This window comes from Carica papaya, chromosome 7, assembly GCF_054855325.1.
Source record: "Carica papaya isolate Zhongbai chromosome 7, ASM5485532v1, whole genome shotgun sequence".
Lineage (NCBI taxonomy): Eukaryota > Viridiplantae > Streptophyta > Magnoliopsida > Brassicales > Caricaceae > Carica > Carica papaya.
In genome coordinates, this window is record NC_142315.1 from 322,670 (window position 1) to 463,075 (window position 140,406).

The window sequence follows — 140,406 nt, forward strand, 5'->3', positions numbered from 1 at the left end:
TTAAGCATATGATATATAGTATATTTAAATAAGTCTTATTTTAAAATAATTAACACGTTAAACATAAGATATAGTACCTTAATAAATAGTTTGTTTGTGAAGAATTGCATACCATCTCAAATACTTTATGTTAAGTATATGTATTTGTTCACACAATAAAAATTATCCTCTAATGAATTCTATAATCATTGAATTGTTACCGATGAGAAAAAAATAGCAAGTCAAAGAACGAATTTCTAAATAGAATTGAAGCATATATTCGAAAAAAGTGACTCGATTTTGTAGTAACGAGATTAAAAAAAAATATTTGTCTAAAATTTATGATATGTTGTTATGCGAATTCTATTATGGAATAATACAAAATTTTCTTTCACTGCTTGAAATTTAAATAAAAAATAACATAGGAACGGTTTTGATAAATACGATTCATAGTATTAGTTTAGAGATTTGAGCAAAAATGACTATGATTTGTTATAAATGTCATTTTTATATTGATGCTAATATTAAAAATAATAATTTTATAAGTATACGATGATATAAACTTAATGCAACTATATGAACTAAGAAATTATGATAATTTTTCTATTTTTCAGTAAACAAATAATAAATAACTCTTTTATTCAGAAAAATCTTTACTGATATAATTATTTTTAAACTTCAAATTTAGTTAGAATTTATTTATTACGACAATTAAAATAAGAACACCAATTCAAAGAGTAAAACATGTTAAAAAACCATTCAATTAATTTAATATAAGAAAAAAAACTTATAAAAGGAGTTAAAAATTAAAATAAATAAATAAATAATAAAAAATTTTAAAATTCTTTTAGAGACAGACTATATTAAAAGATTATATTTTTTTTAATTAATAAAATCTAAAATATTTGTTAATTTTAAAGATTCAGAACCATAAAAAATATATAAAATTATATATATATATATATTAAACAGACTGATGTCATTAATATCATCTATCAGTAATTATAAATTATTATTTATAAATTAAAATTATCAATCTTCATTAGTCATTAATGTACATTTCAATATGGATGAATTTCATAAATAAATACATAAATAATATTATTAGATATATCTTAATATTTTTTATAATTCTCGACATATGTTATTTTAAAATATTATTTAAAAAAATAATTTAATAATCTAAAATAAATTTATAAGTACTTCCAATTTATTAATCAAACATATTAAAAAAAATTATAAAAAAGTATTTACTTATATATATTTTTGTACTAGAACTAAAATTCAAAAATCACTTACAACATATTCCAACTATATTATATAAATATAATTAAGGTAGCCATTTAAGTTGATGAAATCATAATATAAAGTACAAGAAATAATAATAATATAATAAAAATAAATTTATCAACTTCCCCGCACGTGGGAGGCAACAGTACGTGCTTCTTGGTTAACGTACCTCTCTGTTTTCCCCCATTTCAAATTCAAACTTCTCTCCACCCCAGTCAAATCCTGTTAGAAACACTCGTCATTCTCCTGCTCTGCAGTGATTCTCAGTGACCGGAAACTCAACGTCGATGGACAGGGATGGCCGGCAAAAATCTCCATCACCGTACAATCCGCCCTCGCTTCTCAAAGACATATCGAACTTCAGGACCCCAAAGCGTTCCTCAACGTACACGAAATTCCATTCCCCATGCCCGAAATTCTTCACCGCGTCCAAGCAAACACCGAAATCATCTTCGTTTGCTCGCCGTTCTACACTCGTCTCCTCCTCCGTCTCGGCCCGCTCCAAGGCCGCGAATGCCCGACGCCTCCGGGAATTCGAGCAAGAGCAGTTGCAGTCGTCCCGAAGGGCAGAAATTCAGAAGGAGCAGTCGCTGAAATCTCTAGAGAAGTCGCTCGCCGTTTGGCTTAACTTCCTCTTCGAGAATCCTAGATCTTGCGGATGTGACTTGTCCGTGATCAACGGGGATAGCGGCTATACCGGCGGCAGCGGTGATAGTTACATGGTTGGGACAGGGAAGGGGAAGAGGGAGTGCGCACGTGGGACTAGAGATTGTGTCGTTGGCATCGATGGAGCATGGCGGAGTCCCAAGAGGTTGAGGGACTCGTGGTGGCAAGTAGAGGAGAAACAGACTGAAAATGCAGTGTCGTTTCGAGGTTCGAAGTATTCAATGTTGAGTGAATCGCTGAAGGAAGTCTGTAGTTTCGATGATTTGAGGCAGCGTATGCGTATTTGTTTGAGCTTGGGCTGTTGTAGGGAGATTTTTGATGTCATGGCCCAAGTCATTAAGGTTTGTTTTTCAAATTTTCTAAATGTTACTTTTGTTGTTGTTATTATTATTATTATTATTATTATTGTTATTATTATTTGTTTTGATTTCCCTTCTCCTTTGTAATAGAACATTGTTAACTTAAAACGTTTACATTGAAAAGCATGGAGCTTTGGCACTTTAGCTACTGTAGTATTTGTTGCAACTCAGGAAATGAAACAAAATTTGTTATAGTCCATGTGTTAACTGTGTTAGATTTATATCATTTATGGTGTCTGTTGGTCTTGATCATTTGGATATAAGGACTACTATTGAGAAGAATTTTTTATTTATTTATCAGAATATTGATGATGGGAGGATAAAAATGAAGCCACATTGCCCCATTGTCACCGATGTCGGGATGAAGGAGAGGGCTATTAGAACTCTTATGTGCTATAATCCGACTTGGCTTCGAATTGCATTATACATTATTTTCGGTGGTGATTCTTTGCTGTCTAATGTGGATGACAATTCTGAACAAGAAAGGGCATTCCTGAAGATGGTAATTGAGAAGCAGTTTCTCTCACATGCGGGTCTTGCAAAAGCTTATGCTTATAACAAGAATGTTGAGGGTTTATACAGACCGGGATACTATGAATCTCTGGGCAAAATTATATTGAAGAGAGTTTTGTTGCTTGTTCTTATACTTGATAGAGCTAAATCTCTGAGCAGTCTTCCTCTTCAGTATGGTATTGATGGGAAGGATGGTGGTTCTCCACTTTTATTTCTGGTGAAATCTAGTATTAAATCGAGTTGTCAATTGATTCATGGTAATGTTCAGTTATTTATCATTTCAGTATTTTGTCAATTGTTTATGAATCTTTCTGTTCAATCTGCATGGTAGTTGACTTACTTCTGTTTCTGCTTCAAAATTAGAGTTCCTACCAACGGATATAATGCATGGAGAAGGTGATCTTCTTGCACATCTGGGGATTGTAGGCTACGAAGTCCCATTTCAGCAGGTATGTTGTTTAATTTTGTAAAATGCTTCGGTGCATGCGTGGGTTCATGTGCATGCGTGTAGTTGCAGCTCAATCTTGATGTATCTCTGCACTTTGTTTAGGCATAATTAAAATATTATTTATCGGAATCTGTGACAAGTAAAATGCATATCTTGGTATAGTGTCCGCTCATAGAGTTTGACTTCAGAGTGGTGGATTTATTTGTGGACCTTCAAGATGGGGTACGGCTGTGTAGAGCAATTCAACTCTTGCAACATGACCCTTCTATCCTTATGGTTAGTTGATTCAATTTCTGTTTCACTCTTTTTCCTCCCTTCAGGAGATTTTACAGTCATTATTGAATGGAATATTTTATGTTAATTTTGTTTTGAGGATTTCTACTCCTGCAGAAAGTGGTAGCTCCATCAGATTCTCGCAAGAAGAATTTAGCAAATTGTGGAGTTGTACTACAGTATCTCCGGAAAGCCGGTGTTTTGTTACATGATGATGATGGACTGACAATTATGGAAGATGATATTGTTAATGGAGACAAGGAGCTTACCCTTGCTATGCTCTGGAATATGTTTGTACACTTGCAGGTGCTTTCAACTTCTTTTTCCTTCCAAATTTGGACAAAGGAAGACAAAGGAAGCCTGAAATTTTCTTTGAAGTGATTTTAGCAATAAAGTATGCTATCTTTTGAATGTGCAGTTGCCACTTCTGATCAACAAAACAATAATTCATGGGGAAATATGCAAATTCAGTGGGTTAGATGAGGTATGCTCTGCGTTGATGTATATCTGTACTTACCAAGGAACGTATATGGAGAAGGATATCAGAAACTAGTCCCTTTTGGAGCTTTTACAACCTATTATTCCCCAATGAGTGAAATTTGCTTATATTTCTTTATCCAGTTTGTGTAAATTCCATCTATAATTTCTTTGGTTTTTTTCAAGTTTATTTTTGAAGTCTTGAAGTTATCATATCTGTGCTCTACTCATTCTCTTCTGCTCCACAGGACCACCAGAACAATATCAGTTGTGCTCCTTTGGAAATGCTTTTGAATTGGATAAAGGTACTTCTGCCATATTAGAAAATGTATAATGATCTTTTGCATATATTAGATGCCATTTACATATGATATAACCATGTGTGTGTTCAATACATGCTATATAGCAGTAACAGGGTAGGTCTGGTGATTGGAAGTTAGATATATTTTTTGCTCAATATACCTTGGCGTTGTCTGTTGTTTGAGGGGTTATGAAATCCAGCTTCTGTAATATGGCAATTTGAAGAAAGAGAGGGTATGGATATGATTATTTCAAGGAAAAGCTTCTTCATAATTGAACATTGAAAATAAAATTGAAATTTGTAATTTTTCTATAATTCTAGAATTGTACAACTCTCCCCCATTGGATAGTATAAGAGTATACCCGCTAAAAAAGAAAACAAATCAAGTGATTGATTGCACCTAATTAATTACAAAATGTACATGTAATTGATTAGTGAAATCAATCACTGATTTTTTACTATTAAATGTCAATCATAATCCCGTAACATATGAGATATTCATGCTCGCCTTCAAGTCGGATTGTAGGTAACAATCATATCCAACTTATGAAGAAAACTGCCAAAACTTTTTCGAGGAAGATCTTTAGTGAGGATGTTTGCAATTTGCTTTTTAGTATGCACATATATCCTGCAGATAATACCTTTTATCTTTTCTTTAGAAAAATGTTGATCCACATCCACATATTTGGTTATATCATGTTGTTATAGGGGTGAGCAAGATACTGATGGCGGCATCTTTAGCATAGTAAAGTTTTATCGATAACTCAGCTTTTATTTGTAACCCTCCGAATGTTTTTGTCATAGTCACAAATTTCCTATGCTACTAGTCCAAAGCCCACTTCAGCATTACTTTTCGCCGTTACATTTTGTTTCTTACTCTTTCATATGACTAAGTTCCCCAAGAAAAATATTAAATATCCGATAGTAGACCTTCTATCTTTTGGTGGACTTGCTCAATTTGCATCCATACACACTTATATTCCTTTGGTTTCACTCTTCTTGAAAAATAGACCATTTTCTGGAGAGCCTTTGAGATACTTGAGAAAACCTTAGACAACATCTAAGTGAGTTTCTGATGGTGAGTGCATGTGTTAACTAACTACACTGACTGCAAAACCAATATTTGGTCGAGTATGTGATAAATAGATTAATTTGTTCATGTGATCAAGTTCTTACTCTTTCATGTAATCAAGTTAGACAAACGTGTAACATGTGGTAGTATACCTTCTATCTTTTGTTGGATTTGTCCAATCCGTATCTATGAACACTTCTATTTCTTTGGTTTCATTCTTCTTGAGGAATAGACCCTTTTTTGGAGAGCCTTTGAGAGACTTGAGAAAATCTTAGACAACATCTAAATGAGTTTCTGATGGTGAGTGCATATGTTAACTAACTACATTGACTGTAAAGACAATATCTTATGGAGTATGTGATAAGTAGATTAGTTCACCAACTAATCTCTGCCACTTTACCATTTCAATTGATTTTCCACCATTTTTCATCTTTTTCCCTGCCTCAATTAGTGTCTCTGATTTGCATCCTAGCACTGACTTCAATCAAGAGGTCGTATACATATTTTCGCTAAGAAGTATACATATTTTCGCTAAGAAATACTTCTCTCTCTCTTTGATTTGGCAATCTCCATCCTCAAGAAATATTGCATTGATCCTAGGTCCTTGATTTCGAATTCAGTGACCAAAATTTTCTTTAGTCTCTCCATTTCTTCGTTATCATCACCTATCTATTATGTCATTTACATAAACAATCTAGATTATTTCTTCTGTATCAGAACAAGGTTTTTGATAGTTGAAAGATACAACCTACATTTATGACTTGAATCAAGACATGGTCTACGAAGTAAGAAAATATGTTGGTCACTAAATATTCTAGTATGTTAAAACGTTGGTGATAGGAATTGAACCAACACTAGAGTCTTACAATGGATTGAAGCAAGGATAAACACCGTCTCAAATAGTTTGTGGATAAAAATTAGACCTATCAGTTTCTGGCAGAACTCAACCTGGAATTTGATCAAGTAAAGTCTAAATTTTTGTCAAAGATAAAATACCGTCACTAAGTGAGATAATTGTTATTGTATTAGTAGAAGAGAGCAGGAGAGGGATCATGTTGGAATCCCGACCTACTGATAACTCAGCACTAATCTCCAAAGGCCCCAAGTCACGCCAACAGTTAAAAGAGTTAAGTTAAGCAGAAATTCTAGCTCTAGTGCTGACAGCAAAAATAATCTTTGGCATACTTCTTGCAAGAAGTCCAGAAGCACAAAAAATAAATATGGAAACTCTATGGCAACCCCAATATCTCAAGCAAGAAGTAACGTTACAATAACACTCCACAAAAATCTCATACACAGCCCATGTGGTCCACTAGAAGGAGGGAAGAAAAAACTACTGATGTCAATAAATTCAAGGCTGAGATAGAACGGTGCGCAGCAGATTAGAAGATCTTGAGAAACCCACATGTAGAGGTCTAAAGGAACACTCAGGTACAGATATTCTTTCTTTCTCGGGCCAGATGGAACTCCTCGCTCAGCATTTCACCTTCTTTATGTCCAACCTCTTCTCTTGTGATAGAAAGAAACAACTAACTATATCATGCTCTAACATCGAAGCTGAATATGTAGCTGTGGCCTCTGCTTTTGCTGATGTTACATAGAGGAATAATCTCCTGCTGAATTACATTTCCTGCTTTCAAAATATTCAGTTCTTTTATGTGATAATGTCAATCCTACTTACATGGCATCTAATCTAGTTCAGCCTGCCTGCTCTAGACATGTTGAACTGGACATACATTTGTTCATGGATGTGCTCTCTGAGGCCTTCTACAAGTTAGATGCATTCCTACTCAAGAGTAACTTGTGGATATCTTCACGGACAGTTGGTCCGAGGAGAAACTTGAGGGAGGATGAGGAACATAATTTAAGTCCTTTGTTTGGAATGTAATTTATATAGGGAACAGTACTAGTTTGGAATGTTTTCACATCCTACCTGAAGATGGACCTCTTGTATAATTATCTCATCAACAAATCAATACCAAGAAAACAAGAAAAATTCATATTAAGAACCTAATGCGTATATATTTATTCATCCTTCCTCAATCTCGTCCCTTGCCTCCTTCCCATCTCTTTCGCAAGTTATTGTAATTTACTCTTTTGTGCTTTCATTTTACAATCTTATGTTTTCATTTTTTTTGTTGGATATAAAACGATAATTTTTCATTTCCTTACTATTAGTTCCTAATTTTACTAGCATGTTTCATATAGGCAATCAGTGGAAAGTATGACATTGGAGTAGAGAACTTTTCGTCATTGGTTGATGGAAAGGCCATTTGGTGCTTACTTGATTTTTACTTCCGGAGAGAATATTTTTGTCCTTGTCTTTGTAAAGAGGTATGTACTCTCTATGTCAAATAATTAGTTACAGTTAATTATCTAACTTAAGTTGACAATAAGTAGTCCAATATATCATAAAAACTCTAGTAGTTTCCTTCATGCAGAATCCTGCTAGATTGAATATCTTATGCTGAAATTTAATAAACAGAATGGAATAGCCAAGATTTGAGCCCTGTAGATCTCTGGTTTTGATATTAGGTCTAATAATTAACTGTGACCAACTTAGGAGAAGGTTATACTGAGGAAAAGACCCAATCTATTGTAGACTTTTAGTACTCTAAAATCTTTCTATTTGGTTCTTGGAAAGATATCTAAATATGAATTTGCTTTACTTTCTCTTTTATCCCTTCTATCAGGATTCTTGTAAAACAAAAGGTGAACAATCAGTTGTCTCTACCACTGATCATACAGATGCAGTACATAATTTCATTTTGTCACAAAAATTAACTGCACTGTTGGGTAACTTTCCTGAGGTAAGATTTAGTTTAAACTAATTTACTTTCTCTTATCCTATCATAGCAGATTTTGATTTTTCTCCTCAAAAAGCTAGTCAAATAGAGACACATTAAAATTCTTGGGGAAACACAAATGACAAGTTAAGCCTAAAATTCTAAGGTGCTTGTTACCGAGTGAACATTCACATTGTAGTTCCGATATTTCAACTTTCAGCTCTCTTTGTTTATCCTGAATATACACTGACATATTATATTGTCTATTATGATTGCCCCTACAGGTTTTGCAAATTAGCGACTTACTTGAGTATAATGGTCCAGTTAGTGATAGGAGTGTGATGATTCTGTTGGCATTCCTTGCATCACAACTAACTATCAAGGAAAATATGGTAGCACTAAAAGTATCTTGCTGAATGATGATTGGATTTAGCCATACTTTTTGAGAGTGTATTTTAACTTAATCTCTGTTATCAGGATCGGTTGAATTTTCACAAGCTCTTGTGTGGTAATTGTCAAGCCCTAGAGAAGAGGCACTCAAGAAGTGTTTTTGTCAGCTCTAAAGCTGCAATTGATAAGGAGGAAAGAAAGGGGCAGGAGATTGAAGGTTCCTCCCTTTATTCTTTTTAAAAGAAACAGCAGATCTGCGTAATTTTTTCAGATAAATTATGCCTAGACTAGGTGGGCATTTTCTTTTGGTATAGTGTTCAGAGGCAATTTTGAACCAGGGATCAAGTTTTCAAGCATAGATGCTTAATTATGAGTGCATAAGATTTCCCTCCTCAGCCTTTGCTTTTGGGAGATGACATTAGGTCCAGACTTTTTGAAAAAACAAAAGTGTTAAAACATTCAGTTGCTCGACATTTGTACTTGGCTTAGCTTTGTAAGTCATGGTTCTGGCATGCTAGTGTTGTCCCCAGTGAGTTGATGTTATGAATACAAGAGGTGTGAAATATATGTTAGATTGTAATTCAAAAAAAAAGAATTAAGAATAAAGTCTAAGGCATTTTAAAACTGGTTTATGCCATGATTATCATTCTCATATTTATATTTTTGTAGATGCTGCTAAAAGATTTAAGGCAATTCAAGCCTGGTGGCAAGAGATGACTCAACAGAACTGCAATTATCTTATCACCGCACCTAGTTCTACCCAACAGCATTTCTTAACCAGAAGAGGCAATATTAACATTCAAAAAGGTTATTTCCATGGATTGTCTTTTGTTTCTGTTTGATCAGAGTCTTATAAAGCATAGTTACAAGATAAATATCCTGTGTGATTATGTCTACTTTTATGTTTTCTGGAAATTTCATTTTACAATTATTTCTGTATCTTTAGCAAAATTCCATCCTGATGTTCTTTTAAGCGGTCTATTTGTTTAACAGCTTGGTTTTTTCCCATTTGTTTTACTTGATAGTACTTGCCATGACAATGATACTTCTGTTGAGCCTTTATTATGCTTGCCAATTCTAAGTTTACTTCACAACCATGACTTTTTATGTTTATCAACCTGTTTTGTCATCTAATGAATATAAATTTAGTAACATTACTCTTCTGCTGTTGCAATACCAACATTTTGTTTCCAGAAAATGCAGCAACAATCATACAGTCTCATATTAGGCGCTTTATTGACCGTCACAAATTTATGAAGATGATGAATGCGATTTCTCTACTGCAAATTTGTATCCGGCTTTGGTTGAAAGTGAAGCAGAAAGCTAGAGTTGAGAAGTTTGATGCCCTCAAAGATCTGGAGCTCGCATGTGGTATTCTTTCTTCTTCAACACTACAAATATATGTACTTTTACATTGGTAACAGGTAACATAGTTGTTTAATCTTTTTGTTAAAATCATACAGAAAGGTGGAGAAGTTCAGACACATTAGTGAGATATACCAAGTTCTTTGTTGACAGACATGATTTTATCAAAGTAAGACGATCAATACTGCTCATTCAGAAAGCTACAAGGATTTGGTTAGCTCGAAGGTACAGGGAGCAGAAAAGGATAAATCACGATGCATCTACTCCTGATCAAATGAATAATAACATTGCTATTCCGGAAAATAATCATGGTTGGAAAGTAAGAACAAGCTGTGACAATCGGAACAGTCAGATGGTGAAAGCTTCAGCTTTGCTCAAAGAAAAGGGTCTGAGAGATCTTGAAGTAGAAGCAGCAGTTAAAATTCAGCTTTCTTGGAAGAAATTTACTTTTTACAAAGTCCATAATCAAAACCTTTCTGCGACAAAAATTCAAAGTTATTTTCGTGGTTGGTTGGTAAGGAAGAGATTTTTGAATCAGAAGCTAGCAATTACAAGAATCCAAAGTGATTATAGATGCCTAAGATGCTTGAGGACTTTCCAGCAATATAAATCTCAAGTTAGGTCAGCCATCCTTATTCAATCTCATGTGCGGGGATGGTTTGCACGCAAAGAAGCTCAGAGATATAAGTATTTTATTATTGTAATCCAAGTAAGTTGTTTGTCACATCTTTGATTGGCTTGTTTGCATGTAACTTATTTTTGGGTAGTTCTAAAAATCTTATTCATATAATATTTTCTTCTTTTCTCCTGTGTTTAGGAACTATCTGCTATTGTATTCGTATATTGTATATTTCGTTTTGTTCATGACAGAACAAAAGGGTGCTTCTCAAATACACTTCCAGGAGAAGGTTATGGCTTAGCCAGTTTGTTTGCTTGTATGTCCATCTACATGATGCCTGCATTCATATGTCAAAGTGTCGTATCTGTGTTTGTGTTTTTGTTCCACTATGAACTCTCAATACTCCAGAAAACATGCCTTATTTTAAGTGATTTTCTATTTTCCTGCTGCTAACATATTGAATCATTATCGTGTCCTGAATCAAGAGATATTATCGTGGTTGGGTAGCAAAAAAAGATTTTTTGTTACGGCGGGAGGCTGCAAAAAGAATCCAAAGTACCTTCCGATGGCTGGAATATAAGAAGTCATTTCATCACCACAAACATGCAGCTATTGAAATTCAACGGTTCATCCGGGGGCAGATTGCTCGAAAAAGGCTCTTAGGTGCTTAAGCATATTTCTTCTAGACTTCAGTTCTCTTATTTTCAAGTTGTGGTTTTCTAGATAGTATAAATGAGTTAGGTGTTGCTGTATTACAGGGCCGTCATGTAAATTTGCAGCCATTACCAATTACAAGTTTCATATTTCTGGAAGCCCTTGCCAGGATCTTGAGATGAAAATAGTGGTGTGTTCTGTTCTAAAACTGCAAAGGTGGTGGAAGAATGTTATGTCACTTAAATCAAGAAGTGCAGCAATTATCATTCAGAGACATATTCGAGGGTGGATTGCTAAACAAAAGGCTTCTAGAAAAATGCATTCAATCATCCTGATACAAGTAAGCAATGATATGGTACCTTATTTAGGATCCTGATTATGGGTTTTGAAATTTAGAAATTAGAAAGAAAATTTGCAGAATGTGATTGCTGCAACTTTCTTTCTGACTATGCTTACTGAAATGATTTTGGCCTCATTTAGAGACAACTCAACAATCTCCCTGAACTAGGAAGTATTCAAAAAACTGAATTTACTGCATATTTCTTTGTTCCTTCATTAGCGCTTTATATAAGTTACATATTGTAGGTTGAGATGATAGTAATAGCTGTAAAAAATTAAACAAAAACAGACATAATGGGCAGAAACTAACATGGCAGAACATATAAAATTTAAATACAACTCAAACAAAAGAAAACGGATTATTCTATTGCTGTAATTATTTGAATTAGGACCAAAACAGATTGCCTCTCACTTGGCCACTATACATTTTTAGACCAAATCGATCAAATAAATGGACTGTCACCCCTAGTTTTCTTGTCATTCTAGCATAATTTACGTCCTTTTCTAGCTGGGCTAAAAATGAGTTCACAGATAAATTCCACAAATGTTCTTCATTTGTTCCAAAGGCTAGAGAACAAATTTAAAGTTGAGTAGGAGCTTAGAGAGTTCTAGAATTTTGGAGGCCAATACTTGTATTAGACTATCTAAACGGAAGGTGTTTACAACTACTTACGGCTATAACATGATTTTGAAGGTCTACTTGGCAAATAAAATTGTGTTAAGAGTATCTAAACACTAGCGGTTTGCAAATACTTACAGGTATAATATGGTCTTTTAGGAAAATAAAATAAGAGCAGGATCTTGATCTGTTTGGGATCATGAATAAATACGCAGCTACGTTTGTAATACACTTTTGTGGTTGAGGTTTTGCTCTATTTCCTTTTGATTAGGTTTGTAGTTAGAATATCTATTTTGGACATATCTCTTTCAGATATGATCAATCGGTTATTGCTTGGAGGATTGTGATTGTTTTCAACTGCCAGGATTGGTAATTTTTGTTCAGATAAACCAAGGACATGTTTGAAACAAATTTGGAATTTGTGGAGAATTGATTTGCAAATCTCACTATTTTTAAGCATGGAAAACATAATAGGTTTTATTGCATGGAAAACATGTCTCTTAATATGTTATAAAAGTCAAGTTTTATATGGAATTTTATTGAAATTTGATGGATGCATCCTAGATTTTATTAATTTTTATAGAATTTGCAATGTACTGATTTAATTGTCATGACATGTTCTATTTTTAGTTAAAATAATCGTTAATTTGTGAATGAATTATGCAAATTTTGCATTTATTCAAAATGTAGCCAAATATTCACCATGTATAATATTTTTTAGCTCAACTGGTTATATTTCTTCCTCATTTTTACAATTTTGACAGTCATATTGGAGAGGTTACATTGTACGGAAAGAGTCAAGAGAGGAGCTACTGGATTTGCGTTTAAGAATGCAGAAATCTGCCACAAATGTGGATGATAGTAAGCGCATTATCAACAAGCTTTTATTGGCAGTTACAGAACTACGGAACATGAAAAGTGTGAGGGGCATTCTTCATACTTGTGCAACTTTAGGTGAGACTTGGCCTTTCTTGTATGTAAAAACTTACTCATCAATGTTTATTAAAAAAAGGTTATTCTTTATCAGTAATTTCTAGAAAGCAGCATGGTAGGCATTCGTTGTTGGATTTTTTATCCTTTTTGGATAAGAAAGTATATGGATTCTCAATGCTTCTTACACAATATAATTTTGGTTATGCAAGAAGCTTTGCGGAAACTCATTAATTACACAAGTAATGAATGAAGCAAAGATGATGGAATAAGTAATAACATTTTGCAGATGTTGCATGCTTACTTAAATGTTTATTTTTCTTACAGATAATGCGACAAGACTTTCTCAGAAATGTTGCGAGGAACTTGTGGCTGCTGGGGCAATTGATATCTTACTGACTCTTATCCACTCTGTCAGTCGAAGCATTCCTGATCAGGAAGTTCTAAAGCATGCCCTTTCAACTATCAGAAACCTTGTTCGTTACCCACATTTGACTGAAGTGCTAATTAACAGTCAAGAATCAGTGGAAACCATTACTTGGGAGTTGCTCAGGTATTTTTTCCATGCACTGAATGTCTAAGATTATGATGATGTTTTCTCATCATTCTTGAATCTATTTACCTTTTTTGGCAATTTTTCTCTCTTCTCTAGGAACAAGGAGGAAGGTTATTTCATTGCTTCTGAGATTCTCAAGAAGATGTGTTCCAACGCTGAAGGCATTGAAGCAGTGCACAGGTTTCCTGCCCTTGTGAAAAGGTTACACAATCTGGTTGAAGAACTTTCGAGGAAGACAACCATTGACAAGAGGTTGGAATTTTGGAAGAATAACTTCATTTGTTCTGCAATATTTTTATTAAGCTATGTTTGGAGCAAATTCATGATTTTTATGAAAATCATTTGTATTTACACAGTTCAATTATAGAAAGGTGAAAAGTTTCCTTCAAATGATAAAACTCACTTTACATAGGATCTCACATGGAATTGACAAGACTTCAAAATTTATTCTTCCAGTTCCATGTGACATTCTATGTTGTTTTAACTTTTATCGTTTTTTAACGGAACTTACATCATTTTATAATTGAACCAAGTGTAAATTTATGAGTGAATTCCATAAAATTTCTGAATTTGTTTCAGATGTAAAATTCGAACTAATTTACGATGAAGAAATATCAAAACCATTATCCACTAGTTAACCTCGGTTAATCCAATTTCCGTGCAGGAACACCAGGGTTCTGGCTGCTAGAGGGAACGCGGGGAGAAGATTGAAAGAGGCTGTTGAAGTTTTGAAACTGATTACCGATTACAAAAGGCTAAGTTCACTTTCAAATTCTGTGTGCGGTGATAGAAGAAATCTAAAAGTGATTAGGTCCTGAAATGTTTGGAAAATTTAGAACTTAAACACACGATCTTTATGCATTGTGCACCATTTGTGCACCTGTGTTGAAAGGTTAGCGAAGTTATTTGTTGTGATATTTTGTAAATTCGATTGGTTCTTGGTCGATATTAACTTTAGAATACACATTGAAGAATGGTATGACATAACTGGGAAAAATTTAGAAGACGATTTGGCACTATAGTAAATTATCATAAATTAAGTTTTATTTATGAATGGACATAATTTTTGTTACTACCAAAAAACCATGTTAAATTTTGCTAAATTTTAATTTTAAAAAAAATAAATTGTTAATTCAAAAAAAAAAAATTTTAATTTGTTGTAAAACTATCCAATTAAAATAATTTAATCACCATATTATATTTCTTTAGTCCTTTCAAAATATTATTAACTTGTTAAATTTTAATTAAATTACTATTAATATGATAGTAAATTAAATTCTTAATTCCATATAAAATATTATAGTTTCATAAAATTTTCAACAGTTCAATAGAAAATTAAACTCGAGTAAAAGCTTGAAATAGAAAAATAAGCCACACTACATTTCTTTAAAGGTGTCAAATATGAACTTCAAATACAATTTTCATGTAAAAACTCAACTACTCATTTATGGCTGCCGCAATATTTTAATTTCTTACTCTATAAACAAACAGTAAAAGCTAAAAGACATGAAACCACTCTTCTGATTGTTGTTTCCCTCATAGAAACTCAACAACTATCGCAACGATGGAAGTGCCAGCGAAACATTTCGCGAGATCCGATCATGTATTGGCTCCTGCATGAAGGTATAAAAATTTTATCCCCTAAAATTGATCAGATAAAAAAAAATCAATGACACTGTCAAAAAAATCACTCAACTTCTTCGCTTTTTGTATCAGATTACATATCGTAGTTTTAGTTATAACCGTACATGTACTGTTTACTATCTCGTCGTGCCAAATTAACCTACTCCTTTAAAAATTTCACTCATTAAAACATCTTGCAACATCAAGAAAACGAAAGAATTGGTTATATTTTACATATAATCTCTTCTTAATAGTCTTATAGATAGACTGAAAAAAAAGAACTCGGGACAAGTAATCTTACCTCCATTGGTGGTATTTCAAAACTTGATTTTGTTATTGTTTCGTACAAGAAAATGTATCTGCCATAAAATACTCACATCAGTTCTAAAGAATAAACATCATAAAGGATCATAAAAAATTCTTATATACAGGAAAAGATAACAAGAACACAGAGAGCGAAAAGTAAATTTTTGACAGCCGATCATCTCTACTAACCATGAGATACATTAAAGACAAAAAAGCAAAATGATCGTCGCAGACGGAAGGTTGCAAACAGTTCCTTTATTTTAAAAAAAAAAAAAAAATTGGAAACAGCAACAAGCACCAACTGCATAAAATGTTGTCTGCTTAAACGGGGTATGTAACAATGAGGGCATCATTTCCGACAAACTAAAGATTTGAAGACCTCTTAGTCCACAAAATTTATGCCCATACCATTACATTATATCCGACACTGCAATATAAGACTTGTGAAGAGTAGTCTTCCTCCTCCTCGTAGTAACAAAATGAGGAACATTTAACTTGTTAAAGTTCATTACAACAAGAAATACTTACCGCCAAGCCAACTCGGTAACGAGTTCTTCAGGAGCATCAGGGAGGACCTAACAATCATACAACCGAATCATTTTTGCGTATGTCTCAGATAGACGAAAAGTGGAGCAGAAATGGAAGTTATCTTGATACGAAAATACCTCATCTTCATATGGATTGCAGTGATCTTTGAACCACAATCTCAAGAATTCCTAAAAGATAGAAATGCAAAATTTTGGGTACTGGTTATGCAACCAAAAAGGAAAAAGAAAATGATTCGAAGTTGCATTTGAGAGGCAAACATCAGAATAATTAAGTAACCTTATCAACGTTTTCAGGTTCAAGACCTTCCTTAAAGTTCTTCTCATAAGAATGGGCAATCCAATATCTACTTGAATCTGGTGTATGCACCTACAATTGCAAACAAGGAGAAACAGAGACAACAACTCAAAAAATAGAAAGAGAGATCCAAAGAGCTATGAAATCTTTTTTTGGGAATGATGACCAACCTCATCAATCAAAACAATAGAACCATCACTATCCTTTCCAAATTCATATTTTGTATCGACTAATAGTAGGCCATGTTCCAGAGCAATTCGCTTCAAGACAGAAAAAATAATGAGTTAGTACGATTTGCAACCATAATAAAAGGTTATAAACTAAGCAAACTCTCATGGCAAAAAAACTAGACTGGAAAAATATTATTAATCAAACCATTCAGCAGGAATGATTCCGAATAAAAAATAAGGAAATCAGTGAATGCTACTTCAAAATAAGCAGAGGACACCCTACATATGAATGAACAGAAGATAGAAGTATAGCAAGATTGCAATGACTAGAATTCTAATAAGAAACTTAATGCATAAAGTAAAATTCTAAACATGGAAAAAGGGTATATTTGCGTTCAAGCATCTAGAGCTATGCAAGGGTCCAAGTCACCTGTCCAAACTCAAATAGACTCAAAGCCTTACTACTTGCTTCATCAAACTCAGCTTGAGTCATCAGTCCTCGTTTAACTATCTGCAAGAATAATACATCACATGAGCCGACCATCAAACAGATGTAAGATAAATAATCAACAATTTGGTGGGAACCCATTGCAATTTCATTCTACCAATGAGAATCTTGTCATTCGCATTTTCCTACATTTTGAAAATGTTAAATTAGAAAATAGATTATCAAACCTCATGAGGAGTAACAGGAACATCATGATCTGCCGCCTTAGTTGTTGGCGTAAGTATATTTGCAGGTAGCTTCTGGTTTTTTACCAACCCTATAACATATATATTACTAGGAATTTAGGTCAAGAATGTCTTTATTAAAAAAACAAAAAGGAAAAAGTTGATGGTAGATATCGAGACTGCACCATCTGGGAGTACATTGCCACAATAATTTCGAACACCTTTATTGTAAACTGTCCATAGTGATGTATCAGTACTTCCAGTTACAAAACCTCTCACTGCACAATAAATACATCAACTTCAACCGGTTCGTTACCCAAAAAAAAGAAAAAAAAACAGAAACAAAAACAAAAACAAAATGCAAAATGCAAAATAATTATATCCTAGTCAGGAATGTTATTAAGCTTCTCGTAAGCAAAAGTGCAGTCAGCAAAACCTGCTATACAATTGCACAAAAAGATTAATGGTAGTGAAAGAAAATTACATTAAGTTGGTCCTTACTAGTTTATATCTTTCATACCATCCATGAAACTTCCTCCTAAACTTAAGCATACAAAAAGCTCCCTTGGATGTGCTGTTAAACTTATGTAAGAGTAAAAGAGGGAAAAATCATTCTTTAAATTTCTTCCCAACTTCCAGATTGCAGAAATTTATAGTTTATGCAACCATGGAGTGAGTAACCAACCACAGAGGATTTTTTTTTTTCCGAAGACATCATAAAAGAAAAGGTTGAACATTAATTTGTTGATCATGAAAGAAATCTGCTCAAAATCAGTAAAACATAGACTAGTTAATGCAGATATATATTGATCAAATGATAATCTCTAAAACGAAGGATAACTGGCTCTTAGGTAATATTAATTATCTATATAGGTAAATAGACTCAAATCAATATACTCAAAAATCTGATTTTGGATCAAATTTTAAATAATTCAAACAAATCATATACTCATTCCAGGATTTTGGAAATAGACATCAAGGAAAAATTGTAGAAACTTTTTACAGAGTGAAACTAACCATTTCCCTCTGTGAAGAAGGCTGGTAACTGTAGATTTAAATGAATTAGCAAGGAAATGGAAGAAAAGCAATATATCAGACACCTACCAACAAACTCTACAGGAAAGACTGAACATTTCTTTGCAATTGTAACATTTTTATCTGGAGCTGATACAACCGCATTAGGTGTTATATGTTGAGTTTTATCAAACCACCACAAACTTGTCTCATTAAGTACCTGAAATTTGCAATTAGGGACATGCCCCACCATCATTGTTAATCATCAAAACCATACACAGCAATAATCCATGTCCAATGCTCCAGTTAAACTTCATGAATTGAAAAAATATAAAGGAGATTTTACGGATGTTTCAAATTAATGTCTGATAATTTACTGGTGTCTTGTGCTTTTAAAATGCATCAAATTAAGGTTGCAAAACAAAAAGAAAACTATAACAAGTTTTTTTTTTCCTCTTTTAACATCAAAATTATTCTAACAGACATTTGTCTGAATTATAATAATAAAAAAAAAAAACTCCTTTTATGTTCTAATTTCATAAATGTTTGTATTACATGTTAAAAATGCAAACTTGAAGAAATATATTCGGTCTTTTAGATAATAAACCCAAAAATCAAAATAACCAAGCGAACAGACCTGACCCTTGAAGGGAATAGAAGCCAGAATCCTATCGAATGCACTTTGCCTGTCAGTTGTCACCAGAACCAGATAATCCCCACCATCATAAATATCCCTCACCTGAAAAATCATGTAAAGAAGCAAGAGGGGTGATACTTTAAGCAAGGGTTTGCTTTTTTTTTATTTCAGCAGAGTAACCCACTTTTGGCTTCATAACCAAACACGAAATCAAAAGAAAGAACACAAGTACCTTGCCTCTGGTTTTGGATTTAAGACCAGGAACTGTGAGATGAAGATTGGTTTCCGATAAACAACTAGAGAGCGAGCCTTTAATGGCGTCAAGAACATCATGTTTGCGGCTACTGCTTACCAATCCATCAAAAGAAGGTTGCTGTTGGCTTTGGCTTAAAAGTGCTGATAAAGAGAATTTTGGGTAATTTTTGGATTTGGGTCTTGATTCAGAAGAAGGGAACGAGAGGTTCGGCGAGGGAAATTTTGTGGTGTTGAGTTGAATTTTTGAGAGGTTTAAGTTCGCCATTGCTCTCATGCATTCAACCATTTTCAGTCTCTTGGTAAAGACTCCTTTTTTTAGTTGTTTAAGTTTGTAAACTTGTTTGGTTGCGTTTAACTTCTTTCCTTCTCTATTAGTTCAATTTCAAGTAAATTACTTTGGCTTTTATAATTATTAGTTCACAAAAAATTTTAGAATTATAAATTTAATTCTTTTAATTATTTTATAGCTGCAAATTTTTTTAAAAAAATTACCCTTTATCACATTTGAATAAATTTTATATAAAATAAAAAATTAAATTATTATTTTTGTAACCATTCGCCGGGAGGGTCGTTCTCAAAATTGCCTCCTTTATTTACTGTAGGTACTTAAAGTAAGCAGCGGCTCAGCAATGAAACTGCGCAGTAGGTTTCAGCCGGAAGCAGTGGGGAGTTACAGGAGACTCCTATGCTCACTCGCAGCTTCAACTCATTCTGTCGAGGAATCATCGATGAAATCTACTATTACGAAAAAAAGCATCAAGAGTGAGATTCTTAGATCCAAATCTCCAACTCGCAGTCCCATTGCCGTCCTCCAGGACTGGATTAAGTCGGGCCACAAGGTCACCATTTCGGAGCTCCGGTTCATCTCCCTGCAGCTCCAGAAATCCAAGCGCTACCATCACGCTCTCGAGGTTCCAATTTCCGTCTCTTTAGTATTCTATTATCCCTGTGTTCCTTTATTATTGCAGGGTTATGTTTATTGCGGAAACGTTTCTGAAATTATTGTAAATATTAGGCTGGTGGAGATTTTGGTAAGCTATGTTGCTCGAACTCTTTAAATTTCGCGCATGTCGGGTTCTTATACTAAAGATGTTGATGTAGAATCTTAGTATTTGATAAGGTCATGTGGCTTTAAAATATGTGATGCTCTGTTTACATGTTCTATTATTTGATTCATATCCAGATAATGAAGTGGATGGAAGCTCAAAAAGGTTTCCAGATTTCGTCAGCTGATCATGCTACTAGGATAGAATTGATCCTCAAAGTCCAGGGTTTAACGGAAGCTGAAGAGTATTTCTCCCAAATACGCGGCACCGCAAACCAGAAAGCAGCCTCTTTGCCGCTTCTTCATGGTTATGTTAAAGAACGAGCAGTTGAAAAGGCCGAGTCTCTTATGATGAAGCTAAATGAGTTGGGATTACTTGTGAGTCCGCACCCATTCAATGAGATGATGAAGCTTTACATGGCGACTTCTCAGTATGATAAAGTGCCTGCTGTGATCATGCAAATGAAGCAAAATAGGATACCCACAAATATTCTGTCTTTCAACTTGTGGATGAATGCTTGCGGTGAAGTATCTGGAGTTGCTGCGGTTGAAGCAATTTACAGAGAGATTATGAATAATGGGAATGTTGAAGTTGGATGGAGCACGTTGTGTACATTAGCCAATGTTTATGTAAAGGCTGGTTTGGTTGAGAAAGCAGTTTTGGTTCTCAAAAATGCAGAGAAGAAGCTAAATACCAGTAAGCACCTTGGATATTTCTTCCTTATTACCATGTATGTCTCCATTAACAACAAGGAGGGAGTTATTCGAGTTTGGGAAGCTTGTAAGTCCGTAAGTGGAAGGATGACATGTGGGAATTACATGTGTATGCTGTCATGTCTGGTGAAGCTGGGAGATCTTGTAGAAGCTGAGAAGGTTTTCGTTGAATGGGAGTCGAATTGTAAGAACTACGATGTCCGAGTCTCTAATGTCCTTTTGGCTGCATATGTCCGAAACGGATTGATGGAGAAAGCTGAGGCCTTCCATGTGTACGTGTTGGAGAAAGGCGGCTGCCCAAATTATAAGACATGGGAAATTCTAATGGAGGGATGGGTGAGAAGCCAAGACATGGAAAAAGCTATTGATGCCATGAAGAAATCATTTGCTATGATGAAAGGTTGTCACTGGAGACCATCAGAAGCCATTTTAATGTCCATAGTAGAATATTATGAAAAGCATGGGAATTTCCAACATGCAAACCATCTTATTAGAATGATTCATCATTTTGGTCTTGCAAGTTTACCATTGTATAAAGTGTTGCTAAGAATGCATATCAATGCTCAAAGACCAGCTTTCAACATTCTTAAAATGATGGTGAAGGATAAAATAGAGATGAATGGTGAGACTTCTGCCTGTTTTTCAAGTCTATGCAAGCGTGAGAGTGCAAGAGAATAGATAATATTACAAGGAACGAAATCATGACAGATTATCCTACCAATATTCAAACATCTCCTTGTTCAAGGTAGTTGATTGGTTGTTGCTTAGTAAAGTAGAGCTGTTTCTTGGTGTCACTTTTTTTTATCATTATGAATATTCATACTACATTATTTTTAAAGAGACACAATGAACTTCATGAAATTTGCAGATCTACTGGCAGATAGATAACACTTCGGCTGGGCCTTTTTTGTTGCTGAGACAAATGCTCAAGGGAAAGTCATTGCAAGTGAAGTGAGCCAAGGAGCCAAATGACATGCTAGCTCTACTAATTGAGTGTCAGCGTGTGACGGTGCTATCGGTAAGAGGTGATCCAGTGCCTTCTAGAAAGATTTCAGTTAATGTGCTTGACTAATAAAATGGAAAGGATTTTTCTCGTTATTTAGAGAAGTCAAGTTTTTTACCTTTCCTTACAGGTAACAAGGAGTTCTGAGTTTTTTGCCAAAGAAAAATAACCTGGTGAGATCTTGGCACTCTATCGGCAATATGTACTTGGTATTGATTGTTTGAAAAATGCTATTCTTAAAAAAATTTGTACAAAACATCACTTACAAACTAATGTAACGGTAGAGGTAAACAGTTCACTCATCAAGTAAAGTAATTTCTCTTTTTATCAATTTGAACTGCCTCATCACCCTGTAATTGTGCAAAGGTCTTGTAGAAGTTGTTATACATTTAACGATTTTCAGATATAATATAGATGATGATTTGCAGGCATCTGGAGACAAAAGAAATCCCGAAAGGTGGCAAAGAATTCAGGCTGATTACCCTGTTAATATATCATGGAAGCCTTTGTCGTGCTCCATAAGTTTATCCCACTCAGGTATACATTCTCTCACAGTTGGGAGTTTCAAGCATATTCTAAAAACAAGAGCTGAGAAAAAAAAAGCATGTTTCTCTGCATCAACCAAGCGGAGACCTGCAACCTCCTTGTTATTATAACCCCGATTCTAATCAAACCAGCAATAGTGTCCACCAAATCACATTCTCCTCATCTCCCCCTTGGTGTTAGGAGACCAGGAGGTTGTGGAATTAATTCCCTGCTTCGCTTTCTAAACATGATAGAGTCGGTGCCTGCTTCGATTGAGCATGAGTTGTGGACTTGGTCGGGATAAGGAATATGGAATTTGGTAGGAATTTGCTTTAGTTCATTGTTATGTTTATGATGTGGATCATTTAGAAATGAAAAGAGGAATTCTAAGGATGATTTCCTTCCTTTTGATATGATTAGAAATCATTGGTTTCGACCCAAAATCATAATTTGAACTATGGAGTTTTGGAGAACCTTATTGGCATTTTGGTTCATATATTTTGTAAGTCTTTTATGTTTGAAGTTTCCAACTACTTAGTGATATTTCTTATTCTTCCTAAGACAATAATTTGTTCCCCTTAAAAAGCACTTAATGTAATTGCATGCATAAACTACGACATCATTGATTGATGCATTAGCCAAATTAGAACAGAGTTGCTTTGTTTATTAGTGAAGTCCTCAGTTTATTTTATCAAATTAAAAAGTAGCTTAATTGTAACCATATGAATGTATTTGCAAAATTCTTAAACTTTTACATTTTCCACCATTTTTTCAGAGTAAGCAAAACATTACATATATTCATGAGACCATTAAACATCTTGTGGAGGCTTTGCCCACTGAGCTACTATAAATTTCAACCAACAATTATCCTTCAAATGACTCTTAAAGAAATCATACAATTGAGTATGGTCTGGGTGGTGCATTTTCTTTCTTCTATTCCAAAAAGTTGTAGTTCTGAGTGTCTTAAAATTTGTCCTTCATACAATTGACAGATGACCAAAAAAAAAATAACTTTTAAAAAGATCCTATACATTCCAATACAAATGAAGATGCAAACTAATAGAATGAATTGACAAAACTATCCAAAGGTAATTTGACATAAGAGTAACTTACAAATGACCCTTAAATATGTTCGCATTTGAATTTATTAAAAAGATATTTTGGGATACATGTTTAATGAATTTGGCCAAAAAAAATTACAAGGCTTAATTGCCCTTGCTGCATCGCTAACTAATTATTTATACATTATGTTGGATTGTCAACAAAAAGGAACTTTTGCCCACCAGTAAATCAATTAACTTTATATCATTATAGAAGTAAATCAAAATGTGCTTGTACAGCAGTATCATGTAAGTGGGGTTACCATATTGCAGAAAACCCAAGGGGAAAGCAATCGACTTATTTTGCAATCAGCTTGTATTGATAACCTCTACCAACATGGACCTCCAGTCGAAAAAAATGAGACAAGGACAAACTTCCATGTTAGTATTCATTAGCAATTGGAATTCTTACCTTCATCCAACTCCACTCAGGTCGACTCGGTTTAACCTATCACATTCTTCATCAAGAGCATGATCAGCAACAGCGCAGAAAACTGAAGTATAAACTTAGAGCTTGTAGTAAGTGCAAGAATTTGCTGCCACCTGTAAGTTCAACCAGTAGAGAGCTGCTGATAAAGCCTGTTGTCCATTTCAGGATCTTCATTACAACCAAAATGATAACAACTAAAGAAACAACTACATCAAGATGTAAGTTCAGCCAATGCTGAGATTGAACTAAAAACCAACTGATTTGTTTGTGCCCTATATGCTTCAAGGCATCAATTTAGCTTCAAGTAGGATTCATCAACCCCCTAAGGTTCGAGTCAATGCATTCTTATTTTACTATTATAATTGGACAGTACAAATTACTTAACAAGTTAAAAAAGATGATGAATTTTATAACTAATATTCTTTAGTTAGTATCTTGAATATCTTAAATTATTATAATTAATTAATTTCTTTTAATATTAATATCATTAAATATAGAAAAAAAAAATTAAGCCCTCACCAGCAAGTAACTGGTCGGCTGAGGTCTTTGCCGAGGGTGATTGGATAGCTCTGCCAAGGTCTTTTATTCTATCTTCCAATTGAACAATACATATATAGTTCATCAATTCCAAACATAACCTAGCTTTACTTTGGAGATGCTAAACGTCTTATCGAAAATTATAAAAATAGTTTTGTGCATTCTAAATTTCTTAGTTTTGATTGAATTTGGAATATATTGTCTCAGTTATACTTAAAACTTCTCGTGAAATCAAATTTTATTATATTGTAGTAGATTTTTCATCATTTTTCATTTACACTAGAGATTTTCAGATAAAGTACACAAATTATTTATTAAAAAAAAAAAAGCACACAAAAATTAGAAAGCTAAGTATATAGACGGGAAAGAAGATGTTATACTCCAGAAGACCTACCAATTTCCTTCTGTAGAAGTGCTGCTTTCGTTATTAATTTCCTCTATTGCAAATTCTTCTAAAATAGCCCTCTGGCGTTCATTTATTGTACTGCAGACCAAGAAATAAAATCAAAAGGCAGAATATACATTAGAAAATGCATTCTTCAAGCCTACTCAGATGTGCAGTGGATTTGGTGTTCCAAAGTAATTATAAAAGCTAAATCAATCTACGCATAAACTTGACATCTTAGTGGCAGGTATAACTAATTTATACATATGATTTAAAGAGATCTCGCTATCAGAAAGATTTCACCCAAAAAAAAAATATCTCAGAAGTGACTGGTTCGATAACATAAAAATTCTAGAAAGTTAAGGCCATAGAGGACTAACCGCCTAAAGAAAGAGAAGTTTAAGTTCTACTTGGACTTAAAAGAAACCAGCTTGGACTGTCAGTCTTACACTCAATCACCACAAGAGAACTAGAAAAGATCTTAGTATTAGTTGGACAATCTTAAAGAGCCCATTCACTGATAATTAGTTCCTGATAGATTCCAATCCATCACTCAGTGAAAATCAGGGCTCTTGCAGTAGGTAAGAAACAAAATTGGGTTAAGATCAAACTATTAATCTGGAACTTCACGAAAGGACCTCGAGTCAATTATAAGGCACCACAAATTTTCCAAGATGAGGATAACTGTTAATCCAAGTAGACCATGTATAAACAGGAAATCTACTGGCCTTTAATAAATAGAGTGCATTACTAGAGACAACATAATAAAATGAAATTTGGCCATAATCTTATAACAACAAAACGGAAACCTCTATTTCCTAACACGAAGTAAAATAAAATGCCAAGAACATGTAAACAAACTTGATAACAAAGCTGAAGCAAGCATCATAAGTTTCTTATTTTCAGTAAACAATGTTAAATGGCAAATAGTAGCAATTATTGACACTGAAACTAAAACAATAAAGAACTTAGTGACAAAAATATATCATAAAGAAAGGTGAAAAAACTCACATAGGGAACTTAATGCGAAAATGCACATATTGATCCCCGTGGTCGATAAGAAAACCAGGCTTTGGAAGTCCTGCAGGTACCTTGACCAGTAAGCACATTTAAGGAGGGTAAAGAAATTCGTGAAGTAATAAAACAAAGTGTACCTTTCCCTCTTAAAACAACTATTTGTCCAGGTTGAACCCCTTTAGGTATCTGAAAGAGCCATAATTGGCAAGAATAGAATAATAGTCGTCAAAAACCATGCCTTGGGCAGAATGGCATGCATGCATAGGACAGAACATCTCAATTTTTTTAAAACCTGATGATAAGTTCCTTTTTTAAATAAACAATTACTGATAAAGATGGCATTCTATTAGCAACAAAAGGCTCTGGCAAATATAGATTATCAGACTTCTGATAATGTTTAAATTAGTTACTTCTCATGCAAAATCTTGTGTTTGAATTACACCGGAAAACACACTTGACAAACACACACACACACACACACAAAACACATACTCACAGGGAAAGTGCTGCAATCCCAGTGCAATATAATTTTCACGTGGTTAGTTTGTAGGAATATCATGCCAACAACCCATGATCAAATTAAAACTTATCAATCTGTAATCTTAGAAAATCAATTATTTGATGCTTCAATAAGAGCAGAAAATCTGCTTTACGGATAATAACCACCATTGTCTTTTGAAAAACTTGATGAAATGCCAATCACCACAATCCCTTTCCTCATAATCACATGTACTGGAAACCATTTTTTTTAAATAAAATACTGGAAACTCTATAAAAATAAAACATGTACTGGAAACATTAAAGAAGCTTCCTTCAATAGGAAAAGGGAGGAACATGTCGCAGAATGATATGAAGAAAAGAACAAGTATTACTTTTACTTGTATCTTGCCTGACAGAGTTGGCACCTCAATCTTACCACCAAGAATGGCCTGAAAGAACCAAGCATGAAATTACTGACAAAATTCAATGAACATTGCATATAAACATATGGTGATCGGTGATCAAAGAAAACAAAAAATACAAAGGATCACTGCATAATGGTAATTATAATTTTAAAAGGCAAGAAAACTAAATGCACATACAAACAGATAAACATGCCCATCTATATGTGTATTTATGTATATGTCCATGTACATTAGACATTTTTGTGTGAGTATGCACTCATGCTGGAACTGTGTGCCTTTTTGCAAACCTGATGGCATGCACCAATTTTTAATTCCATTAACAGTAAAAAGTAGTTATTTAGAAGCTGAGAGGAAAGCACATTATTGGATAAATTAATAAAAAAAAGGAAAAAATAAATATCAAAATTTCATGCCAAATAAAATTTTTATAAATATATATATATATATATATATATATATAATTGGAAGTGCACTTGGAGCTTTAGATTTCTTTTTCAGGAAAAGAACAAGAAGAAGACAAGTGCTATTTTACGTAGGATTTTAGTTCTTTACTTGTGTTAAGCTAATATTAGCATCCACATGAACATCTGCACCATCTCTAGCAAAGATCGGATCATCAGCAACCTACATAAGCATATAAAAACCATTAAACTGCTACGTGCTAAAGAAGGAATAGAAGAATGCAGATAACAACTATTACAGACATAACATACAAATTATAGTCATACAAATAAAAACTCTCATCTCTTTCTTAGCACGAGATATCATTTCTTGACAGATAAAACATACATCTAAGGTAGTACTACAATAACTAAGGGTCGTGAATATACATAAAAAAATGTGTTCTGAGAAAGAGAGAGAGAAATTAAAACAGGATTAAAAGATTTATGCCTCCTTTGATTCAATGTTCATTCCTTGCTAGTAAACTCCAATGAATATGTATATTAGTCTTGATAGGTAGAAACTTCTATATTTGAGCTACCTCCAATTCCAATTCGAATCTTTTGGGAATGGGATCTCCAATTGTTACTTCTATGAAAATTCTGTTGGAAATCAACACGGAATTGGGTCGGGATTGATCCAGACAGGACCCTATAGTGGAATCATTATTAGTTCTCTGCAAGACAGACTTTTTTTTTTCTTTTTTTGGTGGGAGTGGGGGGGAAGGGGAAAGTGGGTGGAGGGATGGAATAAGACAGTTTGAATTATATAAAATAAACAACAGTATAATTTTATTGGTGTTTCAAGCTACAGCCTACTCATTTAATTGCATTTTTGATGTCTCAATTAGACAATAGAATGCACTTGAAACCAACTATCATGCCCTTCTTATATCTGGCTAAAGTATGTGAGCAATTTTCAGCATAACTTATCAGGAAATTGACTAGCAAGCTCTTCCTTGAGATTGCAATTAAAGTAAAGATCTTGGTCTGAGAGAATAGAGAAGTATATGGCACTTTTATGTAAGTTATCACAGAATGTCACTAATAAGATTTGTTAGAAGATAGAGATGATTTCATCTTAAATTGAATGCTTAACAGAGGGAAAGACATAAAAGATTGGATCTGTTAACAAATAGCTTATGGAGTAAACTCTGTGCTTCAATCAAATTTAACAGCCACCCTCATTGCTTTAGAAGCTTATTTGACAGCTTATTATCATCACGAACAGGCTATAGAACCAGATTCCGATAAATTTCACAATAATTAAGATGAATGCACTAAAAGAAGATAAAGTGTACCTTCAGTTTAATAAACAAATTGCCAGGCCGACTTCCTCGTGCCCCTGCATTACCAGCATCTGGCACACGTATTGTATCTCCAGATTCCACACCTACCCCAATAATTGAGAGCGAAGACTTCATTTGAGAAAAATTCAAATAAAATATCACGTGTAGCCGGTAATGATAGATTGCAAACAAAGTCTCATCAGTGATAAAAACTCCGTCATTTTTGGTTTTTTTTTTTTCACTTGCTGGGATTTCAGAAATCATATTCAAGTCAAATAATATCTTTTAGATTTTAAATAACACAGTGATCTAGACAGTTGTCCTCAATGACCAGACATAATCGAATCGGGTTTGCCAGCTGACCACAAAGAAACAAGGAATTTGAACTTAAGAGATAAAAGAAATCCATTCATAAAATCTTGTTCCTTTTATAGATTGGTAAGAACCAAACACAACCATGCTTATCTACAAGCCTAAGCTCAACTGATTTCACCAAAAACTACCATTAATAAACAACCTGCTGGAATTGTAAATTTAATATTTTTTGTGCCTTGAATCACCCCCGATCCTTTGCATGACATACAGTATTCCTGAATCAGATGGATAGAACATAATTAATAGTTGTGAAAACAATAAAAAATTACACCAGCATTCACTGAAATTCCCATCACCTTAATTATCCGTCCTGACCCTTTACATGTACTACACATTGACGTAAATGGAGGAATTGTAACCTGATTCACGGTTGCATGAAATTAGGCACAAAGGAATATTCATTTAGACTGTCAACCTTAAAAATAAAATTAAAAAAAAAAACAGGTGAAAGTATTATCTTCACAAAGTGAAATAATCATCAGCATTTTGATATCCAAAAACTTACTCTCCCTATGCCCCTACAAGTCGAGCAAATTCTTGTTCTGGCATCAACGGGATAGCCACGTCCACCTGCCAATGAGTAAACAAGAAACAAGTTAACATAGTCATTAACTGTAGAACTAAATGAAGAGTAAAGAAATGTGATTAACTAAATAACCATCATACCACAGACATGTAAAAAATGTTAAACAAAATAAATTTAGCTGTACACAAACTAAACGGAGCAGTCCAATTTTTCCTCAACATAGATATCGATATGACTAGAACTTTTCATGGTGAGAAGAATATGTCACCATCAACATAAAAAGAATTCACTTGTCCATTTGAACAAATTCAGTTTACCATAACATATATTAGAGAACTTTCAGTCAAGTCCAAATCAAAGCAGGAGATTAAATAGATTATGACATCAGGGGGGTTGTTCTTTTTCTTTTTGTGTTATCTATGAGCCTAAATCCCGGTTTCTACCCTGAAAACTTAGTTTTCCGCAGTTGTCAATCTAAAGAAGCAGAGAAATCCTCAACATTATAGAAAAGAAAAGACTGATAGCATCAGTTCCTATGAAAGGAACATTCACATGAACTTTCAAGTAAAATTGAGAATAACCCATTTGTAAAAAGCCCGTTTGGCTGCTAGGTGGTGTCAAAAAAAATACCATTGTGAGATATACTAGTTCTACTTACTGCAAGAATTACAGGGAACAAATGCATCAAAAGACATATCCTTTGTGCATCCTTTAGCAGCTTCAGAAAAAGAGAGTATCAACTCCACCTGCAATATTTTGAAGCAAACAGCATACATGCACTTTAGACAGGAAATAGTGGAAATAAATTTGCCATAACATCCGGCCCAAAGCTACAAAAATTAACCTCAATATCAGGTGCAAAATGATCAGTCTCCTCCTCAAAAATCTGCATTAATACGTGGTTTCAGTAGTGGTATTGGATGATTCGGGTAGACAGATTAAACGCATTTAATATAGAAAGCACTATGATGGAAAATACCTCAGAGAATATTTTGTGGAAAGAATCAGAGAAATGAGTTCGATAAGCACGTGTAAACCTCTCAGCATCACTAGGATCATATTCCATATCCCCTGTATGATTAGTCCCCAGCTGCAATGGACATGAAAAAGACCAACTGAGTAAGTTAAAAACATAAAATTGCCAATGTGAGCGAGAGTTGTTACCCTATCATATTCTTCCCTCTTTTTAGAATCTCCTAAAATCTGCAATTAACAAAAAAAGGGGTGAAAACATTATCTTTTACAAAGAATTTTCTAATTGACATGTACATTCCAAATTTGAGACCTTTTCTCCTTATTTAAGGAGTATAAAAGTGGTCATTCCAATCCAAGAATAAACTTATGCATGCACACAAGAGAGAAAAGTGCGATCTAAAAAAGATTCTCTAGACTGCTAGCAAGATAAGCACACCTCATAAGCTTCTCTTATCTCTTGAAACTTCTTCTTAGCAGAAGGATTATTCCTATTTGCATCTGGATGATATTTTTTTGCCAGCTGAAATTTTGTGGACAATCATCAACTTAAGTAGATCATAATATTAAAAGACTACAAAACAAGTATAGCAACTCAAACTAAAATTTTAGACATGATTCGGCATCTAGTAATGATCCAAGGTTGTGAGGAAAAAGCATACGAGCAAAGTACTAGAATGATGGTGTAAGAATTTAATCATATAAAATTATTAACAAGCACTTACAGCATGAAAAGCCTTCTTAATCTCATCTCGGCTAGCATTTTGAGGGACACCAAGAATTTCATAGTAGTCTCGTGATGCAGAGCAACATGATCCTGGAAAATGCATAAAGGGTAACCAAAATTGAAAGCATAATTCAAAATATTGGCAGTGAAAACAGGGTGTTCTTCTTAGCTGCATGGAAGGGACTGATAAATGACCTGTAGCATGAATGTACCGCGGTCTTAATGATACTCCACCTGCCGCAAACTCAACGTGTTTCCCAACATTCAAACTGCAACTGTGCAAGGCTTATTTCAAAGGAAAAACGAACAAACGTGGATTGTTAGCGCATAGTTACTAATCAGGCATGCCACTGGTATAGAGTTTCTAGATATTACGCTACAACTGACCAAAAGAGGGAAAAGACGAACAATAAAGCAAAATAGAAGCTACTGATAATCAGGAACCGCCAGAGCAACAAGCAATTGGCATCAGTTAATAGAAGCCAAAAAAGTCAATCATTAGAACAAAATCAACGTATATTAGCGCGAGTGTGTTACCTTGTCTACAGAATGACTGATGCAATGTACATGCTGATTCTACAGCTATTGATGACTGTAACTGCCGCTGAACCTGCAAACAGTAAAACGCCGATTCAAATAAGTGTCCACCGGAAAAAAAAAATGAGGAAAAAATTTTTGAAGAATGAAGATGAAAACTCTATCCCTCTCTCTCTGTTACCTAAAAAATAATTAAAGAATATTAAATTCATAACAATTACCAGCCCCAGCCAGCTGAATCTTCTCATTTGGACGGAGCTGAAATACGAGAAATAAAAAGTGAAAAGTATATTCAACGGCGCCAATGACGAAGAAAAACCCGGTGAGGTTTTTCAGTTCGGAAAGACGAAACTCCGACTTGGGGCGGAAGCTTTGGTGGTGCACGAAGAAAAAGCAGGCCGGGCCAACTTGAAATGGGCTCTGGGTTCATATATTTCTAATATATAATAAAATTAAATTAATAATATTTATATATTTAAATGTTTTAAATAAAATTTAATTCTCATCTTAATATAAACATGTAAAATAATTATTTATAAACTTTTAATGGACAAATAAAGAATTATTTATTTAAATTTTAATTAGTATTAAATATTAGTAATCTATTTTAATTCTACAATTTATTTACTGGGAAAATTTTAATAATTTAATTTTTCAAAGAAGGAACCTACGACTGCGGGCTACTTCAAGTGCAAGCAAGTCATTGGATTAAAGCTGCAGAGTAAATATGAATAATTTGGACACTGCAACTTTAATAATTAATAACTAAATAAAATATTTACATAAATATATATATATATACAATATTAAAATTTACTATAATAGAAAGTATAAAACTTCATATATACAATAACTCCAACTGAATATTCCAGAACAAGATTCAATCACATATTTTCTTAGCAACCAATCAAATTTTTTTTTTTTCAAATTAAAACAAATATTTAAAATTCAAGCAGCTCTTGCAGTAACCTCAAGACTCTCAGGAATACTATCGAGGTCAACAAGAAGCCCTCTCCTACTCGTAAAAGCTCTCGGAACTGTAACAGTCAACACACCATCTTCGTACCCAGCTGATATTCTATTAACATCCACCATACCCGGAAGCCTGAACTTCCTCATGAAGCTTCTTGCAGGCTTTGTTGTTTCGTCAATGGCTTCTGTTCTGATTGTTAGGTACCTTGTCTCCTCCACCTCCACCCTTATCTCTTCTTTCCTCACACCTGCCAACCCAGAAAAAAATAATTTAAAAAAATATATATATATTTAAAAAAGGGAAAAGGAAATCATACGCTGGAATTTGTATTGGGTGGGGGAGAAAAATAACCGGGAAGATCAGCAGAGTAAATATGAGAGTCAGGGGTTTGAGTCCAGTGAACATAGTTTTCTGGGTTGAAATGGTGGTAGGCAACGAGTGAAGGAGAAGCTAAGAGATATTGCCAAGGAGAAGAAGTTTGCTGATACCCAGAGAACTCCATTTCCTGTTTTTTGTTACTGACGAGGAAAAGCTACAGCCGAGGCAAGTGGGCTTGGAGGCTAAATGGCTAGTTGATGGCGGAGGCAGCGGGGGGGAAGTGAGGCTTTATAGAGGGAGGAATGCAAGTTGAGTGTGTGCGGGCTTTTTCAGGGTTGGCGTATGATTGGATGCCAACTACGTGAGGTCATCATTACAAATGGTAATATGGTGAATTGACGATTTTGCCCATCTCACATGATTGGCTAAATAAATAAATATATATTTTCTTTTTTGTTATAAAATATTTTATTTTGTTTTTCTCCTTAATAAAATTTATTAAATATTGTGAAATTTTTTTATAATTTATTTTACTTTTTTATAGTTTTAGATAATTAAACATTAATTTAAACCTTAAACATAATTATCTTACTATATTTATGAAAATTTAAAAAGTTATCTAAAATTTTTAATTTATAATATATATCCTAACTTAATTAATACTAAATTTTTATTTCGTTAAAATTTATTTCGATTTAATTATTACAATTTAATTAATATAATAGTTAATTAATCATCAGTCATATTAAATTAAATAAAAAATAAAATAAATTTATTAAATATTTATCTAAACTTAGTTATTACAGTTCAACTAATATATTACTAATAATTATTATTATACATTATCTTTAAAAAAAAATGAAACATATATTAATATAAGGTAGATATTAAATACATTGGAATTAAGCCATAATAATATATTTGGTCCAAAGAAAAATCATTTGTAAAACACAATTTATAAAGGATTTGATCAAATTTTGAATTATAATAATCTTAACAATAGCCCATTTGGACAAGTGAGTTTACTCGGTAAGTGATTTAATAGTTGAAATAAAATCATCGTTGGTTTAGAATTTAAAATATTATAAAACATATGTCGTATCAAAATATTTTATAATAATTTTACTATAAGCGGGTAAATAGTTAAACACTATTTTGAATAATGAAAATTAACTGATTATCTAATTTTATTTATTTATTTTAGTGACGAATACAAACACATAAATCATGTTAAACGTTGGATATTTTATAATTAAAATAATTACATATTTAAAATATTTTTTAATATATTTGGTTAAGAGAACCGATCACTATATGACTTTCAATAAATATGTGATTATTCACAATTAAATATAATATTTTAGATGATAATCGTAATATAATATTTTTTTAATAGTTGACTAAAAAAATAGTGACAAATTATTCAAATAGTTGATGTATATATTTATAAGATTTTATTGAGATACGATATGATTATAGACATAATTCAATATCAATATATGTACAAAAAGTCGAAATTGATAATTTCATTAAATATATATATTAACTGAGATTTAGTTTGAATAAAATAATATCCGACTGTTTAAAAAATTTGATGTTATAAAATGTATGAATTTTAAGATATGATTATAATTGAAAGCGGGATTCAGTAATAACTATAAATGTATTGAAAAAAAAAGTTATAAACAATAACTTTCACTTTATAAATAAATAAAAATGTGATGCTTCCATATAAAGTTTTAATATACTAGTTTATATATACTGAGTAGTTATTGTATTGATTATTTTAATTAAAATTTATTTAACTGAACACTTAAAATAAAAATGCACAGACAAACAAAAGAGAGTTATGGTTTAGTTGATTTTTTATTTATTTGTTCGTAAACATAAACATAAACATAAAAAAAACATAACATAAAATGAGAAAAATACAAGGTTAAATTCATAATTATAAATTATTTAAGCTAATCAATAGTTAATGATATAATAATATTTAGATACACAATATCAATAAAAATTATATTTTAATATAAAATATGATAATTTTATATAAAAAAATTACGTTTGTATCGAAAAATGATAAATATTTATAAAAAGTAAAAAATAATAATGAAAATATAAAATAAAACATAAATTTAAAAAAATAATAAAATATTATACAATATGATTGATGTTTATTAATATAAAATATTTTGGTATATAATTACAATTAGAATTATTATTCAACTTAAATACTATAAATCCGAAACATACTTACGAGAAATTATTTTTAAGAATATGAGAATATTTTGAGATATGATTTTAATTAAATATATTTATTATAGTTATAAGAAAAATAAAATAAATTATAAATGAAAAAAGTGAATGGACTTCCTTTAGAATTGTTTAGTAATCACACAATAATTGAATTAAGATTAAGTTGAACCAAACCCTAAATATTTGCATTTTTTTAAAATAACTTGAAATTACACGCGAGTCTACGAATCCGACGGTTCAAGTTAAAAGGGGACAAAAATCTAAAAATATCCGCGAAGCACTCGAACACTGTCCACATATACTAAGCTAAATTGGTAACCAATCCCTCCTCTCTCTATTTAACCAATCTTTCACGCCCCGTCGTCCAATCCCTCCAGCAGCCCCATCGTCTAGGGTTAGGGTTTGCATCGTCGCCAAAAGCAAACATTTTTCTCTCTCTCTCTCTCTCTCTCTCTCTCTCTATCTCCAGAACACCGATCTTTTATCCCTGCTCTAATCATGATGCAGCAGCCTGCACCTGGACCCATGGCTCAGCCACAACCACCATCAATGGTTCCACAGGCTCAACCACAGTACGGCTATCAGCAACAGCCGCCGTATCCGACGATGATGATGCCCCAGCCTCCTCAGACGCAGGGTGCTGCTCATCCCATGTGGGCGCAACAGCAGCCGCCTGCTCAGCCGCAGCAAACGCAATCTGGTCAACCCGAAGGTGGGGATGAGATCCGGACTCTTTGGATCGGGGACTTGCAATACTGGATGGATGAGAACTATCTTTTGAGCTGCTTTCCTCAGACTGGAGAGGTACTATAAACGAAGAAGATTGAAAACTGGGTTCTGCTTTTTTACTTTTGAGAAGTTGTGATTCTGGGTGCATTAGATTTGTAGCTTTTGGCTTTTCTTTACGTGCTTTTAATTCTTGTTTATCAGGTTAAGGAATTTTTTTGAAAAACACCATTTCTAATAGTCTGTTTTTAGATTAGTATGATGCTACTTTCAGCTTTGGGCTATTTTGATGTTCGTTTACCACGTATATATGGAAGATTATTGTGTAGATGTACGGCCTCCTAATATTTTTTTTGGTGGTCGGTCTGGATAAGATCATATCTCAAAAAATAGCTTTGAACAATGAGTTTGGAGATTCATCAAGAAGATTAGTACATGCTGCAGAGATCAATACTTAGGTGTATTCTGGAAGATGTTGAAATCATGCTTCAGCTTAAAAGCTGAATGATAGAAATTACTAGTTGCCGTGAATGAACTAAAGAACTATTTGAAGTATTTCTATGTTTCTTTGAAAACTATGGTTTTCAAATTTAGGTTTGACACAAGCTGAATTTGCTGTGTGACCTAAAGACTGGTCTCAGAATAACCCTACACCCGCAAATGCTCTTTCTTTCTTTATTGAAGTAATATTTGGTTGTGTGCTTGCGCTGACCTGGGATTGATGCTCTTCTTAGCTAAATGTCAAATTTCATTTTTGCAGGTTGTTTCCGTGAAAGTCATCCGCAACAAGCAAACTGGTCAAATAGAGGGTTATGGCTTTATTGAGTTTGTTTCACGTGCTGTTGCTGAAAGAATTTTACAAACATATAATGCAACGCCCATGCCAAATGGTGAACAGCTCTTCAGGCTGAACTGGGCAACTTTTAGTTCAGGGGAAAAGCGGGATGATACCCCTGATTATACAGTATTTGTTGGGGACTTGGCGGCAGATGTTACAGATTATATGCTACAAGAGACTTTCAGGGCTCGCTATACATCAGTTAAGGGTGCAAAGGTTGTGATTGATAGGCTTACTGGACGGACAAAAGGTTATGGATTTGTTAAATTTGCAGATGAAAGCGAGCAATTACGAGCCATGACTGAGATGAATGGGGCTTTCTGTTCAACAAGGCCCATGAGAATTGGGCCTGCTACTAACAAGAAGACAGCTTCTGGTCAAAAAGGTTTGTGTCTATCTCTTGGTGGTTATTTGTTCTATTTTCTTGTCTCCCTGGCAACTGGGTGCAAATTATTCTATCTGATATTTTATTTTTCTGTGATCTCTTGTGAATGTTGTATTTCCTTTTTTTTTTTGGTTTTCTTTCTTTATTGAGCTTTAGTTTATAGTTTCTGGGTAAATTTGTTAAGGTTATCCACAGTAATCCCATTACTAATGTTCAGTACGTGTTATCCTCAACATTATTGTTAAGTTCAGTTTCATAGTTATGCTTTTGAGAATGAGCAGAAGTTTACAAAGTCATTTTTGACTTTTTTCCTTCCTGTGGTTTCCTTAACATTTTGGGCACGGTAAATGCTATTCAAATCTTCCACGTTGTAAAAGCTTATAGCACTCTTGTTATCTCCTGTTGTCTTAAAGCAGGGCGTCAAGAGGCTCTATCATCTTGGGGCCTGGAACTGATTTCAGCTGAAACGGTCACCCCCTTAGTCCATGCCCTCTGTTAGGTCAGTGTTAAGTTTAATGTTTATGTGCTGTCGCTTATTTGCAATTTGTGTGGCATCTTTTATGCTACATTTTGAAAGTATCATTTAGTATCTGCTATTGGTTCCACTGCCAGTCAGTTACATGTAGTCACTACTAGTTAATTAAAGATTTTTTTGCCCAGTAATATTCTTTTACCGGGTCAGGGTTTTTTTCCTCTCGTGTTTGTTCTTCTCTTGAGTTTACTTCGAGGTTTACTTTTCCTCCTTTCATTTATCATGCTGTGATGCATTTTTCTTTGTTAGGTTTTTAGTTAGATTCCATCGTTTTCCAATGTTGCGTCCACATGTATGGATCTAGTTGATTTTTTAAATTTTACTAGTGGGTCACGACAGTGAATGTTGCCTGTGCTTTACTTCTTCCATTTATGTAATTAAGTCCTAGGCAGTAGGTACTTCAGAAGTTTCTTCAGCTTTCAGTTAGGTCGGTGTTAAGCTTAATGTTTCTGTTCTGCCCCTTATTTGCAATTGGTGTGGCATCTTTTATGCTACACTTTGGAAGAATTATCTGGTATGTACTATTAATTCAGCTGCCAGCAGTTACTTATGGTCACTTTATTAGTTCAAGATTTATTGGGTCACAATGTTCTATCACCAGGTTAGGATTTTTTTCTTATTTCTTTCCCTCTTGAGTTATAGGTTCGAGTTCTTTTCCTCATTTAATTTCTGAATCTTTGACATATTGTTCTTTGTTAAATTTTTAGTTAGATTCCATCATTTAAATGTTGGGTCCTCATGCTGAGATCTTGATGATTTTTAACATTTCACTAGTGGGTCATGATGGTTACGTCATGCGTGTTGTAGTTGTTTCATCTTTGTAAGTATGTGCTAGGCACTTTGCAAAAGTTTCTTCTCCTCACATATTCTCCATAGGGTCTACCTCACTTCCTAGAGAAATGGGAAGAAAAATAAAAAAAGTACTTCATTCATCAATACATGCAAGGTTGCATGTGTATAGTACGTTATAGTGATAGGATTATGTTCTGTTAGATTGTTAGAAGGTATTTCAGGTTTCGTGGTTGACGAAAAATTTTAAACTGTATACGTTGGGTTATTGTTGGGCTTTTCGAAGAATTTGAGCATTAAAGGACGGAAAAACCTATTATATATTAGCGGAAATGGGAAGCTAGTCTTACATTTGTGCCAAATTAAGTATTTTATCTTCTCAAGAAGACTTGCATGCAGAAACTCTCTGAGGAAGATACAGTACTTCGGGATCTGAAATCTTGTTGTTCTATTCAGCTGACAAGTCATTGTCGCATCTGGAGAAATTTTATGAGCCTGTAAAATCCCAAGTGATATTTCTTTTGGCCTTCACTTTAGATATGAATTCCAGTGATTCTACGGTTGCTGTACCGGAGTATTCCGTATTGCTCAATCTTTTGTGATCCAGTTTAAAACCCTATTGAAATAAAGTAAAGGTTTCTGTTTATTTCTGATACGTTGTCAAATTCTCTCTATGATTTTAATATTTTTGTCTAGTTTCTCATCTTCTCTTCAGACCATGCTTTGGATGCATTGAAGCATATGATACAATTCCATGGTTTATGATTACTGATATCTCTGCTAGTTTATGTTTTGGATCTCATATTTTATTGTTCTAATTAGCACATTCAGCTATATTATAGTATTTTGTGGAGCTTCTCTTACTCTTAGGTGCTGCTTAAGATTGTGCTGAAATAGTTCCATATCTCTTTTTCATCTGATTTTCAATTCTGTGTCTTCAACTAATTATCTTATTGTAAGCGAGGAACAAGATGAAATGGTCTAGTTGGTTCTGCCTATACAGGCCTATCTTGATTTCTGCTCATATGTGGGTGGAAAGCATGATTCTCTCCTTTTAGCATTTTATTTTATATGGGTTTTCATGCAGATTCATATCAGACTCCTCAAGTTCAAGGTGGGCAGAGTGATAATGATCCAAATAACACAACGGTGGGTATTGTTATTCGTTTTCAGTTGAAATGCTTACTTTGTCTGGGCGTGGCTGTCAGTTAACAGCATTACCATGCAGATCTTTGTTGGTGGTCTGGATTCCAGTGTCACTGATGATATTTTAAGGAGTGTTTTTAGCCAATATGGGGCATTGCTACATGTAAAGATACCAGCAGGGAAAAGATGTGGGTTTGTTCAATTTGCTGAGAAGTGAGTTATCTGCAGAATGTTGTCAATACCCTTCTGGAAAATTTAGTTTTATTTTTGTAACTCTCAAGTAAACTCTTAGGCAGACTTAACATCTATTTTTGATAATGTGATCTCTCAGACACTGCGCAGAGGAAGCATTGCGAATGCTAAATGGAATCCAGTTGGGAGGCCAAAATGTCAGACTTTCTTGGGGTCGAAGTCCTTCAAACAAACAGGTTCTTAATATTACCTAATACAATATTAATTCCTCCTACATTGAACCATGCATATATGTTTTAATCTCACAATCTATTTGGATGCATGTTTTTCAGCCACAGGCAGATCCTAACCAATGGTCCTATGGGGGATACCCACAACCACAGGGACATGACTACTATGGATATGCTGCCCAAGACCCTAACATGTTCTATGGAGGCTATCCAGGCTACGGAAATTATCAGCAGCCACAGCAACAGCCACCATCTCAGCCGCAGCAGCAGCAACAGCAGCCGCAGCAAATGGGATTTAGCTATTAATATGCAATTTTTGAGAGCTATATATATATTCTATGGCCAATCTTTATTGACTAAAGACTTAGAGCCGCCTCGAGTTTGTGCCTATAGAAACATATGCTCATATCAGCAGTAGCTCGACTTAAATTTAGTTGGTTTGTATTGGGAAATTGTGTTCGCAGGAGTTGTTATAAACAAAAAATAATTATTTTGTTGTTGCTTTATATTTTACCAAACATCCTACCATGCAGTAGTTATCATATTGAGGCATTTGAAAGTGATACTGAGCCAAGTTCTCGAAGTGCATTATATATGGGTCCTTCTGGGGCTAACCACTGTAACTAATGTTTTGAGGTTATTATATATTTATATCTATCTTAATTTTGGTAGTAACCATTAGATTTTCAAATTGTTTGAAAAAATTTGCCTGTTTTGCACCAGTTACCTGGTTGACTCAATCTGTTGCATTCGAAGTGTGTGTATATTGTATGTGTATGAAGATTGCAGGTCACGAAGTTTCAAATTAGTAAAACTGTATTGTTTAAATTAAACACAGAAATAATTTGTGGTGTTAAAGTCTACACTAAAATAACAAACATTTCCAATCTCACTAACATTGTGAGTCAAAGATGGTAAATGTTGCTTTTGATTTTTTATTTTTTTTGAAAATTTGACAGAAAGTATAAGTAAATTTATTTTTTTGTGCATATTTATATATTTATTAGTTAAGTATGGCAAATATCGCATGTATTCAATGTGCACATCAAAACTTGGAAAGTAGAGAAGGACCAGATTCTCATGTTACAAGTCGGGTTTCCATGTAATGTCACAAAAGAAGAATATCCCAGCCTTGTCACTCGTATAAAGATATTAGAACTGTGTGTTAAATTCCAGCAGTAAGCCTAGTGTATACAGATTTCGAAATCGATAAATCTACAGATCTTCATTATATTTGCACGGCTACCATTGTGGCCAAAGAAAACAAAATATTGTTAAAATATGGGAAAATGGAAAGATGGATACAACTCTTTCAACAAGTGGATTCTCAATCTGGTTTCTTCAAGTTCAAACAATTATCTGCTGCTTGGCTGAACAACTCCTGCACCTGTTTCAGTTCCTTCTCTGTCGTGTAAAATAAGAGTGAAATATTTAGTTCTGGCAGTTGAATATAGCCAGGTGAACAAGTATCAGAATGCACTACACATTTCTAGACCTATCATTTGTTCCAAGCAAGAATGGGAACAATGAGATCGCTGTGGATTTGGTTGTGATACCCAAAACGGCACCCAGATAGTAAATAAATTAACCAATGGTCAAAAGAATCATCAATATTTACCAGCAGCTTCTAGTTGCCTCTGAAGTTCTTGCCCAACAGCATCATTTTCAGCCTGAACAACGACTCAGATGGAATCAGTCACGAGAAACATGAGTGCAATATTAGACGGAAAACATTGAATCAGTTGATTCATAATTTATATAGTTTATACCTGAAGCTCAGCAATCCTCCTCAGTTGAGCTTCTTCACCTCCCTCAGACAATGGCAGTGCTGTGACTAATGCATCGAACTAGACAAGATAAAAGAAGAATCCATTGCATACTTTTTAATAATGGATTTTACTCTTTTATACAGCAAATAAGTTAGTGCCACAACAACACCAAAAATTTCAAATGAACTGAAAACCTATTTGGTATTTTTTCGTTTCCTTCAAAACCCAACACATTTCTTTATATACCTTTTTTGCTCCTTACAAACTCAACATAATCTTTTTACAACTAAAACAACATTTCATCTATTGCTCTCCAGTCCAATAGGATGCAGAGAGTTGCAAACAACGTTCACAGATTCTGTTAGGAAATCGTTCCATACTAATCAGAAATATTTTATTTGGCAACATGAGTTTTCCTATGATTTCTATGGGGGACGAAAACATGTCCCACATTCAATTACTAAAAGAAGCAGAGAACCTCTTAACTAAATATACTTCCTTAATGACTGGTCAACCATGCCTCACCAATAATATTTCTTTCTTCTATCCAAAGAGAATTATTGGTCAACCACAAAATACTACACACCTGCTTAGCTGCCTTTACTAGAGCTGCACTCATTTGCTTGGGTTGCTCAGCAAAATTCGACGCATCATCTGTAGGATTGGTAGGCGGTTCTGGATAATTTGGAGAAAGCCGGACAGGGGGAGCGTCTCTTTGAAGAGTCCCAAATGTATTGAAAGCAAGAGCAGCAATAGTGTTCACTTGTTCCTGTAACTGCGAGATTATGTCCATCTTCCAAGCTTATTCCTCAAATCCTGGAAACAACATATTTTTGAATATGGATAACCGAGAATTGATTTTTTCAGCTCCTAAAACACAAGCATAGGCATGCATAAACAAGGTAAAACAGTGGTTACACCCGTTCCAACTTTTACTTCGGTTCTTACCTTTCGTTCTATTACAGTTGGATGTTTATATAATTGGCTTATAGATTTTGCTTTAAATTTGAAATCATCTAGTTTTTTTTTTGTTTTTCTTTCGGTATTTGTTTTACAGGGTTACGGTTTTTTTGGGTTGACATCTAGTTCTTGATATTCAAAAAGTTACTGGAGCTACTAATAAATCTCTAAACTAATAAGAAGTTACGATCCTTTTAGCTGACCCAGTTAAAACACTATTGAAGCTTTAAAGCAAAAAAAAAGCAACCTGTACTGCTGCTCCACTTCCTCCTCCTTGAACATCTATTAGCTACTTCCTTCTTTGCTGTCTCTCTTCTCTCTCATCCACCATTAGCATCATCTATATCACAAACCCCTTCTTTCTATGTCCTCCATTTTCTTCTCTGCTCCTCATAACCTCTGCCTCTGTACCTAGCTAAACACCCCCCTCCCTTCCTCATCATTCTTGCTATACCAAACACACACACACACACACACACACACAACATAGACACTAGAGAGCCACCTTTTTTTTGTAGATGCATTATGAAAAGAGAAAAGAAAGGTTTTCATCATTGAGTGCAGGGTGTTGTGTAAACTGGAATTTTCCAAACACTCATATTCTCCACTTCTTTGATTTCTGGAAAGGAAGCATCAAAGATCTTGCCCAAAAACAACATATACAGAATCTGGTTTCCTAGAAAGAGAGACCATTTGGAAAAAATTAACAGAATTAGATACCAGAATGCCTGTTTATGCTAAGAAACCAAAAAAACAAATAAATAATTGATATCCACTAATGGTCTTCTGGACTGAATTCATAAGCCGCAATGGGTTTCCAAAAGTAAAGAACTGTCACCCGTCAGTCCCAAAACACAATCGAGAGGACAAAATTTTGTATTCCTGCAGCATCCCCAAACTCCATCAGCAGGAGTCAAACACCAAAAGCAAATAACAAAATCAAACACCACCAACCAACAACAGCTGAAAACAAACTCAAAAATTGCAAACAGAGTAAAAAAAAATCAAATGAGGGAGCATGAGCCTTTGGCTGTGAAGAGCAGAGAAAGTGTAACGCATGAAGGTTTGTTTTTTGCTGCAAGAAAGCAAGAAACAGCTGTGATCAGATAAGAAATGCTGTATGTCTTTGTTATGGGTCATTTGGCTTTGCTGGTGAAGGAAGAATTGAGGAGATGGTAGCTTTAGATGTCAGTCACAACTTCAAGAAAGCAGATTGATGGTGTACTTGGGGGTCAGTTGTGGAGCCAAACACTAAATAGAGGTGGACTTCTTTTCTGCTTTTCTTTCATCTCTAATGCCTAAACCCATCACTCATTCATTGCTTGTACCGGCATGCAATCAACTGTTCCAAAGTTGAGGTTCTGCACCTCTCCTTCCAATTCAACCAGATTGAGGATTCCCATTTCTTTGTCAGGAAATCACCAACAAATTTCCAAACTTACAATTCCGTGGTCTCCGTTACGAAACTAGTCCTACTTTATTTCCATATCTACTTCTGGGACTGAAAATTATAATTGGCTTATCAAATTCTCGAGTTCTAATATTAAGTCTTCTACCACAATCTACAAATGAAAAAACTTTTCATATTTCAGTCTGTTCGAAATCCCAAGATTAATTTCGAATTGTAGAATCAAGTACAAACCTAATTGAAAAACTTCCTCTAACTATTGTTAGTTTGCAGCAAGTTCTAGAATTTAGCTCGGAACCAGTCGACAATGAGGACTTTTTGAACCCACTCCACGCTCCAAAAGTTCGTTAGCTCAACTTCAAGAGCCATCCCTTCGCTACTTGTTCCAGGAATCAGAAGATGAATAATTTAGGAGAGACACCGCATATGAATGAGAGTTGACAATGATTTACGTACAACATATCTATCAGATCGACTAATTTCATACCAAATCAGAGAATACACTCATCTAAATATTCTAAGCCATATATAAACCAAATGCAATAACAAACCAGGGCAAGCCGCACAGAGAAGTCTCGCGATTGAGCTTCGCGTCAGAGAGATAGTGCGGGATAAAGCTAGGGCTTCGCGGGAGAGTCAGCGCCGGTAACTAGATACGGGGAGGATCGCATGCGGGAATGAAGGTGCGAATAGACTATGGAGGGAGAACTCGTTAAATGTTAATATCTGCAAATATTTTCTTAATTTTTTATTCTAAGATGTTTATATATAAAAATATCTTTAAAATTTTAAAACCAAAATAATGAGTAATATATATATATATGTGAATATTTTTCTTTTTACATTAAAATTTTATTGAATTAAATTATTAATTAAGAAAATATAATTTTAATACAAAAATATAATTTTTTTTATTATTTTTGAGCTAACAATATTTTTGTTAAAAATGGGGTATAAAAATTTTTATAAAGAAAAATTTGTGAGAATTTATAATTTTATTTAAATTTACAATTTTTTATGTATAAAAAAAGAAAAGTAATAGTTACTTAATTAAAAAATAATTAATATATAAAGTTGTAAGTTATGATTACCAACTTTTAATCTATAGTGTAAGAGTAAAATCACCAGTTCTAGATGAATCATTTATTATTTATTGAGATGATCTTGATATTGAATCTTCTTTACCAATCCAACAATCCTGAAGGTCCACAATCTAACAAAAGATCATCTTCGATCCTGCTAAGAGATATATAGAATGTATATATATATATATATATAGAGAGAGAGAGAGAGAGAGAGAGAGAGAGCACTATCTGCAGCAAGAGATTCCAGTAAAAGAGAATTGACCTGTATGTTCATGTGTTTATTCATTGTAACAAAATCAACCACTATCTCCAAGGTCCTCATGGATTGGACATGTGAGTATGTAATACAAAAAATAACATGCCAAACCATTAACAGGAATAACCACTCAGAAAATAAGGGTTACCCAAAAATTTGCATCAGAACAGAGGTCGAAAAGCGAATTCTAAGAGTTCATATAACAGTCTACAGAAAAAAAAAAAAAAAAAACACAGTAACTTCACATTAAGAGGCTTCCATTTAAGTCTGATGTCTCATCTCCGGAAACAGCCTTGTTGGAGGCTCTGGCAGCATGTCTTGGGGTGCATCTTCCTTCTCCAAAACTTGTTTTTCAATCAGACTATTGACCCCAGTTGGCTCAGAAGACATTGGTTCGGGTTCGGGAAAGAAGGGAGTTTGGTTGTGGTCGACATTTGGGCTCTTCACTTCATTTTGAACCAGATCATTTGACTTAAGATCATAACTTCCTGTCTGTTGTTCAACAGGAGGATTCTGATCAGCAGTTTCAATGCATGGCAGCAAATCAGAAAATGGAGTGGCCGGTGGCTCTGATTCTTTAGTTGCCCCTGCATCAGTATTCAGCCCTTCTAACAGCATGGAGGTTTCAAGTTGCTGCGCCATGTCATTCTCTTTCTGAATTTTGAAATCCTCTGGCTGGTCCATAACAGGGGGAGTCTTGCTCTCAACCACAGACTCTGAAGTTTCTGGTTGTGTGATTTTATCTTCCAGCAAAAGACCTGTGTCATTCCTCGGCAAGTTACTAGGAGGAGGCCTCGTATCAGAGACAAATTGGTTTTCTGCAGGTAAGGTGCATGACTTTTGTTCAGAGGGCTGGGTTTCTGACTTAGGTGTATGGTTATTATGCTCAGCAGGTTTCATGTCTATTTTCTCTGGTGGAGGAACAGAACCATGGAGTGGAGTTTGTGGGTTTAGAGACGGGATTGGAATGTCTCTTCTTTTGTACATCGTAGCATATGGAGCCACATCATTTGCTGGAGTAATCGGAGCAAATCGTCCCGGTAGAAATACAAGACCCCTCAGATGAGTATCGGTGTCACCTACCTTGACATTAAGAAGATATCCAGCATCAAATGTACCATCAATGACACCAGTAACCACCTGACCCACCATGTCATCCGCAACAGCATTATTTGTATCAGTGTTCTGCTTGTTTTTTATCTCGGCATCGGATCCAGCTATTACAGGTTTATTCTCAGCTTGAGCCAGATTCTCATCCTTGCGTGGGCGACCTCGTTTTCGCTTCATTGGGAGGTCTACTGGAGAAGAGGAGATGGGACCTTGATTCAGTTGGTTCATCTTTCATGAAGTGATGCACAAACTTCTTTTTTGGGTGCCTGTTTTCTTATTACAATGGAATGACCTCCAAGAAATTCTCCTAAAAAAATTAACAATATGGTTTCATTATGTACATGTATAAGCAGCAAGCTTCAAGCTCAAAAAATAACATAGATAGCATAAAAATGGTCAGCTAATGAACTGTCATGACCCATATTTTGATGCATACCACAACTATTTACCACACTGATGGAAAAAAGAATCACAGTTTGGGATGAGATAAACAAAAATTCTGAAAGTTGGGTGCTCCATCTAGTAATGAGCCCATGGGAATTTAAAGCATGAAGGCTAGCCCAAAGATACTTGTAAATAAATTATGCAGAGCAAAAATATTAATCAGCTGACCTAAAACAGAAGGAAAGGGCGTTAAGAGTTGAATATACAATCCTGAAGGCCCCTAGAAGGATGTAATTAAGGGGTAAAAATATACTACAACTCATTATCAGCAACAAGGGAAGAACAGTTGCAGGTTCAGTAGAGTAGATATTTCATCCATCAGGGGAATTTTTTTTCAAATAGTTAAAGATTTAAAAATTCCGTACCGAGCAATTGCGAATGAAGGTGGGGAAAATACTCTCCCAGTTTGATCACACTTCTTTTCTCCCATATGAAATAGCAATAAAGTTAATCTGAAAGATCCAACTTGATTTCACTAAATACAGATAGATAACGGGAAAACCACAGTTTAAAAAGTTATAGGAAGAAATGAACCAAAAGATCCTAGCCTTAAGTTTGATTATGGACAGTGGGTGAAGGGTGAGAATATGATAACTTCGACACCACTGATGTTGAAAAATAACGAAAAACACCAAAAGCAAATAACAAAAGCGATCACCACTAACCAGTGATAGAAACAAATAATTCATAGGCTATACATGGAGGAAAATGAAAATTCACAAAAATCAAATAACTGAGAGTGAAACCCTGGCTGTGAAGGCGCAATGAATGAAGGATGGTTTTGGTGGCAAAGAGGCAAGACAATGATTGAGATGAGATAAGGAACTGCTGTAAGTATTTGTGAGGGTATTTGCCTTAACTGGTGAAGAGAAAAATGGAGGGGATGGTATGTTTTACATCCAGTTCACGACTTAACTCAAGGAGAAGAAAAGGACTTTAGATATATTCCAGTTTTCTTCCATTTCTCAATCCTCTGTTCAATATATCTTTTTTGAGATAAATCCTCTGTTCAATATATAGGGTAAACCATGTAAAACATCATGCACTTTGATTTGAAACAAAGACCTGATACCTATTTCCGCTCATATTAACGACTGTATCACGTGTCACATTAAAATATCTTGTACTTCAACTAACGTCTGTAATTAAAATCTGTACTTTCAATATATCTTTTTAGAACCTGAAATTTCTAACTCTTTGGTTAAGAATTATCATTCAATTTTCTGTAAACAAACTAAAAATTGCACTTACATGTATGTCACAATGAATTATTAAACAACAAAGTATTGTCTACCCTGCTTTTCAGGCTCAACAGATGTAATTTCTCACCCAACCAAACCATTCCTTTGGCTTAACTCCACCATGACAGATCTATCAAAGTCCAAACCTATCACTACCTACCAGGAATTGCCCAACTTTCATTTTCTAACAGCCCGAGCCTCCACTGCAAATCAACCCAATCTTTTTCCTCCTCCTAAACCATGAGTTGCCTCTTCATAACCTCGCACTTCAGCAATAAAATTTCCATTTTTATCCAGCTGTTGCTGTTCTTGTCCCTTCAAGTCTAGCCATCAGGGCTTATTTACTCAACATTTGACATAATTGGTGCATCGAGGCAATTCAAGATATGTAAAGTTAGCGGTCACCAATAATCCTTTTAAAGTGGAACCAGTCACCAAATGCATTGGTCTATTAAGAGATACTAGGTCAAAGAAAATGTGTAGAAATGGGAAGGGGAAAGGCAACCATATTATGGTATAAGCTTTAAAAATGGCTAAAAACTTCTATCTAAATCTAGCTTACAACTCCTGCATTTAGCTAAAGAGACACGAGAAGTTGTCTACTAGCAACAGTTTCCCAGTATGAAATTTAAAATTCATGCTGAGGCATCAATTAGAACAAACTATGTACTGCATCAACATATTTGAACACATCCTTCACAAGATAAATTTTAGCTGAGGTATCAGTTTAAATGAACCGTGTAAAGCATTAACGTATTTCAAGACATCCTTCACAAGAAAGTATCAACCACACTCAAGCAACTAATATTTTAAAGAAAGACTCAAGGGAAGGAATAATTTTAAACAAACCAAAATTACCATACTGCTTAAACCTGTTGTGCAACAAATATCACAAACTAACAAGTAAAGCTCTCAAAGTATTTCATTCAGCAAATACAGTGAGTAATACAGGTGGCAGTTGATACATCAATTTATGAGGGAAAACAATGAATACGTTAATTATGGACCCCACAGAATAGCATGAAACTAAATCTAGGATTTAAAGATTCAGAAGGTCAAATCTTGATATTGGTCCTAAGTTTCTTTCCTTTAACCTTAGGCTACAATCCATAAGAACAAAAAAGAAAGTCCAGCGAACAGAAAAAAAGAATATCTGAAACCAAAGAGGGATTCATCATGCTGACTGGAAATGGTGAGGTTTTGCAAAACAGCAAGGAAGATTGAATGAGTGTTTCATGACCATGTTTAAAATTTTTTCTCTAGGACCCCAAATCCTCAAGATCATTGGCAGCCATCAACATCGTTGAACAACCATGCAGGGAAGAGAAGATAGGATCTACTGCTTGGACAATGTTAGCGTATCGAAGACCCAAAGGACACCAATATTAAATCAGAAGAAAAGAAGAAGAAAAAGACATCGTAAGCATACTACACGCTATTGTCCATTATGTCAGTTAAAGAAACATGCCAAAGAAAATAAACATGGAAAAGAAAGAAACTGTTCTATGATAATTCAGTAGACAAAAATCCCACTAGTGACAGACCAAAAACTCGTGGCTTAAGACCGTAAAAAGAACTTTGTTTTAGGTCATCAACATGAAAAGGAGACAAAGTATGAAGGTGGACCATAAGCTAATCAGCAGACTCAGCTTGCTATAACACAATCTCAAGAGTAACTCCACAATTCAATGAGGATATCTACACTTTTTTCATGCATTTCATCAAACACATTGTTTACAGCCTATTTTCCCCTTTTAAGAGACTGTCATGAGACGAGATCACTTGCCTCCTGGAGGAAATTAGCTAAGAGATTCCATAAAGCAAAATCAAATCCATCACTTGACAACAGTGCAGTCAGTAAGGGTGTTTGGTTTAACCGGTATGACCAAAATTAAGTCCATGTGCTTTTTTTTGAGATAAAAGTTAGAATAGTACAAAAAGGTACCAGGGGGGTACCACTCATTTACAAAAGAATTTTATATATCAATAAGCATATTGACAACCGCTCCAATATCATTCAAGGATAATAAATTACGACCCAAAAGAATGGAGCCAAAACAATACAAGTTGATGTACTTATAAGTCAAAATAAAAAAGCTAAAAAAATATATATTTTTTCTTTGAGTTGTAAGCCTTATTTTTCGTGAAATAACTTTGAGTTATAAGCCATATAAAAAACATATTTTGTCTTTTATACACTTCACTGAATTTTCCTTTCAAAAATCATAAATATCTTATTATATATTCTCTTAAGTAATTTTTTTTAACTTTTCAACCTGCAAGTACTATTTTACCAAGCACTCATCATCTTTACAGTGATTTTAAGTTATATAGAAATACATAAATTTTTTACTCATGTTTAATAACTTACAAGCTTCATGCGCTAATATAGCTTATCAACATATAAGCTAAAAAAGTGTCAAACCAACATTCCTGTTATATTATTTAATCTATAACCCAAGGAATCACAGGGCAACAAAACAGAAATCTTCATGCAATCAAATCATCAAGCCATCATTCCAATCAACAAGGAAAACACAAAATGAAGAAAAATCTTCTCAAATACTCATTAACAGTATTTATCATTGCCATTAAAAAAAAAAAGGTTTGGAGAGACAGCCAATCTCGTCTATTTCCACAAGATTGAGGATTCCTCCACATGCCATTAGGAAATTAGGGGCCTAGTTCCAGACTTCGAATCTCAAAACCTCAGTCAGTAAGCCAGTACTACAATTTTACGAGTGAAAAATCTAATTTTTTTCCGTTCAAGTTCTCAAATTCAGTTCGAATTGGACGTCACTAAAAGTACTAACTAAAAAAATCTTCATTTCATAATTGTTAGTTCGTATTACATTCTCAAATTTTAGTTCGAAGCAATCGAAACGAAAATTTGTTAAAACCAGTCCACACTGAAAAATAGAAAAAAAAAAAACCATTATTCAAGACTTGATCCTTTCGCCATTTTGTTAAGATACCAGACTCGGTTGAAAATGAACGATTTGGCCACTGGCGAGAGATATTGCAGATGAATGAGATTGGGAAACGATTTGCATATATGATATCTCATAGATTAACTCAAATTCATATCGAAGCACAAAATACACACATCTAAACTAGTTTAAACATTACGTAAACGAAATGCAATAACAAACCTGGACAAACCGCAAGCCGCAAGTCGCCGATTAAGCTTCCTATCAGAAAGATATAAGGCAGCGCGAGAGAGTTAGCACCTATGACGATATGGAGTCATGGAGATTTGCCGGTTAGAGTGCCGCCGGTGATCGCCCGAGAGGAAGAGAGTGCGTCGAAAATATGACCGATTAAACATGTATTTATAGGTTATTATTATTATTATTATTTAATTAAAATATATATGATGAAGTATTTTAAATTAATTTTATAATTTTTAAAAATTAGTAACCTGATTATTTTATTATACAATTTTTTTTTTTTAAAAAAGAGATGTATGTAAATTTTTATCCTATTAATTAAAGTTAGCATTAATTGGTGCCGGTTTTTAATAATAATTTATATTATTTATTTTTTTTAAAAAATTAGTAGTTTTTATTATTTGTGTAATATAATATTAAATAATCATTTAATTTATTAAAAATTAAATTTGATTGATAAATTATGTTTTTAACAAAATGATTTAGAAAAAGATCAACTTAGTTGATTTTTTTGTCACCGTTGATTACTGTGTGTTCACACGTGATTGGGACCCACAGGGTACGTGTTCTACACGAGACGTACATCAATTAACAGCCAAAAGAAATACGTCATAATTATAAATTATTTTGTGAAAACAAATTTTATGATTTCCTTTTAATTCAAAGTTTGTTACTTGACATCTCTATCTCCCACGCTCTACCTGAGCCACAACAATGGCGTCTCTGTTAGCCAACGGTATTTCTGGCTTCTCGCCGCAACCCGCCATCGATTCTTCTAAGCTTTCGAGAGGGTTTTACCCGAAACCCGAGAATTTCAAACCTTTTCCTCATAAAACCTCGAAGGCCGGCCTCTTCAAGGTCCGAGCAGATGTCGGGTATGAATCCAAGACCGTCAGTTCGGATTCCGGTTCATCTTCATCAGGTAAACCCTCGACCGCAACAACGCTTAGCTCCGATGAGAAGATCCAAGAGATTCTTCGGAATCGCGAGTACGATAAGAAATTTGGATTTTCTATGGACATAGATTCCTTTTCGATCCCAAAAGGGCTATCGAAGGAGACAATACGATTGATTTCCTCGTTGAAAGAAGAACCTAACTGGATGCTTGAGTTTCGATTGAATGCTTTTGAGAGGTTTTTGAAAATGAAAGAGCCTCAATGGTCTGATAATCGGTACCCGCCGATTAATTTTCAAGATATATGTTATTACTCTGCGCCTAAGAAGAAACCTACTTTGAATAGCTTGGATGAAGCTGACCCTGAACTTCTTAAGTACTTTGATAGACTTGGTGTACCTTTAAATGAGCGTAATAGGTTAGCTAATGTTGCTGTTGATGCTGTTCTTGATAGTGTGTCTATAGCAACTACACATAGAAAGACCTTGGAAAAGGCTGGTGTGATCTTTTGTTCCATATCTGAGGCAATTAGAGAGTACCCAGATTTGGTCAGGAAGTATTTAGGGAGAGTAGTGGCTAGTGATGATAATTACTATGCTGCTTTGAATTCTGCTGTATTTAGTGATGGGTCATTTTGCTACATACCAAAGGATACCAAGTGCCCAATGCAAATTTCTACTTATTTTCGGATTAATGCGCTGGAGACAGGACAGTTTGAGAGAACATTGATAGTTGCGGATGATAGGAGCTTTGTGGAGTATTTGGAGGGTTGCACAGCACCATCGTATGATAGGAACCAGCTTCATGCTGCGGTAGTTGAGTTGTATTGTGCAGGGGGTGCTGAGATTAAGTACTCAACAGTACAGAATTGGTATCCTGGGGATGAAGAAGGCAACGGTGGGATCTATAATTTTGTCACAAAGCGAGGGCTTTGTGCCGGGGCTCGCTCAAAGATTTCTTGGACACAGGTGGAGACAGGGTCTGCTATCACTTGGAAGTACCCCAGTGTTGTTTTGGAGGGTGATGAAACAGTAGGTGAATTTTATTCTGTTGCCTTGACAAATAATCATCAGCAGGCAGATACAGGAACAAAGATGATACACAAAGGGAAGAATACAAAAAGTAGGATTATTTCAAAAGGTATTTCAGCCGGGAAATCCAGAAACTGTTACAGGGGTCTTGTTCAGGTTATGTCAAAAGCTGATAATGCTCGAAATTCATCTCAGTGTGATTCAATGCTCATTGGTGATAATGCAGCTGCCAACACCTATCCCTATATCCAGGTAACTATTTTCTTAACTTTTTTTTTTTTTTTTTTGAGAAGTACTTTTGCTAGTTTTATATTTTCTCAGTTAATTATTTTGTAATGCATAATTTAAATTATGCTAGTTTTTATTTCATTTTCTGAGACACCAAGGGCACAACCCCAGTATGAAATGCTGTAAAAATGAGTCAAAATGTAATAAAGTTCTCCAAATCCTTAACAGGAAAAAGAGGACGATCCTTTAGCTAAAAGAAGTTTCTAATAGCATAAGTGTTTGGTACCCAAGGGCATGAGAGATAAGAGTTTCTTCCTATAATTATCACCCCAGATTCTTTCCCAAGCCCAAGTTTCTTCAACCACCAAACCTTCATTGCCCAAAAAACCAAGAAACTCAAAGGTAGTGCTTTAGAGTCAAAAGTGGAAAGCACACCACAAAAAGAGGTTGTTCATGGAAATCCATGAGCTATATGAGTAATCTTTGGTGGGAGGTGATTTTGGCCAAATATGGTATTGATGTGTGGGTTTGGAGGACATGCGGCATAGACGACCAATGGCGCATGTTTGTGGAAATGGATTAGCAACAGTTAGGGTTTGTTTATGATAGTCCGAGGTTCAAAATAGGCAGTGTCCATCTTTGCGTTTTTGGGAGGATTGGTGGTCTGATGAAAATATATGAAAATCTGATTCCTAAGTATTTTTAACTTGGATAGAGGCATAGGTGCAATAGTTACTGACTTAATGGTGCTTAACGTTCATAGGAATGCTAATCAAAATATTTGATTAACTAGAGGTCTCAATATGTTGGAGATGGATGAGATGATTTCCTTGGTGGCTCAGTTGGGCAATTGTCCTATCGGTGCCTTGTAAAATGGTTATCATGAACTAACTAAAGATGACAAGCTCTGTGAATTCCTGCAGCAACTGGCTTTCCCAAAATGAAGGTAGCTTTTGGATTCCATTGGAAGCATATTTGGTACTCCAAGACTTACCCCTGTATTAAATTTTTCTTATGCAACATGCATAACCTGGGAAAAAGGAGTAAGTTTATTGTTAAAGTTGCCTATCTCAAAAAAGGTTATTGTTAATGTTGCCCTTTGAATTTCCCAATAATCATTCTGTTTGGTGCATGGGAGCTAGGAGGTAATGGGTTTCTACCATTTCTTTACTCGATCTTTCTTGGCTAGAATTTGACTAGTTGGCTAAGGAGTTGTGGGTGTCAAATAAAAGGGCTATAAATTAGCAAGAAGCTTTTCAAGATTATCTCGATGGTAATTTTTAAGTCACATGAAGAGAGAGTAACGAAAGAATTTCTAAGGATATACATTTCCTTTTGATGTAATTGGTTCCAACCTTGGATATTCGTTGAAATGCCATTCCCTCCAAGAAGATGTGTTCTTTCGGAACCTAATTGGTACTTTTTGTTGGTTTATAAAGGCTTTGGTGGCATGAGTGGTACCCTCATAGTGCCTTGTTAATTGCTCTTTGCTTTTCAAGCAAAAATAATTAGGAACACATTGTTTTGAATGGCTTGGAAGTCAAAAACGCATATGAAACATAAGTTGTAAAAATAACACGATAATAAGATTTTTTTTTTGTTTTTACATCATAAAAGGGGAAAATATGTTTTTACATCATAAATGGAGAAGTTCTAAAGGGGTTCCTTTTCAAAGCAGTAAGCATCTTCAAGTTGCACATTGGTATTTGAGTGCTTGAGAAGTTGATTACTGACCGTTGCTCTTAATAGTGGACTAAGTGTATCTTGAATCAACTTAGTTGACTCTTGATATACTTCTGAGAGATAGTACTTGGTCCAAGAAATGCAGAAGTTCACTAGTTGTGTTAGATTATTAAGAATAAGTTAAAATCTATTCTTATCAACTTGCATTTGAATTTTAAATTTAAGTTTTCTTGAATTATGTTGTAACCGGATAAGGGTGGAATTGAGTTTGTGTACGAGATCATCACTTGCACGAAAAAACAGGATCTGTGATTGTAAATTGGTTTCTTTAAGCCATGCAAACATGAAGGAAATTGCAGCTCTTTTTCATGCATCATCTTCTCAAAATTTTACCGAAGCACAGAAACAGAGAGCTTTGCAGGGTTATGCTTTGTTTCTGTGCCCTCTCTCTCTCTTACTTTCTCTCTCTACAAAAGCTACGTAATTATTTTTGCATGCGACAAATTTTCACGTAAAAATATTACATGGTATCAGAGCTTCTTGTCTCGAGGGATCTGTGAAAAGAATAAAGCCTACCCATCAATCCAAAAATCTCAAAAACCTGTTACAAAAATGGCAACCTGTTCTGGCTCATCTGCACCTCCACACTTCAATGGCAAAAATTACCATGTTTGGGCACTGAAGATGGAGATCTATTTGCAATCACTAAACCTCTGGGATGTGGTTCTCAATGACACCGAGCCACCTCCATTGCTGGACACGACGTCCCTAACCCAGATCAAAGGCATGAGGAGGAGGTTATGAAAAGGCCTCGTGCGCTTACCTGCATTCACTCGACAGTCTCAGATGCGGTATTTAGTAGGATCATGCCCTACAAAATCCCTAAATCGGCCTGGGACAAAATCAGAGAAGAGCTTGAATGTGGTACCAGAAACAGAAGAACACAGTTGCTAAAATTGAAAGGAGAATTTGCAATGCTGCAAATGAGAGAAGATGAAATAGTAAGACAGTATTCAACAAAGCTGATGGATGTTATGAACAAGATAAGGATGCTGGGAGAAAACTTTCTTGACTCACGGGTGGTAGAACAGATCCTAATTAGTTTACTAGCTCGGTTTGAGTCCAAAATCTTTGTGTTGGAGGAGCTGAATGATACTGATACCATCACTGCAGCTGAGCTTATCAATAAGCTGGATTTGCAGGAGCAGCGAACCAACATAAGGGAAATCAATTACACAGAAGGAGCCTTGTTCATAAAATTCAAAGCTGGAATTGAGAAAAAAGGAAAGCAGACTGGAGAGAAGAGCTCAACCGGGAAGCAACAAGGAAACCAAAACATAGGTAAGCAATCAAAATTTCCTCCTCGCAAAATTTGCACCTTGACCAACCATCTAGAAAAGGATTGTTGGTACAAGGACAAGAAAGCAATTCAGTGCCACTTCTTTAAAAGGCTTGGTCACAAAGAAAGAAACTGTAGGCTGAAGTAGAAGCAGAATGAAGGCCAACCTAAAGGAGAACCTTAGCAAGCAAACATCAGTGAAGCAACTGGTGAAGTCTCGCCAAACTTGTATGTGGCCTCAAATGAAGTAATAGACGAAGATGACACAAAATGGATCGTTGACAGTGGGTGTACATCCCACATGTGCAAGAACGAGTCCATGTTCACCTATCTAAACAAAGTTCCGAAAGACAAAGTGAGGTTGGGAAATGACACGTTCGAGAATGCAGAAGGTAAGGGCATTGTCTCTGTGAATACCCACCTAGGTACACGACATATTACTCATGTGCTTTTTGTACCTACATTAAAACAAAATTTGTTAAGTGTGAATCAAATGACAAATAATGGGTATAAGGTTCTTTTTGAGAGCAAATGCTGCAGGATTTATGATCCTGATGGGCAGCAGATCGAAACAGCACCAAAGATTAATAAGAATTACCTGCTGTGCATGAATAGGCAAGCACACATGGCCTGCTATGCTAGTGTAAATGAGGGTGAAAATTGACACAGAAGGTTTGGACATTATCATTTGTCCGGCTTGAAAAAGTTGCAAATTGAGAACTTGAGTCTCAATCCCCCTTCACTTGGTGAAACTAACACTGTCTGCAGGTGTATGCCAAATGAGCAAGATGCATAGAACACCATTTCCTACACAAGTCAGCACACGAGCAACAGGAAAACTTCAACTTATTCACTCTGATATTTGCGGGCCAATGAGCCAAGACTCCTTAAATGGGAGCAGGTATTTCTCCATTTTTTATTGACGATCAGACACGGAAGACCTGGGTTTACTTTCTCAAAAATAAAGCAGAAGTGTTTGGTAAGTTTAAGGAGTTTAAATTGATTGCAGAAAAGGAAAGTGGGTGTTTGCTCTAAATGTTAAGAACTGATAATGCACTTGAGTATAATTCACATAAATTCAGGAATTTTTGTAGCTCTCAAGGGATCAAAAGGCAACCTACTGCCTCCTACTCACCGCATCAAAACGGCGTTGCTGAAAGGAAGAATAGAACTGTGGTGGAAATGGGGAGATGTCTGATGAATGACAAATACTTGCCCAAGCAGTTCTTGGCTGAAGCAGTAAACACATATGTTTACGTGCTTAATCAGTTGCCCACTAGTGCCTTGGAGAAGATGACTCCATTTGAAGCTTGGCATGGCAGGAAGCCCGAGACTACCCACATAAGGATCTTTGGCTCAGTTTGTTACAACCTAATTCCTGATGAAAAAGAAGAAAGTTAGATGACAAAAGAGAGCTTAGAATTCTCCTCGGCTATAGTACAGAAACAAAGGGGTACCGGGTATATATGCTGAGCTCCAGAAAGCTTATGATTAGGAGAGATGTCGTGATAGATGAAGGCTCACACTGGAATTGGATAGAAGGAAAAATAGAACGTGATGAGGCAGGGAAACTGGTGATAGGAGGAGATGAATCTGTACCAGCTCCATTCCCTTTTGAATTGGAAAATGATAGGGAAGTTGGAGATGGAAGTGCTAATGGAGTTAGGATGAGAAGTCTCTCTGAGATATATGAATCATGCAATTTTGCCTTCAAAGAACCTGCAACCTATCAAGAGGCAGCCACACATTCCTCTTGGAAGGATGCTATGATAGAGGAGATTGCTACGATCACAAAGAATAAAACCTGGATTTTGATCCCTAAGCCAGAAGGCAAGAAGATAATCGGTGTCAAGTGGATTTACAGACTCAAGTTGAATCCCGATGACCCTGTAAATTGGCACAAAGTTAGGCTGGTGGTGAAGGGATATGCCCAGACTGTAGGAGTCGACCTTGGGGACACCTTTGCTCCAATTGCAAGACATGAAACCATCAGAATGATCTTGGCAGTAGCAGCGCATTTATAGTGGCAGGTTATGCACTTGGATGTCAAGTATGCATTCCTAAATGGTGATCTCCAAGAAGAAATTTATGTTGATCAACCGGATGGGTTTACTGTTGAAGGAAAAGAGGATCATGTTTATCTGCTAGATAAAGCTCTGTATGGCCTTAAATAAGCTTCACGAGCTTGGTACCAGAAGCTGGACGAGTACCTATTGTATTGTGGATTTAAAAAGAGTGAGGCAGAAACAACATTATATGCAAAACACGATGAAAATGGCTGGAATCTGATCACTGCCATTTATGTGGATGACATACTGGTGACAGGTAATGATCGATGTAAAATGGAAGAATTCAAAGGACAGCTTGATGAGATGTTTGAGATGTCCAACCTAAGTGAAGTAACATACTTCCTGGGGATGGAAATAAAGCAAGCTCAGAACGGAATTTTTCTGTCTCGGCAAAGTATGCACGTGAAATACTTAAAAGGTTCAGTTTGATAGAGTGTAAAGCTGTCTCTACTCTATTAATTCCGAACTTAAAGTTAACTAAGGATGAAACAGGTGATAAAGTGGATGAGACAAGGTACAGAAGCTTGATTGGAAGCTTGCTGTATCTCACTATTTCAAGGCCGGATATGCTGTTTGCTGTCACAATTTATGTCATCTCCAAAACAATCTCACATGGCAGTAGCAAAACATGTATTGAGGTATCTTAAGGGTACCCAAAATTATAGAATTCTATATGAGACAAAGGGAGAAGGAAGGTTGCTTGGGTATACTGACAGTGACTGGGCAGGGAGTCTAGATGATGCACGCAACACTTCTGGTTATCTATTTTCATTTGGCTCTGGTGTTTTCTCCTGGGCATCTAAAAAGCAAGAAGTGGTTACTCAATCTATAGCTGAAGCTGAATATATTGCTGCTGCAGGTGCTGCAAATCAGGCGGTGTGGCTAAGGAAAGTAATGCATGATCTAAAGCTGGATGCGTCTCTGCCAATTGAAATTTTGGTGGATAATAAGTCGGCCATTGCAATTACTAAGAACCCAGTGATGCATGGTCGAACCAAGCACATTAATGTGAAGTTCCATGCAATTAGAGATGCTGAAAAGAGTGGTGAAATCAAGCTTACTTATTGCTCATCTGATGAGCAACTGGCGGATATTCTGACAAATCCGCTTGGAAAAGGGAAATTCGAAATGATGAGAAAGAAGTTAGGAATTGTAGGAACTGATTCTTAAGGAGGAATGTTAGATTATTAAGAATCAGTTAAAATCTATTCTTATCAACTTGCATTTGAATTTTAAATTTGAGTTTCCTTGAATTATGTTGTAATCGGATAAGGGTGGAATTGAGTTTGTGTAGAAAATCATCACTTGCACGAAAAAACAGGATCTGTGATTGTAAATTGGTTTATTTAAGCCATGCAAACATGAATGAAATTGCAGCCCTTTTTCTTGCATCATCTTCTCAAAATTTGACCGAAGCACAGAAACAAAGAGCTTTACAGGGTTATGCTCTATTTCCGTGCTCTCTCTCTCTCTCTTAATTTCTCTCTCTACAAAAGCTACGTAATTAGTTTTTGCATGCAGCAAATTTCCATGTAAAAATATTACAAGTTGAATGAGGGTTAGGAAGCATACGACCAATGTCCATAAGCATCATTAAAGCCTTTTAGTGCAATGACCCAAAACTACTAGCATTACATTCATTTTCTCTTTCATCCATCCAATTAAAATATTTCAACAGACATTTTAAATCAAATAACTTTTAGTTGAATGCATAAATAGACGTTAATTCACTTGTCCAAGTTATCAATCTACTTTAAAAGTGAGTATAGAATAACTCAACCAAGCTAACCTCAAAAAATGAAAAAACATGCTCAAAACCTTATAGATTGACATAAAAATATCGAGAACAAGTTTGGGGGTGGCTAAACCAAAAAAGTCGAATCGAATTGAATCAAACCGCTCTAGAGTGGTTGACAGAGGATTTAAATTTCAAAGCTCATGCACAATGGTCGACAAGTGGGAGTACTTGCTTCCAGTAATCCTTTGTAGTTGATCTTCTAGCTAGGGAGTCGTATGAACGCACTAGTTCCAGATCTGTGTCGGTGTTCATCGAGGTTACCTTAAATGATGGATTCCTATAAGGAAGTGGAGAGAGCAGCTTCAAGTGATGAGTGCGGCGATTTCAAGCAAAATTAGGGCCTAAGACTCGGGGGGTAGATTAGTCGATGTCCTTTGCTGTTAATGGTTGGGGCGACGAAGCCCACTTCTTTACAGCTACTAGTGAATGTTGTAACCATTGAATCAAAATTATTGTTTTGCATTAGTTCTATTTTAAGGTTTGTGATGTTAGTGTTTTTGTGGTAGGTTTAAATGTTTAAACAAAAATTCGTCAATGATGAATTTAGGTTCTAATACTTAGTGGAGGACAAAGAGAGTTTTGAGTATAATACTAAAAAAAAATTATTAAGAACTAAAATTAGAGATCTCAAATTTAAATAATCAAACCAATAATTCAAAATTATTCATATGATTATTATTCAAATTTTGAGTTATTCTTTCAAATTTTATATAATAATCATATGAATAATGTATCAAATTACTAAACTAGGGCACTCTACTTATTGGTACTAGAAAGCAATCAAAATAGAAATTTTTAATTTTATTTAAAATTCTACTAAGTAAAATAAATAAACTAATTATTAAATAATTTATAGTAGAAAATAATTAAACCTACTGGTAGTAGTTACTAACTAAAGTAAATACTTTAATAAATAAATAAACTTTATGATTACATACATATATATATATATCTTTGAATTTAATACAGACATAGGTGTATTTTCCTGTCCTAGATCAGTAAGTTTGTGACCATCCTCTTCCATGCCTCCACACAAACCCATGTATGGGAGCAGATGGAAACTTTGGTTACTATTCGGTTGTCCATTCCATCGTCGATTTGGAAGATATCGGTTAATGGCTTAAGATATAGATGAAAAGTAGAAGTATTCTTTGTAATGCATTTTTGTTTTCAGATCAATCTGTCTTCTGATAAATCGTAGCGAGCAGATCTCATGTTTATTGTGTAATACTTTCTTGCATGCATCACTCATTAAGTTATACATTTGAGGTGGATGAATGTTGAACCAGCCCAGGTCTAGAAGGTTATGAGCATTGGCCTTATAAACTTTCATGCGGAAAGGCAAGATTTGATTAGCCTGATCCTTAGATAGCTTTTTTTTTTTGGGAAGGACGATGCCCCTAACTTGAGGGTTCTAAACCAGTCAAGTAAAATAGGTCATTTGGCCTTGTATTAAGTTTTTTCGGAAATATGAGGTAGTTGAAAGATGTGAAATTGATCGATCTCACTGCCACTCTGTCTCATTGCTTCCCGATCATTATTATCGGACAGGTGAAGAATCCTACTGCACGGGTTGAACACGAAGCCAGCACCTCCAAAATCGGTGAGGATCAGCTATTTTACTTCCAGCAGAGAGGAATCGATTATGAGAAGGCTATGGCAGCAATGATCTCAGGGTTTTGCCGTGATGTCTTCAACGAGCTTCCAGATGAGTTTGGTGCCGAGGTGAATCAACTTATGAGCTTGAAGCTAGAGGGATCGGTCGGTTAGACATCGAATGCTAGCCGAGATTCGGTCAACTGAGTTGTTTTTTTTTTTTACTAATCAAGTCCTTTTGTCAATCAAAAATCCAAAGTTGTTGTATAAAATAAAGTCAAAAGTCTGTAAATGACCACGTAGTATCCCAAAATTTCCCTGAAGGTGAAATCAGATGTTATGCTCGATGAGAAGTTGTAAATATTTGTACTGTGATCATATACTTATTACCGTTAGGTATTTTAATATTATATTGGTCAAAGTGTGGGTAATTTTTTCTTTTTACTTTTAACTTTTTCAATCTTATGTTTGACTGTTTTATATTCTAGGTAAAGGTGAAAATTAATTTCTTGTATGCTCATTGTTTAGTATTTAAAATATATATTTTTTAATCTCGCGTTTCAATAATCAAAAATTTTCTAATTAGTGGGTTGACCGAAAAGCAAAGTATTTAAGTGATTTGACTCGATTAATTAATTAATTAAAGATCATCATATATTAAAAAAACCATATTTTTAATTAATTGCATAGAATTAGTAAGTCAATTGCATAAGAATTTGGAATCAAGATCTGGAAATTTTATTTCTGGAAAGCAATTTTTATTTCTAAAATATATATATATATAATTAAATATTTATAAAATAATTAAATTTTTATATATATATATATATAATAGTTATATTATAATAAGTAAGAGGAAAGTAGAGACAGTCGGTTGGTTTGACTCTCGTTAGAAAAGCACTTGCCCATACATTCACTTTGAAAGCCAGACATATTTTATTTTATTTTTAATAAAAAATTTAATAATTTTAATGATAATATATATATATATATATATAGTTCATGCCGGTGGAAATTCTTATGTCATGGATCAGGCCTCATCTTCCCTCTGTTGACTTTGGTGCTCGGCCACACTCATACAGACATATATATTATATATATATATATGTGTGTGTGTGTGTGTGTGTGTTTATATGTGCATGTATGTATATTACGTCACCGGCTCAACAAATAAAATAAATGTTTTATTGGGTTCACATGACTTATTTTATATTTTATCTATTTGATAAGGACCACAAATAGCTGGACTTATAATAATATTATTTTTAATTACGTCAATTATGACATAATAATTATAACTAATGTTGATAAATTATATAATAAAATACATTTTCTTTATGATATATATATGTGGAGCGATGATATAATTACATTTCAATATGAAAATAATTATGTCATGGTAATGGTCGCATAGGATTCTTTTGGGGTCATGGAGTGTAATTAGTTCATGCAACCCTCGAAGTTAAGAGAGATTATTATTTAAATCTTATGATGTAAGAGCCAGCTCTTAATTAATTAATTAATAATTAATTAGTTAATTAATTAATTAATTAATTAACACGTAAAAAATGAATTTCTTTTATAACAATCGTTACCGCACATGCACTGCTCGTCACCACACACGATCTTTTCCTCCTCCTCCACAAATTTTCACATTAATAAATTAATATTTTTTATTTTATTAAAAAATGAATAATCAAATTTAATAATGAAAATTTTAAAATTATGAAAATAATTTAGAGATTAAACGTCTTTATTTTACTTTAAAAAAAAAAGAAGTGGAAGATTTAATAAATTAAAATATTAAGGAAATTGAATTAAATTATAATTATTACTCAATCATTTAGTAATTTATTTTTATAAATCAAAATTTGACTTTTTTGAAATTAAACTAATTAATTAATTTCACAAATCCCCAAAATATTTGATGCTCGCTGAAACTTTCTAATTTCAGCAATATAAATACCCGGCACAAAGGCCTACCCTCTCATTTGTCACCCCCTCCACTAACAATCCTTCCCCTCTACTTTCTTCTCTTCCTCCTTCCTGTCCCTCACAAGAGAAATTAGCAGAGAATGACTCTTGCGAGGAGACCATACGAATACTCGAAGATAGACAAAGAAGATCCAGACGAGATCCTCCACCGCCGAGCTCAGTTCCTGATCTACAAAGCTCTGGAGCAAGCGGATCAGTATTCCAGATCGAGATCAAAATCTAGTAACTCCTTTCTGCGGATCAGACTGTGTAGACTGAAGATAAAGATCGGGAAGAGGTTGAAGAAGCTGAGGAAGAGTAGTATTGTTAGTTTATCGGCGGCCAAGGTTGGTGTTTACAGGCAAGTCATTGGCCAAATCAAGAACTGGAGACAGTTCTTTTGCCGTGGAGGAACCTCCATTGCGGCGCAGCTTCCTGCGCCTCTCCTCGCTTGAAGTACTACAGTTCGTACGAATGGAATTGATAATGTGAAGGAATCTCGAGAGAGGTTGTGTTTGGTTATATAATATATACACACACACATATATATTATGAATAACTAATTCTTCTCTTTTTTGCTCTGTTAATTCTCCTTATTGGTTGTTATGTTTTTGTTTTCAGTAGAAAGAAAAAGTGAAGGTTCTGTTACAGCTTGAAATTTTTCTGGTTGTTATAGTTTCCAGTTTTGGTTCTTTTCCTTGGCTTCTTTTTATCCTCCATTGATATACTCATCTATCAAATTTAATATTTCACTACAAATTGAATGAAGAGATATCGTAGGAAGATCCGTAATGAGTTAAACAAGTGAAACAAAATTCTTGTCATCATCGAATGAGCGGGGTTTTGTCAAGTTTGGATGATATATTTTCATATTACAATTTTGTTACAAAGTGAAAACACTCATTGCAAAAAGTTACTTAACTTGCAAAATGTTAATGTAGATGGGTATATACCAACCAAGGTATACTCATTATATGAAAATTACTTTGTAAAAAGAAATATATCAAAAAATTAATTTTCAATGGAATAGGTGTCGAATTAAAAAAGAATTTGGTTGTGGAAGATACGAAATCGCTGCCTAAGACTGACCTAACTGTAACATGTAATAGTATTTTATTTTCAAACTAACTAATGTATAAAATTTTAAATCTTAATTTATTAGTATATTTATAATATTAATAGATTTTCAGTAATTAATTTTATTTCTTAACGTTTAATAAAAGCGAATTACTTAAGCTAAATTATGTTTTGAAAAATCAGCATTCGCCGATCAGTCAGCACATTTATTTCCTTTGCGATAGACACATTGGATCCGGAGCTACCAATCTTATAATAGCAAGTGTTTGATCTCACGAACGGAGTCGACATGCGCATCAGTACTGTAATCCTAGTTAATGAGTAACTGCACCGTCAGAACGCTATCTATTTTTAAAATGATATTACGAAATCCGACATTTCAAGCGAGTTGAAGATCGTCGAAGAAATCCCAAAGCTCGGCTTAGAGAACACAGCATCCGCCAAATTTCCTACTGAAACTTCTCAGACAAGCGAGATCCTCGTTTCTAATAAGTTCATTCCTTAAACCAAATTTCTTGACCCAAAACTTCAAATTTTTTTTTTGGAAATCAGTTCATGGAATTAAACCTTAAAAAGTAACCCATGAGTTTTGCTTCTTTTTTTCTAAAACAAAAAAAGGAAAATTGAAGTCGTAGGACAGGATTTCAAAGATGTGTAAAGGAGTCAACAAACTACAGTACTCTTAAATCTTTTTCTTCTTATTCTTGTCTGTCTTCTTCTCTATTATTATGCCGTAGTGACTAAGCTGTCTTATTTATTTATTTATTTATTTATTTACGTACCAATAATAATATAATATTTTAATATATTAAATAAAATACATAGTTTATAATCTTGGGTATTTTATCTTTTGCTTGTAGTGTATATATATATATATATTGGATTCGATTAATTTTGAAAAATTAATAATTCAATATTCACATATTTTGAATAAAAATTACAATTTGGTTTGATTGAGTAATAGATGTTGAATCGTAATATCAAATTTTCTTTTCATATAAGAAAAGGCATGGGCGACGGCACACACACACACAAACACACTTTCCTTTGCTCCTTGTACATGAAGAGAAAACATTCAAGCAAAGCAAAAAACAGGTGGTGTACACGTTTAGGCTACATACATACATACATATATATATATATATGTGAATATTGGTAAAATAAATTATTAAAAAATGGGCAATACTTAATTTAATCATTATAATTCTACAAAAATATTAATAAAATAAATTATTAATTTTATTAAATTAAATATTATTTTTAATTAAATATGACTTATTGCACAAATAGACTTATTGAAACTTGGGTTTTCTTTGTTAATTAGGCCCAATATGACCCATATGTTTACATAAAATTTTTATAGATTATATTTCTTATTATAACTATATTTCTTAGTTTTAAGAAATATTACAATCTACTCTATATTTTGAATGTGATAACTCCATCTAGTAAATAATTAAAATCTTTGTTAAAATGTTTTATTAATCATGACTTTAAAAATAATTTAATTCATCATATATATATATATATATATATATATATATAAAGGACATGAATTTCTTTTTGTAAATGGAATTTTATATCTATTTATATAAATTGCATTAAAAAAACTAGAAATAAAATTATTATTATTATTATTATTATTATTAACTACTCTCTCTAAGTATTATTATTAAAAATTTTCCTTTCTATTAGATTTGGTTCGTGCCCCGTTGAATCCGGTGGGACCCACAGGATCGACGTGTTGATGACGTGGAGTGGCAAGCCGTAAGGCACCGTTTGCCACGCACCGTATAAACAGCGAGAAAAACACGTTTTTTCCTTCCGCCTGCAAACACCACCAACCACTTTTGCCCAATCGAAGCTTTTATGTATCGTTTGTTCCTCGGTTGCACGCATTCCTTGTGCTTGCAAAGAAGAGACATCCTCTAAAGATCGGCAGCTTTCGGAATTCCTGCATATTCCTAGGGTTTATACTCCATTCATTCTCCGATTCTTTTGTTTATCGGTTACCAGGTACCTTCTCCAATCTCCGTCGCTTCAATTCTTCGTTTGGTTGCCCGGTAGAAGCAAGAAAATAGATGAAATTCAGGTTTTGCACATTTTATTGGCATGGAAAATCTGTAAATTTTACTCGTCTATAGTAATAGAACAATTCGGCTTAGCTTAGATAAGACGATCGAGATGAAGGTCAAGTTCATAAGACAGAGATTGCATTTTGTTTTGTCTTCCTTCAGGTCCCGGGTTTTGTTTCTTCGTCTGTGTTTGGATTGATGGTTTATGTGTACGGTTCAGCTAAAGCTCAACCATTTTCGATGTTAAGGTCTTTAATTTGTTGTCTTAGGACGAGGAGATTCATGCTTAATACTAGCAAATAAGGGAATTAATTCAATAATGTGCTTTGCGTGGATCCTTCTTTCCTTCTTGGTGTTACAAGGTTAAAACCTAGGGTTGATTTTCTGTCAGCAATTCGGCATTAATTGTTTATAGTCGGATTTATAAAGATTGATGGCTTTTCTCTCAAAAAGTAAAGATGAATGAGTTGATAATTGAGAAAGTTTGCAAAATGCAGGTCGGGTGGATGCTTGTTACCTGTAAAATACAGGTTGGCTGTTAAGTTTCTTGAACTTTGCATTTTGAGTTGGTGAAAATGAGTGTGGTGGGATTTGATTTTGGAAATGAGAACTGTGTTATTGCTGTTGCAAAGCAACGTGGCATTGATGTGTTGTTGAACGATGAATCCAACCGAGAAACGCCGGCTGTAGTCTCATTTGGCGAGAAGCAAAGATTCATGGGTGCTGCTGGAGCTGCTTCTGCCACTATGCATACAAAGTCCACAATTTCACAGGTCAAAAGGTTGATTGGTTGGAAGTTTAAGGAGCCAGATGTTCAGCATGAGCTAAAATTGTTTCCATTTGAAACTTGTGAAGGTCCTGATGGTGGAATCCAAATTCATTTTCAGTACATGGGGGAAACACATAGATTCAGTTCGGTGCAGATTTTGGCGATGTTGTTTTCACATTTGAAGCAGATAACCGAGAAAAATCTCAAAACCTCTGTCTCAGATTGTGTGATCGGGATTCCATCTTACTTTACAGATTTGCAGAGACGTGCATACTTGAATGCAGCAGCAATTGCAGGGCTCAGGCCATTGAGACTGATGCATGACTGTACTGCAACAGCACTCGGATATGGTATTTATAAGACTGATTTTCCCAATGTAGGTCCCACTTATGTTTTGTTTGTGGATATTGGGCATTGCGACACACAAGTCTGCATTGCATCATTTGAAAGTGGAACGATGAAGATAGTTTCTCATGCTTCTGATAGGAGCTTGGGTGGGAGAGATTTCGATGAGGTTTTATTTAACTATTTTGCAACTCAGTTTAAGGAGCACTACAATATTGATGTCTATACAAATACAAAAGCCTCTATCAGGTTGAGGGCATCATGTGAGAAACTGAAGAAGGTTCTCAGTGCAAATGCAGAAGCACCACTCAATATAGAATGCTTGATGGATGAGAAGGATGTTAAGAGTTTTATCAAGAGGGAGGAGTTTGAGAGACTGTCATCAACTCTATTGGAGAGGATTAGTGTTCCTTGTCAGAAGGCTCTGGTTAATTCTGGTCTGACTGTGGAGAAGATCCACTCTGTTGAGCTTGTTGGCTCAGGGTCACGAGTACCAGCTATCACTAGAATGTTAACTTCTATTTTCAAAAAAGAACCAAGCCGGACAATAAATGCAAGTGAGTGTGTGGCACGTGGTTGTGCTCTCCAGTGCGCAATGCTCAGTCCAGTATTCCGTGTCAGAGATTATGAGGTTTGTGATTTTCTTTAATCAAACACCCACTTGACATTTTAGTTTACCTCTCAGTGTCTCAATCACATCAGATTTTCTAAAAGAATTTCTTATATATTATTTGTTTTAGTAATTCTGGTTTACTAAAGAGTTCCCCAATGCATATGGTGGCTTCCAAAAAAGTGATCCTATTAACTTCTTGTAACCTTATCAAAAGTTTTGCTTCAATTAATTTTCCTTCAGAAGGCTTTCTTGATAACTGACAGTTACTTTCTCCATTTTGCATAATTTGTTATCCAGAGAAGATGAAGCTTCCGAATTTAAGTTGGATTTTTTGTTTTTCTTTTATAAAGATAAGTTTTGAAATATTCCCAAGAATTGCAATGCATTTAAGGTCGCAGCAACGGATGAAAATTGGTGCATTCTTTTTTTGTTTTGTCGCAAGTTGCAACACTAACTATCCTTACCCAGCGAATATTGCTGTCATTTGCAGGTTCAAGATACGTTTCCTTTCTCTATTGGATTCTCATTGGATAAAGGCCCAGTTTGCACATCCTCAAGTAGAATGATTTTCCAGAAGGGTCAAGTATTTCCCAGTGTTAAGATCATTACTTTGCATAGGGATAGTACCATCTATTTGGAAGCGTTCTATACCAATAATAATGAATTGCCATCTGGTGTATCACCTCAAATTAGCAGTTTTATGGTATGACTGCCACCAAAAGATAACTTCTTTTGTTTGATATAATCTTGTAGATATGTTTTTTTTTTTTAAACGTACTAATTTTGAGCCTAATCTTGTGGGAATGTATCTGATACCATTTTAAAACATACTAATCTTGGGCCTATTTTCAACAAGTTCACTGTAACTTTGTTCCCATATTCTTAGTAAATGTCCTCCAGATTCACTTATTGTGATGAGTCAGGAGTGTATTCCATTTCCTTATAGAACTCTGAGTTTTAGTTCTATATGAATCAGAAGGAGAGTGCATTACGTTAACAGAAAGGAGCTTGGTTCTATAAAATAGGATATATGCTTCTGCTAATGACCACTTCACGTCTTCTGTTTATCACTTTTGCAGCAACTTCTGAGTTCATTATTAGATGGATGATGAATGTAAATCCTGGAAGTTATTACTTTATACTTCCAATTCTCCAACAAATTCTCTGAAAGTGAATGTGATCCAATCTAACAGATTTTATGTAATGAAAAGAAAAAGAAGATTATGTTTATCATAATTATTTTGGATTGTAGACTGTTAATGACATGGTGAGATCTAAATCTAAATCTAGTCCCACTACTATTTGGCATAGGATTTGTTCAGGTTGTACTTCTAGTCTTTGTAATATAGCTACAAAACATTCTATGATGAGAATACTTCATACATGAACTTTCTGGTAATATGAAGGGAAGAAGCATCAGCTCTTTCTCCTTTATCCAAATGTTGCATGTATTATTTCATATAGCTGAGAAATGATGATACTGAATGCCATGAGTTAAAATTTCTTTATTGTTTTGTGTTAACATCTGTGTTCATTTCCTGAATTGGAACAGGTATTTGTGCCTTATTTCTTATAAGCCACGGAATTTGCCTTCTCACACCATCATTTTATTGAACATTTACTATTATTATTACTTCTATGTTGAAAGAATGCAATTTATTGTTTAACATTTTTGTAGATTGGGCCTTTCCAAACTTCCCATAGAGAAACAGCAAGAGTGAAGGTCAGAGTTCAGCTAAATATTCATGGGATTGTTACCATTGATGCAGCTTATGTGAGTATGACCTGATTGGTCATTCTGCAAACATGTTTGCCTTTAATTTCCTTTTTCATGGAAATTATGCTAATTTCTCATTCTTTCTAATACTTTAGTTAATTGAGGATCACATGGATAACTCGACTTCAAAGGAGGTGGAGGTTAGTTCTCAACATATGCCATCTGTCATAGTGAATGATGCTGAAGTTAGCAATCCTACGCAGGTACTACTTATTTGAACGAGCTTATGCAACTTTTTACTATTTATTACTTTAGGTACTGTATTGTATTGTAGCATCACAATAAGTTATAATCTAATATGATCGTAGTAATTTATAATTATCATATTATATTGGAAGTTGATAAAATATATAATAATATAAAAATGCAATATGGCTTAATGTTGAAGGGAGTTGGTGGCTGATCACAGAGGACGGACTGTGCCTAGAATGCACACCACTTGCTTTCTCCTTTGCAAAGAGAGTTGGTTGCATGACTTTTGCTTGCTGGTTTCTAGTGGAGTCTGGTTCTGTCATGTTTGCTTGGTGATCTAGTCAGAATTGTTGATTCCGAGTGGCCAGTGGCCAATTTTGGTGTTGGTGGTGATTGACAGTGTGATACTTGGAATTCAGACCTTTTTCTTTTTGCCGTTTGTAAAGCAGGTATACAACCTGCAGGCTGCTGCTTGAACCCTGTGACTCCCCATAAGGAGGCAGGAGGTAGAATCATTAGAACAAGTTTGGGGTTATAGCTAGAATTGAGACCTTAAAAAGGTATCTTTTCGATGTGAGGGTAGAGAAGTAGCAGCCTTATGTGAGAAAGTCCAGGGTTATAGCTGGAATTTTAGACCTTAAAAAGGTACTTTTTCAATGTTAGGGTAGAGAAGTAGTACCCTTCATTTGAGCTAAGTTAACTACAAGTAGTCTGCAAAGGCCCAAAAGAATGGAGTTGTTTTCCTATCCATCAATTACTGCTGTAAGTTAGTTGTAGTACCCTCTGAGAGTTAGAAATGATGAGAAAGGATAAGACCGGCAAAAATTGTTTTTTCTTTTTTAGTTTGTGGTTCACCTGTGTTACCTGGTTTTCCATTGTAAACTGATGTATCAAGAGTTACTTCTTAATAATTGGCAACTGGCATCACTTAAGCTCTTTAACAAGCTGTTTGGTGTGGTTTATTTTTTATATCTAGGGACAGACCCAGATTATTTTTTCGAGGGGTGACTTTTTATTATAACCATCAAAAAATGACATATAGTTAAACTAAATCACCACTACATTCTTTTTCCAATACAAATTAACAGAAAAATGTATAATGTATACTATTGTTCTTCATTAGTTTTCATATTTTAAAAGCGTCAGAAACTTAAATATATTTTTAGTGATGTGAGTTTCTACTGTGTTCTTTTCTTACACAAATGCTAATCCAAATCTAAAATTGTTGCTTATTTTAAAGTGTTGATAATTAACACAATCTGAATTTAGTTAGTTAGTTTGGCAGCTAATTATTTAATTAAACTTTGATAAATAATACATGTTCTGTAATATGCATGATCTGGTCAAGCTATTGCAAAAAGAAAGACAAACAAATAAAGACAAAGTGATACTAAAAGACAAAATGAAGATCTAGAACCTAGCTAATTTGAATTCTAAATCAGCACTGAAGTCTTAAGCTCTTTGTAGATTCTCACATAACAGGATAAGAAATTAGAAATGATAGAGAATAAGAAAAGGAAAAAGTAATTTGTGAGATCATGGCATGAAATTTTATTAGGGAAAATTTTCTGGTCGAAGAAAAGCTTGACTAGAAGAAAAGGTATTAATGGAAAAAAGAAAGAATTTGATCAAACTGGATGATTATGTCTATTCATTTCCACTTTTTAGTGATCTCTACCTTGATTAGTTTTGTTTGGTCCATCTAATTTAATTTGCTGTATAATTAGATTTTAAATGATAAAAGGACCATGTCTATTTCACTTTTTGTTTACAGTTTAGTGGGGGCAAAACCATATTTTAGTTGACATATTTTGTACTTTAACTCTATTCAAAAAAAATATTTTGTTCTGTAATTCTCTCTTGGACTTCATTGGTGGCAGTTGCTCTCATTGAAGCCTTGTCCTTGTTTATACCCTCTTGTATTAATTACTGAGGACATTTGAGGCATGTGAATTTGTTTAGTATCAAATTTAATTTGTTTCCTCCTGCAGGCTGATGAAGTGAGATTGGGAAATGCCACCAAAAGGCTGGAGATTCCAGTTAGTGAGAATGTCTATGGTGGAATGACGAAGGCTGAGTATGCAGACGCTGTAGAGAAAGAAAGTTTTTTGGTGCAACAGGACTTGAAGATGGAGCAAACCAAAGATAAGAAAAATGCTCTGGAGTCTTACGTTTATGAGATACGTGATAAGGTATTACTCAAAGGTCTGATACAATAACTTTATAATCATCATGAATTTAGTGTCCAGTCAATTACATAACATTTGTCTGGAGCTAATAACTGGCTTTAGACTTCCCATGGAGCATCTTAAAAATTGTGGAAACCATTTATTCTTAGCCCGCAACAGGATTTAAGATATGGTTATGTTCTGAGCATACAGCTTATATTTTCATGATGGATTGAGAAATGATGCACCCAAAATGTTTTGTTAATTGTTTTTTCATGCTTTAAATTGGGCACAACTAAGAGTAACACGTTCATGCTGATAGATTCTAAATATGTACTTGAACGTTGCCACTGAGTCAGAGAGGGAAGGGATTACTAGAAATCTTCAGCAGACAGAAGAGTGGCTTTATGAGGATGGTGATGATGAATCTGAACATGTTTATTCTCAGAAGCTCAAGGATCTTCAAAAGGTGACTGAAATCTTTAATCTTTTAGGATTCACCTGAATCAATCTGCTAATTAATGCAACTAATAAATTTGAGATTTTTGTTAGCTTGTTGATCCAATTGAAACTCGATATAAAGAGGGAGAGGCTCGAGCACAAGCGACTAGGGATCTGCTGAATCATATAGTGGATTACCGGATGGCCGCAGGATCACTTCCACCTGTTAAAAAGGATGCGGTACGATGATTCATCCTTGACCAGCAGTTAGATGGAGGTGGCTGTGGAGACAATTGATGTTACTAATCATCTACTATTTTAATTTCTACTCTTTGCAGGTCATTGATGAATGCAATAAATCAGAGAGGTGGCTGCAAGAGAAAACCAGGCAGCAGGATGCTTTATCCAAAGATGCAGATCCAGTACTGCGTGCTAGTGAAATCAAGAGAAAAGCAGAGGCTCTTAATGCGTAACTATCTCATACACAAATCTTTACTTGGATTTGAAAATTCTGACATAACTTAAACATTATACCTCTGTTTATACCATCTCTCAAGCAATATAGCCATCTAATCAATGTCTTGATGATCAGGAAGGTGACAATGAGAGAAAACCAAATACTTGATAGCTTCGATGACCTTGCCTTTTTCTTCATTTTATTAGGCCATGTTAGAAGATTTTCCACAACTCATTTTGAGATTCTATCCTCCAAATATTTCCTTTTATTTAATAAGTTCCCTAATTGAGCCTGAGTCCGTGTGTCTTGTGAAACCAAACAATCATTGCTGTGATTTGAGATTTGCAATTTCCTAGAGTTTACGTTCATCACTATGGTAGATGTCTATGCAATTGATTACTCTTCTTAAACAGATTTGATAAACTCTGTCATGGGTATTAGATTCATAGGATTTTGCTTCATGCTTCCAAAATTAATGATATTGTGAATTGTTTGTGTGTATTGTTCTTTTCTCCTGTTTCTCCTCGTCTGATAAGTTTTATTGATCTTCATTTCAGGACATGCAAATATATAATGAGATCCCGTACTGCTCACCCTACTTCGGCTGACGTAAATCAGTCGCATCAAAGAAAAAAATCAGATGATATCATGTTGGATTGACACGGGCGTACATGGATTTGTGATGTCACAGGAAACAGCAATAATGAGACAGCATGCCAGTTCAAGTGATATAGATGTACATTATCCAACTCAAGAGGTTGTGTTGTTTGTCAACTAGTACTATATATCTAACATAGATGGAGCATGGTGAGCACCTATTTTTGTTTACTTTTTGTTCGAAATTATGCCATCATATAGGTCATTCTTTTATACAGTGACTTCTTCTTCTTCTCAAATTGGATCAATGGCTTTGGCATATTGCTGGAAATAGATAACCTTTTTGTGTCTTTTACCAACTTTTGTTCTTTAGTCCGAGAACTTGTTTTAACTTGTTTGGAATAGAAAAGATGACAGGAAGGACAGAAACATGTTTATGTGTACTCAGAATTTTGATGTCCGATAGAGGAAATGAAAAGTTGTCTACCAAATCCTTCGTTTTGTTCTTTCTTCACACACATTTATATTTCTACCTTCGGCCTAGACCCAAGTCGTAGCTTGCTTCATCCGTATTTGTCTGTCATGCCTTGGGCAAAATTCTGAAGAAAAACAGCAGGAAGAAAGCGTGAACCTATCAATCAAGAATCAAACATCCAAGTCAGAAGTCATCTAGACTGAAATCAAAAGCCATTTAAGTACTCTAAAGAGCCCTTTTATTTATTTTTTCTTACTTGACATTGTAACTCTCAGTATTTTCTGAATTTTGAGTACATTATTATTCTATCACTGTAGTGTCATTGACAGCTAGTGGACCAAATTTTGGAGCAATCCTGGCCCGTGATTGTGATGTTCACATGTGGATTATTTTTCTGGTCGATCAATTGACAGCTTCCTTCTGGTTTCCCCATCGATCCAAACGGTTCCTTGCTTTCTCCACCTGAAATTTCATTGTGATTCATTGATGTATTCTTTCAATTCCTAAGCTAAGAAAACTCAGTGCCTGCTTTGAGAATTTAACCAAATCAGGTGCTTAAGTTCATTTAATAATTACTTGCCTCTTTGTTCCAGTCAGTCCGAAATGTTACCCACAGTAGAATCAGGGTTTGAATCACAGTTCCTCCAATCATCCCAGACCAAATTCCCTGCTTTGTTTTTTCACAGTTGATTGGATCAGTGAAAACAATAAGATCGTAAATAAATTATCCATTAATTCTTTTTTTTTTTTTTTTCAATACGCGAGTTCGGGTTTTAAACTGTGTTATCTTTTATTACGCGACGACGTAAAGAGAAGAAAAATTAAGTACCTTCACACCAAGGTTGAAGTTAAACCCAAGAATAAAACCAAGAGGAATGCCAACCATATAATAACATCCAACATTCACGTACGCCACAAATGCTTGCCATCCACATCCCACAGCCACCCCTTCGCCCAAAAATTTAAGAAGAGAAATTCGTGTTGTTGAAACGTATAAAAAGAACAAAGCTTAGATCAAATCCATATTAATTAATCTAAAATTATTACTTAGTTTTTAATTACCAGAAAGAACAGGCTGAATTCCATTAAGAACGAGGGTAACAGCCAAATAAGGACACAGCTCTGATACTGCCATGGCAACTGCTTCGCCCTCAGTGAAAGCATAACTAATCACATCACGTAGAGAAAGGATAACAATGGCTTCTGCTACAGCGATCACGAAGGAAACTACATTTACTATCACCACTGAAAATGCTGCAGACTTGGGATTTCCAGCTCCCAGCTCATTGCTAATCCTCACACTGTTACAATTTTATATTCACACACACACATTAGCAAATCAATTTGTGTGTGTGTGTGTGTCTACGTATACACACACACATATATATATATATATATGTGGCAGTATAAGTGAATAGTTCACATCATATAAATCACTTAATACTTTCTATGTGTACGTTGATCTGTACACCTTTTTTTTGTATATATGTTTAAGATTTCTCATCTAAAAATACAAAAGAATAGAGGAGGCTAATATTTCATATCTGGTGATTGAGAAATAATTCTAACCTTGCAGCTGCATTGAATCCAACAGATACCATAAACATCAATCCACTTATTGCCATGCTGCACACAGTAGTGTTTACAATTAAATAAATATTCCCACACACATAGACATATACATACATACACACATACAGCATTGTCCTTGATGAATTGGCAGACATATATATATATATATGAAGAATCAAGATACTACTGATTCCACTCTCTCATAACTTTTTTCGAAGATAAAGTGTTAAAGTTGTTCTCATCAAAGAAAAAGTAAAAGATATTTTGGACTCATATTGAGTTAGTGGATTAAAAACTTTCTAATTTACCAACTTTTTATAATTAATTTTCATCTTTTAGAAATTAAAAGTATCCTACAATATTATATGGTGTACACACACACACATATATATATATATATGTATGTATGTGTATATATATAGATTACTATAACGATCACCTCTACAAAACTAATAAAATAAAAAATTGGCTTACCAAACTGCAAGAGAGGCCAATGAAAGCTCAGGGTTCTCAAGCAACCCGGCAATCAACACCAGTACCTGAAAATACCATGTCTCCAAGCACAGCATCACCGCTGATGCAGCTGACAACTTGAAAAAGTCAAACAGTCCCCAAAACGCTTGATAGCTGAACCCAATCCACGTGTACTCACATCGACCGCTCATCAATATGTAAACAAACTGCGCCCCCACTATGATCCACCATGACAAGCTCAAAACCAACGATGCTCCAATCACTCCCATGTTAAGCACGTACACCGCCACCCAGCTTAGCAAAAGGTGTAACCCCAGGGTGGCTGCTGAAATCAATGCACTCGGCGTTACGATACTTTGTGCTTGGAGAAATTTTTGTATGGGGAAGTTGACGGCGTAGGCAAACACCTGGGGGATTAGACCGTACACAAACAATGCAGCCGCGGAAGCCACAGCCGTTGATTCTCCCAGAAAAATCAAGATTGGCTTTGATAGGATGTAGACTACGGTCAACGGGATTCCAGTCAACGTGAGCACAACCGTTGATCTCTGTAGGTAAATCCCTAACATTTCATATCTCTGGGCTCCGTACGCTTGACCACATAATGTCTCCACTGCACTTCCCATCCCCAGCTGTATTGAATTCACAGTATGACATGTTAGCCGTGCAAATATACTTAATATATGTATACGAGTGTGTATATGTGTATACCATGAGGCCATAGGCGAGGAGCTGGATGCCGCTGTTACCGAGGGAGGCGGCGGCGAGCTGAAGGTTGCCGAGGTGGCCGCAGAAGACACGGGTGGAAAGCGACATGGCGTTGTTGATTAAGTAAACCAACACGGCGGGAGCCGCCAGCCTGAAAAGCAGCTTCAACTCAATCCGCGACGCCGAGAGGAGACGGTTTGAGTATGTTAGCTGAGTGTTGGATAGCACTTTTTCAAGCTCATGATTATCGTCTTCTTCACGGCCATGATGCGCCGACGATTCTTGCCTGCAACTCGTTAAGATGGGTTCATGAAGCTCTTCCGATTGGAAAGTGTTCTTCTCCATTGGTATATTTACAACTAAGATGATTTAACGATGGTGGAGAGTATAATTATAGTGGTATAGCGTGTGCGTGTCTGTGTATATATATATATATATAGAGAGAGAGAGAGAGAGAGAGAATAACATGGGAATTCAAGAATTCTGATAAAGGTATATGTCTTAGTGGCTATGTTTATATCAATCATGTCTCCTATATATATATGTATATATGTATGTAGTGGTGGATGTATATGATGTAAAGCCCATTAGAGACCCATTTAAGGCCCATTAAAGACCTCAAGTCTAATATATGAGTGTGTAACCACTTCCCCTCCCAAGTAAAACTTTACTTTCTCTTACCCTTCTCATACACACTACCTTGTGTTTATGTGTATCTTATTATATATATATATATATATAATTTTTACGCATAATTTAATTTTTACTTTTTAATATAGATTATTAAAAAAAAAAAGTTCAACAACTAAAATTTAAAAAAAAAAAACCAAATATTTTTCATTTTGTTTCTAATTTTAATTTTTTAACCTTTTTTATATAAAAAATAATTAAAACTAAAATATTTTTATATGTTAAACTCTACAAGTGAAAAATTATTTCATTATAAACATATATTTTTTTAAAAAAAAAATTAAAAAATAAAAATAGTATAAATACTAATTTAAATATTTAAAAATAAAATAAAAAAACGTGTCTTTGAACCAAAATTTGATTCCTCTTTCAAAATCGCGTACGTAATAGAATTCAATTCTTTATCTTTAATTAACAAATATTTTAATTTATATCGTGTTAAATGTGATTTTAGTATTTTATTTATTATATTCGAATATTTATAAGTTAGAAAAATCCAACAGCATGAAACATATATAAGTTACAGTGACAAGAATTACCAATATTATTGCTTCGAAAAATATAAGGAAATATATTTTAAAATTATTTTAATTTTTTGCTGAAAGCCCAATAAAGGCCGAATTCAGGTCCATTATAATCCCATTAGAGGCCCATTAAAGGCCCATGACAGGCCCACTAAATGCCATTACAGGCCCATTACAAACACATTACAGGCCACATGGGAGGCCAATTAAAGACCCATTATAAACCAATTAAAGACGCATTACAGGCCGTTACAGGCCCATTAATGCACATTAGAGGCCCATTAGATACCCATTAGAGGCCCACTAAAGGCCCATTACAGGCCCACTAAATGCCATTAAAGACCCATTACAGGCCAATTAAAGACCCATTAAAAACCAATTAAAGACACATTACAGGCCCATTACATGCACATTATAGGCCCACTAAAGGCCCATTACAGGCCCACTGAAGGCCCATTACAGGCCCACTAAATGCCATTATATAAACCAATTAAAGACATATTACAGGCCGTTACGGGCCCATTACATGCACATTAGAGGCCCATTAAATACCCATTGGAGGCCCATTAAAGGATCATTGGAGGCCCATTGAAGGCCTCAAATCTAATATATGGTATACGTGTGTGTTTATGTGTGTGTGTGTGTGTGTATATATATGTTTAGATAGAAATCCCATTTCTTACTATTTTTAAATATTTAAGTTGGAAAATTACGAATTTGTTGCTTTCTTAATCTCTTAATTTTGCAAATATATATATATATATTTTAAAAAAAACGAAAAAAAGAAGGAAAAATATGTTATCTACTATACATTTAATTTTTTATTAATTACAAACTTACATTGTATAAATTTTTAAATATAAAAATATGTAATTTAGATGGTACATATAATAATTATTTATAAGATACTTCGAGTCATATTTTATCGTTTACGTATTTTTATTAAAAGATTATGTTATAATTAATATATACTTGTTGTCTAATTTAAAATGTAAAGATTATTATCTCAAAACACTAAACTAAATCTTATTGGTTTTTAAATGTTATATTATAATATTGCATAATATATTCTTTAAAGTTTGCTTCATAAAACATCAAAGTGAATGGATATTCCCGGCAATAGTCGTATACAACCATATACACCTTCTCTATGGTCCCTATACATGAGGTCAACGACCTAATAAGTGCCAATTATATATATATATACACGATCGTACCAACCTACCCTTTTAATTACAATAATATAAATTATCTTATATGATTTGGTACTATTAAATAATACAATTTTCATAAAAGAATTAACAACTCAAAATTCTATTTTATGCATTTTTGTTATAAATATAGTTATATTTTGTAATTAGTTCATGAATTTCATAAATTAAAAGACATATATATATATGTACATAGAGCAATGAAAGATAATTAATTTATATAATTGTATAAGTGTATTTTTAATCACATAATGCAATGGGTTCCAATAAAATTTTGTTTGGTCGGGAGTAAAATATTTTATATGACAATGGGTAATATCATATAAATTTTCTGAAACAAAAGTATATAATAATTTTATAAATGTTATATATATTTATTTAATTATGTCTCAATTGGTCACCTGTCACGACGACACTGCCCAAAAGAATCAATGAAGTGTTGACTTCTCCACCTACGAGTAATTCTTAATTAAAAGTTTGGAATCTTATAAAAATATGTAACATTAATTTTTTTTTTTTTTAAATTTCTTTCTCCATAAATATAATAATTATAAGAACACGACAAAAGCAATAACGTGGCTACTCGTGGACAACATAGTTTTTAATTGGTAAACTTAATTTTTTAAAACAATAATAATTATGATGTAATTAATTAAAAAATTTATTAAAAAAAAAACATATAGCTTAGATATTAAAGAAAAAAAATTAAATAATTATATGTCTCAGTGTACGTGACAGGATTTATTTTTTTAAAAAAGAAAATAATATGTCGAATTATCATTTACGGATCTAAAATAAACATATATATATATATCTAGAATTTATGCTCACCCATGTGAAATCAGAGAGTTCCTTTATGTTTGCATGCATATGTGTTTTCAATTTTCTATTTTGATTACATTTATAGTCACATATATTAGTTGTACGTATATATAATTACAGTACTATTTCCCTATATACCTACCTCTATATATATACATAAATGGTACCTTATAGTTACAAATATTAATTACATACATATAGTACACATATACTATAGAAACTTTATTAATTACTCAAAATTTTTACATGTGGGTGTATTGACATTGCCAAATTATTATGATTTTATTACATATATGTTTAAGTGAAATTTTGTTAAATTAAATAAAGAAATTATATATACATATGTAGTAATTGTGGAAGTAAAATAAATGAATTGGTAATTAGCTTCAAATAAAAATTATATATATATATATATATATATTTATATGTACTTGAGATAAAAATTTCAACAAAATGTACATTCAATGGACTATCTACCCAGCAACATCATTAATGCCAATTAATTTTTCATTAATTAATTTGTAAGTGGCATTAAATAAGAATGAATTTATAGGACCATCATATCTAACATTTATGTATTATATTGAAATGTCAAATATATATTAGAGGAATATTTTGGTCAAAAGACATATATATCATATAGGAGTTAGTATTTTCATTTGGTAAATTTTTATTATATACAAACATAATCAATTATTATTTAATTAAATAATTAATACCTTCTTTTTATAAAAATATATATATATATATATGAGTTTGAGTCGAAGTATACTTTTAAGTGCGTTCTTACCCGTTATAATTCAATCGAATAGTTAGTTTATTTTTTTCATCTAAAATTCATTACGAGCTTGAGGGTTATTTTTCGTTTTATAATGATTAATCTATTTTATCGACGAATGCATGAATATAAAGTTGTTATCACCGACTACTATTTAATTGAAGTAGTAATACATTTACTACTCTAAAAAAAATAAATTACAGAGTTTGAGTCAGATTGTATTATCGTACGTGTTTTCGTTTAAATATTATTTTTCAATGTGTCATGATTTATATTGATAAACAAACAAATTTTCTCATTAAAAAAATCAATGATTACGAGATTGGTATCGCCGGTTACTATTTTAGCCGAATTGTCGGTACATTTCTTTTTTTAAAAAAAAAAAAATTGCGGATTCTTGTGTGTTTCCGTTTAAAAGCTATTTTCTATCGTGTTATGATTGATATATCTATGAATTATTTATTGGTTAATGATTAATTTCTCAATTTAAAAAAAAAAATAACAATGAGGTTGATATTTTTGTTAATTAATTTTTTTATATTTTTCAATCTCGTGAAACTTACAGAGAATTCCCAAAAAAAAAATAGGAAAGTAAAAAATTGGAAACCAAAATCTCTCATGCCTTTTTTTTTGTTGTTGTTGTTGTTGGTATCAGCAACTAGAGATTGCTGAATGCATATTTTTTCACCCAGTTCATTCTTTAGTTCAAAAGTGGCTGCTGCTTCTTGTCTTCCCACTTATCCAAACGACTCTTTGCTTTCTCCACCTGCCACAAAAAAAAAATAAATAAATAAATAAATTTAATCAACGTCTAATTATTTACTTAATTAAATGATTAATTAATTAATTAATTAATTAATTAATTAATTATTACCTCTTTATCCCAGTCGGTGGTATATGTCACCCACATCAAAATTATAGTTTGCATCAAGGTTCCTCCAATCATACCAGACCATATGCCCTGATTTAACATGTGTATACGTTGTTTCATAATCAGTCATGAAATCAAGGATTGATTAATGAGTAATTATTTGATTGATTGATTAATTATTAATTAATTAGTTAATTACCTTTGCTCCAAGATTAAATTTAAATCCAAGGAGACAACCCAATGGAACTCCTACAACGTAATAACATCCCACATTCACGTACGCCACAAATGCTTGCCACCCGCATCCCACAGCAACTCCTGCAATGTTCATGCATGTATAAATTGTTAAAGGTCCAAAGTTGAATGTTTCTAGCCGAGTAGGCAGGCATATATATATATATATAATAAACATAAGATATGTTTGTCACTAACTAAAGCTATTATTTATATCAATGAATTTTACCAGATAAAACAGGCTGAATGCCGTTGAGAATAACTGTGGCGGCCAAGAAAGGGCAGAGGTCAGAGACGGCTTTAGCGACGGCTTCACCTTCGGTAAAAGCATAGCTAATAACATCTCTCAGTCCCAAAACAAGAAGAGCTTCCAGCACTGAGAAAACGAAGGAGATCAGCGTAGACATCCCGGCCGAGAATGCTGCAGATTTAGGGTTCCCCGCACCCAACTCATTGCTCACTCTCACACTGCAATTTTTTTTTTTTTTTTTAAACTCCAATTTTTAATACATGGTTACGAAATTATTTAAGATGATAATATAAAAATATTGTAGAGTCATTACCTTGCGGCTGCATTGAAGCCAACTGAAATCATGAAGGATATTGCAGAAACAGCCATGCTGCAAAAAGATGAAATTAATTTCATCACCATATAACCAACAATATTTATTACATCGCCTTTTCTCTGAACAAATTCCGATAAATATACACACATTATATATATATATATATATACACGTAGAGAAAAAGATGATGTAATGTATGAAACAATAGATGAAATAATTATGATTATCATTAATTATGAGTATCATTATTGGGCATGGCAATTTATGGTCGGTCGATTCGAACCCATCATATATATATATATGTATGTATGTATGTATGTATGTATGAGCATGTGTGTGTGTGTGTGTGCATGCATGTGCTATGACTGTATAAAAAATTATGATAATTAATTAAGGAGATAAGGTGAAGGATTTTATTTACATCATGCAAACAACTTATAATTAATTATTTTAAAAAAATAATTTAAACTAGTTTTAGCAAAAATAAACTAAGCTTATTAGTGAAGTTTAATTAGAGATTTTACATTTTATTTAATTAGGAAAGTAAAAGTTTTATACCAAATGATAAAGTTGACTTCTTGAACGATTATAAGCGAAATTAAAATATTGTATTTTAAAGCACATTATTTTAATCTTTTATTAATTTAAAATTCCAAAAAAATAATGAAAAATAGTGTAAAATCAATTATATTTTTTTAAAAAAAACTTACTTTATATTTTTAATCTATTATAACTATTTTAATTTTAAAATAATGAATTACCTTTTTTTTTTTTTACGAAATTTAAATTCAGAAATTTTAACTAAAATACAAGATTTATAGATTTTTTGTTACCCACTAAACTTCAATATTATTATTTATTTTGTGGTTGAGTTTGGTTTGAATTTGTCATCTCTCTCTTTCTTTGAGATAATTATTGGGACATGTAAAAAGCTGGACATGGCAAGACTTATCAAATGGGAAAGTGAGATGACGACAAAGTGAAAGACATACGTATATATACACGCACAAACATCTATATATATATATATATGTATATACGTATACATACATATTCTTCTCCTTCGTCGTGATCAATATATATTTGCAGCAAAAGAAGTTTGCTTTTTGCTGTTTATTTTCAGAACAAAATTAAATAAAAGAAAAACCAAAAGCCATAAACAAGCAAACCATAGAAAAACCAGGTTTTGTTTCTTAGTACAATAAAATAATATTAAAACAACAAAGAGCTTTTGGCAAAAACTCAACCGAATGGAATGATAATGTGCGTGTATCTATATGCATATATATATATATATGTATGTATGTATATATAAGTTAAGATTTAAGCTTACCAGATTGAGAGTGAATCTAGAGAAAGTTCTGGGTTCTCGAGCAGTCCTGCAATCAGGACTAGTACTTGAGTGTACCACGTTTCCAAGCAAAGCATCACCGCCGATGCAGCCGATAGCTTGAAAAAGTCCAAGAGCCCGACGAAAGCCTGTAAGCTGAACCCATTCCATGTCAGCTTACACTTTTGGCTCGCCACTACGTACAAGAACTGGGCTCCCACGATTATCCACCACGACAGACTTAGAACCAGCGACGCGCCGATCAGACCCATCCCCAGCTTGAACATCGCCACCCATGTCAGCAGCAGGTGGAACACCAAAGTGGCGGCGGAAATGTACGCGCTCGGGGTCACGATGCTCTGCGACTGAAGAAATTTTTGGAGGGGAAAATTGACGGCGTAAGCGAAGATTTGTGGGATTAGGCCATAGACGAAGGTTGCGGCGGCGGACGCAACCGCCGGCGGTTCTCCGAGTAAGATCATTATAGGCTTTGATAAAACGTAGATGACGGCCATGGGTATGCCGGTCAGACAAAGCACCACCGTCGATCTTTGTAGATATATTCCTAGCATTTCGTGCTTGTGCGCACCGTACGCTTGCCCGCACAGTGTTTCCACCGCACTCCCCATTCCCAGCTGCGCACACAGAGAAAAGCTTCGGTTAAAACTCACAGACTACACGGCGTCGTTTTGGAGCACTTCTTTCGCTGTGATTTTCGCAAAAATCAAAACCAAAAATTTGATTTCGTCAATTTTAAACACAAAATTATATATACGTATATACCATGAGGCCGTAGGTGAGGAGGCTGATGCCGCTGTTGCCGAGGGAGGCGGCGGCGAGCTCGAGGTTGCCGAGGTGGCCGCAGAAGATACGAGTGGACAAAGACATGGTACTGTTGATGAGGTAGACGATGACGGCTGGTGCGGCCAAGTGAAAAAGAAACTTGAGCTCGATCCATGAAGCCAAGTAAAGTCTTTTGAAACGAGGCAACTGGGTATCGCACAGAACCTTCTCTAATCTCGGACTCACTTCTAACTGCTGCTTCATCTGATCACCAGTACCGCTCTGCAACTCCGGCCGGTTACTATCATCCCCATTAACCAGAGGTTGATACAGATCTTCCCCACCATTTTCCATTCTTGACTGATTTGTATCCAAGATCAGTGTTGATCTAGAAACAACAGATATATGTATGTATGAATATGGGCAAATGAATGCTTGCAGAGAGGATAAAGGAGGAGAAGAAGAAGAAGATAGAGGAACGTATGGGAAGGAGAATGGGTTGTGGCTCTGCGGGATTCTCAGCCGGTTTATATAAATCTTTGGAGGATCAAGTAGGAGGCTTGAGTTATATTTTTAATTCTTTTGAGGGGGAAGGGGAATACGAAATTATGAAAAGCTTCACACTGTTGTCACATATCAAATAATGGGTCGTCAATTTTGAACAGCTACAACTCATTCCTCTCGGCTGTCACATAGAACAATTAAATATTAATTAATATTTTATTTTTTTGTAATTAATTAATTACCATAGAAACCGAAAATTTTTTAAAAAATAAAATTATATATTAAAAAAATAATAAAATAAAAATTGCCATGTGATGGATGTCCGTCAATTTTTAATTAGCACATGTTTCATTAATTCTTTTGGATTTTTTGTCATTAATTTGCAGCATTTTGACTTTATATTTAAAGAAGTTGTATGGGCTTAATTTTATTTATTTTTTAATATTTACAATAAAACAATAAAATAAAAATAAAAAGTTTTGAGAAAATAGAATTTAAAAAACACTAATTTTTTTTTATGAAAAAAATAAAATTAATAATACAATTAAATTAAATAATATAAGTTGAAATTAACATATATTTATATTTATATACAAACGCATGTATAGTAGGATATAGTTTTTATTTTTTAAAATAAAAATTCAAGGGTTTGGTACGTCATAGTGTGTGGACCGACCAACGGAATGGACGCGGAAAAATTACAAACGAAACTACCACGCGTTCACATTTTGAACCAGAATTATAAATTAAATATAAGCTACAGCTTTTTCATATATATATATATATATACACATATTATAATGGTTCTTCATGTGTCATTATTAACAGAGCAATAAAATGGGAAAATGGAGAAACCAAGAAGCTGCTAGAAGAAAAGCAAAAGCTGAAAAAGAAACTTCCAATATTATTTCCACACAATTCCAAAAAAAAATGCTTAATTTGCCCTATTGATAAAGTTCTTTCCAGTAATTGCCTTCTGTAATTTTTAATTTTGTCACAATTTTCTTTTTATGGTTATAACATTTTCTTGCTTATTGCAAAAATGTGTGTCTGTGTGTGTGTATGTATGTATGTATCTATAGGTATACGTTTTCCAAGAAATGAAGAAAGACCCAAATGAGAAAAAAAAAAGAAACTTGTAAGCTCCCTGCCTAAAACTCAGTTGACTTGCCGAGAACTTTGCCTGTGTGAGGCGACAAGAGTGACGACAAAGAAGAGAAGAAAAGTGAATACATAGGTACAGAAGACTGACCGGCTGAAAAGGTAGCCGGTTCTTATATATATATATATATATGTACGTACGTGTGCGGTGTGCTGACTTATACTCGGCGGAGTATCTAAAATTGTATTTTTATTATTATTTTTCAGAAAGGTAAATCAAGAATATCTAAGTCTAATGTTAACCAAAAAGTTACTTTTAAAAAAAATAATAAAAAATAAAAAATTATACAAAATATTAATTAATTATGATATATAATTGAATATATACGATATTTATAATCGGATATGAAGAAATATAAAAAGTAAAAAATAAATAAAATCGGGTTATTAGTGTGGGACAGTTGGGGAGAACATCGTTGATAATTGGCCCCCACAAAATACGACGATACGGTGCGTATTAACTGCGCGTGTGACACACCCACATTTTTTTTTTTTTTATCAGTTCCACCACGTTCTAGTAGTGACCAATACGGGGAATGAATTTCCACCATATTATATAATAATAAACACATCATATTATATTCTAAAAAATACGGTACTCTAATGATTAAGAATTTTTATATTTTATTTAAAATTTATTATTTTTATAAATATATTATAAATTAGTGAGATCAATTTATAATACTTCATTTGATGTAAATAATAATTTAATTTATATTGATTATTATATATTTTTTCCTACAGATAACATTAGTTATAATGCGTTTTTAAATATTTATTAAATGAAATAATTATTAAGCTTGGTTTAGGCAATTTAGTGGAAAAATCCTTTTTTAGAAAATATTAGTAGTGTCCCGTTTTTATTTAATTTGATCGGCTGCTCATTTATACATGCATTAATTACTTTCCCTTTTATTTATTAGAGAATTAGTAGTGCTGGAGAAGTTTTTTAATTAATTATATTAAAATACATTTATATCATAAACATACATACATATATATATATAATATAATATAATATAATTTAAATAATAAGCAAAAAATTGAAATTACCCAATTTCAAGTAATAATTAAATTAATATTTTCCCAATATATTTTTTACTTTAACATGACTATAACTATAGCTATATATACATATATATATACATACGTATACGTATGTACATACATCATGCATACATATATTTTACGAGTTTATTCGAAGAATCTGAAGTCCGGCACATGAAATATTTTCAAGTAAAAATTAAATTAATTATTTTTCCAATATTTATTTTTTACTTATCTCAACTTGCTCAAAAGCCCGGCTTGGTATGATTATGACTTAATTAATACATGTATATTTAATTAATAATAAAATCATTACACGTGTATATATATTTATATGGTTCTTCGTCATTGAATCTCAGTTGCAAGCTTGAATTTATATATATATATATATTTGGTAAGCTAGCTTAGCAAACACAGGCAATTAATATTACAGGTCAGTGACAATGTCATGCGACGTGTGTATTTAATTTATTAATTACCAGTCAGATATGCGGTGTATCTAATTGCATACATATATATAAATGTACATGTATATATATGGGTGAATGCTTAATTTTTATGTCTCTATGAGGTATATATATGTATATATATATATATATACATCTCTATAAGGTAGGTAGAGATGTGAATAAAAATTAATATTGTATATATTAGGTGATATACATAGATATAACGGATATATAAACAAATATTTTCTAATTAATTACAAACTATAATCACCCAAACACTGCCTTTAAATTAACATGCTCTTATTAGTCCCAAGAAAAAAAAAAAGATCAAAGACAAAAAAAATTACAAAATTTTGAAAACCATTTTTGACGTGTTATAATTTACTGCTTCAGCAGAGGCTCATTCTTGTCTTCCCATTTATCCAAACGAGACCTTGCTTTCTCAACCTGAACATTAAATTTAAGTTTTAAAATTAATTCAATCGAATAAAACGAATTAGTAATTATTAATTACGCTAATCTAATTTTATTTTCCGAAGTTAATTAAAGATTAAGATTGTAAGATGACCTCCTTCTCCCAGTCTGTTCTGAACGTGACATACAACAAGATAAGAGTCTGCATAAGAGTTCCTCCTATCATTCCGGACCATATTCCCTGTACAAAAACAAATATGAATCGTTGACTGTTTTACTGGGTATTCTTGGTTTACGTATATCTATGTATATACATACACGCACACATACCTTGGCTCCGAGATCAAACTTGAAGCCGAGAAGACAACCTACAGGGATGCCAACGAGGTAGTAACATCCTATGTTTACATATGCCACAAATGCCTGCCATCCGCACCCAACGGCTACGCCTGAATTTGCCATGTATGTACGTATACGCACACGCATGTATAAAGTTATAATGATATATTTTAAAAACAAACATAAAATTCTGGTGTATGTATCACTCAATCAGATCATGAGTGAGGGGTAATGATTTGAGATTGAGAAATATTATTCAATCCCACCATGCAGGTCAAAAGTTTGAGTAATAATCCGTACGGTATGATAAGATCAAGAAAAAGTAGCGGAATAAAAGAAGCATAAACACTACTATATGTATATATATATATATATATATATATATAAAGCTTCTATCCTCTCTTTTGATGTATCTTTGGCGTCAAAATGCCATAGAAACAGTCATATAAAGAACCATAAAAACAAAGAAAAGTTTCAATCAACTTTTACTTAAAGGTTTTCTAATTAAAAACAGATTTTAACATCGTGATTATTAGGGTTCTTTATTTAAGATAATGACTAATCTTTTGTTACTGTTTATAGTAAAATTCACGTATTTACGGTATGGTAAAAAAAAAAAAATGATTGAATAATATTTTACCAGATAAGACAGGTTGAATTCCATTGAGTATAACAGTAATGGCCAGATATGGGCAAAGCTCCGAGACTGCATCTGCGACAACTTTACCATCGGTGAAAGCGTAGCTAATAACACGGCGGAGGGCGAGAACGAGGACGGCTTCCGCCACGGCAATGATGGAAGAAACCAAAGTCACCACTGCTGCTGAAAAAGATGCCGACTTGGGATTTCCAGCTCCAAGCTCGTTGCTAATTCTTACACTGTTTTTTAAGTATAATTTTTAATAAATTAATTTAATATTTACTAGTAATAATGTAAAATTTTAATCAATGCATGCTGGTGTATAATATAATTACCTTGCGGCTGCGTTGAATCCAACGGAGACCATGAAGGACACAGCAGAAATAGCCATGCTGAACACCCCATGTGAATTAATTAATTAGTTGCATTAACAAAATTAAATTAAATTAAAGTAATAATTGAAGAAATCAATGTTAATTAATTAGTCAATTTTTTGAAAATATTATATAAAATATAATTTAAATAATAAACAAAAAATTAAAATTACCCAATTTACCCTTTCACCTCCATTTTCTTACGTAGAGGGAAAAAAACAATTATATACATATATATATATATATATATATATCTGTTCCTCCACATGCTTCACATTGGTTTTGTTATTATCAATGAGGTCAAACTCTTTTACAAAAAGTCAAATTTACAAGACTAAATTAATTATGATTAGTACATATATATTATGATTAGTAACAAGTTTTTTTTTTTAAAAAAAATTAAATTTAAAAAATTGAAAATTAACATATTAATGTGAAAAAAACTAATAATAATAATAATTAATAATTGATAAATAACAAATATTTTGAAAAATAAAAGAAAAAGTAGGCCGGTTATTTTGTCGAATTGTCTGCACCCAAGTAAAATGAATGGCTGACTTTTTAACTAATAAAGGAAAAAAGAATGATATCAAAATGTAAACTTTATGGCACTCCAAAAAAAAGAAAAGTTTATGCAAAAGTAAAATCAATTATGCTTTCTCAAAAGATATATATATATATACACACACACACATACATACATACATATATAAAAGCAAAAGAATATACTTGTATATATATATATATTTTTTAAGATTATATATTGTGTATATTATTTTATTAATTTTATATCTAAAATTAATCAAATATATTTAACAAATAATAAGTCTTTTCAGAATCTTGCTTTTTAATTAATATAAATCATGTTTATATATATATATATAATCATTATTCAACATTAAAAAATTAGAAAATATACATGTTAAGTAACTTTATTTTGGGTTTTTATCAATTATATATGTAGACAAATATATATATATATATATGTGCAACGTGAAAAGTTATATGAATTCAAAAAAGTATGAATCCTATTACTACTACCATATGATTGATATATATATATATATATATAATATTAAGCACTATACCAAGATCATGATCGACAATAATTTGATCCCAGATCATACCACTTATAACATTAATCGTGCTTGAAAATTAATTGAAGTGTATCGAAGGCTAACAAAAATTTTATTATATATATATATATTATAATATTAGAGTCATTATTAAGTACATCTTATATAGAAAATATATTCGTGATCTATATAATTATAATGTACGTGATCATAAAATTACATGCACATTCATTAGAGTAGTTCAATATGCATTTCTTCTATTAAATGTACGTAATAATAACTGGAAATTTATATTAATAAATATAAATTAATATTATATTACTTAGCCTAACATACAACACCTTATACACACACCCATATATATACTCCAATTATTGTTGATCATGATCTTGCCAAGATTTTATACAATAATAATAATATCAATGATAATACTAATGATAATTATAGTAATAATAAATTGGGAAAATGTGACATTAGAAGTAATTAACACCATGGTCATGATAATCCAAATCACTTAATAAACTTCCAAATATATAGTTTTCATATATATATATATATATATATACCCAAATATGTGTGTACATATTGTTTGGTTAACTATATATTATGATTTAATTTTTTAAAATCAAAATTAATGTAGTTTATCACACTATATAATATATATATATATAAAGTTATAAACCGTATAGATTCCTTAAGCAAAATATGGGGTAAAAAAAAAAATTACCCACTTACCCTAATTATTTACTTAAACCGATTATAAAAAGAAAAGAAATTTACCGTTTGACTAAATTAAAAATTAAAAAGAAAACTTACCAAATGGAAAGAGAATCCAAAGCGAGCTCCGGGTTCTTGAGCAATCCAGTTATCAAAACCAGTAACTGAGTATACCAAGTTTCCAAACACAGCATTACAGCCGACGCAGCCGACATCTTAAAGAATTCCCACAGCCCATCGAACGCCTTCAAGCTCAGTCCGGTCCAAGTCAATCTGCACCGTGGGCTCACCACTATGTACAACATCTGAGCCACCACCACCACCCACCACGACAGGCTCAGCACCAGCGACACGCCCAACAAGCCCAGACCCATTTTATACACCGCCACCCAGCTCAGCACCAGGTGCGCTCCCAGCGTCGCCGCTGAAATATACGCGCTCGGCGCCACAATGCTCTGCGCTTGTAAGAATTTTTGTATCGGGAAGTTGACGGCGTACGCGAAGATCTGTGGTATTAGCCCGCAGACGAATATTGCCGCATTTGATGCGACGTCGTTTGGTTCCCCGAGTAAGGTTAATATGGGTTTTGATAAGATGTAGACGACGGTCATCGGGATTCCGGTCAACGTAAGTACAATCGTTGACCTTTGTAGATACACTCCGAGCATTTCGTATCTGTGCGCGCCGTAAGCTTGTCCGCATAATGTCTCAACTGCACTCCCCATCCCCAGCTGCAAAAACACCACATGTACACGTAAATATATGTACGTATCATTGATGAAGGGGGGGAAGGAAGAGAGGAAATGTGGGTGAAATGTACCATGAGGCCGTAGGAGAAGAAGCTGATTCCGCTGGTGCCGAGCGAGGCGGCAGCGAGCTCGAGATTACCGAGGCGACCGCAGAACATTCTGGTGGACAAGAACATGGTGTTATTTAGAAGGTAGACGAGGACCGCGGGAGCAGCCAAGTGAAAGAGGATGTTGAGTTCGATAGATGAAGCCAAATGCAGACGCTTCAAGAATGGCAACTGGGAATCGTTCAAGACTGTTTCCAGTCTAAAATCCACTTCGTGAACCATTTGCCGGCGGTTACCGCCGCCGTCTTGTCGTTGCAGGTGCTGCTTGGAGCAGCTCAACATTGGTTCGTGGAGATTTTCTGATTGGTTGCTCTCCATGATCTGTTTGCGTAATTTGGTCGTGGGTATTACAGTGGGCAGTGTAGTGTAGTGTAGTGATAGCCTCACACCAAGAACCAGTTTATATATTATATGGAACAATTCACTGTAAATAATTAAATTATTTTTCTTCTGAAATTAAAGGGTAAGTAAATAAGATTAATTTATGATCAGTAAAAAAAAGATATTATGAATTATTTCAATAAGTTCAGTGTATTTTTACATGTTTAGAATCTTTATATGTTTTAAACGTTTAAATTACAATTTATAAATTATACTACTTAATATATATATATGTGTGTGTGTGTGTGTGTCTGTATATACATAGATATACTATTTTGAGGGTGACATGGTCAAGGATCTTATGAAATAGTTTGTATAAGCACGTGATCTTGATTTCAGAATTTGTCCTTTCTTGCTAAATATTTCGAAGCTGTCTCCAATTTTTTTTTCTTTTAAAAAAATTAATTTAATTTTACGTTAAAAATTATAAGTATGTGATTACAAAGCTTAATTAAAGTAGTGTATATTATGAGTTAAACATATATCATTAATAAAAAAATAAATTATTAAATTACTTTTTAATATTTAATACTTGTTACAATTTAATTTTAATTTTTTTTAGTAAAAAATATATACCAACTATTATATTAAATTAAGTATTTATTTAAACTAAAAATTTATGTGGGTACTTAAATTTCGCATTTATGATTTGAATTATTCAACCCTTTTTAATAAATGTATACACATATACATATATTAAATTAATCCGTAAATTATTAATTTTTTTAGACTATAAAGATTAAATTAATTATTGAACAAATATTCCTATGACGTTAATGGCGGAGCTGAGTTAAATCTGTGTCCACATATTTTTCTCCTGTATTATCGTGTGTGTGTGTGAAGTTGATGTGAAAATTACTTTAAATAGTATTCTCACGTGAATATGTATAAGTTAAAGAAGACAAAGTAATTAATTAATTAGTGAAATTAATTCAACTGGTAGGACTCCATGTTTGTTTCCTGTTCTTTTTTGGAAACGATAATGAAACAGTGGATTAAAATAAAAGGATGGGTGCACTGCTCTAGAAAAAGTATCCCATCGGCATGCTTTCTCATTGTATGTCAACTAGCTATACACACACACACACACACACATATGTATATATCTTTTAACTTTAAAGATAATATTAAATAACAATTGTGTTTAATTTTAATTATCTTATGAAATTAACAACTTGTAATATATATATATATATATTTTAGTACAAGTAGATGCAAAATTTTTTTTTTAAAAAAATTAAGAGATTGTCAAACATATAACGGATCAAGAAACACCCATGATATCGTTAGTGAAGAGTTGTTGGAGATCATTCGAAATTTAAATATGAGAATGAAGACCCATCGGTAGAGAGAAGTCAGTATTCGTCAACCAGTAAGCACATTTATTCTCTTCGCGATAGATATGTTGAATTCGGACGTGCTGATTCTGTAGTAGCGAGTGTTTGATCGCACAAACGAGAACCGCATGCGCATTAATACTGTAATCTTTCTTAGTGAGTAAATGGAGTAGCCAAAAGAAAACTTGCACTAGTTTTAATTACTACAAACAAATAATGATTAGCTAAGATTTGAACGAGTCAACTTTAAAGTAATATCCACTTACACATGGATCAAATAAAATGTATTATTTGTTATTAAATTTGACACATAACGTTAAATTTAACGATTTTAAATTTAGTATGAACCAAAATTAGTACTATAGAAATCATATTATTACTTTTGCCTTTTAATTACTCTCGTTAATCTTGCAATAGTTTGAAGGTCGAAATGCATTAATGTTTGTATGTGAACAATCTATTACATTTTCTTAAGTAATTTTTAAGTGCTAAGAGGCAATAATCGATACGTGTTATGTATTTTCTTGAAAATTTGTGGGTGTTAAAGATTACAATACAATATAATTTTTAGTTGTAAGAGAAGGGTATACTGAATGAGTTTTCGTCCAATAACTATATGATGTCGTTCAATTTTAAAATTTTAATTTTGACTCTTATTTAACGTGGAAGAGTCATGAAATTTAGTACAGGATTATCCGCCGCAAGTTGATTAAAATTAATGATTGTTTCAATCTTATCAAAACTATAAGAATCTGTTTAATTAGGAGTTAAACGGTCCAAATTCAACATGTTTACAAGGAGAAAAGCCAATGCACTAATTTTATGGCCAACCACGGCTTCTCTGCCTCGTTAGGCTCCACTTCCACTATCATGCTTTCGCCGATCTGGCTTAGCTCGCGAAAGACAACATCGTTAGTGTTTCTTAACTTAGAATATATATTGTTTAGGCATTCTCTTGCATTCTCTCATTTTTACAAAAAAAAATAAATAAAGAAAAATTCACACCGACCACACCCATTCTCTTATAGATCCAAATTAAATTAGTTTTTTTTTTGTAAAAAAATAAAGAAATTATTAAATAATTTAAAAAATATATAAGTAATATATATTATATTATACTAAAATGATAATATGATACTTATTTTTGAGTTTAAATCCTAGATGCTGTTTTGGGTAATAATTTTGTTTTTTTTTTTTGGCTTGCTGATTATCTTAAAAGCTTACTTAATTCTAACAATAAAAGGACTTAATTGATTAAAAATAATTTAATTACTTATTTATACACTATTAAATTGATCTTTTTCAAGAATGTACATTATATACCTATAAAACCCAAATCTAATTAATTAAGAAGGTACAATAATATATATATATATATATATATGCACATGTTTATATGTAAATCTAGAAGGCATCACGCTAATCACGCCAGTTTAATCTTTATCACCTTTAAATCTTCAAGTTTGACAATGCATGTAATTATTTGGTGTTATATATATATATATATATATGTATGTATTCTAAGAATCTAAACTATAATAGCAATAATAAATAAACAATACATTAGGTGAATTATACTGGGTCTTATGAATTGATTTTATATTATTTTTTCTATGATATAATATTATATATGTAAATCTAACCATATTATTTTACTTTAATAATTAATATTATGGATAACTACAAAGGTTTTTCGATAAATTAATTAAGAAATTTTTAATTCACACGATGCATGCATTGGATGTTGGAAATAATTTTGCATGCATATATTTATTAAAAGGAAAATGTAAATTTAATAAAAATTAAGCACGTGCAATTGGCAGCACTTCCGAAACGTATATTACTTTCTTTTTTTTTTAATAAATAAAAAAATTATATATATATATATATAATATAATATGAAAATTTATATAATAATTAAATTTCGCAGTGGATGAAGTAACTTGATAACTTACATTTTTTAATAAATCAAATTCTAATAATTTATATATCCTGCAGCATCACATGCAAGGCAGCATGTATTTCCTCCTCACAGGCGGAGCTATATGTATATGTGTATACATACATGTATGTCAGTATGTATGTGTGTGTAAGAGTGTAGTTATCTGATGAATGCCCATGAATTCTTGAATTATTAGCAATTATTTAATTGTAGTAACGATAGAAGTTAATCAAGCTGCTTTAATGTACTAATTAATAATTAAGTGGCAAATGATAATTATCCTCTGTGTCTCCTCTTCTTGCAGCATGCAATTATGGTTCTAAGTCATTAAAAGAATATTGTAATACATATATATATATATATGCGTGTGTGTAAGTACTTGCGTCCTTATCCCGTCCATTATGTTCTAAAAGGTAAATGTACAAGTGGAAATGTGTTGGTCCAAAGCTATTTATATGTATATGTTTCGGGGGTGTGTTTGTATTGGTCTATCATATAGATATGCATGTGTTGGTCCAGAGGTTATATATATATATATATGTATGTGTGTGTGTGTGTGTTTTTATTGGTCCAGCCTAGGACACAGATATTATGTATCTGCAGCATTGGACCATGCAGTGCAGATAAACAATTAAAGGCACATGAACTGTAGCTGCTTACTAGAGATGCAATTTTATATATAGTATATGTAATGTATACGAGTGTGTGTGTGTGTGTGTGTATGTATGTATGTATGTATGTATGTATGTATGTATGTATGTATGTATGTATGTATGTCTGAACTGAAGTTGACTGTTGGGACGTGGGAGGTTTCTGGCAATCCCACGTCTCCTGCACCCACTCCCCCTCATGTCCCTCGTGGGATTTGCATGGTTTCAAATTTCAATTGCACCAAATCTCTGCTTATATTTTCTAAATTATTGGATTGCTCTCTCCTCTGATCTTACATTATAATTTAGTAACTAACAACTTTTATATTATATATTATATATCTCTGCTATATATATATATATATGTGCCTGTATATCTCTCAAGATTTTCGGCTATGATCTAAGTCAAAAAAATGTTAGAAAAATATTCAAGAATTTGATCATGTACTTTAGGTGCAGACAAGTTGATCAGTGAAGATCAAAGATAACGATCTCGTGATCCGTACACTTAAAATAAAAATGAATATCTAATAAGAATATTCATATACAATCTTTTAAAAAAATGGGAAAACACAAGAACACACACATACACATACATCTATATATATATATATGTATGTATGTATATATTGTGGTACTGTTGAAGTTGCAGCCATTGACTTTGTTTCTCGTGTATACACTGTTTGGCCACGCCAATGGCCGGAGCTGGCCATCACTCGGTCACATAATATTATACATATATAATTGACTGCAAAACTTCAGGATCTGTGTCATGATGATCTCAGTGAAATGTGTGGATATAATATATATATATATATATATGTTAATATATTTTCTATTATATGTTTTTAGGGTATGCATTTTTTTGTACGTGCGTATATTGATTTCTTGAATACCAAATGGGCTTAGTTTGTTGGGCATGTTAATGTTAATGGGCTGAGTTGATGTCAACTTTAGATTTTCCTTTTTGGGCTTGATGAATTCTGAAGTCAGTATTGGGCCTAATTTACATGAAACCCAGGTCCAAAACCGAGGTCCTAAATTTTTTCGAACAACGTAATTTTCAAAGAACTCGTATAAGATTAGGGTTCAAACTAATTCTCTAACGAAAAATAATTATCAGATTAAAGTCTGTTCGTTACAAGTCCAATAATTTTACATACTGTAATGTAATCGGGCCAAAAACCTAACTCGAATATTAAAAGAAAGAACTAATTTTCTATTAATTAACTTCGGATTCCCGAATAATGTTCTAAATTTTTCGGGGATTAGATTGCTTATAGTATCTTTCTTTTAGGGTTTTCAACTTATGCCAGGAAGCACAACAGTGAAATTGCTATCAAAGTATAAAACATATAGATATTAAGGGTGTCATCCTGTCTTGCCTTAGAAATATTATTGAAATCCAAAAATCCAATGATCATCTCTGTTTTCTTTCATGTTGAAAAGTAAATTTCTGACTGTTTTCGTATACAAATTTTATATATATTGTCGAATTTGAAAAATCATAACACTCGAGATACGAGTACAAAAGTGAAGGCAGAAGCATACTTTAGTCATATATATTATCGAAATATAGAGGAGAAAGTAAGCTTGTAATACATCTGGAGGCTGCAACCCACATTTACAAGGTGTAGATAAACAGGATATTAACTTCCTAATCCAACATCATCTTCCTAAATACTTTTTACAAGTAGATTTTTATTACACAAGCAAGCAAGAATCATGAATTACTATATCATTAGTAACACAAACTTCAAATCTCCTCAGTTCTGGAGTCTCTCTCGCAAATATACTTTTTGATTTCATAATTATCATGCCTTGATGGTAACAAAGGAATTTTTCCACGATCGTTGTCCAAAAATCCTCAAATCTCCAATGATAGATAAAATTGTATGTTGCTGGTAAAATTTTCTCAATGTACATAACCAGCATTTGCTTACAGCTACAAGAGCATCATGAGAACAACCGAGGACGCGAGGAGGACAATTAATTTCGAATCCTCACTGTAAAGACCTGCAAACAGACCTTGGATATCAATGGTGGAATGGATATTTCCACTAGAAAAGTACATATATTGTAATTGGAGTATTATTCTGAAACAATGAAAGGTTTACTATGCCAATTACAATTAATGAGATCATGGATACATTATGAACTGGTAATTAATGGGTCCAAATAGAAATGTTATCTCAAATAGAAAATCATCATTAAGATTCACCATGACTTAAACTAACAGTAAAAACATATTGTTCCTCACATCTTCGTAGTTTATTTTCTATGCTGAATCTTCAAACTACTTTCTTGAATCCATTATATTCCCAGTTGATTCCATATACCATTCCCAATGTATATAAAAGAGGGTTCCAAATATATAAAGTAATTCAATATTCAGAGTCTATTTTGGAAGACCAATAGATTAATCTTTCAAAAAGATCTCCTTTCGAATTGTTAGGTTCTTACTTTGTTATGGACCAACATGGTCAAACTAGTGCCAATACTCAGCAGCTGGGAGTATCTCTCCCTCTGATGGGTGGGTTTATAAGAGTTTTACACACGAAAGCAAGAGAAAGAAAGATTAATCAATCTCTTGCACAGGTGTAGACAGTTTATTTTCAGTTTGTTTCCTCATCTGTTGCAGTTTCTTTCTCCCAAGATGAGGGAATTGGTTTTTTTTTAGGTTAATTGGGAGTCACCTATTCCTTAGGGGTTAGTTTTGTGTTCTTATCCTGACCTAACAAGTTGTATGCTAATAAGCACATGTATCCAAAATCTGTCTAAAGAAAAATGGAGTTTCCTTCTAAACTCGAGATTAACGAGTTTCCTCTAAACGGGTCCTTACCAGCTTTTGCATCAAAGGTAGAAATTCAAGTAAACACTCAAATCATGTGCTAGATTTTTCTAGTCGATAAACCTACAGTTCGATCCAACTAAGGAAACCTCTAACACATTGATATAAAAGCCAGAAGTTACGCGTGACTTCTAATCTCCAGCAATTCAAGACCTTAAAACCATATCAACAAAACCAAGCCTGTGATCACACAAGGAGGGATCAAAGCATGTTAGAACATGAAAATGGTCGTGCAGCAATTGAAGCAAAATAGCATGTAGTTGCCAACCAATAGGGGCTGGAGATAGGGGCTGGAGATAGTGTTGACCTCTGCGGATGTCATCCCACAACCGGGACAAGCAGGCTCATGGCACTGCAGAAGGGGGCCCCTCTCTTCCAAATATACTGAACTGGAGTTTCCCAGGTTTGATCATCAGGTGAGTAATAGTTTGGTTCAACTGCTGGAGCACTTCTTCCCCCCTCAAAATACAGGAGCAGATGAAATAGTGGGACTGGCTTCTTTCCATGAGTTTAGCTTCAAGGAAATACTTAAGTTTGGTTTCTCAAATTGGGACTGTATCTTTTAGGGCATGGGTTTAATTAGTACAATCTACAGTTTGGTTCTCCAGTCCACAGCAAAAAAACTTATGCATATTTCCAAACTTCATCAAATTGGTTTTGATGCCTTATCAGTGCCATTATGATGGGCAATTGTGGCCCATAACATATTAGGGTCCCTTTTGCTAGGATCTGATTATGGGTTTACTGACAGGAAAATTTAGCAGATATTTTAGTGTTTACTTAAATTTCTGCATTGTGAGCTATTGTGAGTGGAGATAACCTATACCATAATTAAAACAAAATTTGGATATATTTTCTGTTCTAAGCACTGGTCAGGCTGTTCAAGTTATGAAAATAGTGCTTTTAATCAGGTGTATCAGCAGAGGAAGAAGAAGACAAAAAGAAGAAACTAAGTAGCTTTTTTGTTTTATGTGGCTATCTTCTATGTTATGTCGTGCTCTGTTTCCGTGTTCTCTGTTGTCAAAAGAAAATTTTGTTTTTTTGTAGTTTCTAAGTCACCCGCTAAGTTAGTTTATATGATTTGAATATCTATTAACTGTTGTCGTCTAATATAAGGCAGTTAACAGAAAGCAGTTAAACTGTCTTTGCTTGTATTAATTGGTTCTTTCTCTGGCTTTCATGTTTAATCCTCTTACAAAAACATCCACTAAAGGGATATACTCTCAGCTGTCAGAGATCCTCACCAGTTTGACCATCTTGCTCCATGTATTCTTTTTTATATTAAAGCAGAAAATAGTAGCACGGTAACAAAGTAGAATTATTTACTTACCATGTTGACCGGATGCTGCTGCAGGAAGGGCCGGAATTCTGACAGCTGCATTCCAATAACAAAAGTATAAAAACATCAACAAGAAAATAAGACAGAAGAAATATAGTCTTCTAATAATGTGAGAAAGGGATTTCAAATGGTGGACAATGGGCACTTAATGAATTCACAGTTACGAGTTTGACACACTTTTGTTGCATGATGAAGCTGGTAATTGTGATGCCGAGGGCCATGGAGCTGGAATGTTGTCATTCAGATCGCATATGAAGCTAACCCCTGAGACTCTATCAAATGTTGCATCTGAAGGCAGGCTTGGCAGAAGGCATCCTGATACTGTGTAAAAGAATCAAATAAGTTAGACGTGACCCTATAATTTTTTAGCTGCCCCATAAACGTATATTCATGGTACACTGCTATTAGTTGTATCTTATAGTTCTAATTCACCATAAACAACTCCCCGTCCCCACCACCCCCCCACAGACAAAACAAAACACCATCCAACAACCAAAAGAAGATAAAGAGAACAGGAAAAGTTCTGAGCTCCAATAATCTGCCCTAGGAGGACTAAGTTTGGCCATCTGTAGAGTAGAGAACAATGAAAAAAAATTTACACAACTGCGACTCCTAGTAGGAAATGCAAACAACTTAAGCTTTTTTGAAACACAAACAACTTAGCTAGGTAGACATAAAAAAAATTAAAGAGAGGAACTATAGCCACAAACAGCCAATCTTACCTTGATTACCAACTGATGCATTTGAATTGTTCATGCCAGATATTGCACCAGAATAGAAATGAAAACAAAGAAAAAAAGGTTAGTAACAATCTTAAACATATATGATGCTCTTTTTCTTGGGGGAATGAGGAAGAAGGATGAAAGGCCAGTTAGGGGGAGGAAGAAAAAGAACTCTGTAAATTACAAGATAGAAAAAAAAAAAAAACAAAACAAAATAACCTTGAAGAGAGAAATCCTTGAGGCTTATATGACAAAGGCTATAAATATTTTTAGTGATATTTGATTTCTGTAGCTTCAGTCCTAGAGATGTAGCACAGTCCAAAGCTTGCAAATTGGTAATTAGAGTCTGCTTTTGCAAGTGAGCCACATAGCTTCCCATAGCATTACAGCAAGCTGTCTGATTACTCACCCCGTTCCCGCAGCTATTTGCAACATGCCTCATGTTGGGTAAAACCAAAGGGCAAACTGAAAAAGAATGACACATGTAAAAAGCATTTGAAAAATTAAACCAATAAGCTCAGCCGAAAGAATTGCTGTCACTTGGTAAAATGACAAAAATTAGTTATCAAAGAGTTTACAAAGGAAATTACAACCCTAAAGATAAGAATAATGAGTTGAAGGACAAAGAAATGGAAAAAAAAATCATTTAATAAAGGGACTGCTGCACAAGAATTTAAAAAATGAGCTGTGTGCAACAAAATCCAAAGCCAATCTGCTATATAGAAATCTGATGGATAAAACACGTGAGATAGGACAGCAATGACTAGAATCCAAATTTATATATTTATGTTATCTGAAATATAAGCACCTATAAATAACTGAAGCCTCAATGTTAAGATTCCCAAAAGATTTTTCTGATGGGACATTTAATTGGTTATCTGCAAACTCTCTTCAAAAATCAAGCATATGGGACCATGTAATTCACAGATGACAATGGTACGAGACTGAAGTTGAACTTTGCATTCATTATTGTATGGCAAAACTCACCTTTATTAACATTACAATTTGTTAGTCCTCTGAGAACTTCCTTTGCATGAGAAGGATCTAGCTTACTTGCCAGCCACCGGAAGACAATGTTTTTACAATCATCAATCCTAGTTGAGTGATCAGATAACAAATGGGACCCATCCAGGATCAATGGATCAGAAACTTTCAATGCAATCTTTGTAGCAGCATCTAGTATAGCACCTTGACAAATTTGATCACAACATTCATTCACAGGATCAATCTTTTCACAGGCTGAAAGAAGCTTAGAAGAATCTACAGTGCTCTCAAATTCACTAACATCTTTGACTGGGCAAGATGCTTCAGTGAGGTTCAATGGATGAATCGAACAAATCTCCTTAAGATTGTCACTAGCACCTTGTCCCACCAAAATTTGCTCTACATCTGAAAGGCAATGCTTGGCATGAGTTCCATTCAAAGAAAGCACGCCAGTTTCTTTACTGGATATACCCATAAGAATAACAAGAGTGGCCTCTAGCTGAGGACAACATATTACATTAGCCAGCAACGGGGCAAAGAAAGCCGAACAATCTATTGAAGTTGTGCTCATCAAACTTTGAGCAGCTGTGAAGTTTAACATACAGCGCCCTGCAGGTAAGAAGAAAGCACAAAAACAACTATAAAAGCACATCTCGATGCAAACAGTTGAGAAAATTTAATGTCAACAAACCAGGCAAACCAAACCTGATAATTTTGGGATAGTACTATTTGTAAAAGGTGACAAGGGAGTAGGTGCAAGAAAAGGAAGAAAGGGCTGAGGAGCCAAAGTTGGAGATATCTCAGGCAAAAGAGCATCAGCCCTTTTGTCTCTTAAGGCAGAATCTTCAAAGTGATCTACTGGGCTGGAAAGAGATCCACAAAAACCTAAGACAAAAGCATGGATAAATTAGATTATATTACAATGCTCAACTAAATTAACCAACCTACGGAAACCAATCAATTCACCAAAGGCAAGAACTCAGGTTTGTGAAGAGCTCTCAGAACTATAAATTGGAGAAGATAATACTAAGGAATTGGCAGCTTAATTTCTATATCCCCAATTTTAAAGTACAATGTTCATTGCAAAGTTAATTACTTTTTATCTTTTATCTTTCCGGGTTACGTTTCAAATCCTATAACAACAAATTGATGAAATTCTTTTAGGCATCAAACTAAATGGAGGAAGATTTGATTTTGAACATTATTTTATTTTTTAAAAAAAAGAGTCCCTTACAGGTCTGCCATTGAGTTTTTTACTATTTGATGGTTTGCTACTAAAAAACCCAACATCATAAGTAATAATCTCAACCCTTCACCAAACGGACTAAATAAGATATAAAAACTAATGAGTGGAATGAAAATTATGGTACACCTAATCCATCAAACAGCCATTACACTAGATGTGACCCCCATCCATACAGAAAAAAATTATAACAGTGACAAACATAAGTCCACTGTCTACAAGCACGCCTAATTATCATAATCATATGAAAGCCTCTTTTTTTTCTTTCTTTTTATACTTCACCAGGTGTGAAAGGAACATGCTTTAATCATGCTCCCCTTCATAATGTGATTCTATAAGCCTGGCATCCCAAACTTATCTCTATAAGGCAATCATACATCATTTAAATTCGAATTAAAAACATACCGATGTAGCTTGAAATACAAATGACAATTCAACAACACAAATCTAACCCAAGAAAACTATAACAAGAAACTAAAGTCAACAAAAAAGTCAACAACTTAACCTGGTGTAAACCATTACTTCTGGCTTTCAATTTTCACTCTACCTTTCTATTTCAGTGGGCGTTGAGGAATTTTACTAAACCTAAAACAACATCACTGTCAAAAAAAGAACTTAGTTCAGGTCTGAGACACCAAATCCAAGGTGCACAAGTCAGGGGAATAATACAGGAGAACGTACATTTAATCACGCACATATAAAGTCCACATTGTATAACCCAAAATCAAAATCAAAATCCTCTATACAATAAAAAACCAATTAGAAGCTCTACGCAGCAAATGAATCCTCAAATTGAAGATACCCCATTTACAAAACTGGAAAAAAAAAAAACAGCCAGAATCCCTCCTTGCCCTCAACACAAAATTCACAAAACCCTGCTCCATTTTCTCACACAATAAAGCAAATTCACAACGACCCAACAGATAAAACTCACAGATCATGCCAAAACAAGCAGAACCCAGAAAAGAAGCAACAATTAAAGATAAAAAAGACACTCACAGAGAAAAAATAATAACAGCACCCCTCGAAGAATCATGCTGAGATTCAACTTCACAACCTCCCCTTCATTCATTTGCCTTCCCCTTCAGATTGAAAGAAGAGCAAAAAATTTAAAAGTACCCAGAAGAAAAGGTAAGAAGCTTCTGCTGGCGGAGGATTCAGAGAATGGAAAGCACGCGAGAGAAGAAAGTGAAGCAGAGTGAAGAGAGAGAGTACAGAGAAGCCATGAATGAGCTTCAAAGTAGGGTGGGGACTAAAAGCAGTATCAGCAATAGCTGTCCTTAATCACACAGAGAGAGAGAGAGAGAGAACGAGAGGGTCCCACAAGACATAAAAACTGAGATATAAACAGCGCCAGTGCATTAACGCCATTGATTGCCTTTCTTCATCCTCCTCCCCCCTCCCACTGTACCCACAAGAAGGGTTGACACGTGTGCCGTTTTCACGCGTGTAAATGAAACAAAGGAGGTGGCTGGCGTTTGTAATTTTATCTTTTTATTTATAAACATGAGTTCATTACTTATGAAATTAAGAATAATTATTAAATTAACCTTAAGTTTAAAATTTATTATAATTTAATTACATCTTGTTTACTTTTAATTATCTGATAAAAAAATTTATATTATATTTAAATATTTTAAAAACATTCAAATATAATCGAATTATTTATTTTCGTCTATTAAAAAAAATTAAAAATTTAATAGCTAAATTATATCGAATATATTAAATTTTTAATACTAATTTAATTATTTGTTCTAAAACTAAAATCATATTAGTTTGCCTTGTTTTACTGGGTACTATTATTTTATTTTTATACACATTTTTTTAAAGGAATTAATACACTTAAATTTTGGGAGAATCTTGAAATTTAAGTTAAATTTATTACATTTATTAAAATTAATAGTAATTAATACTATCTTTTCTTTAATTAATACTTGCTTGAAATTTAAGTTATATTATTATATTTGTAATTAAATATAATTAGAAGTATTTTAAGGCAACAATTAATATACACGTAATAAAGTCAACCCAACAAATTTAAATAAAATATATAAAATAAAAAATAAAAAAATTTACACGTATCAATTTTTCAAAATAATTTTATTTTTATGATTAATTAATTAGAAAATTTTTACATAAAATTCTAAAAATTAGAAAAATATTATGAAATTTAAATATTAAAATTAATTTTTTACACACACAATAAAATTTTCTGGTTCTCTGATTTGTTGTTGGGGGGCAGATTTGAATGTTTTCGTAGTGTTAGTTGATCGGGCATTTATTGTTTGGCCATGTCGTTTAAATCGCTTAATTTTGTGGACCTCTGTAGACTTCTGCAACCAATAAAACTTTCTAGGCCCAAACACGGCCCTACGCGTTGGATATGCCGGGCCCAATCCGAACCCTCCACGTGGGACCCTCTGTATGGGCCCACAAAATTTACTGCTCTCTTCCTGTTTTTTACCCCTCAAAAACACTTGATGATGTCACGCGTAGTTTGGTGTTTTATTCAACGAATTTAAACACTGTAATTATTTAGGGTAATTTATCTTTTTAATCATGGTACTTTTGGGTTATTTTAATAAAGTTCTGATAATTTATTATTTTAAATTAATTTAATATTATATATATATATATAATATAATATAATAAATAAATTCGTAAAAGGGGGGAAAAAAAAAAGGAGTGAGTTTAAAAAATGGGAGAGTGGGCCTCAGTTGACGAAGCCCATTTAGGTAGTTCGTGGGCTACCGTGTTATGATCTCTTGGATTGTAGGCCCATCTAGAGTTGATCATATGGTCAAAAGAATATAAACAAACGAAACATGTATATCTCTGTGTATGAACACCTCTCCTCTCGTCTAATTCACAAGGGAAAAAAGAACGAATATGCACACACAAACATACGCTCATGCATACAGTTACACATATACATACATACATACATACATACATGTATATATACAAGACGGTCTATCAGTTCACCTCAGGGATACTCTGCAGGGCCGGCCTCCACGGCCGATGGTGGTGGAGGTGGTTGTAAGGATGATCATCGCGATTATCACCATTGATCATCAACCGAGCGAGCAGAATCTGTTGCAGAGACAACCCAGTCGTACCCTGCTTGTTCAATCTGCTCACCAACTCCTCTAACTCCTTCTTCGTGATTTTTATCTTCACCTCCCTCGAGGACGAAGAAGAAGAAGAAGCCAGTAGCTTCTCCTTCTCTGTATCAATACTCATGAATCCGAACCCAGTATTAACCTCGTCGTCGTCGTCGTCGTCCGTGATTAATGATGATCTGAGGGTCTTGAATTTCCTATCACGGGTCGAATCCACAACGCACTCCCATTCATCCCGTGAATTCGGAGAAGAAGAAGACGATGACGGACTATTCTGTGGTCTTAAACAGTTCCCCATTGTGGTTTCTCTTGCTTGTAATCTAGTGATTCCTCTGTTGAATGAAAAATGGAGAAAAGAAGATTTGAAGCGCAGGTTAATTTATATAGAGAGAAAATTAGGTGTTGTTTGGCTTCCAGGAAATAGCTCTGGTGTCGTGTTGCTGGTGATGGTTATCTTTCGGCGCCATGTGAGGCGAGCTGGGTCGTACGTGGAAAAAGAAGCAGACAAATTAATTTTCAAGAGTTGGGGTTAGTTGACCAAATTTCAAAATTGACCACTTAAAAAAATTGAAATTAATTATTAATTGTACGTATAATATATATGATTAAATAAATACTGGTTCGGTGAAATCTTAGAAATCAATTAGCTTTAAGTAAAATAAAATTATAAATTAATTCTTATTAATTTTTATTGCTGTAAATAATTTATTTACTTATTAATTAAATAATATAAATACATTTTTATAAATAATAATATTTAATTCTTATTGGGTACGAAAATAATGGAGAGTGTGAACAAAGAAGAGAGAGATCTTTGACTCCGTTTATGCTTTATTTATTTACTTTCAAGCAAAAACAAAATAAGCTTCAAACCACACGTGTGCTTGTTTTTTTTTAGAAAATTAAAATTGTTTTTCTCTTTTCTTAAAAATAATATAATATATATACACCTATACGCACACACATATATAAATTTATATTTTGGTAGTTGGATTGTGACTTATTTCGTGGTACACAACACAAATTATAATTTTAAGTTATTTTTTAAATATAACATAATCATTTAAAAATTTTTATTAAAAAATTAGATATTTCAAAGAAATTAAAAAAATAAATTACAACAAAAAAAACATTAATAATTAAATTGTAACAAATATCAAATTTATTAAACTAATTTCGTAATTTATTTATTTTTAATCATTATAATTAAGTTTTATTCACTTGATTTGAATTTCGTGTTGAATATATTAACTCCCGGAGGTAATCAATTAAATTGCTTGCATTGCATGTGAATGTTGAAAATAACAAACTTATGTAACACGGTCAATATTTGAAATATATATATATATATATGTATATGCATGTTATGGTTTTTCAAGAATTTACCTTATGTAATATTTGGACATCAAACAAAATTCGTGTACATTTTGCTCACGGCACTTGACTTGAATTCAATTTTGTTTCACACACACACATACACACACACACACACACACGTGCACATATATATGTATCGGTTCCCTATGTATGTATGTATATATATATTTTTTTGGTACAAGGAGATGGCAAAGTCAAAAAAAAAATAAGAAATCGTCATGCACATCCGGGACCAAGAGACACCCATGATATTATCAGTGAGAAACTGTTGGAAATTATTCGGCACCTGAACATGAGAGTGGAGGCCAATCAGTCCATTTATTTTTTTCGCGATAGATATGTTGGATCTTGACCTGTCAATCATGCAATAACAAGTGTTTGATCTCACTAACGAGAACAACATGTGTATCAATATCGTAATCTTTTTTATTAAGTAACTGCACCACCAAAGCACTATCTATTTCTAGGATAATTTTACAGAATCTAGCATGCCAAACAAGTTAAAGGTCATCGAAAACACCCAAATCTCGGCCCGAAAAACAAAGCATCTGCCAATCTTCTTGCTGAAGCTTTTCCGGCAAGCACCATCCTCATCCCTAATAAGTCTGCCACAGCAGGTGAGATTAGTAGCAGCACGATAAGTACAATCAGTGTTCATCTTCCACCAACCCATGGGAGGTTTCTGTCAAGCTACAAGTTCTTTCGACCTGTGGACCGTACTTGAAAGAAAACAAAGATTCATATTATTAGCCATAAAAATATAATCAGTCATGAAGGACATATCCTTAGTAAGCTCATCGATATTGCTCTCACTCTTTTGGAAAATAAATTTATTTATATGGTTTCATAAGCTCCAGCAATTAAGGCCAAATATCACTCCCCAATCCTGAAATGTCTTGCACTAGAGCTAATTATTTTTTAGATTTAGTACAAACCACTCATCAACAGTACTACAGAAGAACATTGAATGGGCTTCCGCATGTATAATCTTCAACCACAGCAACTTAGCTACGCTGCAATTATGAAAGACATGATCCACATCTTCAATAGGGTCGTCACACTTACTGCAATCCGCAGTAGATTACATTGGACGTCGGTATCTCTCCCAATTCGTCAAGAGCTTCCCCTTTAGCAACCAACTAAAGGAACGTACGCATCAGTTGAGCACCTGACTAATGCCAAATGTCTCTCTAATTCATATCATCTGGGTGTCAATGATCACTCTCCAGGAGGGTGTAAGCCGAGCTAACCGAGAAGCACCCAGAGCTCGTCATACCTCAAAAGCAAGAATCTAGGATATTGTCATCTCTAGGGGTCGATACTGCAGCCATCTGGAACAACGTGCCTATCGGCAACACCCAGTGTAGGGCCTCCTAATTCTATTGGCTAGACGATACCACATAGTCCCTGACATATTTATGGAGATCATGTTCATCAATAAGTGTGAAAGCTAAAAGCTTAAGCGGCCCCAGGTCCCCTAATCAACAGTCTTCCCAAAACCTAACATTGTTCCCCGATCCAATGGACCATTTGATGCCAACTCGAAGGTTCGACCAAAGATGGTTAAGTTTTCGCAAAAGATAGGAGTTGATCACGTCGACTTGTAACTCTGTGATAATCCAGATCATTTGTACTTGTGGGTGAGGACCTAGATCCATAGTAGATCGGGTTTTGTAACCATAACAAAACCCAATTTCATCAAGAAAATCTAGTTTTGTTTGTGGATAGACCGAAGTCTGCTCCCCCCAGTGTTATAAAGCATGTACATGTCAGTCTAACTGATAAAGCTGATTTTTCGGTTGTCACTCCCCTGATCCCAAATAAACTTCCCAACAACCGCTTCAATATGATTACATATGGATTTAGGCAAGGTTGTGGTCTGCATAGCATAAGTAGAGATAGTTATGAAAACGGACTTGATCAAAGTTAAACACCCTGCAAAGGAAAGGAAGTTAGCATTCCAGCCAGATAGCTTTTAGTTAATCTTGTCAAAGATATAATAATAAGTATATTTATTGACTCTATCATGTAATAAAAGAACTCTCAAATACTTACCAAGATTACTGGAGACTCGAAACCCAAACATCTTACTAATACGATTAGTCTCACCCGTGGTAACATTGCGAGAAAAGAAAGTAAGTGTTTTGGTCGCACTTACTTTGTGGCCGGAGCTTGCATAGAAATCCTTTGAGACTTTCTTTATAACTTGAGTCTGGTCCTTAGTGGGTTTCCTAAGGATTACCAGGTCATCCGTAAAAAATAGATGTGAGAGGGCAAGACCCTTCTTACCAAGGCAGATCGGCTTCCACGTACTATTTCTTACTCAGGTGTTGATGCAAAGATATAGTCATTCCATGCATAACACAAATATGTCGGGTGAAAGTGGATCCCCTTGTCGAATGCCTCTAGTAGGCCGGAACTCTTGGGTGAGACAGTCGTTCCACAACAATTGCATGGAACTAGATGAGATACACTATATGATGACTTTGATAAGGTTAGGAGGGAGACCAACATCAAGCAAAATGTCATCCACATATTCCTAACGGATGCGATCATAAGCTTTTTCTAAGTCCACCTTAATGGTCATCCATTTGTCTTTTTCCTGCAAATGTCACATAGAGTGGACTACTTCTTGGGCAATAATAATGTTATTTGTGATATTCCTACTAGTTACAAAGCTAGTTTAGGTAGGGCCAACCAAAAAAGACATTAAGTGCTTGAGTATGTTGGCAATGAGTTTAATAACGATTTTATATAACACCGTTAATACGTTGATCGGACGAAATTCTTTAATAGTTTCTGTTCTAGCAACTTTAAGGATAAGGGTAATAAGGGTCTTGTTAATCTCATCAAGTAACTATTCACCATGGAAGATACCTTTGACCATTGTGCAAACTGACTCGCTTGCAGTCTCCCATTAGTTCTGAAAGAATGCCGCATGAAGGTCATCCACTCCGAGGGCCTTCAAAGAGTGCATACTAAATAAAACGTCATAAATTTCATAGGTCGTTATCTCAAAATCCAACTGAACAACCATAATAGCTGTTAGCTTTGGGAAAAAACTTCTAACAGGGTACTGTGGTATGGATCCCTCTTCAGCTGTATAAAGGTTCTCAAAGAAAGTGGAGGTCATTATCCGAAGCTGGCCTCCATCATTACTCTACTTACTATCATCATCTCTTAAGCATACTAATTTTATTCTTTTTCCTTTTTGAGATGGTTTGAGCATGAAAATATTTGGTGTTCTTATCCCCTGAAGAAATCCAATTGCATCGGAATTTTTGTTTCAAGAGCATCTTCTTACAATAACACCCCTTCTAATTAATCTTTTCATGATTTTTGTAACTCTTGGATTCCAAACAAAGTGGTGTCTTCCATGTCCGTTGGATCCCACCGTATATATATATATATATATTATGTACTGGTAAAATATAAACATCATCACATGATTAATATTTTAGTCAATAATTGACCATTTCACGGGTCGACCGACTCCTCAACAATCATTTTGTCTTAATTTTATAAGGTTATAATTTTTATTGAGCCTAATGAACTTCTCAGGTGGCGCCAATAGGCTTTTGCACCGCCGGAGATCGTCCGCAGGGACTTTATTTATCGGGAATCGGAGCTGGGATTGGCGAAAAATTCTCCCTTCCATCGGAAGCTAAACGATCTCAACAAGTACCACGGTACCTCCTCAATCTCCGCCAGAATTGGAGGTGACTTAGAAGCAGCGTCAGATGGGAAAGTGAGGGCAGTGGCTGAGGTTTCGGCGAGGAAGCTTGCCGCATGCCTTTGACAACTGTGCTTTTCCTTGGATGGTGGACTCTCTGATCGGATCGGCTTCGAGGTTCTGCTTCTTCTTTCTTATTGGAATTGTTCGATGATTTTTCGATTTTTTTAAGGATGTGAAGTATTTGCGTTTGCTTTTTCGCTATGCTAAATGAGTTGGGATGTTTGAGTGCCAAGGGAATGGAGGGAAAGTACCTAAAATGAACGACTGACTTTTATAGAGAAACGTAAAGAACGCTAGAAAATGTTCGAATCGCGAGAAAACATATGCAAACAATTAGAAGGTTGGAATGTTAAGGACCGAAAAAGATAATCTTGGCCTGATAAGCAAAACTATTTGCAATTCTTTACTCAATTCATCTGGTTGGTTAATGTATTGATATATTATTTGATTCAGCATTTACGCAATTCTCTGAACTTGTGAATTCTGTAATCAAGAAATTATAATCATCTGGTTATTCTTTCCTGCAGCCTGGAGTAAAGCATTTGACTAGCATGTTTCCTTATCATCTTGCCGGTAGGGACTATGGTGCAGCGAGAAAGGATTTATTACAAACTCCTGTACCATCCTCTGTATCTGGTGCAGAATATGAAATCCAGTTCAAGGTATATCTGTCTCTTTCATATAAACAATGGCTTAGATGTACTGCCTTTCTGTTATGCCCTCCAAGAAATGTCTCACCTAATTAGAATTGTTTGGTAATTGTAATAAAAAATGTTGGTTGGATATTCCTACCATTGTTTGATTCATGGAGTTTTATTATCTAGTCATCAATCTTATAATTCAATTCAATTCTTTTTTTTGCCTTTCCTTAAAACTTTTTCTACTTTACTTCTTATTTTCCATATCTTAAGTTTGCAATGGAGGGCATGACAAAGTGGGATCCTAGGTGCTCAAAAACATCACTCCAGGCTGATCGCTTGTGGAACCACATGAGACTTTGAAATGACCAAGTTCAAACTGTTTATAGTCTGATGGCAAAACTTTTGGAGGCTCAATTGTTCATTCATGAGCTTGAAGCCGAACGAGATTCCTCTAAGAAGAAAGTCCAATGCTTTTTCAGAAAGCTTAGAGAGGAAAAAGCCTCATTGAAGAACAGAGAAAGTATAAAATTGGTGCAGTTATTAGAAGCATGAATTAAGCAGGGAAAGGAAAAGGCAATAAGTATTGGAGCTTGTCAATTCTAAATTGATCAGGTTGCTTGCTGTGGCGAAATTTTCTGAGAAGAAGTTGATGCAAGATTTTGATGAAGCAAAAAATGCCAGAAACTTATTGGGTGAAATTTTTAATGAACTAGCTAAGAAAGTAAGAGAAGATGAGATTGAAATTGAAGCATCAAAAAGCAAGTTGATAAAGCTATGTGACGAGGTGGAAGGAAGGAATATGCTGCAGAGGGCTGAGGTTTGGCGTGAAGAGTGTGTGCAGATGAAGCTGATTGATAAAAAGTTGGCTCTTGAAGATAAATATAGTCAGATGCACAAGTTAGTAACTGACCTGGAAACCTTTCTGAGCTCAAGAAGCACTACCATGGATGTAATGGAGTTAAGAAAAGCTGAGCTAATCAGGCAGGCAGCAAAATCAGTAATTATTCAGGATATGAAGGAATTTTCATATGCTCCCTCAAAATCAGGGGATATCTACTCAGTACTCGAAGAAATCTAACAAATGAAAGCTAGTAAAAAGGAAGTTGAAGGATATGATAATCATAGCCCTTCTTGTGGTCCTTCTAGTCACCAGAATGTGAATCCCGAGATAAGTGATTTTGATGATGACTCAGTGCTGAAGCATTCCAATTATTTCTCTAGCTATAACGCTTTCGAAGAAGATTTAAGCTGGAAAACTACTAGTCACTCGAAGGATCAGGATTCAACTTATTCCCATGAAAAGAGTGAACCCTTGATGAACAGGGTTAACCAAGGCAGGATGTTTTACTAGATGGAAAAGAATCTGATGAGAATAGAATTGAGAATTCTCCAAAGACCGAGATCATTGAAGTCTGCTTAGTTTCAGGAGAACAGTCAAAACAGAAATCATCTTCTATATCTAGGCATCAGAGAGTATCCTCCTGTGATAGGGATAGATAGAAGGCTTTCAAATGGGATAATTCCTATCCTGGACAAAATTTTCTATTCATAGGAAGTCAGCTAATGATGGTGGCCCAGGACTGGGATCTGACTGGGTGTTTGAGCTCACCTGCCTGGGCAAATCACACATAAACCAAGGGATAAAGGGGGAAACTGAATGGCCATAAGGCACTCAAGGAACGGTTCAAGGCATCCAAGATGTAGAGCCAGAAAATTCAGTTGCATAATCTCCTTAGATGAGTTAGACGGAAGGCATTCTCCTGATTTCATTATGTGATGTCGTTCCATACACTGTAAAAAATACAATAGTTATTTTCCGGTGAGCTGTCTCTTTGGGTCCATTCTTCTTCCCTTCATGATTAGTCTGCTTAGCTTGGTAAAAAGTTATTTTCATCACTTGCCAAACTCTCGCTTACAGAGTTACGTTCCTGGTTCCAATTCCAGAATTTATTTTACTGTGAGCATATTATACTTCCGGTATGGTCATTAATATGAACAGAAGTTTTGTACACCTGACAACTTAAATGATAATTTATTACATTTTTATACAGTTCAATTCATTTCCTGAAAAATCTCTTTTATCTTGTCTGCATATAATGTAGTTTCTCGTCTCTTGAGAGAGCATCGAATGTTCGTAAAGATGCAAAGGTAACAGTTAACCATTATGTTACTTTTCTATTGAGTCATTGCAGCAGAAATGAATAATTGTTGCAAAGGCCTTTTCTTTCTAATGCAGGCGGGAGACACCATGGGATCGCTGAAAAAAGTTACCAAAGCCCTTTTGGCTCTTTTCTCAGAATGAATGTCTTGATGTTCCTTGGATTCTACATGTGCCATTAACAGGTAAAATATTTTTGTTGTCGGAATGTAATTGTTCTCTCTTGTTGAATCACTCGCACGCCCCACAACCCCACATAGTCTTGTCGGCGGTCTATCTTTAGGGTGTGATTGTGTCCATTTCACGAGCGGCACCTGCTCACTACAAACCACCTGGAGAGTGGAAATGCATGATTTTTGTTTGGGCATGATCATTGCAAAATTGTTTTAGGCCTAACTTAGGACTGGTTCAAGTTCATCATCTCATTTTTATTTCATTCTTGTAATCTTAATCATTTGATATATGAAGCTATCATAGTTTACGTATTTCATGTATAATTAAACCAACTATACTTATGTTTTTAATTCCATAATGATATACTTGTAGAAGCATTGTATTAATTAAGTAATAGATACACACCCATCAAAAGCACAGTTCTACTTGAATTTACAATTTCTTATGGAGGAAGAAACAGTATCAATCATTCTGTCAAAGTAACATAGAGTGATTTTGTATGTATCACATGTAAGTAATAAATGCAGCTTCTTTCAAAGACATGATTCATTTTAACTTTCCTGACTATTAGATATGATGCCATTTTAAAGTTAAAGCAAGTTTAGGATTCTGCTTGATAGTTTTCAGTCTCTGCTCTTTTTTCATGGAGTTTCCTCCTTTTATTCTTTTACTCAGCAAATAATAGCCACAAGTTTCATGGTACTTTGTGATTTCAAGTACAATGATATAGAATCAAACCATGCAGTAGTAAACTGTAAGAAACTACTGTTAAATTAACTACAAGAGGAAAATTGTAATTTCTCTTAAAATTTTTGAAATTCAACAGTGGAAGATCACTATAAAATAGTTCTAAAAAATTGTGTAATGAGATATTGATTGGTAAATGTTATTAGAACTGAAATATTACTTCTGCTTGCCTATAGAAATAATTTCTCATTTTCAAGAACATTGAATATAAGAGTTGGAGCAGGCTCCAAATTCTGTGGATCTCCCAATAATGTGCAAGGCCCAAGTATTTGATGTAATTCTAGGTTTAATTTCTAAGTATTAACTAGTTTGATACATGTACTTTGAACAAACATAATATGGCAATCTAACAACAAATCAAAAGATTCATCTTAAAACACATGAAATCTTGAAGAAAATTGAAAGAAAAACTTGGCTAAAATTATAGAAAGAGATCAGAAGTTGCTTTTAGAAATAATTTTTACCTTTGTAATTAGTTTATTACGTTGAGTTATAATGTTTTGTTCAAAATATACAAATTAAATCGTAATTTTACATGCGTTACGTACAATAACCTCTTACAGGAATTCTGAACATCATTATAGAGGATCTTATCGGAGTCTCCTGCCTTAAAAGTTATAATATCTAGGCGTTTATTTCTTTGAGACTATTGTGTTTATTACCCCTCGTGTATCCAAAAAAAAAAAAATTGTAATTTTCGACATGATCAAAATGTAATTAGCCCTAAAAACCCAAATTCCCCTAGTAATTTGGTTCTTGCGCTTTACTAAAAATGTAGTTCCAACTTAAAAAATCACAATCACGCCAAGCATTCTGCTCCATGAAATACAATTGAATTGAGTAGGAATGTAAATGGTAAAAATAAACACACTATTATACAGATAGATACACATATATATATGTATTATGGATAGATAGATATGGACAAGTAAAGAACATAGAGTTTAACCCATTCAGCACTAGAACTCACTAATAAAATTTTTAGTAGTTGGTCTCAGTGGGGGGGGGAGGGAATTGATCATGATTAATATAGTTGGAATCAATCTGTTGCCAAAATCATCCTTACTATTTCTATATATATATATATATACAGATTTTGTTTGGCTGTTTGGTCATTTATATATGCACATGTGCTTACATGTGAGCAATATATTTGATCAAAGTAAAGAGGATTTAAAATATATAAATGTTATATGATATAATTATATGATATAATAAATTTAACAGATACGTACAAAATTGACACAAAATATATATACCTCAATTATTATATATTCTATTAAAGTGATCTCTCTCTTTCGTTGTAACAAGTTCTAAAAATTACAATATATATATATCTCTTTTTCAAACTCGAACCTTAATAAATTAAAATTTCACATAATAATATATACAATTGACTATGAGCAAATTACAATATGTATGTATATGTTGTTCCAATGAAACAAATTATGAAGTAGGAATTATACTATAAGTCACCCATCTCAAAATTTTCAAAGATTATTTTCATCAACATGTAGATAGTTTGCTCGAGTGAGTAAGTTCTAGTTAGATGCTTGAGTTGGTGGTAGGGAATTAAATTATTTATTTCCTTGAATTTTTGCCTCAACTAGGTTTCAAGATGCGGAGGTTCGTTGATTTGGTCTTTTTGCATCGGTAGATCGAGTAGGTTATTAACCTTTGAATGAAAAATTTTAAATTGTGGGAGTGCTGCCTAGTTAGATTTTATGAGTTTGCTACATTAGGTTTTCTTGTCGTCCAGAACTAAGTTATCTAAGTGTTTATATATTTTGCAGCTAAAATGGACATCGGAATAAAACACAGTCCAACTCAAACCAATCATTCAGTTAAACCGAGATTACTAATTATTTTTGATATATTAATTCTCATTATAGTTCATAATTTTTAGTTTAGATTACGTGCAATATGTCGTCTTTAATGTTGTTAATAACGTCGATGTTATTATAATATTTTCGATAACAAACATTATAAATCATAAACAACTTTGTTACTTATAATAAATGTTTAAATTTCATACCCTTCAAATATTGAATGGGCAAGATTCTTACAAATCATTTAGCTTACTTTAGGTTTTATATATCAATATTGTATTATACGTATATATTATCACAAGCATTTTTAAGTTGTATTCTACGGTCGTGTGTGTATACATACATATTTTATATATATATATATATACACACACACCCAAATAAATAAACAAAAGTGTACTTCATCCCCCCTTTCTGCGTTGGAAGGGCAAGATTCTTAGAAATCATATTAATTAATCAACAACATGGTGTATTAGATTGATGAACTACTCGTAGAATAAATTAGATAACCAGAAATCTTCATATAAATAAGAAAAGATTTGGAGTTCGGATATAATATTAATGTGGGTCTGACTGAATCAACAAAAGATTGAATATTGTAATGTGTATGTGGGTATATATGTATATATATATATATATACATATATTATAATATAGGACTGCCAAAGACAGGTCCTATCCCATCCCAAGCTGGCATATTCGCCATCTACTTACGGAAGGCATGGCTATTTAAAACTTCCAACAAATTGGGAGTTACAGAAAAAGAAAAAGCAACTTATAATATAATTATATATTTTCAGTACGTATACTGGGAAATTATAATATTGATGTACATAAATGTTTAAGACATAATCACATGGCAAGAAAAGAGCATGACAATGGGAATGTACATATACACATGTACACATGCATACACGAGCAATTATAATATTGGTCATGTATTTATAATTAATCAATATATATATATATATAGGTTGGAAGTACCAATATTTATTAGATTTTGTTATATTTTAAAATAATTACAAAGTATAATTTTAAAAAAAAATATGAAATATAAGTAATTAATAATCGATAAATTTTGATACAGTAATTATCTGAATTTTATTTTATAATAGAGATTTAATCATCGACTCTTGTTTAATGTAAAATTAATATAAATTACTTTATATTTAAAAAATTAAATAGTCAAAATTATAAAAAATTATTTTAAAATATATAGATAAATGATCCAGAGAGCAACAGTTGGATGGAGAAGACATGATCCAGAGAGCAAGGTCTGGGCCAACCTGAAAATAACAATACCAGCCAATAGGAAGAAAGAGATTGATCATATATATATACATGATATATCCTTTGAACTGTCTATATATGTTTATATGAATGTACGTATCTGTCTATACATATATAGCCCACCTTAATTACCTATGCTGCTGCCACTGGAATTTTGCGTACATCAATTTAGCAATTTAATTTATTATCTCCTTAGTAACTTCATCTGAGGTTGAAAATGGAGATAAGTTGTACGTATATATATATATATAGATATAACTTATCTCCAACAGCATCAAATCACATGTCAAGCCCTGACATTGCAGATATCATTGGTGGCGAAGATATATAGATTAGGTGCTATCTGCACAGTGCCTGCAGCCTCCATCATACATTCATGTATACTCATTTATCCATACGTGCGTGTATATATGATATACATGTACATATATATATATATAATTACGCCTTAAACTAGGTCCACGATAAAGAATCAATAATAATTACGCCTGGTAATGATGTTGATTAGTATTTCCCTGTCTAGCTAGGCTAATATTTATATATATATGTATACGTACATGATCTAGTTACAATGTTTATATATGTTTTACGAAGCTACAGTACATATATATATATATATATCAATTAAAGTTGATTCCAATATTGGTAATGCATGGAAATGCAATGATGAGATGAAGGGCAGTAAATTCAGAAGTAAGTGATTGAATTATGGGTGTGATGATTGCTGTGTCCTACAAGCAGTAGTGGGAAGGGTCAGAGTGCCCCACAAAGTGCACCAAATGTGATTGCAGATCTTCAGCTCCCTTGGCTTTTATGTCCCTCAAAACCCTAAACTCTCATTAGTATAGGGTATATATATATATATATGCGCCTCTGCATGTGTGTATATATATATATATATAGAGAGAGAGAGAGAGAGAGAGAGAGCAAAAGGGAAGTTGCAATGAAATTCCATTACCCCAACTACTAAATATTCTGATACAGTTTCAATCAGTTTATAAAGAAGCATATAATCCAGGCACCATTTTGGAAACACACGACATCACATGCAAACCCACAAAAATTAAAAATAAAATAAAATAAATAATTTTAAAATAATATTTAATAATAAATATAAACCAACATTATAAATATCTAACATTAAATATTTATTTTTAAATTAATTAAATTAAAATTAAATTTTTTTTAATTATATACAATAAACGAAACGAAATAAATATAGAGAAAATTATCAGTAAATTCGTACCCACTTCATATTTATTTTTAAATTTTTATTATACTTATATTTGAATCTGTTAATTACAAATTTTTATTTATTTTTACCAAATTTAGTACGATGAATTAGCGATTTACCCGCTCCCAATCCCCGATCTCTATTCCAACTTCTTTTAAGAGACTCGAGATGGGAAAAACTCAAACATGTAATCTTCAACTTGTATGAATGGAGAGGTACAACTTGGCAAAACCTACAAATATCCTTAAAATTCTAGTTAATCTATGCCCTTTTAATTAATCTTTGTAATATACATCACACACTGTGTACTTATGGCTGTGGGTTATAATTAATTCTGGCTATAGTTGAGAGATTCTGTAATATTTATATGTATGTGTGTGTGTGTGTGTGTGTGTGTGTGTATATATATAAATTAAGTTGCAGAAAATTGGCACCCTTTAAATCTCTCAAATCTCAAAAGATTAATCACCTAATTCATGACATAATCTGAATTAATTGCTGTTAGTTCTCTTGGGCTGTCATGTTGGTGTAACCTTCTAAGGACAAAAGAATGGTGGGTCAAGCACAAGTTAGCTAACTTTAACTTATATATATGTAATATATAATATAATATGTAAATATTATAAAGTTTTTTTTTTGTAAACAATATAATAATATAAGGTTTACCCCATTATACGTACTCTCTATGAATTCCATAATTGGGATTCTCACAAAGTTTCCATTTTGTGGGACGACTCTACTTTGCATTATATATATTTACACACACACATATTATATATATATATATATATATATGGACTTCTTCTATTAAATGTTGATTTTTGAGAAACACCCATATCACTGTTTAGTTTTATTTTATTGTTATTTTTATTAATAATTATTGTTAATACATACATATGAGGTATGCATTGTCTAATCCTGTATTAATTTTATATTTTAATGGTGTAAAAATAAGATGAAACAAGAAAAGAATCTCCCAAGAAAAGTGAAGAGATTGATTCAATCCATATATCATGACTACCTGATGGGAACAGCATATTCCTTCTCATTAGTTTATCTCTTTATTCCACCATTAACATCATTAAGTTTATTATCATACATCAAATCTAATATTATGCGACACCATTTGATTGATTCATATATAAATAAACTAATGTAATATTTAATATATATATATATATAAACTAAGTCACACTGTGTAAACAAATTTTTTTAAAAAAACCATTAAAAAGAGCATTTCCAACCGTTCATCTTCTTCCTCTTTCTCCTCCCACCCTGGGCATGCAAATACGACACTCACCTCTTCTTTGCTGATGACCTGATCTTATTTAGTAAGGTTTTCAGTAGTCAGATACAACTTATTAAGCGGGTGCTTGATGAATTCTGTCGGAGCTCCAGACACAAGATCAACATGTTCAATACGCGTATTTTTTTCTCTTACAACGTTGCTGATAGGGAGGAGGTATCTCGTATTGGTTCCACTTTTGGGTTTCGAATTTTCAATAACCTAGATATGTATTTGGGGGTTCCTCTCCTGCATGATAAGATTACTAAAGATACCTATAAATATATTTTGGACAATGCACGTAAGAGTCTTTTTGGATGGAAGACTACCAGCTTGTCTATGGCTGGCAAGCTTACCCTCGTCAAATCTGTGCTCGTGGCAATCCCGGCCTACGCCATGTAAACTGTTGCTTCCCAGCTCTCTATGTGATTATATTGACCGGTTAGTACAGGACTTCATTTAGGGCTCCTCAAGTGGTGCGAGGAAGATAAGTCTCGTTAGCTGGCATGATATGTGTCAACCTATCTCGTATGGGGGTAATAGTATCATGAACCTTAGGAACCTCAATAAAGCATTTTTTATGAAAATTTGCTTTAATATTATTGCTCAGCTGCATCTCATTTGGGTTAAGGCTCTACAGCAAAAGTATAAGTGGGATCTTCTGGATAATGAGACCAAATAATCTGGTTCTTGCTCCGACATTTGGAGGAAGTTAAGTAGCATTTGGGAGGATGTCCACTTAAGGTTGGCTTAGCACATCGATGACGACATGACGGTGCATTTCTGGAAGGATAATTGGTTGAGAGGTTGCGGGCCACTTAAGCTCCCTGCCTATCAACCCCTTGATGATTTTAGTAAAGCTCAAATGCTTAGGGATCAGGTCACTCGGCATGATCAGTGGAATTGTCACTGGTTATAGAACAGGCCCCGTCTCCTCGGATGGTAAGTTTTCTGTCAAAACTGTTTATCATATGATTATTGACACTTATTCTCTTTTTATAGATATGAGTTGGAGTCTAGCGTGGAGTTGGTCGGGCGTACAGCATATTCGGCATTTCTTGTGGCTGATTCTTAGGATAGGGCTACTTTATAGTGCGGAGAGGTCCGACAGTATATGGCGGATGATCCGGGTTGCATGGTGTGTGGACGCGGCATTGAGAACGTCAACCATGTCCTGAGAGAGTGTTATCAAATACAAGCTCTATGGTAGAAGATTATTCTGTGAACGGCCACTCACACATTCTTTAGCATGACTTTTGACGATTGGCTCTGCATTAACTTACAAAATCAATATAAGTGGTGCTCTTCCTTTTAGGATTAGAGGACGGTTTTTGGTATCACCTACTAGTTATTATGAAAGCAACGAAACACCCTAGTCTTCAATGGTCAACCGCTCAGTGTGGATAAGATGAGACAAGACATTTTCAGGATTATAGAGTATACATTTTAGGCCTCCAACTTTAAATCCAATATGTCAGACCGCCATAACCAGAAGAATGAGAGGTTAGTCAGTTGGCATTCGCCTCGCCTGGACTGGATCAAGATCAACATAAATGGGGCCCTTCGCAAGAATAATGACTTTGCATGTGCTGGTGCGTTGGGTCAGGATAGTGTTGGACATTGGCTCGGCAGCTGGCTCCGAAAAAGTGGGTCTTGTTCTATCCTCCAAATGGAGCTTTGAGGTGCCTTAGAGGGGCTCAAGTTTGTTTGAAACTTCAGATCACGTCGTGTTATCTTGGAGGTGGATATTGCCCTTACTGTTTAACTTCTGAACAAGATGATCAATAATGAGACGGTTGTCACAAATGCAAATTCCAACCTCCTACTCGCAATTAGAACTTGGCTCATGAAAACTTGGATTATTAGGGTACAACATACATACCGGAAGAGTAACAGAGGTGTTGATTACTCGGCGAACCTGAGTTATGACGAGTCCATGGGGGGTCAATCTTTACTGTAAGCCCCTCCTGGGCTCCTGAGCATTCTCTGTGAGGATATATTTATTGTTTCCTGACTCATACTGTGTAATATCCATGTTTAATTGTTTTCGTTAGCTCATTGGGTTGTTTTCTCTTGTATAAAAAAAAAAAAAGACATTCACCAGGCCTCTCTTAAAATATCCATCTCATTCATATTCCAAATCTCTCTATTTTAATTCTTTATATATATATATATATATTCATGCATGTACAAGTATATATTTCTGCGTATAAGTTTGTTATTTGTAAAGCTCGAGGTTTTAACTTCTTTACAAGCTGTTCTCTGATGCTACTGCTATGGATGAAGACTTCAAATTTTTGGCTGTTTGATGCATGTAACAATTGACCACAATGCTTAAAAGGAGAAATTTCTTGCTTTTAAAAATTTAAAGGGTTATGTGTTTTTCTCCAGGGAAAGAGAAAGAAAGACAAGGAAGAAGAGAAATGGAAAAAGAAAATTTGAAGAGCTTGTTTGGGAGGCGAGAAAATGGGAGGTCGTTTTGTTAGGTGATGTGCGAGGAGGAGAACAAACAATTGGAATTGGAATTATCGATGACGTTTGGAATGAGGTAGTAATGGAAGCTCTGGGGAGAAGAAGGTCGTTTAGGAACTTAGGAAATTAAGAATTAAATTTATTTATTTATTTTTTAATTTTTGATCGATTAAGATTGATAGAAAATTTTATTTATAAACTAGTCTGAATCGATCTATTTTAAAATTATTTTAATATCATGTAAGACATTATATGACATTTAACGTGATATCTAACTAACATTCGAATAAATTATAAAGTGTCACACGTTAATTTATTTATTGACACACGACATCTAAATTAATAATCTTAACACCTCGGCAAACTATCTCTGCAATGTGAATTCGAGCTCTATATTATGTATCTTTGTTCGTTTGTATCTTTTATCTAAAATAATCACTGGGTCCCACTTTTTGGGTGACGTAAAAATTAAATGTATAAAATTTTAAAAATATTAGAGATAAATTTATATAAATAAATATTAAATATAAAAGAAAAGCATAGGATACTTGGTAATCACTGTCCAATAAGCAATAGCAGCCAGAATTGGGTCAGGGCCCACGCCTGCAAAACCCATGGGCCCAAACTCTATTCCAGTCACTTCAATTTTCGGTCCCACCACCCCTCTCATCCCACCCTAACCAAATGAATTATTGAATACTTTCATCTCTGTATATATATCTATCTATACATATATTACGTCATCCTTCATCATTAAAAAAAACAAACTCATATACAAAACGACAAAATAGTATATTCTTACAGGTGCAATAATATGTTATAGTATTTGTAGTTTTGATGGATTAAAATATTATTTGTGTTGGTGGATTAATTTTGTTATTATTAAATTATTAAATTAAATGGGAAACAAAAATAATTAAAAATAAATTAAGTGGGATTTTGATTAAAATTAAATAAAAATAAATTAAATCCAACAAATATATATATATATATATATATTACAGAATTATATCCTAAAAATACCATATATTTTTTTTTCTGAGTAAATATTTTTTTACGGAAAATAAATAAATGTAGAAGGGGGAGAGAGAGAGAGAGGGGGGGGGGGTGTGGGCCCTCAAGATATGACGTGTATGATGGTGAATGGCGATAAAGGTTCCTTTGTTCGCTTTCACAAATGACAATTTTAAGTAAATTGTAGGGCCCACTACCCTTCTCCCATTTCAAATCTCAACCGTCCAATGTGCCCATCACAAGGACACCCCACCTTGCTTTTTTTCCTAAACCTCTCGCTAATTACGAGTGGTAATTATTTTAATCTTAACAAATTTAATTCATTAATATATAATTTTATATAAAATAATTTTGATACAGTTTTAGAATTTTGTTAAGGTTAATGAAAATATTATAGTATAAATATGTAAAAATATTAATTTAAATTTTTTTATTATTTTAAAATATTAAAATTAATTTATATTTTTATAATATTTTAATTTTTATATTTTTAAATAATTTATATTTCAATTTAACTATATTAACTTATATTAAAAATACAATATAAATTTAAATCAAACACGTCACAAATTTTTCTTACGTCATTCAAATCATACACATAGAATCTATGTTTCCTTTATAGTATATGGAGGGAGATCGAAGATAGAAATCCGAAGTTTGAAATAGATTTTTATATCAATATTTAAAAATTTAGAGTTAAATATCGGCTTTATTTTTTTTTTTATCAAATTAATTTTTATGTTGTAAAATTTTTTAAAAAATTCACATCAAATATTATATCATTAGACATATACACGTAATATTTAACATAAATAATAACTCAATAAAAATATATTAAATATAAATTTATGTAACATTTTTACTAATAATCTTATTAAAAATTTAAATAATTTTTTAAAAAATATGGAGTTAATTTAAATATTTTAAAAGGGTAGATGAGCCAAAAAATTACACAAAGAAATTTATACTCCATCAATTATTAAGTTTCTAATAAAATTGAAAAATGGATTTGTTTAATATAAATAAAAAATATAAAATCATGACTATAACTTAAATTAAATACTAAGATCAATGCAATTCATTTATTTAATGGTTGATGTTTTTTAAAAATAATTTATTTTTATGTATTTAATCATAATTTTTAATTTTGATTTGCCTTAAAAATTATTTTCATGGCTAATAATTTAATAAATAAATAGATTTTAATATTATTCAAACTACTCTAATTAAATTAATCTGCCATTAATTTAGAATAATAATAAAATAAAGCACTAATTATCAACTTAAACCATCAATTATGGGCCGGTTAATTTTTAATTCCGTTGTCGCAATCGCCAGTTCTTTAACTGGTCACTGCTATGCCACGTGGCGTATGACAGAGACAGGTTTCTGGGACCCACGTTGGTGTTTGAAGCTTATACGTGTTGGGCAAACAGAGGGGTGAGAGCTATAATCTGTGCACACCCACGTGGACATGGGACCCGGTTTGGATGTATCCTACGTAAGTCAAACAAGATGGGGTTTAGCGTGGGTCCTACCTTTCTGAAACTTAAAACTAAACTGAATGATGACGTGGATTTTTAAATAAACTTTAAATAATTTAATATCATTAATGTTTAAGAAAATTTCTTAATAATTAATAAAATGCATGTTATTTGGTATTATATAGTTAAAGACTTGTAATGTAAGAGAGTAGCCACTCGAGATGGAACGGCGCGTGAGACCAGCCATTTTAACTGGTTAATGTGTTTTGTTCCCCCCTCTGCTTTTTAACCGTTTCGTGCTTCACCTTGTCGTCTTCCTATTCTCACCACCCACCCGATTCGCGTCACTCGGCGAAATGCAGACAAAATGAAACTGAAATTCACATGAAATGAATTTTCTCTCCAATCGTCCGTCTTTATTTTTTATTTTGTTTTTCACTCTGCACGCCGCAGACGCTATATATACACACTCATTGCACCCACAGCAAGGGCTATGCCAAGACTCGCAACAATGGCTTCTTCATAGCATTGCTGCTCAGTTCTTCGCCAGTCACATATTTTTTTATTTCTCCCCGGGAAGATTCCGATTCCGGTTCCGGTTTTTGAAATTCGGAAACGTAAAACATAAATGCTTGTATGGCGAAGGGCAGGAAACTGACCGCGAGCCGGAGCGAGCGGTTTATCGGGAGCTACAGTATCGGTCACGGCCAAGGTGGAACCGGCACTGATGTATCCGAGCTCCGCGAGGAGGACATCTGGTCAATGGTCGACGACATCGCCGACCGGAACGAGCAGATTCCCGCTAACTCTTGCGGCGAGTGGGACTCACGCGCCGTCGAGAGCAACGGCGGGTCGATGGAGGGATCGGGATGGGGTCGCCGGAGGATCGCGCCTCGGGACGAGCGCCGCGCTGGCGGATTGTCCCACGCGTTTGAGGATTCCGCCGGAGGAGTCAAAACGGCGTCGCCTCGGATCGTGCACCAGTTGCGCGGGAACGAACGAGGAGGCGGAGCGGCCTCGCCTCGCCACATGGCGACGTCCGCGCCGGTTAACGTTCCGGACTGGAGCAAGATCCTGCGCGTCGACTCGGTGGAGTCGATGCACGACTCCGACGACGGGCTGGACGATCGCGAGTCGGAGATGGTGCCGCCGCACGAGTACCTGGCGCGTGCGTACGCGAGGAATCGGAAAAATGGTGGGGCGTCGGTTTTCGAGGGAGTAGGTCGGACCCTCAAGGGGCGAGACATGAGGAGGGTGAGAGACGCCGTCTGGAGCCAGACCGGATTCGATGGTTAAACGAATCGAAGACATGATTGGGGCGGTTAAACCAAGTATAGACCGGCTTCGGTGGTTTAAACCAACCATGAATTAAATTAGTATTGGTTTATATGATTATAAAACATTTTTTCTTGGGCTGAGTCGACTCTGCCCCGAGGACGAGTTCATTCGTGACTGGTTTTGTTGGGCTTCCTCCTTCCTCATTGTCAAAATTTTACGGTAACAGTAAATTATTTTTGCTACAAAATTCTAAAAAACCCAATTAGTCCGTAGATAGAAACAGTTAGTTTTTACAATATTAAACTCCATAAATGCACAGATTCAACCCTACCCTGCATAATAATACATGAGATGTAAAAAATATATTTTTACACTTGTTGAAAATGGAAGAGTGTGGAGAAGAAACGAATACAAAAATGTACGAGAAGTGTGTGGGGCCCGATAGCCAGGAGAAGGCCACAACCACAACCCCATTTTGCTTTTTAGCGGAAGGTGATGGAATGGTGCCCCTTGTTAAGGGTGCGGGTCCCACATATTTGGGGAGATGGCCCCCACCTCGAGAGGGTCCAAGTGAAGTCTGCACAAACTCTCGCTTATTTGTTTGCCCTTTTTCAAGAAAATGACTTTTTTTTATTTATTTTTTTAATCGTTTGCCGTAATTATTTTATTTAAATATTTACTAATTAAATTGATTTACAATATTTAATTTAATAAAAAAATTATTTAATTTATTCGCATAATATAAATTATTTCTGTTTTTCACTTCTTAACCGATGTATTAACAAATATATATATATATATATATGTTTGTCGGGTCCCACAAAGTTTAGATGCCATTGATTTTGTGTAAATTCTCTTTCGTTTGTATGCCGTTGATTTTGTTTTTGGTTTGCTGACTTTTGGATATTTAGGTGGGCCTACCTTACTTTCATGGCTTTGATGGAAGAAGCAGAGTTTCAGATTCTGGAATAATCTGGATTTTTTCTTATATAATTATATTATATATATATATATATATATTTATGGGGATTCATTACGTAAGATGACATGACTTGATAGACAGGAACAGAGCATTGAGAAAAAAAAAAAAGATCATCATGAGTTCATAATCTAAAGATAAGGCATGGAATCTTTTTCTCTTTTTAATGGTGTTTATGTTTTTTCATTTTATTTTCTCTCTTTTATGTCTAAAATAAAATTTAATTCACTTTCTATATAGCATATATACTTCTTTTCATGTATGCACATATATATATATATATTGTAAGTTTTTCCTATTAGTGGGCCAAAATGTGTTATGCATAGATACACATGTATGTAAAGCCCATGTAGAAATTCAAATGGTTGGACTTTTGAGTTATGGGTTTTCTTTTTTAGGCCTCTTTAAGCAAACCAAGAGAGGCTTTTAATGTGGACCTCCATTCCCACTCCCACACACGAATTCTTCGTTTCCTTTTCAAACCCATTTATATCGTAAATATGATTCAACACTTCATCAAATATCACGTGACATCTAACATAAAAAAAAAAAAAAAAAAAAAACATATTCTTAGATTGTTCCGAAACATTCAATATTATATATATATATATATATATAAAACCCACAATGTTTCTCTCTCTTATTTGTGTTCTTCCTCATCCCTCTCCTTCCCTCAATGTGCTTTCTCTCTTTCTCTTTTAAGCTTTGTTTGGATAAAATTTAGTAATAATTAATTAACGTATAGTAATGACAGTAATTAAATAACAATAACATAAAAATGTAATGACAAAATATTTTTATATTCGGATGATGGTATATTAATGTATGTTAATGACATATTTTTGTTTGAATGATAAAATAGTATAGTTGTATTTTTAGTTAAATTATTAATTTATCCCTACATATTATATGTAATAGTAAATGATATAAAAGAAGTATGTAAGAAAAAAAAATATTTATCAATATAATTATATTTGTATTTAAATAAATAAATAATAATTATTTATATTATCATATTAATTTAATAAATTTTTAATTGTGAGGACATATATATAACTAATTAAATTAGATGGGGGGTATAATGAGAAGTAAATAAAATGCCCACCAAATATCACCAATTTGGTGATTTAAAAATTCACTCTAAAATTTACCAGTCAAATACCATTTGTTACTATTGGAAGTTGAAACGAACACGGTTTTCTCACGCTCGTAAAATACCATACGTTAAAATTTTACCATTTACCATGATCCAAACACAGTGTTAAGGTCCCACATAAATGACAAAGTTTGATTAATACACTGTGAATTATAAGTAGTGCCAGTTAAATCTAATTACCAAATTAATGAATATGGTTATTATGAAGGTAAATTAATGAATGTGTTATGTACAAGTATTTGAGATTCAATTGAGTGACACGGTTTATAATAATGACAATAATAATCATTACATTATTATTATTTAAATAATTAAGAGCCTTAATTCCAGTGTTCTAATTGAATTTGTGAAATTCTTATGGTAGTTTAATTTCATATAGAATTTTAATATATTCACTAGTAAATTATTAAATTAGTTCTAAAATTTTGAAATTTATTATTTCAATTTTAATGAAATAAGAAGGTCAAAATTTAGAGGCTTTATAAAGAGTAACTACTCATTTTAAATTTTAAAATACTTTATAAATAAAATTTTTTGAAAAACAACTTATTTTAATTATTTTAAAATTAAAAATGAGTCATTTTTTAAATGTTCCAAATATAATACAATCATTTTAATTTTTTTCTATTAACAAATATAAATAAAAATAAAGTTTTGAAACATATCCAAAATCGGTGGATATTAGATTACGAGGTTAACAATTCGAGCTTCTCTCATTCCAAGATATTTTACAAGTGTAAAGGTGGTGCAAAAATTTGTAATTATATTCTTTTATGATGTCTTGTTGTGTAACACTCCTAAATTTTCGGAGCGTTAAATGTACCCGTTGTCATCCCTTAACCAAATCATAACTATTAAACAAACACTTTCTGTATTCATCTACTCATTATACATCAAATAGTCCAATTCGTCAAATTTAAATTCAAAATATCGTACGTTACAACCACAAATACCAAAATGACAAGTGGAAACTGTTTTCAAATGGGATGTTAAATTGTAACTTTACAAGTGTAAGTTAAGATGAATCTATACGGTTTGATTAATCCGTTTCCTCTAAGTGTTGTACTGTAGCTGGTAATCCCAGTTCCATCCCATGTACTACTGTATCTGAAAATGACATGGAATGAGCATATTCTAATCCAGTAAAATGAATTCGAAACGTAAAATAAAGTATAAAAAAATATTTACATTTCTAGCCTGACATCCCCCCGTGTAATCCTACTCAATGTGCAAATATACACTAACCATTTACTTTCACCTGTCTCCCTCAAAAGTCCCCAACCCTTCTCTAACTAATTAATAATACTGACTAGTCTATCTCTTCATCATCATTAATATGTCATGTACCTAGAGAGACCTAACCAGTCCATCTTTCACAATCTATGACATTTATATAAACTTACTCTAAACTTGTATCCAAAGTATGATGATCTTACACATATATAGAGTCATTCCAACCACATCGACAATAGAATATCCACATCGGTTACTCACCATGACCCAGCAGAAACACAATAACGGCAATCCTAATTGATACACTACTAGAGCAGTTCAACCATATAACATATGCACACGCTGACCTTCACTCGGCCACACACACACCAACACTACACCACCCCTCATTCGGCCGCACTCACATACACCAACGTAACAACACCCTCACTTGACCACACACACACCAACACTACAACAACTTTCACTCAGCCACACACACACACATTAACACCTCAACGGCCCTCACTTGACCACACACACACCAACACTACAACAACTCTCACTCAGCCACACACATACTAACACCCCAACGACCATCACTCGGCCACACGCACACACTCTAACCCCCAACGACCCTTACTCGGTCACACATCTCCACCAAACCAGCCACACACACACACGCACATCCTTACCACACCAGTCCTCACCTAACATCCACCAATTGACCATACACACACACACAGTTCTGCCACTGTTGGCAACCCACCAGCTACCCCATAGGCCACCATCGTGGGCGACGGTGCCGTTGCCGGAGCACGGCAGCGACACCATACTGGAATTCTGAAATGAATCCAAAAAAAATTTTAACACCGATTTTGGGTTTATTGGGGTATTTTTAGGTACATAAAGCGTATTTTAATCTTTGCAATAAAATTCAAAAAATTCAGGGACTGCTAGTATGTGCAATAGAAAGTTTGGTGTTTTAGACACCGATTCGAGTAAGAATCCCTCACCTTATTTTCTATCATAGAATTAAAACTTAATAATTGGTAATACGGTATTTTATGTAATTTAGAAAACTTTGAGAATAACTACAGGTTACTAATAGGGCTGAAAATCGGTTAGTCATTTATTTGTTGTCATGTTTAACTGATTGTTGAAATTACAACTTTAAATATATGATGATATACCGGAATGATTAAATGATTCAATTGTGTTTCCTTGATATATATATATATATATTACTTATATTGTGTGATTTACAGTTAATTTGTAAAATTAGTAATTTATATACAAATGAAAAATTATTTGGTTATGTGAATTAATGAATGGTAGCCTTACTGGATATCCTAAGAGATGGTAGATGGACCGAATATGTAGGAAACCTTACCGCGAACATTGTCTCATATCGAATGAAGTATCAATGAATAGTATTTTTTGTACTCATACCGGACGAGGTATTGAGGGATGGTTATTTTGGTGCTTATATCGGATGAGGTATGAGAACGGCTAGTTTGTTGACAATGTTGAATATGAGTTCACGCATAATGAAATATTCTTATGAGCCCTCAGGGATACCAGTAGGCAAATAAAAAGAGAAAGTTATTGTTTTTGTTCACTTGAAGATATGGTTGAAATGTTATTTGAGTTATTGTTTCTATAGGTCGATCTTAGAAATCTCGCAATGGTAAATATATTTAATAAATGATTCTCTTTATGATAAATGAATTTATTTAAATTAAGAGGTTCATTGGTTGTTTTTATAATTTTTACCAATTTTCAGTTTCTGTATCGGTGAGTAGTGTGATATTCTTACTGGGCTAATGTAGTTCACTTTTTCATTAAGTATTTCAAATCAAGAGGACTAAGACTCAAATCTCGATTAACAAGAGGGTTGTGAATAGTTCACCACCTGGACTCCCTTCAAAAGCTAGTAAAGGTCATACTAAAATACTCAGTTATTGGTTTTTTATTTATTTTCTTAATTTTTATTTGTTCTTTTAAAAGAGACATTTTCATAACCTTATTTGAAACAGCTCGTGAACTCCAAATGAGATAAATTATAAATTTAGTGCAATGAATGATTCCGAGGAACGTGGCTCTGATACCACTAAAACGGCTCGTGATCCAAATGAGATAAATTATAAATTTAGTACGAAAGCAAAATAAATAGTTAAGGTTTATATTCATTACATAATAATTTAGATTACTCAATAGGGATATGAGAATGATCATTTTAAAAGAAATAACGAAAAATCAAAGAAATAAATAGAAAATAAATAATTGGGCATCCTACTCACAACTCTCTTGTGAATCAGGCTCTAGATCTTGATTCTCTTGATCTGAAATGACTATGAAAGAATGAGCTACACTAGCCGTAAGAATATAATACTACTCACTGACACATAAATGAAGGTTGGTAGAAATTATAAAAATAACTATTAGAGCTCTTAATTTAAGTAAATTCGTTTATCATGAATAAAATCATTTACCGCATACTTACCGTAGCGAGATTTCTAAAAAAACTAACTTATAAAATCAATAACATAAACAATATCAAAATCTTATATTCAATCAGCCAGAACAACGACTTTCTCTTTTATCAGCCAACAGGTATCCATGGGGGTCCATAGGGATGTCCCCATTCGCTCAAAATTCAATTTTGAACACTTTCATGGTAAAATCAGAGCAAAAGGACCAGCAGATGAGCTGGAAACCGCGGACAAAGTGCGAGGGCGCCGCCGCAAGAAAAAACAAAAATCATCTCCAATGAGGCCCTTCATGATTCCCATTTCGTGTAATTTTTCCACCATTGTAATCACCATTCATTTCTCTACAGGCTGATCGAAGCAAAACACCCAACCATGAAGGTGAGCCAGCAAAGTCGCCGCACCAGAGAACTCCCCTGCCAGTAAGTTTTGATTTTTTGACTTTTTGGCCAACCGAGATCCCTTAACGTGTTTTCTCATAGGGATTGGTACAACTGAGATCCCTTAACGGTGGAGCCGCTGTGCCAGAATTCTGGAATTGGCCAAAAAAAGTTTATAACACTGATTTTGAATTTTTTTTGGGTATTTCTAGGTACTTGAAACATGTTTTAATCTCCAAAAAAAAAATTAAGAAACCCGAGAACTGCCAATAGGCGCAGTAAAAAATTTAGCGTTCGGACACCAATTCAGGTAAAAATCCCTCACTTTATTCTCTATTATGGAATTAAAATTTAATTTTAAATAATATGTTATTTTGTGAAACTTAGAAAATATTTGTAATTAATTACAGGTTACTAGTAGAGTCAGAACCGATTACTTATCACTATTTGTTATGTTTAACTGATTACCTGATTTTATAATTTTCGAATGCATGATAATGCACTGAAATTGGTATGATGTTGTGATTGTGTTTTCTTAATGCATGTATTGCTTGTTTTACGTGATTACAGTTAAATTGAGAAACTGAAAATTAAAGATAAACGAGAAATTATTTGATTAAGTAGATGGATGAACGACAGTCTTACTGAATATTATGGGAGATGGTGGACGGATCAGGTACATAGGGAACCCTACCGTGAACCTTGTCTCATACCGGATAGGGTATCGAGAATTGATAATTTGGCTCTCATACCGGACGGGGTATGGGGACGACCCGTTTCACTCTCATACCAAACGGGATATTGAGAGATGGTGTCTTTTGGCGCTCATACCAGACGGGGTATGGGAACGACCCGTTATTTGAAAATATTGAATAAAAATTCATGTATAGTAAGGACATCTCTATGAACCATAATGGATAGCAGTAGACTGATAGAAGAGAAAGTCGTTGTTCTAACTGATTGAATATAAGATTTTGATATTGTTTATGTTATTGACTTTATAAGTTGATTTTTTTGAAAATCCCATTACAGTAAGTATGCATTAAATGATTTTATTCATGATAAACGAATTTACTTAAATTAAGAACTCTATTAGTTATTTTTATAATTTTTACCAACTTTCATTTCTGTGTCGGTGAGTAGTGTGATATTTTTACTGGACTAGTGTAATTTATTCTTTCATTAATAATTTTACATCAAGATGATCAAGATCTAGAGCTCAATCCACAAGAGGGTTGCGAGTAGGATGCTTAGTTGTTTATTTTCTATTTATTTCTTTGATATTTTATTATTTTTTTTTAAAATGGTCATTCCCGTAGCCCAATTGGATAATCTGAATTATTGTGTAAGGAATGTAAACTCTAACTATTTATTTCGCTTCCGCACTAAATTTATAATTTATCTCATTTGGAGTTCACAGACCGTTTCATTATTGGGCATTCTAAATTATTGTGTAAAGAATATAAACCATAAATTCTATTATTTCGTTTCCGCATTTAATTCATGATTTAATTTCCTTTTAAGTTCCGAACCACTACAATATAGTTGACAAAATATTAATGTAATTTGCTAACACACATCACTTAAATAAAGATATTAAAGAAAAGAAGTACCTCCCATGGTATACATATATATACAGTGGGTTCCTTGAATAGACACTTTCTATTCACTTTTTGATAATTGTAACTTTAAAAAAATGTGAATAGCAATTTTTGACTAAAGCTTTAAAAAGTTTTTATTTTTCATAATTTCTTAAAATAAATTTAACTAATTAATTTATTTATTGCAAGTTGAGTAATTAATGATTAATTTATTTCCAAACTTACAAGTTAATTTCAATACTCAAAATTATTAAACTTTACATAAATAGCTCGCTCTCATAATTTACCTCGTTTAATATTAAGCCCGAATTCATAAAATGTATCAACAATTCTCTCGTAAATTTTGTTAACTTCTTCATACGAAAGAAATAGTAAATTTAAATTAATATTTAAATTACGATATAGTCAATTATAATATATATAATTTTAAATTAAAAGACCTAAAAACAAAAGGGATTAAATTAAAAATTAACCTAAAATTTATACACATCATACTACTAATAAGATATTATAAAAATAAATTTCGTGCATTATAAAGTTATTTGTAAAATTAATTCAAAAGAATCAAACTATAAAAACAAATAAATACAAATCAATATATTGTAATTCAATGAATATTAACCGAAAATTAAAAAGGGAACAAGGTTAAATGCATGTACTTTGAGATGATTTTGCAATCAATTGTATGTATATATATATATATTTGTTCATGGCAAGTGTCTTGAATTCTTGAACAGTCACGATTTAAGCATTAATTTACGTGGTTTAATTAGATTAGTTTAAGTACATTCTTGATTTTGTTTAATTATATATTAATTAATATGACACTTTTAATTCATATACACAAATATGTATATATATATATGTTTTGAAAGAGAAAAATAGATTAGAATTGGGTTATCTTGACTTTCTATATTTCATCAATTATAATTAGGTTAACCATGATTTCCTATATTAAGATCTAACCCAATAATTATGATTAAATTAAATATTTAATTTACTTCATATTTTTCTCATTGAAAATTTGGTTAATTTATGCCAAAATCTAGGGGAGAATTAGGCATGAATTTTGGTGTTTGAGTTGAAATTTGAACAAAAAAAAAAAAAAAAGGGAATTAAATTTTATTTTAATATATATATATATATATTTGTTATAAACTTAAAAGTAAAAAAATAATATAATAATAGATAAAAAAATTTTCTTCAAATTTACAAAATATCTTACAATCTTGATTTCTAGAGATAAAGAAAATTATGTATTAAATTAAAAAGATTATAAATTTAACAATGAGGTTATGAAAGTGATGGAAGTATGAAGAACAATGAGAAATTTGTTTCCTCTTCAGTGGGTTTCCTCACTTTCCTTTCTTATCTCTTACAAAGATTTTATTTTTCTCCTAAAATATAAATAGTCAACTATTCCATCTTCAAATTTTTGATCCAAGTATTTGTATTTGTCCGCTTGCTCTTTCTGAGTCAATTCCAACTCGTCAAATTTGATCTAGGTTTTCTTTTTTCTGCTTCATTTTCAGAGACTCTTCATTAACATCCCTGCATATTCAATACCCACCTTGCCTTTCCACCCTGATCAGCAGCAAAAATGGGTTGCTGTAGCAGCAAACCCAAAGCCCAACAAGCAGAAAATATGAGTGGCTACAGATCAGAATTACCCAATTCCTGTCAATCCCAACAGCACCAACATCATCATCATCAGCAGCAGGAACACCACCATGTTGTTCAAAAAGTTTCCGTACCTGTTACAACCCCACCACAGACGAGGCCTCAGCCGCCGCCGCCGCCGATAATATCCACTACGGTGCAACTTACGCTGGCAAGCAAAGTTCCTGCTCGGGTTCCAGAAACCATACTAGGCAAACCCTTTGAAGATATCAAGCAGCACTACGCGCTTGGCAAAGAACTGGGTAGGGGTCAATTTGGCATAACATATCTCTGCACAGAGAATTCAACTGGCCAAACCTACGCCTGCAAATCAATCTTGAAGAGAAAGCTCACCAGCAAACAGGACAAGGAAGATATTAAGAGGGAGGTACAGATTATGCAGCATTTGTCTGGGCAGCAAAATATTGTGGAGTTTAGAGGGGCTTATGAGGATAGACAATCTGTGCACCTGGTAATGGAGTTGTGTGCTGGTGGAGAATTGTTTGATCGGATAATTGCTCAAGGGCATTACTCCGAAAGGGCTGCAGCTGCTATTTGCAGGTCCATTGTTAATGTGGTCCATATATGCCATTTCATGGGAGTGATGCATCGTGATCTGAAACCAGAGAATTTCTTGCTGTCTAGTAAGGATGAAGGGGCTATGTTGAAAGCAACTGATTTTGGCTTGTCCGTGTTCATTGAAGAAGGTGAAAAAATCTAGCCTTTTCCCTTTTGTTTTCTAGAGTTCAAGTTAATTTACCGTCAAGAGTTTATTGATGGGTTCATGATGTGTGTTTGGTAGAAAATTCCCAGCATTTTATGAACATAATTCTGTTTACGTTGATGCTAAGTATTGACTATTATGAATTTTAGCATGTTGCTGCTTATTAGCCTGTTCAATGTATCTTGAAATGTTCTGTTAAAGCTTGCTTCAATAGAACTTTGCTTTCTGTTATTGTTTTGGAAGCTTTGTGGGTTATCTATATCTTTTGGTTTGCCTTCTTATATGGGTTCGATATGGTTTTCCCTGTGGTTGATTCTGTCTTTTATGTTTGTTTAGGAATTATTTTTTGGAGAACTCTTTTTTACTTAGTTTTATGGCTTATGCTTCATTTATATGTGACATTTTTGGCATCGGAATAAAGTTTTAACTGTCTACGTTTATCAAGTTATTCATTTCTTTTCTATCTGTTCGGTAGCCTTAAGTTCATATCTGGACTGACCATTTTCCAAAATTGTGAATGCCAGGGAAAATGTACCGCGACATTGTTGGTAGTGCTTACTATGTTGCTCCCGAAGTTCTGCAACGTAGTTATGGAAAAGAAATTGACATTTGGAGTGCAGGGGTTATTTTGTACATTCTCCTTAGTGGTGTACCTCCATTTTGGGCTGGTAAAGGCCAACAATCTAGTTGTTTTTCCAAATTTTATCGAGATTCTTTTTTCATCCGCATACGTTTGAAATGTTTACTAATATAGTTTGCTTAATTTATATTGTAGAAACGGAAAAAGGAATTTTTGATGCCATTATGCAAGGGGAAATTGACTTTGACAGTGATCCATGGCCTTTGGTATCTGACAGTGCCAAAGACCTAGTCAGGAAGATGCTGATGCAAGATCCAAAGAAACGAATCACTTCTGCCCAAGTTCTTGGTAGTAACCTTCCATTCTGTTATAGTTCAATTGAGTTAATTGAATATTGTATGTTAGAATCAGTTTTGGATTAAATTATAATCAGTGGAAGTATTTTCAACGAATAATTTCGTAGATCAATTCTTATCGAGAATTTGTTCTAGTAAAGCCCTTTTAATGTGTTATATTCCCTTTAAATGCCATCCCATATGAAAGTATACATAAGAATTTTCTCTTGATGTAATTGCTACACTTGATAACATTTGATGGATGCTTTCCCAATTTCTTTTTCTGGATGAATAGCTTCCGAGTTTGTCTATAATAGTTTTGTCTTCCAACTAATGCACAACAATCTCTCTGGCCAGAGCATCCTTGGATGAGGGAAGGTGGAGAAGCATCAGACAGACCAATTGGTAGTGCAGTTCTTTCAAGAATGAAGCAATTCAGGGCAATGAATAAGCTCAAAAAACTTGCATTGAAGGTTAGTGTCAAATTGCAATGGAGAAGTGTCTTTCTTTATACCAAAATGTGATTGGAATCTCTTATGTCGACCCATAAGCAAAAGCAACAAGCTGATGTTGTTGTATGATCCTTAAGCCATGAATGAACATGGAAACTCGAGGCAGAAAATAAAAATTAATGCCATATTACTTAACTTGACAAATAAGCTTTGAGTGGTCATTCTAGTGGAATATCCAGATTTTTTTCTTTGAGGGAGTCGATCCAGGCATATTTCCCTATATAGCTATTTCCATA

The 140,406-nt window shown here is 33.7% G+C and overlaps 18 protein-coding genes across 31 annotated transcripts in view; 9 read left to right on the forward strand and 9 right to left on the reverse strand.

Annotated features, from left to right (window-relative positions):
- Window positions 1-1,456: 1,456 nt before the first annotated feature.
- On the forward strand, window positions 1,457-14,640 carry LOC110806778 (binding / calmodulin binding protein). Of its 2 annotated transcripts, none has more exons than XM_088207773.1 (20): window positions 1,457-2,276; window positions 2,596-3,064; window positions 3,171-3,256; window positions 3,418-3,531; window positions 3,646-3,834; window positions 3,947-4,012; window positions 4,254-4,310; window positions 7,587-7,712; window positions 8,072-8,188; window positions 8,449-8,568; window positions 8,642-8,771; window positions 9,224-9,361; window positions 9,749-9,925; window positions 10,018-10,628; window positions 11,024-11,201; window positions 11,297-11,532; window positions 12,915-13,104; window positions 13,408-13,633; window positions 13,733-13,888; window positions 14,301-14,640. In XM_088207773.1, the coding sequence occupies exons 1-20, from the start codon at window positions 1,557-1,559 to the stop codon at window positions 14,452-14,454; spliced, it is 4,260 nt and encodes a 1,419-aa protein (XP_088063899.1). In that variant the 5' UTR covers window positions 1,457-1,556; the 3' UTR covers window positions 14,455-14,640. The 2 variants fall into 2 exon arrangements, with proteins under 2 accessions (XP_088063899.1, XP_021887406.1); XM_022031714.2 differs by having other exon boundaries at window positions 8,449-8,556.
- A 355-nt stretch (window positions 14,641-14,995) lies between these two features.
- On the reverse strand, window positions 14,996-19,526 carry PUR7 (purin 7). The gene is made up of 12 exons (XM_088206895.1): window positions 19,134-19,526; window positions 18,902-19,003; window positions 18,355-18,484; window positions 17,436-17,528; window positions 17,254-17,342; window positions 17,009-17,089; window positions 16,579-16,668; window positions 16,391-16,480; window positions 16,231-16,281; window positions 16,094-16,140; window positions 15,561-15,618; window positions 14,996-15,249 (listed from the first exon to the last, which is right to left on the reverse strand). Exons 1-12 carry the CDS (start codon window positions 19,440-19,442, stop codon window positions 15,190-15,192), a joined length of 1,200 nt encoding a protein of 399 aa, XP_088063021.1. The 5' UTR covers window positions 19,443-19,526; the 3' UTR covers window positions 14,996-15,189.
- Window positions 19,322-22,986, forward strand: LOC110806746 (Tetratricopeptide repeat (TPR)-like superfamily protein). 2 transcript variants are annotated; one of them, XM_022031670.2, is made up of 6 exons: window positions 19,322-19,455; window positions 19,759-20,067; window positions 20,340-21,660; window positions 21,784-21,940; window positions 22,049-22,091; window positions 22,347-22,986. In XM_022031670.2, the coding sequence occupies exons 1-3, from the start codon at window positions 19,429-19,431 to the stop codon at window positions 21,591-21,593; spliced, it is 1,590 nt and encodes a 529-aa protein (XP_021887362.1). In that variant the 5' UTR covers window positions 19,322-19,428; the 3' UTR covers window positions 21,594-21,660; window positions 21,784-21,940; window positions 22,049-22,091; window positions 22,347-22,986. The 2 variants fall into 2 exon arrangements, with proteins under 2 accessions (XP_021887362.1, XP_088063019.1); XM_088206893.1 differs by having other exon boundaries at window positions 21,784-21,933.
- Window positions 22,987-23,729: 743 nt separating this feature from the next.
- On the reverse strand, window positions 23,730-32,094 carry ATJ1 (DNAJ heat shock family protein). 4 transcript variants are annotated; one of them, XM_022031699.2, is made up of 19 exons: window positions 31,905-32,093; window positions 31,684-31,756; window positions 31,342-31,431; window positions 31,145-31,236; window positions 30,859-30,942; window positions 30,612-30,650; window positions 30,427-30,537; window positions 30,292-30,333; window positions 30,106-30,193; window positions 29,427-29,491; window positions 29,218-29,280; window positions 29,064-29,136; window positions 28,559-28,650; window positions 27,370-27,441; window positions 26,791-26,841; window positions 26,050-26,098; window positions 25,907-25,976; window positions 24,905-24,994; window positions 23,730-24,086 (listed from the first exon to the last, which is right to left on the reverse strand). In XM_022031699.2, exons 1-19 carry the CDS (start codon window positions 31,929-31,931, stop codon window positions 23,987-23,989), a joined length of 1,371 nt encoding a protein of 456 aa, XP_021887391.2. In that variant the 5' UTR covers window positions 31,932-32,093; the 3' UTR covers window positions 23,730-23,986. The 4 variants fall into 4 exon arrangements, with proteins under 4 accessions (XP_021887391.2, XP_021887390.2, XP_021887393.2 ...); XM_022031698.2 differs by having other exon boundaries at window positions 26,785-26,841; XM_022031701.2 differs by having other exon boundaries at window positions 23,730-24,122; window positions 26,785-26,841.
- A 408-nt stretch (window positions 32,095-32,502) lies between these two features.
- LOC110806768 (HSP20-like chaperones superfamily protein) lies at window positions 32,503-33,245 on the reverse strand. Its single transcript, XM_088207545.1, has 2 exons — window positions 33,008-33,245; window positions 32,503-32,903 (listed from the first exon to the last, which is right to left on the reverse strand). Exons 1-2 carry the CDS (start codon window positions 33,156-33,158, stop codon window positions 32,632-32,634), a joined length of 423 nt encoding a protein of 140 aa, XP_088063671.1. The 5' UTR covers window positions 33,159-33,245; the 3' UTR covers window positions 32,503-32,631.
- A 2,331-nt stretch (window positions 33,246-35,576) lies between these two features.
- On the forward strand, window positions 35,577-40,574 carry RBP45B (RNA-binding (RRM/RBD/RNP motifs) family protein). The gene is made up of 6 exons (XM_022031667.2): window positions 35,577-36,034; window positions 36,717-37,179; window positions 39,588-39,649; window positions 39,729-39,859; window positions 39,978-40,074; window positions 40,171-40,574. Exons 1-6 carry the CDS (start codon window positions 35,729-35,731, stop codon window positions 40,372-40,374), a joined length of 1,263 nt encoding a protein of 420 aa, XP_021887359.2. The 5' UTR covers window positions 35,577-35,728; the 3' UTR covers window positions 40,375-40,574.
- A 554-nt stretch (window positions 40,575-41,128) lies between these two features.
- On the reverse strand, window positions 41,129-44,949 carry MED21 (mediator 21). 3 transcript variants are annotated; one of them, XM_022031706.2, is made up of 6 exons: window positions 44,757-44,949; window positions 43,045-43,679; window positions 42,424-42,653; window positions 41,838-41,915; window positions 41,687-41,738; window positions 41,129-41,472 (listed from the first exon to the last, which is right to left on the reverse strand). In XM_022031706.2, exons 3-6 carry the CDS (start codon window positions 42,628-42,630, stop codon window positions 41,396-41,398), a joined length of 414 nt encoding a protein of 137 aa, XP_021887398.1. In that variant the 5' UTR covers window positions 42,631-42,653; window positions 43,045-43,679; window positions 44,757-44,949; the 3' UTR covers window positions 41,129-41,395. The 3 variants fall into 3 exon arrangements, with proteins under 3 accessions (XP_021887398.1, XP_021887399.1, XP_021887397.1); XM_022031707.2 differs by lacking the exon at window positions 43,045-43,679 and having other exon boundaries at window positions 44,772-44,949; XM_022031705.2 differs by lacking the exon at window positions 43,045-43,679 and having other exon boundaries at window positions 44,757-44,948.
- Window positions 44,950-45,531: 582 nt separating this feature from the next.
- On the reverse strand, window positions 45,532-51,661 carry LOC110806771 (uncharacterized). 2 transcript variants are annotated; one of them, XM_088207962.1, is made up of 3 exons: window positions 51,494-51,661; window positions 47,466-47,552; window positions 45,532-46,963 (listed from the first exon to the last, which is right to left on the reverse strand). In XM_088207962.1, the coding sequence occupies exon 3, from the start codon at window positions 46,882-46,884 to the stop codon at window positions 45,808-45,810; it is 1,077 nt and encodes a 358-aa protein (XP_088064088.1). In that variant the 5' UTR covers window positions 46,885-46,963; window positions 47,466-47,552; window positions 51,494-51,661; the 3' UTR covers window positions 45,532-45,807. The 2 variants fall into 2 exon arrangements, with proteins under 2 accessions (XP_088064088.1, XP_021887395.1); XM_022031703.2 differs by lacking the exon at window positions 47,466-47,552.
- A 512-nt stretch (window positions 51,662-52,173) lies between these two features.
- ABCI8 (ATP binding cassette protein 1) lies at window positions 52,174-62,581 on the forward strand. The gene is made up of 2 exons (XM_022031655.2): window positions 52,174-53,689; window positions 62,106-62,581. Exons 1-2 carry the CDS (start codon window positions 52,226-52,228, stop codon window positions 62,322-62,324), a joined length of 1,683 nt encoding a protein of 560 aa, XP_021887347.2. The 5' UTR covers window positions 52,174-52,225; the 3' UTR covers window positions 62,325-62,581.
- A 1,543-nt stretch (window positions 62,582-64,124) lies between these two features.
- On the forward strand, window positions 64,125-64,782 carry LOC148252843 (uncharacterized). Its single transcript, XM_088207519.1, has one exon. The coding sequence runs from the start codon at window positions 64,226-64,228 to the stop codon at window positions 64,577-64,579; it is 354 nt and encodes a 117-aa protein (XP_088063645.1). The 5' UTR covers window positions 64,125-64,225; the 3' UTR covers window positions 64,580-64,782.
- A 2,230-nt stretch (window positions 64,783-67,012) lies between these two features.
- On the forward strand, window positions 67,013-74,990 carry LOC110808094 (heat shock protein 70 (Hsp 70) family protein). The gene is made up of 10 exons (XM_088207018.1): window positions 67,013-67,217; window positions 67,774-69,021; window positions 69,494-69,706; window positions 70,682-70,777; window positions 70,876-70,983; window positions 72,964-73,164; window positions 73,463-73,609; window positions 73,693-73,821; window positions 73,920-74,050; window positions 74,596-74,990. Exons 2-10 carry the CDS (start codon window positions 67,852-67,854, stop codon window positions 74,696-74,698), a joined length of 2,298 nt encoding a protein of 765 aa, XP_088063144.1. The 5' UTR covers window positions 67,013-67,217; window positions 67,774-67,851; the 3' UTR covers window positions 74,699-74,990.
- Window positions 74,991-75,056: 66 nt separating this feature from the next.
- LOC110808095 (protein DETOXIFICATION 40-like) lies at window positions 75,057-78,465 on the reverse strand. Of its 2 annotated transcripts, XR_015813099.1 has the most exons (8): window positions 77,868-78,465; window positions 77,157-77,788; window positions 76,680-76,736; window positions 76,173-76,411; window positions 75,940-76,058; window positions 75,691-75,777; window positions 75,367-75,572; window positions 75,057-75,266 (listed from the first exon to the last, which is right to left on the reverse strand). XR_015813099.1 is itself a non-coding variant. In XM_022033445.2 (7 exons), exons 1-7 carry the CDS (start codon window positions 78,207-78,209, stop codon window positions 75,513-75,515), a joined length of 1,536 nt encoding a protein of 511 aa, XP_021889137.1. In that variant the 5' UTR covers window positions 78,210-78,465; the 3' UTR covers window positions 75,322-75,512. The 2 variants fall into 2 exon arrangements, 1 of the variants encoding a protein (XP_021889137.1); XM_022033445.2 differs by lacking the exon at window positions 75,057-75,266 and having other exon boundaries at window positions 75,322-75,572.
- A 3,934-nt stretch (window positions 78,466-82,399) lies between these two features.
- On the reverse strand, window positions 82,400-86,276 carry LOC110808034 (protein DETOXIFICATION 40-like). Of its 2 annotated transcripts, none has more exons than XM_088207604.1 (7): window positions 85,674-86,276; window positions 84,894-85,525; window positions 83,558-83,614; window positions 83,224-83,462; window positions 82,960-83,078; window positions 82,764-82,850; window positions 82,400-82,655 (listed from the first exon to the last, which is right to left on the reverse strand). In XM_088207604.1, the coding sequence occupies exons 1-7, from the start codon at window positions 86,025-86,027 to the stop codon at window positions 82,590-82,592; spliced, it is 1,554 nt and encodes a 517-aa protein (XP_088063730.1). In that variant the 5' UTR covers window positions 86,028-86,276; the 3' UTR covers window positions 82,400-82,589. The 2 variants fall into 2 exon arrangements, with proteins under 2 accessions (XP_088063730.1, XP_088063731.1); XM_088207605.1 differs by having other exon boundaries at window positions 84,894-85,596; window positions 85,674-85,814.
- Window positions 86,277-89,006: 2,730 nt separating this feature from the next.
- Window positions 89,007-93,727, reverse strand: LOC110808067 (protein DETOXIFICATION 37-like). The gene is made up of 7 exons (XM_022033408.2): window positions 93,215-93,727; window positions 92,494-93,125; window positions 90,563-90,619; window positions 90,228-90,466; window positions 89,579-89,697; window positions 89,403-89,489; window positions 89,007-89,281 (listed from the first exon to the last, which is right to left on the reverse strand). The coding sequence occupies exons 1-7, from the start codon at window positions 93,566-93,568 to the stop codon at window positions 89,216-89,218; spliced, it is 1,554 nt and encodes a 517-aa protein (XP_021889100.2). The 5' UTR covers window positions 93,569-93,727; the 3' UTR covers window positions 89,007-89,215.
- Window positions 93,728-99,094: 5,367 nt separating this feature from the next.
- On the reverse strand, window positions 99,095-106,138 carry LOC110808061 (putative GPI-anchored protein At1g61900). Of its 4 annotated transcripts, XM_088207683.1 has the most exons (9): window positions 105,699-106,135; window positions 105,247-105,298; window positions 104,162-104,341; window positions 103,460-104,065; window positions 102,692-102,937; window positions 102,473-102,484; window positions 101,928-102,071; window positions 101,742-101,786; window positions 99,095-99,576 (listed from the first exon to the last, which is right to left on the reverse strand). In XM_088207683.1, the coding sequence occupies exons 4-9, from the start codon at window positions 104,055-104,057 to the stop codon at window positions 99,506-99,508; spliced, it is 1,116 nt and encodes a 371-aa protein (XP_088063809.1). In that variant the 5' UTR covers window positions 104,058-104,065; window positions 104,162-104,341; window positions 105,247-105,298; window positions 105,699-106,135; the 3' UTR covers window positions 99,095-99,505. The 4 variants fall into 4 exon arrangements, with proteins under 4 accessions (XP_088063809.1, XP_021889092.1, XP_088063810.1 ...); XM_022033400.2 differs by lacking the exon at window positions 105,247-105,298; XM_088207684.1 differs by lacking the exons at window positions 105,247-105,298; window positions 105,699-106,135 and adding an exon at window positions 105,205-105,221.
- Window positions 106,139-112,625: 6,487 nt separating this feature from the next.
- Window positions 112,626-115,631, forward strand: LOC110808046 (BRANCHLESS TRICHOME-like protein). The gene is made up of 4 exons (XM_088207719.1): window positions 112,626-113,048; window positions 113,462-113,596; window positions 113,846-114,125; window positions 114,157-115,631. The coding sequence occupies exons 3-4, from the start codon at window positions 113,966-113,968 to the stop codon at window positions 114,651-114,653; spliced, it is 657 nt and encodes a 218-aa protein (XP_088063845.1). The 5' UTR covers window positions 112,626-113,048; window positions 113,462-113,596; window positions 113,846-113,965; the 3' UTR covers window positions 114,654-115,631.
- A 12,096-nt stretch (window positions 115,632-127,727) lies between these two features.
- LOC110808030 (protein S40-5-like) lies at window positions 127,728-128,797 on the forward strand. Its single transcript, XM_022033355.2, has one exon. The coding sequence runs from the start codon at window positions 127,899-127,901 to the stop codon at window positions 128,556-128,558; it is 660 nt and encodes a 219-aa protein (XP_021889047.1). The 5' UTR covers window positions 127,728-127,898; the 3' UTR covers window positions 128,559-128,797.
- Window positions 128,798-137,658: 8,861 nt separating this feature from the next.
- The window catches only part of LOC110808040 (calcium-dependent protein kinase 2-like), a 5,114-nt gene continuing 2,366 nt past the window's right edge, over window positions 137,659-140,406 (forward strand). The window contains exons 1-4 of the mRNA XM_022033376.2: window positions 137,659-138,726; window positions 139,268-139,411; window positions 139,519-139,671; window positions 140,016-140,131. Coding sequence (XP_021889068.1) covers window positions 137,961-138,726; window positions 139,268-139,411; window positions 139,519-139,671; window positions 140,016-140,131 — 1,179 coding nt within the window. The 5' untranslated portion in view covers window positions 137,659-137,960. The remainder of the gene's footprint in view (window positions 138,727-139,267; window positions 139,412-139,518; window positions 139,672-140,015; window positions 140,132-140,406) is intronic.

Bases quoted from the DNA above. Each gene is read 5' to 3' on its own strand.
- LOC110806778 (XM_088207773.1), top strand. From the start codon at position 1,557: ATGGACAGGGATGGCCGGCAAAAATCTCCATCACCGTACAATCCGCCC. The intron at 3,065-3,170 runs GTAATGTTCAGT...CTTCAAAATTAG, and splicing joins GAGTTGTCAATTGATTCATG to AGTTCCTACCAACGGATATA. The intron at 3,835-3,946 runs GTGCTTTCAACT...TTGAATGTGCAG, and splicing joins ATATGTTTGTACACTTGCAG to TTGCCACTTCTGATCAACAA.
- LOC110806746 (XM_022031670.2), top strand. From the start codon at position 19,429: ATGCATTCAACCATTTTCAGTCTCTTG. The intron at 19,456-19,758 runs GTAAAGACTCCT...TATTTACTGTAG, and splicing joins CAACCATTTTCAGTCTCTTG to GTACTTAAAGTAAGCAGCGG. The intron at 20,068-20,339 runs GTTCCAATTTCC...ATTCATATCCAG, and splicing joins GCTACCATCACGCTCTCGAG to ATAATGAAGTGGATGGAAGC.
- PUR7 (XM_088206895.1), bottom strand. From the start codon at position 19,442: ATGGTTGAATGCATGAGAGCAATGGCGAACTTAAACCTCTCAAAAATT. The intron at 17,343-17,435 runs GTGCAGTCTCGA...TATATGTTATAG, and splicing joins TGGCAATGTACTCCCAGATG to GGTTGGTAAAAAACCAGAAG. The intron at 17,090-17,253 runs GTTTGATAATCT...TTATTCTTGCAG, and splicing joins TTCCTGTTACTCCTCATGAG to ATAGTTAAACGAGGACTGAT.
- ATJ1 (XM_022031698.2), bottom strand. From the start codon at position 31,931: ATGAGAAGATTCAGCTGGCTGGGGCTG. The intron at 30,651-30,858 runs GTGTGCTTATCT...TGTTAATTGCAG, and splicing joins AGATAAGAGAAGCTTATGAG to ATTTTAGGAGATTCTAAAAA. The intron at 26,842-27,369 runs GTAAAGAACTAA...TGGTTCTTTCAG, and splicing joins CTAATATTAGCTTAACACAA to GCCATTCTTGGTGGTAAGAT.
- LOC110806768 (XM_088207545.1), bottom strand. From the start codon at position 33,158: ATGGAGTTCTCTGGGTATCAGCAAACTTCTTCTCCTTGGCAATATCTC. The intron at 32,904-33,007 runs GTTATTTTTCTC...CTGGGTTGGCAG, and splicing joins TTACTCTGCTGATCTTCCCG to GTGTGAGGAAAGAAGAGATA.
- RBP45B (XM_022031667.2), top strand. From the start codon at position 35,729: ATGATGCAGCAGCCTGCACCTGGACCCATGGCTCAGCCACAACCACCA. The intron at 37,180-39,587 runs GTTTGTGTCTAT...GTTTTCATGCAG, and splicing joins GACAGCTTCTGGTCAAAAAG to ATTCATATCAGACTCCTCAA. The intron at 39,650-39,728 runs GTGGGTATTGTT...ATTACCATGCAG, and splicing joins ATGATCCAAATAACACAACG to ATCTTTGTTGGTGGTCTGGA.
- MED21 (XM_022031707.2), bottom strand. From the start codon at position 42,630: ATGGACATAATCTCGCAGTTACAGGAACAAGTGAACACTATTGCTGCT. The intron at 41,739-41,837 runs GTATAAACTATA...GTCGTTGTTCAG, and splicing joins GGAGGATTGCTGAGCTTCAG to GCTGAAAATGATGCTGTTGG. The intron at 41,473-41,686 runs GTAAATATTGAT...TTTACACGACAG, and splicing joins GAGGCAACTAGAAGCTGCTG to AGAAGGAACTGAAACAGGTG.
- LOC110806771 (XM_022031703.2), bottom strand. From the start codon at position 46,884: ATGAACCAACTGAATCAAGGTCCCATCTCCTCTTCTCCAGTAGACCTC.
- ABCI8 (XM_022031655.2), top strand. From the start codon at position 52,226: ATGGCGTCTCTGTTAGCCAACGGTATTTCTGGCTTCTCGCCGCAACCC. The intron at 53,690-62,105 runs GTAACTATTTTC...ATTATCGGACAG, and splicing joins ACACCTATCCCTATATCCAG to GTGAAGAATCCTACTGCACG.
- LOC148252843 (XM_088207519.1), top strand. From the start codon at position 64,226: ATGACTCTTGCGAGGAGACCATACGAATACTCGAAGATAGACAAAGAA.
- LOC110808094 (XM_088207018.1), top strand. From the start codon at position 67,852: ATGAGTGTGGTGGGATTTGATTTTGGAAATGAGAACTGTGTTATTGCT. The intron at 70,984-72,963 runs GTACTACTTATT...TTCCTCCTGCAG, and splicing joins AAGTTAGCAATCCTACGCAG to GCTGATGAAGTGAGATTGGG. The intron at 74,051-74,595 runs GTAACTATCTCA...TCTTCATTTCAG, and splicing joins AAAGCAGAGGCTCTTAATGC to GACATGCAAATATATAATGA.
- LOC110808095 (XM_022033445.2), bottom strand. From the start codon at position 78,209: ATGGAGAAGAACACTTTCCAATCGGAAGAGCTTCATGAACCCATCTTA. The intron at 76,412-76,679 runs GTTAGAATTATT...AAATTGTAACAG, and splicing joins GGATTCAATGCAGCTGCAAG to TGTGAGGATTAGCAATGAGC. The intron at 75,778-75,939 runs GTACTTAATTTT...AAAACAAAGCAG, and splicing joins ACTTCAACCTTGGTGTGAAG to GGAATTTGGTCTGGGATGAT.
- LOC110808034 (XM_088207604.1), bottom strand. From the start codon at position 86,027: ATGGAAAATGGTGGGGAAGATCTGTATCAACCTCTGGTTAATGGGGAT. The intron at 83,615-84,893 runs GTAAGCTTAAAT...ATCTTTTTGCAG, and splicing joins CTAGATTCACTCTCAATCTG to CATGGCTGTTTCTGCAATAT. The intron at 83,079-83,223 runs GTAAAATTCATT...TGAACATTGCAG, and splicing joins CATTCAGCCTGTTTTATCTG to GAGTTGCTGTGGGATGCGGG.
- LOC110808067 (XM_022033408.2), bottom strand. From the start codon at position 93,568: ATGGAGAGCAACCAATCAGAAAATCTCCACGAACCAATGTTGAGCTGC. The intron at 89,698-90,227 runs GTAAAATATTAT...TGGCAAATTCAG, and splicing joins AATTCAACCTGTCTTATCTG to GCGTAGCCGTTGGGTGCGGA. The intron at 89,490-89,578 runs GTATGTGTGCGT...GTTTTTGTACAG, and splicing joins AGTTTGATCTCGGAGCCAAG to GGAATATGGTCCGGAATGAT.
- LOC110808061 (XM_022033400.2), bottom strand. From the start codon at position 105,771: ATGAATGAAGGGGAGGTTGTGAAGTTGAATCTCAGCATGATTCTTCGA. The intron at 104,066-104,161 runs GTTTGGTTTGCC...TCTTACCTGCAG, and splicing joins TACTATCCCAAAATTATCAG to GGCGCTGTATGTTAAACTTC. The intron at 101,787-101,927 runs GTGTGTCAAACT...ATTGGAATGCAG, and splicing joins AGCTTCATCATGCAACAAAA to CTGTCAGAATTCCGGCCCTT.
- LOC110808046 (XM_088207719.1), top strand. From the start codon at position 113,966: ATGGCAAAACTTTTGGAGGCTCAATTGTTCATTCATGAGCTTGAAGCC. The intron at 114,126-114,156 runs GAATTAAGCAGG...AAAGGCAATAAG, and splicing joins GGTGCAGTTATTAGAAGCAT to TATTGGAGCTTGTCAATTCT.
- LOC110808030 (XM_022033355.2), top strand. From the start codon at position 127,899: ATGGCGAAGGGCAGGAAACTGACCGCGAGCCGGAGCGAGCGGTTTATC.